This window comes from Simochromis diagramma, unplaced genomic scaffold, assembly GCF_900408965.1.
Source record: "Simochromis diagramma unplaced genomic scaffold, fSimDia1.1 OVJJ01000321.1, whole genome shotgun sequence".
Lineage (NCBI taxonomy): Eukaryota > Metazoa > Chordata > Actinopteri > Cichliformes > Cichlidae > Simochromis > Simochromis diagramma.
Window position 1 is genome coordinate 15,297,504 of NW_024386772.1, and position 128,382 is coordinate 15,425,885.

Here is a 128,382-nt window from a genome sequence, read left to right on the forward strand (position 1 = left end):
GTATGAATGTCGTTAGAAAGCACTAAGTGTAGATAAAGTGCTTGTGAGAATGGGTGTGATTGGGTGAATGAGGCATGTTGTATAGAGCGTTTGAGTCCTCCGTGAAAGTAGAAAAGCGCTATATAAGAATCAGTCCATTTACCATTTACCAAGACTTCCGCACAATACTGTATCTGGATTAATATCTGGATCATCCACAGACAAAACAGGAAAACTTGGTTTGGATGTTGTCTATCCTGGCATCTGCCCTAGAGGCTAAGCTCTTGTTCCAAGTTCTGGAACCACACCTTAAACCACCTAAATGTAGAGAAAGTCACTATTCCAGTGTGGGTACTTGTGACAAACTGATTCCTGCTTTCTCATCCAACCTCCCCCTTTAATTTCAGACGTTATTCCACAGGTTTTTGATTGTTGTGTATGAGACAAATTATCTTGCAGAAGGTGTTACATGGCACTAATGAAATCTAACTGAAAGGGGAATTAAGCTCAAAGCATCATCTTTGAATTTTACGGCTATCATCTGTTTCACTGACAGCAGCATGATTCAACAGGATAAACAGTGTATGTGTTTGTGTGTCAGTGTATGTGGGCCTGTGACAGAGAGCTTTGGTGCCATGCTAGGTCTGGAGAGTAAATTTGTTCCACTTATTAAGTTTTTCACCCACTGCTGTAGAGTTTGGAAGGGAGATTTCCAAGCAGCGCAGCCCTGGAGGGTTCATGAAGAAACGATTTCAACAGCTGCTGCAGATGTAATGGTAGCACTACATCACTAAAAACAAATTAACAATTCAGTGCTGTTGCCTTCTTCTCTATTTAACTATTAGATTTGACTGGATAGAGTGACAGTGAAAAATTCACCTGGTACATTTTTATTAGACCACTCTTCACATCAGTGTATTCTCCTCTCAGTGCCCCAGATCAGCAGGCTTTCCCCAACATAGCCAAAGGTTGTGTCGAAGTGTGTGAAAATATGTAATTAAAATCAAATTTGATTGTCACTGGAAGAATTCAGGAGATGTATGCGGAGATGGGGGTAGAATTAAAGTGCCAATGTGCTGCTAGCACCCTCTCATGCACGCAGTATCCCAGTGGAGCCCGGAAGAACGAGCGATGTAAAGGCTGTGAGATAAACAAGTTTCAGAATTGAGACCAGAGAAGTCCTTTGGCTCAGTAATTAAAGCCTTATAGAAGAAAAGCCTGTGCAGAAGGCGAGGCTTTCCAAGGCATTTGAAAACTGCTGTTTTCTTGGATGTCACAGACTATTAGTGGGAGCCACAAACTCCCTTCGGGTTGTATCACCGCCTTTATAAAATTATGCATCAAAAATGTTGCATTCTGTTCCCATCTCTGGTTCTGTTTGGCAACTATTTTAAAAGATTCACATGTATATTCTCTTTTTGGTTGTCCAAGATAACATGTAGCCTCCTCTAAATGAGTTACTATTAGATCACTTGAAGTTTTTGTTGTTTGTTTGTAGTTTGTCTTTTTGCAGATTTCAAGAAAAGATTAAACCACCCTGCTGTACCTTTTGGTGCTATTTATGCACAGCACCCAGAGATGAGCACAGTAAATGTTGTTTTGGGGGAATAAGAATAAAAAAGAGCAAAGACAGCGATGGCATGAGGGAGGGATGAACAAATTAATCAGCACAGGAGAGGAAACAGCTGCTGCATGACAGTTTGCAATGCCCCCTCTCTGAAGATCAAAGATCCTGCAGATTCTAGATGGAGATATCAAATCATCTTTATTCTGTTAAGCAGTACAGGGTATTTTCAAGCAGAGTAGAAAATCATAAATCTGACACGTCTTCATGCTCAGATTACAAGGCTCACAGTTTGCCGACTGTGAGCCAGAATATAAAGTGTTTAACCTCAGCACATCTATTCTTAATGCCTTGTCTAATCACACACTTTGTCCTCATTTCTGGGGTTGATATGCATTCCTACAGAGACTATTTACATTGCTAACACTATATAAGATTTCTGCATTGACTTTATTAAGAAAAAATATTAAACACAGGCTTTAATATGTGTTTTTTTTTCTGCCAGTTAAAAAAGAGATAGAGACAGAGAAAGAGCTGAAATCTCTCCCTCAGGCTGTGTGGACGGCAAATTGTAACTCAACACTTGTCTATCTGTCTTGCAAGAAGCAGCAAAGCTTTGCAGCAATAACTCTCTTATTGTGCATCACTAAAATTGCCTTTTTACTTGCTCTAAAACACCTGTGTGTTTCCCTGCAACAAATAAACACATTGACTTTAAAACAGCCCTCGTGTCCCTCTAACATTTACAATGAAATATGGTCACCTGCTGGTTTTCATTTCATTAACAGTCTTTCTTTGGAAAAGACTTAGCTCCACACTATTCTAGAGTTAGCGCTGCCACATAGGCTTCTCTTATTTTGGAGGAACAACATATGATTCATGGTTAAAATGGTTCAGCTTTCTGAGAGGTATATTTACATGCACTTTTGCTGAGATTAAGATCAGACGATCAATACTATATTCATTCCTGCACAATAAACATGAACCTCCTGTCAGTAGGCAGCTTAGTCAGTAGGTGAAATGGGGAGGTGGGGGGCATGAGATGCTTTGGTTCTGCCCAGCTGTAACCAGAACAGAAAAAAGATCTTGCGGCACCTAAATTGACATATTCACAATGGTATTATGACTGAAGAGTCCGTGGCTTTAAAGTGAGACTTTTTCTTCGTTTTTCCTTCCTGTGTGGAGGTAGGAGGTGGTAGTCAGCCACATATTTCACCTTTAGTCTGTCTCCTGGAAATTAAAGTTCTCTGAAACTAAACTACAGCATCAAATAGATTTTGAAGGAAGTGTCATTTCTGTATCCCAAAAAGTTGATTCTGTTCATCTGGATGTAGCGTTTTCAGTGGGAGTTACGTTTCATCTCTCATCCAAGTGACTTCTTCAGTAATTTCTGTAGCATTCTTTTTTCTTTTTTCTTTTTTTCTGCCAACAATTGATGGAAGAAGAAATGTTTGAGCTGTTGCAAATGTGTACATGCATCGGTAATGGTACATCAGTAAAATGTCAAATCACTGTTTCTTTCTTTACATAACAAACCCCACAGTGACTTGTTATATATGATGTTTTACATAATGATACATATGTAATGAGCACTTTGTACACATACTATCAACACCAGCTGTGTTCTAAAGAAACAAAATTGTTGCTGAATGTTACATTTCCTCTAAATGTAATCCCAACAATCTAGTTTCACGCCTAAATCTAATTCAGGTATGTGGAAATATAATCAAAAATGAGAGAGGGTTGTCCGTTGAAAAGCATATTGTGTTGCTTTAGGCTGTTTGTTTTTTTTATACAGAAACAAAAAAGACTTAGCTTTAAAGGTGCTGGTACGCTGATTTTGACACTTTCAGAAAAAGTCAACCTTTTTTCTCTAAGCAGCAAAATAAGGTGGAGGCTCTGTCATGGTTTGAAGCTATACGTCAGCCAGTGGTGTTGTGGTGGTGATGGTGGTGTCAAAAATCATCGAAATACAAAGACAGAAAAATACCATCAGGTTCATCATGCAATACGATTTTTTAGTATGGCAATGATCCCAAACACACTGCCAATGTAGTAAAATAACACCTGGATGGAAAAAGCACACAGTAGGATAGGAACACTATCAGTCATGGATTGGTCTCCGCAGAGCCTGGACCTCAACATTATTGAAGCAGTGTGGGATCATCTTGACAGAGAACAGAACAAAAGGCAGCCAACATCCAAAGAAGAGCTTTGAATTTCTTACAAGAAGCCTGGAGAACTATTCCTGAAGACTGAAAGCTACTTTTAACTGCTCCTTTACTCACAGAGGGGTCACCACAGCTGTAAACACTGCATGTTGGATTTGGCAGTTTTCACACTAGACGCTCTTCCTGACACAACCCCAAAGGGATTTTGTGTCTCAGAATCAAACCAGGGATCTTTTTTCTTGTTAGAAAACTAAGCCATAGTGTAAACCATTACACTATGTTACCACCGTAAGGAACTGGAAGAATATTTAAATACATCACAAGAACAAAGAACGAAGGTGGTCATACCAAATATTGACTTTCAAGCTTGTTAGGATTCTACAAACTCCATTTTTGCCTTATATACTGTTTCTTTTTTTATATTTGCAGATGATTCAATAAACTGCAGCATCTTCTACCCATTTATTAATAAAAAATAAAGAAATGAGGGATGCCTTGAGATGCCTTTTTTGACTTTTGCACAGTAGTGTAATCACATAAAAAGGTATTAATAGTCTTGTGTAAATTTTGGAAAGAAAGAAAAAGGCCTGTTTCCCTAGATAACAAATATTGCACCAGTCTCCTAACACATACACAAAATATCCAGTATTTTAAGAAAATACTTTTTTTTTAAGTATTCATTAATGGCCTAAACTCACATATGTCTATTTGTGACACTCCTGGCATCAAAGACAAAATTCTTGAAAGGTAACAAGAGTAATTATGAAAGAAAGCTCTAAGTCGGGAATGTGTTAAAATAACAGTCACCTCATTTCCAGTAAGTCGTTCAAGGTAGAAACACAAGTGCGGTAAACCAATCATCACTTCTTGACTGAAGATTAAATACAGTTAGTCATCACTTTATTATCTGATGTTGATTCATAAGATAGATTCACAAAGTCACCCAGTAATAATAAACTAAACATGTGACTCTTCATGATCCTTTTATCTTTGTGGAATCTAATCAGATGTCAGTGGCTCTCCTACCCCCAGAGGGGGCGTGGATAAGTGTATTATCTAGATCATTCCACCGCTGCTAACAAAATCACCACCAGCCAACATTTCCTACCCAACAGATGAACCCATCCTCCCTTCAGCAAAAGGACTGTGCACACACACACACACACATACACACTGACACACACACACACATGCGTACTCTTGCTTTTGTTATTAAGCCCTGCTCTCTCCTGACATGAGCAGATCATGTGGCTTTCATCAGTAAAAGGATCTAGGAAGGAAAAAAAAAACATTTTTATTTATTTACTGTGGACGTAAATCCATGCAGGTTCTATATATAGAGCTGCTTGCTTTTTTTTTTAAATATCTGAACTTCTTGTTCTCACTGGTTGAAAGTAAGCCCATTATGCTTCGGATCCAGCTGCAAACTCCGGTTTGTTGCTTTAGTCTGAACAAAAGACAGACAAGAGGCTTTGGGTGGATGAGACAGACGAGGAGAGAGGAACATGGTTGAGTGTGTTTCAGTGGATAGTTGAAAAAAAAACGCCAAAAAAAACAATAGCTTTAAGCTCAATGTCTGAGCTTCTGGCACTGAGGGAGAGAATGGGATCTGCAGAGTAACTGAGAGCATGAAAAATAAGCATCTGTGTGTCAGAGAATAGTGTGAGGGGAATGATTATGATACTATAAGAGTGAGGCAGCTGAGATCAACAGCCTCACTGCCAAGGTAAGTATCATCACTCTTTACCCATATGTTCGTCCTGCTGATCCCACATGGATGTGAGGATGCTGGGTAAGGTTAAAGCTGATGCAGCCTGAAGAAATGTGCCTGGCTTGCATTGTGTTTATGTGTGCTTAAACACAGCCTGCCTTGTTAATGAATGGATTGGACTGATTAGTCAGTGATTGCATGCCCACTCTGTAAGATGTTTGTCACTGTGGGATTTTCAGCAACGCCAGTACCCTTTATTCATTTTAAAATAAACTTGAGCCATGCACAGATGTACGGCTAATGAGAATTACCTGAGAACAAGCACGAATTACAGAATAAGACTAATACGGCAAGTCCAAGAGGCAATACACCGAATCCAGGGAGAGAAACTGCGTATTTGATTATAAGTTAGCTTTGTTTCTTGTTACAAAATTCGGTTCTTGAGGAAAAATGCATCATGAATAGCAGGTAATGTCAGTGCATAATTAAAAAGTTATACATTCTGTGAGAAAGACACTAAAATGCCATTCATATGCAAAGCTGGAGGAGATTTAGGGGCTGGCAGACACTTGGCAGAGGCTTGGTTTGTTCCAAGCAGCCCATCGTTCACCTGAGTAACAGTGGCTATGATTGATTGCAATGAAAGCTTAGACTGACTAATTTTGCCAACGCCCCACAAAAGTTTCAAGGTTGTTTGCATTAACTGCAGTAAATTATGCATAATTGATAGCAGGCTACGTCCATACAAGTCATTCGTCACGAGGCTATGGACAACCGAAGCAGTCTTTTTTCCCTTGCTAACTGCATTTTAAGGTCCTGATGTAATCAGTCTGGATGGATATGAATGTGAATATATACTTTATGAGCTTAAGACGTTGGTGCAAAACCTTTTTCTTTTAAAGAATGTCATTTTATGTCTCTGGCAAGCTTGAAGAAAAGTGGATGACAAAAAACACCCTCTGAATTTAGAGGAATTATGTGATATTTCAGCAAAAGATGGTATTGAATATTACTGTCAAAACGCCATCCTCAGCGTGGATCTGAACCTGCTTCGAGTTAGCTTACAAGAAAAACTGAAAATTATTGTGTAGCATCAGGCCTGGCTCTCTTTAAGACAGCAACAAAATCCACATAACAGCAGCTCTAATCTCATTAACTGGCAGGGCATATGGTTTGCAATCAATCCATACATAAATATAATGTTAAACTGACAATTTACCGTCAAATTTTAGACTATTTTTTAGCAGAACCTTTTCAGTTTTTGCTTTTTCTGAAGATAAACATCCCATAAAACAAGAAAGTATGAGTTTTACACTTTTATTGATTGAATGAACAAAATATACAGTGTTAATTAGAGAGGCTTGAAGGTGCATATTCTGACACTGTTGAACAGAGCTAGCTGTTTGTCCCACTTTCCCACCTTGTTTGACATAGGCAAAGCTAAAAATCTGGCAAATCTATCCCTGAATTTAAAATTGGATTGTACATCTCTCATCTTATTTCAATTTTCGAAGCTTATCCTCATAAAAAGGGGGGTGTTTCAAAGACACTGAAGCATATATTGTGAAATTTTGTTTGAAATAACAATTTAGCCTTCGCTGTAATCCATTCCCTCCTTGCGGCGGGAAAGCAAAGACATCCTCATCATTTAAAAAGAATAACTCAGCTGTAGACACCATCACATCTCTGTCGCATGCTTCAGAAGCACCCATGGGATTCATGGATTATAGCCACATGGCATGCCACTCAAAGGCATTTCCACTGCTCTGCACATTGCAAAGATTTCAAGGAGGGTTTTAAAGCCTGTGTAAATATGTTCAAGATAAAGGGTCAGTTAGATATCTATGTTTAATCAGCCACAGAAAAATGCACAGGCATGCACACCTTTAACCCCCCTTTTTTACCTTCTGTAAACAAAATGCTTGATCAGTCTTCAATCTGCCCGTAGGTTCATGCAGCTCAGCACTGAATAAGACATCATGGCCACTTCTTGGCTCTAATAAGTTGAATTCACTCTATGAGACACTTCCACAAATCTCCTCAGGGCCTGCAATACAAGTTGAATCTGCTACTTAAACAGAAAATAAAGCACATTCAAGAGTTGTTCACTCTGAAAAATTGTGCCAAGCTTGCATAAGGCATGAGCTGCCTGTGCCCTGTGCATTGTATTTACTGAAAGAAAAAAAATTTAAAAAGTGACACATTTAGCTGGTTATATTACATAAACAGTACAAAGCCTTTCTTGTCTGCCATAGAGGCCGATTTGAACCATGCGGTAGATTCGCAGGGATTAGGAAGGTGTAATTAACCCAGATGCAAACCTTGAATATTTAGGGAAGTCATCAAGATGACAGAGGCAGCAATTAGTGCGTGCGTGTCCCTGTGTTTGTGTGTAAAGAGCCTTCAAACACACTGAATGAAGGTCCCTGAGCACAGAGCTTTGTAGCTAAAAATGACAGCTCTTGTCTCATTCAGACAAGACTCGTAGGCGAGATGTCTCAGTGCTGCATTACGAGCTTTTGCAGCTTTGAGATGTTTGCTATGATCAAAAATGTCTGGATTCCACAAGGAGTTTGGCATAAACACAATGATTACGGGATCAATGCTCATGTTAATGCCTGCTGCCACCAGGCATGGAGTTGAGTTTAAAGATAGTAAGTGCTTACAATTTTAAAAGGGAAAATCACCGCATGAGGCTCCAGGCAGCAGTTTATGGAGAATTGAACGCGGGTGCGTTTCTACATGCGGGGAAAGTTGTTCATTTGTAATTTATGACAAGTTCAAAATTATGCTGAGCAACCCACAGACTTGCAGTTCAAACAACAGGTGCAGAGAAAGTGATACATTTGTCACAGACTCAAACTGGGTTTCCCAATTCTAAACGCCACATGGCCTGTTAGCTGCCCCCATGACGAACATTATTCATCTCCAATCAATCCTCTTCTGTGCGACATTGACTGATCGCGATCACATACACAAGCACACTGCACCGAGAGTTCTAGTTCAACTTCAGACATGGTCACAGCTTGATTCCAGTCAGTCAAATGTCAAAATGCTTAACGGTGTTGAGCAAAAGAGCGCAGAAACATCCCTGCGACAGGTAAAAAGAGCAGTTGTAGCTGGTGCAGGGATCTTGGCCGTTGTATTTGCAGTTTGTAAATATTTTGTGGTTGCCAGTGAAGCATAGAGAGCTCATACATGGCAGGGGACCTCAGTTTCCCCCCAACAAGGTTGATCCAGTGAGATGTGGCGCCTGACATCTACTCAGTTATTAAATTTTCACACACTGCTGACCGCAATATCATCAGGAGCAAACACTCACTGCTGTGTACCCTCAGGCGCATGGGCCTGTTTACTTGTGTATTTAGCGCTGGTGAGTGCATGATTCTGTGTTGTGAGATAATTTCAGAAGTCCAGTGATCTGACTCTGGTCCTGAGAAAGATGCAGTTGGACAGGAGTGAAAAATAACATGGCAAAGGCCGCAGTGTTCAATTAGCAGCCGTCACAAGAATCTCCCTGTCTCTTATGTGCTGTCTGCTGCACATCAAATATGCCCCTGACTCACTCTGTATAATATTGGAGAATACGCGAATGGATGACTCAGCGGATTTTGTGAGGCAGCGGTTTGCCCTCATATAAACTCAGTTTTTATCGCTTCAGAATAAGAATAAGTGTCGGAAATGTGCTTCCATCACCGAGGAATAAGAAAACGGACATTCGGTCTGACTACATCTCCTTGAAAAGAAAGTTTTGAGTCAGAGTTAAATAGTTTTGACCCTTATAAATATCCTCGTTTAATAATCTGTTTCCACATATGAAGTTTTTCTCCTACTCAAGCACTCCCAGCTTCCTCTGGGCGTCAGCACATCTTCTCTTTAAGTTTTATTTTCCACCAAAGTTTTTCGCAACTTTTTTCTGGGAATAACTCGGCAGACCGCAACCAAAAATAAATGTGTTAAAATTCCAGTGCTTGTATCTAAACGTGCTGAGGTTACCAGTGATTTGAACCAGTTTACCCAGCAGATTAAGACTCAATTTTAATCTTGCTTGGTGAAAATAATGAGCTCCTGAACTGCAGCTCCATCAATAAATTAGAATCTTCTTGCACAGTGGACCTTGGTGTTAGTAACTGATGAGTATACTGAGAAGCTCTATATCTTGATCCTTGGTTTTATTCCATCCATTCACTAGTTTAGAGAAACGGCATGATTGACGTCAATTAAAAAAAAAGCATAGAATAAAGAGTTTCTGAAAACGAGATACGCAGGTTGCTGCTGATTAGACTTGTGAGGTTGTAAAGTGCCGAAGCATGTGCCGTCTTCAAGGGCAAAAAGCAAATTCTTAAACCATTTCTATTGTCTGCCCACCGCTTCTGTGAAGCTGTGCTGGGAGAAATATGGCGAGCCTGAAAAGGAGGTGGCCTTGCTGGCGCAGCATAAGCAAGCTGTCTTTTGAATGCCTTGGTGCACTTAGGTATTCTGTGGAAAGGGATGAAGAGCTGTCCTTGAGAGCACATACACAAAAGAGACAATGAGCGAGAGGTCACCAATAGCCTGGACAACACGAAGCCAGGGAGTACAGTGCATGCAGAACATACCATGAATTTTCTTCTTTTTTCTCCATTATTATTTATTATTTTTAACAGTAAATGCATTGTAAAGCGAGACCGATTAAGATATTAATGCATCGTGCTTATCTTATGCTTCATCTTGTCTCGATTTAACTTTCCCGTTCTCTTTTTTCTCCCCATTAATTTCTTCATATTGGTTGAAAGTTTGCTCTGTGATTGATTTAGTCATCTGAGCAATCACTCATGGAAAAAGGAAAAGACAGGTGAGCGGGGTATTAATTAGACCTTGCAGAAACAGGAATACTTCTGAGAAAACAGTGTGCAAAATCCTGATTTTTTTCCCCCCTATGATCACACTGGATTATCTAGTTTATCTTCACCCTTATTCTAACTCTAGTATTCTTAATATTCTGAATTATGTGTGTGCAGCTGCTTAAAAAACACTACATCGTGAACTTGCATCACCTTGTGAAATGTGAGTGACTGGTTATAATTGACCCCCATATTCCTTTATTTAGCATTACATATTGATTGCTGCCTACAGGAACATAACTCAGTGGGAGGTTGTCAGAATCGCCACAATGCAGTAGATAGCAGCAAGTGAGAGAGAGAGAGAGAGAGAGAGAGAGAGAGAGAGAGGCACTCACATGGTGGCTTCAGAGACCAATTATGTTGTATGTGTCACTTAAGAGTGTTTTGAGGGCTGAGAGCAGTGGTATGTGTTTGGAGCCTGAGGGTACAATCTCATTTTACATTCAGCTCTTTTTGTAGCTCCCCATGATTTCATGGAGCTTTCCAAAGTTTTGAAATCAAATGACATGCACAAAAATAAAATAAAATAAAATAAAATAAAAGTGTCTTGGCATATTTTCTTCCACCGCTGACACATGATATTTGTCGTTGCTCTGTTTGATTTGTTGGAAGTTCAGATATCACGGAATGTAAAAGAACCTCAGCTGTCATCATAAAACAGAAAAAAGGAGGTTAAAAAAACAGTAGGCTATAAGGGAATAAAATCAAAATAGCAAGAAATCGCAGGAATCTATAAATACATGCACGTCGTGTTGACGCGTGTTGATTTAATGTCTCCAAGGTCATGAAACTTCTCTCAGACTGAGAGAAAAATCAGCTGACAGTGAGAGACATCTAGTGGTAAATTAGGGAACTTCCGCATTGATGCATTATTTCTTTTGGGTGTTTTTTTTTAGTTACCTTCTAGTGAGAGTTACAAGAGCTGTTTTCCTTGGTACTTTGGGGGAATATAAATGTAGAGCGGAGCAAAAAAAAAAATGCAGCTGGCTGTTACTTGCTTAAGGCATCAAGTGTCACTAGAGCTGCTTCTGCAACATGAATGTCAAAGTGTCAGAGATTGTTCTTTGTTTTGTTTTGTTCGTCTTCAGGTTATCACATCGCTTATGCCTATTATAAACTGTAACACTAAAAGCAAACTTGCGAACGAGCATATCTCCACGCAATAGATTCACGTTGAAGCAGGTGTAATTTTGAATCCAACTACTATGAGCTGATGAATTTGGTTTCCACTTACATTAGCGCTCCATTCGGTTCAATATTTCACTAATCCCAAACCCAAACATCTAATTTCCTTGTTCTGCTTTGTTTTTGGACTCTTCTTGTTCTTAAAAAAAAAAAAGGTGGGGGGGGGGAGTGTATGCTATGTTCCGCATTATGGAACAGTTGCCTCCAGGGAGCGCCCGTCTTCAGGTATTTATTCTATTGTCCACCTTTCTTCTACACTAAGTGTCAAGTTAAACATATACAGATCAATTATGGAAGAAATCCTTAAAAGATAAAAGCCCAATTAGAGGGTTAATATTGAAGTTGAAGCGGAAATTAATCGATAAGACCCCCAGACGGCTAAAATCATCAACGCCATTGCGTGGCTTTCAATTAAATTTGACTTTTCACATCTAGAGCACCAGTTTTCACGCTAGTCTAAACAATCCTGCAGTGGACATTTCACCCAGCCACTTTTACTTTGAAATCAAGTCCAAGCGGAAGTTGTATTCTCGTTTGCTTAACTCCCATCTACCTCCACAGGTTCCCCTCCCCTTTTTGAACTAACCACCTACAATAAGTTTGACAGCTCAGCTTTTTGTCACCCCCTGAGTGTGTGCTCACACGAAGAGTGGCAGCAGCAACAGATAGCTCGAGTCTCCACCACAGGAGTTACTTTTCCCTTTTTTGTTGCTGAGCGTGCGTCCCTACGTCTCCTGCTGGCTATGAGGAATTTTATGTCTGCGTAGGTTTGGTCACCGCTCCCACTTGGACCTGTTTTTTGGGGAGGGGGTGTTTGGCATCGGTGTAGTTTCTTTTTCCCTACAAATAAGTCAATTCATAATTAAAAATCTAATATTTTCTTTGTCGGGCGTCGCGAGGGAACTACATTAAACATGTCGAGGAACGCGGAGGAGGTGAACAAGCTCGCTGAAAGTACATACAAGGTAAGCGCTGCTTTCCTATGAAGGTGGGAAACCCAACAGGTGCGAGAGGGAAGAAGTGCCTCCTTAAACTCGGGTTCAAGTTTACAGGTTGACTTTTACCAACCTGTTGTCTAACAGGTGTTATTCATGGACCTCATGAGGTTTTTTGGTTTTTTCTAGCAGTAAAGTTTACTTGTGTGGACATTCGCCTTTAAGTAGTTTACCTTCTTTTTGAAAACACAGGAGAATATATGGGTGATATGTTTAGCTTATGGGCACTATCACAAGTAAGTGACAGTGTTACAGCAGAAAAAAGACTATTATCACACTTGATTATCCTACCCTGGGGTCTTGCTCTTTCAGGATCCCTGAGCTTTAAGTGTGTTCTTGGTTTACTCAGCATCTCAGCCTGCACTGTTAATGAGTTCAGTGCATTTTTGTCAGCACTTCTTATTTTAGTTTAGAAGCTTCCCGAGAGCTTGTAACTGCCTATTAGTGAGTTGAATCACTGGTTTTGAGAGAATAGCCCCACCCTGGGAGTGGCATTTCCTTTTCCCTCTTTTCCCATTAAATTGCTGCCGTGGTTGATCAGCATCATTTGGGCTGTTCTGTAGTTCCGTGCCAACCAATAGCCTAATTAACTTTAATTTATTTACTGAAGCGGGAGCTTTTCAAGTGAATTGGTATTTACCACTCCTCCTTATCTTGGATTGTGGGGAAACTGCTCCCTTTAAAGCAATTTTAATAAGTAATCAGCTGTTTTTTGTTGAGTCTATGATTTAATTGGGTTTCAAAGAGAAGCCTAACCACTGAAAATGAAACGTTTAACTGAACGCGAGTGGCACTCACCAAATCCCACCAGGCTTTCTGACTTAATGGTCCTCTGCAGTGTGCACGCCACAGGTGGCACAGGAAAGGTGACTGTGTTCAAAGCAGGAGGAGGAAAAGAAGGCAAGAAGCTTTCTCTCATGCATTTATCCTATTTAAACAGTTCTTATCCACCGGCCTCCTCCAGGGGCTGCCCCCACAGCTCATTGGCGTGGTGAAATGCAGGAAAAAGACTCCAGGTTTAATAATTTAACTGGCTGTGTGTTTTGTGTGGTAAGATTATACAGCAAGCTCCTTGGCAGCCATCACCTCAGGCTCATTGATAATAAGCAAGACAGGCTCCCAAAATAGTCTGTTTAAATACTTAGTGGCAAGTTGTGTTTGTTTTTTGTTGAAAATGAACACGATTTGGCTGTTTACATGTTTCATGGACTTTTAAAATGCAGTGTGATTTTCAGCAATGGAAGAACAAGTTCTTCTCTTACAGCATTATTAGATGCTGAAAATTAAAGGAAAGGTTACTGAGTCATTTCTTATGAATGCCTGTATCAGCAGGGAGCTGTTACTTACACATTATGTCAGTATGCTGCTGACAAATGTCTGACGTACAAGTGGCTGAACAATGCAAGACTCATGAAACATTGTTTGCCATGGGTGTCCTAAGGAGGTTTTGCTTGTGTGTGCGTGTTAGCTAAGACCTGCCTAATCAGAGGGTTGGACTTGACATCTGTAAAATGGAGCTCAGAAAATTAGTAAATTTTTTTCCAAGACATAATTAGTTCCACTCCACGATGTTGATTAAAGGATGGCGATCACTAGAGACCCCACTTTTATCAGATTAGCCTGTGTCTTTTCATGCCCACGTTATTTTAATTGATTGTGCATTCTTATTCTCGTATTTATTATTTCTTTGTTTTTGTGCTTCCTGTCTTAAGTTTCCACAGAAGCAATTTTTGGCCTCTGTGACATCATTTGTAGAAATTATCTGTATGCATGCGAATGTGTGCCTGAAGGACATGGTTATAGCTTCCTTTAAACAGTCGTCAGGCTCTAGTGTGACTGCATTCATTCATTCTTTGCCTCGTTATTTACGTCTAATGTCACTCTGTCAGTTTGACAGTCACATTGAATCCTTTTTCTCTCTCAACCCCTTTAGACCGTAATGGAACAGTTCAACCCAGGACTGAGGAACCTGGTCAACCTGGGCAAGAACTATGAGAAATCAGTAGCAGGTGAGCTTTTTTTTTTCCCCCCTTTTGTTTTTGCTATTACATTAAAAAAAGATTCAGAGTTTATATATTAAGTTAGAGTTGGCTAAGAAATGAAAAATGGCTAACTGGAAGGACAAGTTAGCCATTTTGGAGGAAGGATCGGACAGGTTGGATAATAATGTGGCTATTTGTTACTCTGTGGTGTTCAGAGGGTATTAGGGGCTACTGTGACAAAAATTAATGACAATTTTATCATTTTCCCAGCAATGACCCTGGCAGGAAAGTTGTATTTTGATGCACTGACTAAGATTGGGGAGAATGCTGCAGTTTCTCCTGTCTCCAGAGAATTAGGTAAGTTTCCAAGTTGATCTGTCCTGTGATTCTCCACTGGGATAAACTGGGGGAAATCTGCAGACTGTGGAGGCAGCTCCCTTTTTCTCAAAAAACTTTCTTCTTTCTAATTTATTCAGTTGTATTTTATTCCCAAGGCAGTCTTTTCATTTCTAATAATAGTTTAAGGATGATTTACTGATCCTCAGCCAGAGCAGATAGATTGTTGTTTAATTAAAGTTGATGGAAAACCTCAGTTGAATGACTTTTTTTTTTTTTTTCTGCAGCAGTCAATGTCATTTGGTATGTGTTGCACACAGATTTGCGGGAGCAATAGGAAAGTGGCCTCTCTGAGTATACAGGGTAGATGCAGGTTTGGGTGAAAGAGCAGGAAGTGTTGTAGGTCTGGGGAAAAGATGGGAAATTCTCCAGCTTAACAAGACAAAGCTGAATTGAGAGGGTGTGTTGGGTATATGACGGGAGGAGAGTGAGGCATGTTACACGTGAATAATGCAGTGCATCTCGAGTTGACTTCCTAAAGTAGCTCACAAGCTTCACTCCATTGCATTTGTTATGTCTGTAGATTTATTCACAAAATGATCAGATGTTTATCACCGGCTTCATTCTAAATATGTGTGTAAACATGGGATAATTGTGAGGAACACAGGAGCTGAATTCATTCAGTGCCAGTTGCCATTTTAGAAATATTAGGTTTGAAGTTTTAACAAAGTGAATTTAAAAGTCTTAAATTAAATTTTCCTGACCTTGCTGATCGGGAGCATATTTTCAATTTAGCAGGATTTGCCAGTTCTAAAGTGCATCTGACATCAGTGTGAGAAATGGATCATTAATTTATTCACAAGTCAATGAGATGACCCAGTAATCACAAGCTAAAGGAAGTTAATATGTATGCCCCTCAGTCGCTGGTCTAAATCCTTCTCAGCCCCATCTCATAAGACGATGAAGCACAGCCTTGCCTCTACACCTGCAAAGCCTCATAAGAAATCAGAGGTTTGCAAAAGATATCCACAAGACACTTTGTGCAATATAACTAAAATTAATTTAGAAAAAAATAAATGAACGGAACAACAGCTATTCCCTGGTTTATTGTTTCATGATGAAAGAGAGCAGGGTAATGTTTGAACCTCTCTTTATCACTAAAAAAACTAAACCCAGGCAGTGCTCTAGCTCGAACACATCAGAAGTTACCCACTGATTAATTCCAGCACCGTTCTTGTGATTTTTATGTATTTGACTTGGGAATACACTGTTTGTTCATCGTCCTATGTTCGTTCTTCTCCAACTCCCCAGGCTTCAGTTCCCCTGAGCTAATTTGTAGTCCAAAGAAGTCTGGCATCCTAAGTCATTGTCACTAGTGTCACACTTTGATTTAACCACTGTACGCCTCTCATCTCCCCTGCTGATTAGTACCAAAACTGCTAATTAAATTTAGCAGCACAATGGGAAGTGCCACCTGGTGTCAGTTTCCTGGCACAGTTAAAGTGATACTCCACCCCAAAAAAAAGAAACACCCTGTGCACACTTGGCAAGTGGCTAGAAAAGTAAGCCTTTGAATCCTCAATAGCCTCCTTGAATTCACAGTGGCACATTTTTACCATAAAATATTGTGACAACAGGTGCTTCTGAAGTTTGCATCCTTAAGGCTGGTTTAGAATTGCAAAAATATAATATTGATATAAAACATTTTGGTTGGTTCATCTATAACGATGAACCTGTCAACATACGATAGATTATACTGTGTACAGACTGAGCATGTGTATACTGCAATTTAAGACCATCTGTGATCTCGCCACATTGTACACATGCATTTTCTTGCAACCATAATCAGTTGGTAGGATCCCAGCTATGATTGGCCAATTAATCAGTCAAAAACTGTTGTAATAAACTCAGTTTTCACGATTAAATACTCAAATCAATAGTTTTAATGTTCTCAAATTACCCATTTTATTTCTGATTTTGATGTTTCGGGCCTATAGACGGGTGATTAAACGATTCATTAAAAAAAAAACAATCCTCCCTTTAATTCAAAGTAACATACCCACTAATCTCCTCCTGTGTGGCATTGTGTGATCTCATGATGGATCAGTTTATTCTGAGTCATTATGCTGGATTATGTAGAGCGGTGGGTGTTCATCTAGTTTAATGAACCAGGCTTGAAGACCCTAAATGCATTGTACTTGGAGTCTGTGCTGCACGCCTCTATAAATAGTCAGGATCTTCAATTTGTGTCGTGAGTTGCTGTCAGGTTCGTAAGACATTGTTTTAAGTTGTAATAATTATGGAGACATCTTCTACAAGAAATGTGGCGTTAAAGTCTACACATCTTCATCACGAGGCTGCTCATGCTTGTAGTGAAGCTGCTCTGTAAGAAACATGAGCTCCAGTGACAGATAACCAGAAACCAGATACTCTCGCGAGGCATTAGAGCACCGGTGCACCTCGTTCTCTCACCCCTTTCCTTTATCTCTCCCTCCACTTCTGCCAGAGTTCAAATGTCAACCTTCTTTTTTTTTTTTTTTTCCTTCTCATTCGAACGCTCAGGTTTCTGACGTTTGGTCAAACAAAGAGCAGGAATTAACATGTACAGACCAGGTTGTTCGGATGCAATAGGATTAGAACGTGCTTAGAATTTGCTCTTTACATCTTCTCGTTGTACTTCTAGTCTTGATGCTAGAAACAGAAATGCACAGGGAACAGTGAAAAGAACCGCAAAACTGCTGCCTAAAAAATTGGAACAGCAAACAGCCTGTAAGATATCTTGACTGTGCCGCATTTCATTGTCCCCAAAGAATTTAATCTCATTCGATCTTGTCCTTTTGCAGCAAAAAGGGTATTTATAGATGTTTCGTGGACACAGACACACAGTGACTAGTGTTCAAATGGCACCAGGCCCACTTTACATAATCCAAGCATGTTTGCATGCTGTGTCAGGTGGCTCTCATAGATGCCAGGATTATTTTGTCCACAGTCAAAAACGGTGGAAGAACTGTGGGTCTTTTTTTTTTTTTTTTTTTTTTTTTTTTTTGCCAGGCTTCTGGGAAAATGCAATAAAGTGCTCAGTCTTCACAGAGCCTTTCTACAAACACAGACATTGCCTATCTGTCTCAACATATGCAATTACGAAAGACACTGTTCACTGTCATGTGGGACATAAAACAATTGTATCTCATCAGAGACAAAAAGGGATTTATTTAAATCGATGGTGGTTGGGTTGGCTGGGTTTATCTCTGTGGTTCTGGTTGGGTAATAATGGCGCATTGCTTTTAGAGTTATCCTCATAATGATACACTATTGCCCTCACACCTTGCTCAAAAGAGTTCACCTGTTGCCGAGCAACATTTTGTGTGGTCTGTGCAACAATAAACAAATGAGTGAGAACTGCTGGAAAGAAACTGATGCAATCTTTATGCAGTTATTAATATGAAACATTTACGTGACATCATTTTCTGAATTTTGTTTTTGAGGTATGTTTATGACTCGACTTATACGCCTTACATATAAACCAGTCTGTCTGGTGTTTGACTCAATACCACACCTGTTGACATTTTTAAGATTATTCTTACTGTAAAATGAGGGGACTTTAAGGTTGGGCCAGTCTTGGGCCCTGTTTTATTTTAAATCTAGCATAGCCTTTCTAAACTCTTTTTCTTTCTTTTACTGTGTATTGCCATATACTACATTGTCATTTCTTCTCTTATACTTATTGTAGTACCTTTTTTCTGCCTCACTATTTATCTCCTCACCATATTTTCCTCCCACCCTTACCCTGCCTGCACTACCCCTCAGCCTCTTTTATTCTGCTCTGTCAAAGGGCAGATTTACTGGGATGAGCAGAGTCTTTATCTGCCGAGCTGTTTGAACTGCAGCAGCCAGTCTCACTGTGAGGCAAGGTGGAGCAGGCAAGGTGTGGAAAGATGGAGCAGGGAAGGGCAGTGTTTACATACTGATGAATGTACAGGTCAGTGTCTGCAGGCATATTGAAAGGCTGTCAAGGATTTGCGCAGTGCATTTGTGCACGTCAGAACACAGTTGAAAGACGACAGCAATTTTTTTTATTTTTCAAACCTTGGTGTGCAGGCTGTTTTTCCTATTTATCCATGTGCTCCAGTATGGGTCTACTGCTCTGTAAACCAAACAAATAACAAATCTAGATGAGGACTTGATGAGTAAAGTATTTATTCTATGATGATTTGGCTTGTCTGTTTGTAACACACAAACTGGAGGTGTTTGTATCCTGAAGCAGAAGCCACTGATGGCTGGTTACATCATTATCAATACTTATATGTGCAGTACAGCTGTATTTGTTGGCTGCAGCTGCATGGGAATCAGCACCCATGGGAAAATGCTCAGTGTGGGAGAAGATGCAGCGTGCATTTGTTGAACGTCTTGTAATCTTGTGTTGGCAAATCCACTGATGTATCCCACATCTATGCTACAAACAGAAAATATACCCGACATATGCTGAGCATTATCTTGAATTTAAATTGCTGTTGGATGTAAACTAAGGATGTGTTACGAATAACTTGTGTTCATGAGACTGCACACAGATGATTCATTTTCTAAACAAATTAGTTTATCTGTTTTGACGTTATTGCAGAAAGAAGATGACAAAGAATGCTGGCTAAACAACCAGAGTGACCATCTGTGTAAACACAAGTTATTAATTGGCCCAAGACAAATTTATACACACACATTGTTATTCTGTGTCTACCCATCATCTAAGAGGTGTTGAAAATGGTGATTATCAAAGGATTGCACCAGCCAAACACACACACCCATGCAGATTTCAGTCTGTGAGCAGTATTATCCAGAAGGCAGTATGTTACAAAAGCCTTTTTTTTGCATGTGAACTCTTGACAGTGTCATAAGAATGAAGTGCAGAAATTATCTTCAGTTGTCCTTTTTTCTCACATCTTGCACAGCAGAAAAAAGCCTGCGTGAGATACTCCATTTGAGTTAGACGAGCTGGGACCTGCCTGGGTAGACCAGTCTCGTGGGCACAAAATAGGCACAGATTCAGTTTCAGTGAGCTGGCAGGTTAAAGACCACGTGCACCTACAATCAATAATATCTAGAAAAGTCACACCTCAGTGCTTGTGTGTAAACGGCAAACCAGACTCAAGACAGTTTGTAGCCTTTCTTGTTAGTAGAGTTACTGTTATTAGTTTTGCATAATGCTTGGCTTTGGGTACTAAGCAGTACTATTTGAATGCAAAGAAGTTGAAGGGAAATCAGTCTTCAGTGGAGCTGCCAATACTTTGCTTATTTGTTACTTGAAACCACCTATTTACTTTTAAAAGTAATTTAAAAAAAAAGTAAGGAATAACACTTAAAAATTTCAAACTTGTCTAATAGAAGAAGAGGTAGTACAATTTTTATCTCTGGGATGTGGGGACTTAAAATGAAACTGCTGTACTTTGGCTTGGCGCTACAAGCATGTAGTTATTATGCTCTGTATTGTGCTCCGTAATCCTAATTTGATTGTTTTTTAGGAAAAACAGGTTATGATTTGTGGCAGCCTGCCATCTGAGCTCTTTTGATTTCCTGAGCAGCAAGGGGTCCCGTTTGGTCCAGGCTCCATATAGAGTTTGCTTTCATGCCAGTGAAGGAAATCCTACATCACATCTGTAGCTGGTTACTGTTTTGGTTAAAAAAATATTGCAGATACTGTCAGGCTTATAGGCTATAGTCTGTGCTGTGCATTATGGCTATCATTTTACACTTTAGTGAAATATCTTTAGATAATGATTTTCTGTACAGTCGAGACAAAACTTTCCATCTTATAACATTAACCTGTGTGACATCTTTTCCCCCTCCTTTTTTTGCACCTGGCAGGTGTAGTACTGACAGAAATCTCAGAGGTCCACAGGAACGTTCATCTTGAGCTGGAGGAAAACGTGAGTCTTGAATATGTTTTTGCAAATGTATAAATGTTTTGTTTTACTCTCACTCTCTGAACCTGTTTCTCAGAGGTGGAATTCGCGAACTGGCATTTAGTGGTGTGCTGTCAGCAAACGGTTCTTTTCATCCTTCTGCTGCTGTTGATAGACACCACCTTATCTTCCTACCCACCTACAACAACTGAAGTAGCATCATGAGCAGAAAAACATGAAACATTAGATACAGAAGGAAAACAAATGGCTTTGGGTTGTAGGAGCAGCTGGGGCTTTATCTCGTTGCTGAGAACAAGCAGGTCCTAACATGTCCTGTCCTGTACCAGCTGGGGCAGTTACAGTTTGATTAATTAAGTATGAGCATTGTGTGCGCTCTTAGCACACTAACACCACAAAACGGTTGCACAGACTACTTTATTAATCTTTTGTTCAGTTTTGAAGAACATGTTGTAAATGTTTATTATGTAAAGGTTGCAAAATTTCAGTTCACTTTGTGTTTAGGTAGCATGGAAAAAGACTCCATCGCTTTGTTGGAACTTGCAAATATTGGATATTTTAAGTGAAAATAATTAGCAGAATTTTATGTATCATATTTCACTACAACACAAGCATTCTTAAATTTTAGATGTTTAAAACCTTTTAAAAAGATCACAACATGTTGGGTGCATTATTTTTATTGAATGTTGCACAAGTTTTGTCCTTGGGCAAATAAATAATGCTAGTGCCTGAAAGTAAACCAGAAAACATGAACATGACGCAGAAAAGTTGGGAGGCACTCTTCTGAGACATTGTTGCAAACGGCATCAGTGGGTGGGCTCAGTTGTTAATGGACGCGAGTTTATGACTCACAGCATTAATTCAGGTCAGAGAGTCAGTCTGATGACTATGTGTTATGTATACTACAGTCCCTGTGGTCATCTATATGTTTTCAGTGATGGGGTCTTCCACATCATTGATCTGCTGCGTGTGGGTGCAGACACTGCATCACAACAAGGGGAGCGCTTTGACTCCCTCACACTAATGAGAGGGAGAGAGCTGGAGAGCATCTGAGAGAAGACTGTGGGCATTCCCACGCTTTGTATCTGACTCATTCATAAGCGCAACCTTGGACTTGGTTCTCGCCCCCGCACCGATACACTTTAAATGATCATTCTCCATTTTTCTCCATGAGACTTGCAGCATTTTTCCTTGTTTTCTGCTGACAGCAAAGCTTGACAAACTGTAGCCCTCCATCCACCCATCAAGTTTATAATAACCAGTGTGTCTTCCTATCCTCTCTTCTCTCTTGTCCTTCCTCCTCCTCTTCACCTGAAGTTTAAGCGGTTCCACAGAGACATAATAGCTGAGCTGGAGAGAAAGACTGACATGGATGTCAAATACATGACAGTGAGTAGTTTTTTCTGTGTGCGCGCACAACTAAGTTTGGGTTTGTTTTTGTTATCACTGGCTTTTGTGCTACATTTTACATTTTTATTCAGCAACTACATGAAGTGAGGGAGAAGCAAAAATAAAATGGAATAAAAGCCTTTGAATTGGTTTTTAATACAGGATCAGCAGGTAAAGAGGACGTAGATGATGGTTTTTAAACAGTGTTGAGTTGAAAAATATGAAAAGCAATCCTTTTGATGCACTTGATGAACTATAATCTCGTTCTGTGCAATAATGCAGGAATTTTTTTTGTGACTCTTTGAATTGGGCATATGTCCTACTGAAAGGGTTATTATCAGCACAACACAGGACAAAGAAGGGCCTATTTTCTGCAGTACAGCAAGTCTGTGCTCTTTCAGAGTGATGTTTGGTACTCTGAGTCTGTAAATGGATCTACATGACTGTGCAGAGGTAGCTGTAAGCACACTTTACATTTTATTTATAATAAAACAAAGTTATTTCTCTCTGATGTTCACTTTGCACTAGTGCCATATAGTAGATGGATCCAGCCTAACACATCATCACAGACGTTTTAGCAAACGGTTTACATTGCAAATCAGCTTGCGTAGTTTACTGCATAGTGTGAAACATGACTTTGTACTGGAAGATTTTTTTTTTTTTTTAATATATCCAGCATATACTGCAAACTGGACTGTGGATATATTTTGGCAGTTTTCACCACCATTTTTAAATTTCAAATGATTCATCCAGTTATTCTTAAAGTTCACAGTTTCTCCTTATTTCTGCTACCCAAGATGGTTCTGACAAATCGCATCAGGTTGGTGTTGCAGCATTTACATGAATCATTCTTCTGATCTAGGCCACATTTAAAAGATACCAGATGGAGCACAAGATGAAGCAAGATTCTCTGGAGAAGTCCCAGGCAGACCTGAAGAAGCTGAGGAGAAAGAGCCAAGGCAAGAATGCGAACAAGTACGAGAACAAGGAAAGCGAGGTGAGACGAACTTAAAAAACAAAAACAAAAAAAACAACAACTCCTACAGACACATGACACATCGTACACACATGCACTTTCTTTGACACACGTGGGCGTGTTCATATAACGAGCCTCATTCACAAACCTTGACACCTGAAACTTGCAGCCAGAGTAGCAAAAGTTACTGGCAATATGTGAAGCGTCTGGTCTGTGCAGTTGTGCAGAAGCTCCTTGTTTGTTTGGGGTTTTTGGCTTCTTTTATCTTCTTCAAGAATACACCCTCACAAGGTCCCCTTATACCATCTTGTTCTACCCGCATATCCACTTATAAAAGTTGCCAAACACATGCACAAACAAGAAAGCAAGCAAGCACTAACTCTTCAGGCTATAGAAGTGACATTTGATTAGGAAACGCTAAAGTTAACCAGGCCACTCTTTGAGAAATGGAGACTTTATTGCACTTTTTTGTCTTGTTATGTATTTAATGTTTTACAAGGGCCCAAATGTTTAAAAGTGTGCTTTTATTGTCTTTTTAAATTATGACCATTTCTCTGTTGGTACTTATCCGTGATCTGTGTGTCACAGTTACCTCAGGTGCTTTACGTCATTGATCTCGATTAATCACTGTGGAATATGAAGTCATTATAACAGGTTAACTCTGTTATTACATGGTGCAACCACACCCTGGCAGTGACGCTGCTAAGTGGAAAGTGCAAATGAGTTAAACCTCAGAGTTCCCTCGACCTATGAGCATACCAACTTAAAGTCTTGCATAACCTGCCTACCACTGATCCTGCCAGGCAGCTTATTCGCCTGAGCGTGTGTGTGTGTCTTTTGCATATTTAAAGATTTGTGTGTTTTGTCAACAAGGTCTACTTTACTGAAGGCTGATAAACTGCATAGTTAAAGGAAGAAAGAGAAAGAGACCTTAAAAGGAGTTTCACACTTTAATAGAGGAGTGCACTAACATAAATACTTGATTTTATTTTCGGCTTTAGCTTCTACCTCTGCCTACACTTGACTTGTCATTGCCCAGAATTATTTTTCTTTATTATAAAGGAGAGAGAGAGAAGCACAAGAGGTTGTGCATTTTATTTATTTATTTATTTTTACAAGATATATGAGCTTGAATCGTACTGTAGTCTCTTTTAGGAACTGCATTTGATGTTTTTCTGTCAAATATCATAGTAAGCCAAATGTCCTTGGGGTTAGGTTACGGACTTTTAGTCAAAACTCATTCGGTAGAGTCACGAAGCTCAGTGAAGTTGCCAAGGACATTGATTCACATTTGTATTACATTTTAAACAAGTTAGTTACAGCCCTGGATTTTTGCTTTCACCATGAAATGTCAGAGCAAGTTAAATTATCTAAGAAATTACAGCTTGTTTTAGAGCCAAGCTTCTGTGTGAACACAGTCGATGATGAACTCCACGTGCCCTGTGGCTTTATAGAAATTTCAGGCTTGCTTCCTCTTCTCCCTTATTATAAATTCTTCTGTCACCTCATTCATTCTTTTGTTTTCTCATTCCTTTGTCTCTCACTTTACCCTGCTCCATTTCCTCTTTCCTTTTCACCTTACTGCTCTCTCACCTTCCCACCAAGTCACAAGTCTTGTGCCTACTTATCTGATTTAAAGCCAGGTATGCGATTTAGAGATCCAACAGACACCAAGTTGGGCTGGCATGCAGACGGTGTGTCAGGACTTGGAGACAGGGGCTTACAGGAGCAGATGATTCACCAGACACCAAAGATTCTTCAAAGCCAGGGAAGGATCTGACAGAAGATGGAGAAGATAAAATTTAAAAAAAAAAAGAGATAAATAAATGAACTGGGAGTGCTGTCACAGCTGTCAGACACCTAATTAAAAGACTCTCCCAAAAAAAGTTGCTGCACATTTTACTTTCTGTACACAAGGATAGCAAAGATTGGGATTTGTATCAAAGCCTCTTAAACCTCAAAGAGCAGAAAGTCAGAATAATCTGTTGGGGAGGTGTGTAATTTTTTTTTTTTAATTGTCTTTTTTGTTTTGTTTTGTTATCTCCGTTGCGATCCTCTGCAATACTCTCACCTCCCTCACCTTGTCGTTCTCAGGATAAACATAGCTTGTCCATAGCAACAGGGTGACTATGGTGTTGACAGATGTAAAGTGATTAAGAGGGTGTGTGTGTGTCGAAACTGCATTTTACACTCCCCTTTTACTTTTTTCCCTATATTCACTCTCTGTTTTTCTCCTTCTCTGTGCTGCCCTTAAGTCCTTTTGTATTTTTAAACAGCAATTTAGCAAACGACACAGAATGACTTGTTTCATGGGCTGTAGTGGAGTTATTAATACTTTAATTCATCCCACTGAATTTAGTGTTTCTGCTTTTTTGGGTTTTTTTTTTTTTTTTTGTTTGTTTGTTTTTTTTTTTTTTTGCAGTGTTAATCAGTTTGTTGAAAACAGTGTTGTGGATCATGTGGGTTGTACTGCTCACTCTATTTTTCTCACCTAGAAAAGACTGTGCATTGCAGTTTTTCTGACATGCACAGGTAACACGTGTCAGAAAAACTACAATGTGGAAGCAACAGAAAATGGCACTCACAAAATACTGCAGATTTGTATAATAATCTGTCTGTACTGTAGAAATATATGCAGGTGCTTTTCAGAAATCCCCAAAATGTACTAAAGAAGTCAGTTAATGCATTTGTGTTTGTGTGGTCTCATTACAGTTTTCTAGCTGTGCTTCATTATATTTTATTATATCCTTCATTATGATACTAAAAGATTAAAAACTTACGCGGCTGCATTAAAATGTGCCCTCACAGGGTTTGATTGAAACAAAACGGAGGCACAGAGAAATCATAAGTGAACAACCGGTCAGTAACAAGAACAGTTTTAGTAAGAGTTTTATTTCTGCACTTATTTGTGTAGGTGTGAGTATTTGCTTCTGAAATTTGCATATGATTGTTTGTTGAAATACAGACACAAGGGTAAGCCTGTTATCAGGATTTCTGGTATCGATGGAGGAAATTAACAGATCTAAATAGATACGTTTGTGCCTGTCACGAAAGCATAAACAAACAGGAAGATTTTCATTTGGTCAGGAAGACCGGCGACTCTGTTTAGAAAGGGCAAAACTGTATTGCCCCATATTCGTTCATGGTCTAGATAACCAGAAGAAATTGTATTTATTTGCCTTTTTGTGTGATTTTTTTTTTTTTTTTTTTTTTTTTTTTTTTTTTTTTTTTTTTTTTAAATAAGCAGTATTGTTGTTTTTAATTATGAGGTCATGTTATTGTGCATTTTAACTTACTGATACGGTGTTACCAAATAGTGACCACTTTTCTACATGCAGAATATTTTTGGGAATTAGAATTAGAAATGCACTGTACCCGGCACAGGTTTGTGGTAAATAAAGCCTTCGGCCATTTGAGGATTTATCAACCAAGGACAGAGCTGTAAGAGCTGAATAGAGAGGGTGTGTGCAATGCATCAACAGCCGTTAGAGGTGTGACACTTCCAGTCAGTTGGATGAGAAATGGCTCCCACAAATTTTGCCCCCCCCCCCAAAAAAAAGAGATAAATTAAGGCGCATGAAGAAGTCAGGAAATGAAGGCAATATTAAAAGAAGCCGTTTCATTCAGATTGTTGTTCTAACACCGTTCGCTTCATTACATTTCAGTGATATCAGCATTTACCAGAGTAGTGAAAGTGAAACTGAATATTTTAAATATCTGAATATCTGGTTCATTTGCATGGATCCCACATACATGGACACATCAAATCCTTTCAGTAGCTTTCTGACCTTTTTATGATCCCAGACTGTCAGTGTAGATAATGCAGCCCTCCCTACTGTTCTGCCCTTTCACTAAACATCAAATACAGCACAGACTGTCAATAAAATAAGATCTAAACTAATAATACTTGTCCTCTGCACAACACAGATTAGAATAATGACAAAGGAACCCTGGTCTTTTTATACATTTTGCCCTTGTTGGGTTTTTTCTTTGTGGCTCAACAATGACTGTGTCTAAATGGCTGTAAACCATGTGCATAGCGAGATAAGACCTTGATTTATTCAAGGTGGTTGTTTGGAAGGCACAACACAGTTCAGACCTGCTGAATCTGATCTGTTCAAAGCTTATCATCTTTTCAGTTATGTTTGCCTAGATGTGCATTTGTACACAAACAATTTGAATGTTGTCTATGGTTTTTAATGTCCACTTGCATGCATGTTTGCAGTGTCTAGAAACGTTGGCAAGCCGACAGATGGACATGCAGTTGTTCGTCGCCGATGGCTGTAAGGAGGCTCTGCTGGAGGAGAAGAGGCGCTTCTGCTTCCTTGTGGACAAACACTGCATATTATCCTATCAGTTCGCTTCCTTCCATGACAAGGTAGACAAAGTTCTGCTCTTATTATGTTGGAATCAATCAAACTCTAGTCATATTATATTGCTGGTTCAGCCAGAAGAATTTATTCCGAAACCCGCAATCTCTAGAGTCTCAATGTATCACGTTGCCATAGTGATAGAAATGTTGCACTCCTTCTACTGATTACTCATGTTTTCTTTTAATATCTTTTCTTATTTTCACGACTGCTGGATAGGCCAGAGACATACTGTCGGAAAAGCTGAGCACCTGGCAGGACCAGTGCAAAGATGCCACCAATATGCCCGAGAGTGTTTTGTCAATGATTGAAGGGCTGCGTAAGCCAGTTCCCATCACACCACTGCCCTCCCCGTCCCCGTCACGACACAGTGTGGTATGATCAAAGTGACAATCCTAAGACTTGTTCTTGTGCTACATGTGTTGCCGTCTTTCATACTGTACTATGTTTTTGTTTTTGTTTTGTTTTTTTAGTACTTTTTAGATAAAAATATCATTACTACGTAATGGAAACTTACCTCAGAGAGACGATTTCAGAGTGTCTCTCTGTAGGTCTGCTTACCAATCTTGACCAGATTTAACCTGTTATGTACAAGGTGTTTTTGTTTGTTTTTTTTTGTTTTTTGTTTGTTTTTTTGTTTTGTTTTTGTGTTTGTTTGTTTTTAGCATTGCTATCAAATGGGGAAAAGTAACAGGGAAAAAACAAACATCAAAAAATTGATAACTCATATATGCAGGTAGCCTCTGCAATGAATATGCCATGCTTGGTGATGGGGCTCCCAGGGTGTAGGATGTTTTGATGTCAAGGTTATAGAAGTACTTTATATACTGAGGCTACCGTGCTGACACTGAATATTTAATCATATTTATCTTTCTATGTTCAGACTAAATCATAAGGATACTCACAGAGTATCTTCCAAGGACAGTTTTTGCAATTTTAAAAAATATTATCCAGATCAGCCGCAGAGTTTAATGGGTTCTTCATCTGCCTACACTTCACCTTTCCACCTTGGCAACTTATGTAATCTTGCTTAAAAAAAACATATAATAATGATAATGGCAGTGATCGCAGACCTCGACTTTTGCCTTGGTGGAGTAGTTGGATGATAAACCATTTTGTCTGTTAGACCCGACATTTTCTAACTGCTTAGGGTAATAATTCTTGGGCATTTGTTTAGCTGTTACTGAGGCTGCTGCTGCTACTACCTGCATGTTTTGACAAAAATTCATTTTTTTTTTTTATATTTTTTTTTAATCTTTTATTTTATTTATTTTTTAAAGGAAATAAGTAACATACTGGTTTCACAAATACAGTCACCATATCGCTAATGTTTTCATTCATTGCACTGTGGCAGAACATATCTACTCCCCCGGCACCACCTAAGAAAGCTGAGCCCAGCCGTTTGGTTAATATGTTCAACCAGGACAACAACCCCACCGCTGTAACCCCTCCTTCAAGCAACAGCACAGGTATTGCAGCAGGTATTTTGACAGTTGTTTTCATTTAGCACTTTGCTCTGTGCTTTTGTGTCCTCACGTTTGTGCTTTTCAAACAGATGGTTTTTGCAGGTGTAATGCAAGAACCATCTGTTTGTTCCTGAAATGCGTGTCTCCTTTATGCTGCATAGAATGATGACATTTGCTTCTCTGCGCTAGAAAATGTTATTCCATGATGAGCTGCATGAAATAAATGTGTTAACAGACCTCTCTGCATTGAATCATATCTGTTATTAATCTGTCTCTCTTCCACAGCATGTCTTTCATCCTGTCTTCCTTCTCTCACCCCAACCGGTCGCAGCAGATGGCCGCCCCTCCCTGAGCCTGGTTCTGCTGGAGGTTTCTTCCTGTTAAAAGGGAGTTTTTTCCTTCCCACTGTCGCCAAAGTGCTTGCTCATAGGGGGTCATATGATTGTTGGGTTTTTCTCTGTATCTATTATTGTACAACCTACTGTACAATATTAAGCGCCTTGAGTCGACTGCTGTTGTGATTTGGCGCTATATAAATAAAATTGAATTGATGTTTCGGTCAGTTGCCCCTACACTGAATTACCTCAACAGCCAGTGGATAATTTATCATGACTTTATGTGCCGGGTTCCCAGAGAAACAATCCTACTGACTTTGCCAGCCCTCTTCTCCTGAATTATGACCATGAGGTTGACATTTGTTGTTCAGAGTAAAATATGTCAACAGCTAATCTGCTAGAGACATTTGCTGTCACAGTTACTTTTTATCTATCAGGTCATGCTTTAAGTTTATCTTGTACATTAGATTATGTCTAAATCCAGCAGCTGTAATTGTAGTTTCTTTAGTTTCAGTTGCACTTTTTGTTGAGTACTATTAGGCAAGGTCAGTAACCATAGCAGCTACTGTGACCACGTTAGCAAGGCTTTATATTCTTAATCGTGCCTTGTGTTAACACTGCTTTCTGCTTCTTTTCTTTTTTTTTTTTTTTTTTACTTCCTTCCTCTCTCCCAGACCACGGGAACGGCGAGGACAGCAATCTCGCCAGGTCTGTGTCTGTCGCCACAGGGCTCAACAATATGGTGAAGAGACCACGTGTGCGCACCATCTTTCCCCATACTGCGGGCAACAATAACACACTGCTGAGCTTTGATGAGGGAGACGTCATTGTCCTGCTCATCCCTGATGAGAGAGACGGATGGATGTATGGTGAAATGGAGAAGAATGGAAAGTGAGTCTAACGACGTGTGATGAATTTATACAGACCAGATATGTGATATGAAAAATTATAATCACAGAAATGGGGGAAGGCTTGTGCACACACTGTGCTGTACATAGGGGCCCGATTAGATCTGTGACACATGCAGTCATTGTTGAGATGTAATTCAGCTGGCTTTAAATGTCTTTAAATCATAACAAGAACTCTGTATCATCATCACCTTCTTCCTACTGCCTCTGTCAAAAATTCATGCCATATTCCCGTGAATCAGGTGATTAATAGGAGGTGGAATTCTGTCTTAACTGGCCAGATGGTCCCTCGCCTGATTGCTAGGCTGACCATGTATGAGCACACACAGCTCCAGGCTTGTCAAGTGATGCCTGTGCTGGAGAAGTCACTGATAAGGAAATCAAAGTAAAATATGGCCTGAGGGTGGGATGTACGATAGCAGACTGGAGTGAGGTGGAGGGAGAAGTTCAGAGTACCACCTGCTCCCCCACACAGATAGGCACCAACCAAGTCCACTCTCCCCAGATCTCTTGTGCGTGACTTTTTAGACAAGGATTTGATCTGAAGCCCTTGAAAATGTGTTTTTGAATTTTAATCATTCATCCGGTTTGATCTTTATTGCTTTCAAGGGAAATTACATTACAAATATACCCAGAAAGATTGATCAAGGGCATAAAAGAATCATTTCTGAGTAGCTTTCAAAAATGAGGCTAACACAAAGTAAAACTTTGGTCTTGATGCCTCGCTGCTGCAGGTGGGGCGAGCTGAAGCGCCTAAAGGCTTAAAAAGTGTATATCGTCATGTTTATCAGAGCACAGCGTCAGACAAGATGGGCTTCATGTTCCACAGGAGGTTCGGCTTTGATGCTTTTGGTTCTCTCGCTGGGCTTCTGCCTTTGTCTCATATCTGCTTTGATACTGTATCCCAGCAACTCACCAGGACTGTTTCAGATATGGACTCTATTGATGGACTGAGAGATTGAATTCCAGCAGGACTGAGAAATTTAATTCCAGGGAGTGAAAAAATCTACTGATAATAGAGCAACATTTGTCAAATAATGACATTTGACTTCTGTGTGTGCATTTTATTGGCATGATTCCTAAATAAATTATCCAGTCACAATCATTAGAGTTGAGCTTTCTTTTCCAGGAACAGCTAGTAGTGTACACTCTTGACAATCGGTACTTGTAAACTGTCCTTGACTGAAATCAAGTAGTCTCAGTTGCTAGCATTAACAGTTATGGTTGAAACAAGCACGGGTTCTCTGTGGAAACTTTTCCTTAAATAAACAAAAGCAGTTATTCAGTGTGACTGGGTGAAATTCATTTTCCAGTAGGTCCTGACTCTTTACTTTTTTTTTTTTTTTTTTTTTTTTCTATTGCAAGTACACTGAGGAAATACCTATTCTTCAAGTTAGTGCAAATATTAACATCCATCCACACAGAGGGAGGGGCAGATTGATCAAATACTGATTAGGAGCAATCTTTCTGCATAATAGTACAATGACGAGGAGTCCTTGGTCTGAACTTGGGATAGGGACAAGCGTGTTTTTTTTGTTTGTTTGTTTGTTTGTTTTTTTCAAATGTGTTTCAGAACTGAAGTAATCAATTTTTTTATTATTAAGGTAAGAAATTTTTAGCATAGCGTTTAGAAATTAATTTTGCAATAATAAATTTTTTAGTCTTTCATTATGTTCTTTGGAGTCAGGTTTCATTTAGACATCTGTGTGTGTGTGTGTGTGTGTGTGAGGGGGCTCAAACTGTTGCCACTGAAACCTCACAGGTCTCTGAAATTCTGGCTCAGTCGTGACTCATTTATTAAATCAGGGAAAATCAAATTCTTTCCGCACAAACTCTGTTCCACCTCGACGGGTTCAATAGAAGACTTTGTCCACAAGATCTTTTCTTCATTTGCGTCATCGGTTTCCTTTGATGGAAAATAACCTGTTCCAGCCTGAAATCTTTATTGTCAAAGATGAAATCCTTCAAAATAAACCAAAACTGTGATTGAAGTTGCACCCTTTAATGCTCTCCCTCTTTGCAAATAACAAGTGACAGATTCAACCTGTTTGCTGGCATAGTCGCCTTAGGCATACATTCAGACTGTGTATACAACAGTAAAGGCAACTGCAACGGATCCTGCTCCTTTATCTGGTTTCTGTATCTTCTCGATAAGAGATGGAGAGAGCCGCTGAGGAGAGGGCAGTGCAGGCAGGCTCTTCACCGATCACTTGGAGAGTCCTTCAATTGAGCTGATAACGACCGCTGATGCAATCCTCTCTAAGTTGCCTGCTGTGTTTCTTTCTTTTAGGAGGGGCTGGTTCCCTTCATCTTACTGCCGTGCTCTCACTGAGACACTCGTGAATAACAACAGGTAAGGAGAAGCCACATTCCAGCTAACACACACAGACCTGCAGGTGTCATATTGCAGCCAGCTCTATTGTTGGAAGTATTTCCTCTAGTTGGCCCTCTTGACGTGATAATCTTTACAGTTCTGTGAGGATTTTCCCATTCCTAAACCTTTGAGTCCTGCTGTTAAGCATTCTGTCTTCATTTTTATTTCTGTTATTTATTCATTTATTTATTTAAATGATGCTTGTGTTGTTCCTGACGTAATAAATGTTTCAAAGCCTCTGATTAAAATTTAAGTAATTTGTGATCAAATGATTCATATGGAGCCTTTTTTTTTTTTTTTTTTTTTTTTTTTTTCCTTTCCCCCTTTCTTTTATTTAATGAATCAAAAATGATACTTTTCACGCGAGCCCAGCAAAATATCAGGAAACAGGATGCTGTTTGCTGATGAATAGATTTTGCTGCTGATGAAAGAGAGAGAGAGAGAAAAGGTTCAGAGTCGACTCCAGGCTTTTTCTTCAAAGAGACTAATCCCTGTTGGATTAATTTATTAGATCTTAATGTGCGGCACCTCCCACAGAGAGGCTGCCAGCCAACTACTACCACCACTCCCGGAAAGTGAAAATTTAAACTATAACCAGAACCTGGGGACAGAACACACAGACATCTACATCCCTCTTCTTTTGTCCATATTAGGAATTTCAATTAGCCACATTCAATCTGTATCGCTTAACGTTTAACGTCAACATTTAAGCTGGTAACCCTAACCCATGATGCAGCCGCTAAAAATTAAAATGCAATACTCTCATATGCCTGGAGACTCACTTGTGATGAGTTTTATTATGTAGCTACTTCATTTCTTTGACCATCTTTCTTTTACCATCTCTTATACTGCCCTCCTCTTCCTCTCCAGTGAGCCCGCCGCCCCGTACCGCAGCAGAAGTGTGGTTAACCTCCACCACCAGGACACGGAAACAGACGAGGCAACCATGGTTCTCCCCCCAGCAGATTACAGCAACATCCCGCAACGCAGCACGAACAACAACACCTCGTCTGCCGGCACCATCACCACAAATAGCAATCACCATCACTCCCCCACGCCCTCTGTAGCCTCCTCGTCTGATCACAGCACGGTCAGTTGGCGATTTGGTTTGTGCGCTCTTCTTTGTCTGACATGTTGGTGTTTTAAAAAGAGAAACACCGAGTCTGGTAGACTTAAGCCGTGACTTAAAAAAGCAACTGATTTGATCTTAGATCAGGTCTGTGAAGAGTTTGACCAGCTTTCTTCTGCCAGCATACTGTCATCATGTTGTGATATGACTGGCACTATGAGGCTACATCTCACCTTATACCTGCTGCATAAAGGCTGCTGTACCCTCAACTGTTTTTACTGCCAGTGACAGTGTGTGTGTGTGTGTGTGTATGTAGGTGGTGTCAGATGAGCTTTTCATGTGTGTCCTGGAAACCTGACCACACTTTAATATAGTGCGAGTGTCGACTGATGTTGACAATGAAGGGGAAAAAAAATGTAATTGTTAGGACTCGAGGACAGTTTTACACTTTTGAGCTTTTCAAAAAGTGTAAAGTATGGGATTATTTTCCTAATATTTAGTCTTATTTTTAAGACAACGTATGTGTGCCAGCAAAATAAAATTAAAAAATTAGAGACTTTCCTATTTCCGGGTTGAGAGACACATGTATAAAGTTTATTTGGTTACTGCAAATGTAGGTTCTGATGCACATCCTCTCACAGCATAAGTCTAAACAGGATAAGTAGTAATAGATGCTAAAAATATCCACAACCTGAAATGCATTTTGAATATGCACCGTGGTGTTCTGAGGAAATAAAGTAAATACTGAGTCTAAAAACTGACTTTGTGTCCAAAGTTGTAGTCCCACGACTCACCTTCACTGTTTTTTTTTTTTTTGTGGGTGAGCAGAACACAGCTGTAATGATTGTTATTGTTAGGATAATCTCCAGGGTGCTGATGATGGGTCTCTGGGTGAGGCTGCTCTAGTAAGAGGCATTCACATTGAATTGAAAATTAGGTTTTATCATCTAGGGTGATGGTGCACACATGCCATGCTTTGCCAGAAGCTTTTGTATGCAGACAATGTTTTTTAAAATATTAATATTATTTCATCCATCTCTGAGAGTTTTATTTCTTACCTTGCCAATGTTCTTACATTTGCATGCCATGCAAAATGGCAGGCAAATTGTGGTTTGGTTCTAGGAAGGCCTTTTTTGTTCCCGTCTGCTGGTTGGATGTAAATGCATTGTGGTATGTACAGGTTAAATGCGCATGACCTGTCTGCACAATGACTTACACAAGCTCTGTATATGCTCTACAACCATCTTTACTACACCTCTCTGACATTGCTTGTTCAGATAAATTGTGCACTTAACCTTTCATATTGGTCAGCCACAGTTGGATATGGACTTTGCACATATTTCTTTTCCTGCACATTCACGTTTGTTTACAATGCAAAACGTAGAATTCAAACCTGCACATACACAGAAAAATATCTGCTCAACATGTATTGAATATTCACACACAGTCATGTTTACTTTAACCTTAACTGTAGCTTGTTTTCAAAGGTCCTAAATGTCTTCACTTTACTTGTGTGACCCACTTCACAAGATTTCTTATTGCGTCGTCCCTTCAGAATAGATCTGCAGTGACTTAAGTTCAAACCTGTGAACACATTTCTTGGGTTTTTGTTTTGTTTTTTTGATTTTCTAAAAATGACCATCAAAAGTGTTTGTTTGTATAATTCTGATATTAGATATTTGTCCACTCTTCTTTGTAGCATTTATTTAGAATGATTTCCTGGCAAAGACCCATCATTTATGCATCATCCATAAGTTTTCTGACCTTAACCATTGGGAAGGTCTTTCTGGAAGCACAAAGTACAGATATCTTAGATTTGTTATTGTGGCCACAGCTCAATTTTGATCATAAAAACATTTTGCAGAAGTATTTGGCTTGTCCATGTGGGCAGTCAAGCCTGAAGCTTTTGATTTTGGAGCAGAGGCTTCTTTCTTGGTCGGCACCCTCTCAATCAGTTTTGATGTCCTTGGCTTTGACCAATACTTGGAACAATGGGAAATCTAATGAGTGCTGTCAAACAAATTCTTGTAATGCTCCAAAGACACAACAGTTGTAGTCAATCATAATCCCTAACTTAATACGCCTTAACCATGTCAAGTTATCATAGAACTTTCACCACCACTTATTAAAAGATGAAGTGGGTGTATGTATATATTTGAGCCTGTGTGTCTTCTTTTGACCTGGTGTTGATTAGAGATGATCCAAAATAAACCCCAGCTTTTTTTCACCTAACTCTTGTTTTTAAAGTTGTCAAATATGTTGTACAACTATTCCACCAGTTCCAGAAGCTGAAAGAAATCATTAAAAGCCTAAAATGTTCATGACATTAATGCGCATGATGAGTGTGTAACTTCTGACCACAACTGGACATGGAAGATGAGGCAAGCAAACAAAACACAAACAAAATAAACACAGTCGCCGTGGCTATTCTGTTAGGTTGATGTTTGACCCACTTAAAGGTCAGGTGGCAAATGGAGATACTCTTCTCCTCCTTGCCTGCATTTATTATTGACCAGTCACTTTGGTCAGGGCCTCAGGCTGACTTACACTAGTGGGACCAAATGTTAGTGTGTGTCCATTGTCAGTTGTATCAGTCTACATCCTGGCTCTGCATTATGGTGGAATTCCACTCTGGGTGAACCCGATATCCACTATCCCTCATTGTCAATTCCTTCATTCTTTCACTCAATCATCACTCACATATCTGCCTCTTTATCTTTTCATCCTCGTGCCTTTCCTTCCTGCTTTACATGTCTCCCACCAGTCCCAGGATAAACAGGGTTCACTTCCAGGGAAGTTTATTCCTTCCTAGTGACTCACGAACCCTTGCCATAACTTTTCAAAACACAGACATATGCAGGATCCCAGAATAGACTCGCGTGTGGGAAAAAGTTCTCTACAGCTACAGCAGATTATAATACTCGGCGAAAAAGTGGGCGGCTGAGGTTGTGTGTTGGTGTGCGCACATGTTTATGCATGCGTGTAAAGTTAGTTAGCAACTTGGGGCTGGAACATTCATGAATATTATTGCCATAATGATGCATACTGCATCAGTCTGTGTCTGTGTGGTTATCTCAGGTAATTACCTCTGAATAAATTTCTTGGCACTGTTGGTATAAACTAGATGTTTTTCTTGGGTTATTTTTTTCTCTGTTAGTTCATAATTCTTTTTTTTTTTTTTTTTTTTTTTAACATAGCACCATGGCTTAAAGCCTGATTGTATTTCCACATTCTTTCTCTTGCTTGATGTCAACAAACTGGTTGGAGTCTGTATCAGCAAAGCCTGTTTTTAAATGATGTTGGTTGGTCTAGACAAGGAAAGGTGAGAGAAAAAGACAAGAGATGTAGGGGGAGGTGGGATTTCTGGAATGTTCTGTCATTATCAGTTTAAAAAAAAAGCACCCTCACTGGTTTGTTTGGGTGTGGGAGAGATAAGATGACAACTAACAGTAATGAATAGTGTAGATGCAGAAAAAGCGAGAATATGATCTGAAAGATTGAGATCTACAGAGAAAGTTGAACTGTAAGAGTATCAGGGAAGCCGATACTCATAGCTGACTGAACTCTGTGTTGTCTGCTAGCATATTGTGACTCTGTGTTAGTGCTGGATATATTAAATCTTAATCCAGGACCTGGTTTAAGGGAAGTTCCACAGAATCTTATTTAGAGGATAAATTATTACTTTTCTTTTAAATAAAGGCTGATCCTTTTTGAAGTCCAGGTAACCAAGTTATGAAACTGCTGGGCCTCTCTGGAAATGAGATGGGTAGTGTCAAGACTGAAGCGCCCTGGTCAGCAATATCGCTCAATCGGTCCACTACTGACCTCTTGCGGAGTCTGTTGAGTACTGCAGATTGAAGGCCAGAAGGCACGTTAAATCCGGGACAGTGGATGTTACCAGGAAGACGAACAAAAGCAAGCTACAGTTTATAAAACCACTATTGTGTAAAACAATAACTCAATTACTACTGCTACCTTTACTTTATAGTGAGCAGTAAATTGTGTAGTGTAACATGATCTTATTTATTAAAACAACCTATCACTTTTCGGGGCTATGGAAAATATGTTAATTTTGTTGTGTATATTTTAGAGGGCACTTCCAGGGCCAACAAAATAGGTAGTTATTCCCATAATTGTTCACCCAACATGGAGTTTTGTTTAAAGGTTTTGTTTTTTCCAAACTGCAGTGTAAGAAAATGTTTCACCACATTTAACTTATTAAAAACATATAAACATTTGTGTTTACAATATTTGTGCAGCTGGGGTTCAGGTACATTTTTCTCTATACTGCCAATGTGATCATCATGACTTTTTTGTTGTTTGTTTTCATGCAAAGTCACAAATGTGCAACCAAGAGTTTTGTGATGTTAAGAAAAATATGTTAGTATCTAATAAGGATCCAAATTTTTATTAGATGCGAGTAATGATTCAGCTATAAATCTGTTAAAGGAGTTTATGGGTGAACCCTCCTGTTAAGACACTTGCATTCACCATGGCTTGTCATAAGAAAACTTAGCACGGTTCATTGTGCTACAGACTTGAATTTCCAGAAGATCCAGGTTCCCCACACCGTCTTGTGACATGAGGCATTAAATTATTTTCAGTACAGTGTGTTCAATCCTTCAGCTGTGGAAAATATGTGTTAAATTCTCCTAGAAATCAAACGAGTGTAAATACAAACGTGGCGATAAATCGCCGAGGCATTAAAAGTGCAAATGTGTCACGGTTTTGTGTTTGGTTGGGCTCGTGATTCGCATGTGACGGTATACATGTCTGTTTCTCCTCCACAGGCGAGTCAGCCTAATGGCACCGCAAGACCCCCGCCAGCTTTCCTCGCGTAAGTCTCATAAGAACATGAGCGAGATGATTTGCTTTTCTGTCACTCGGACGTAAACTCATCATCATCTGCTGCATTTTTCACAGGGGAGGGAACCCTTTCGCCACAGTCAGGCTCCGTCCAACTGTCACCAACGACCGCTCCGCGCCAGTCATCTGATCTGTCCACATTTCCACCCACACTCAACTCCCACAAACCCTTGTCAAACTTCCTATGTCATCTTACTGGCCAGCAGCTTCTGATCTGGATGAAAATAAACTCTGATATGGAAGTACTTTGGGACCATTTTGTTTACTGAACAGATCCACATATATTTATGAAACATATATATTTTCTATGTCTATTTTTGCCCTTCTGTGGTGTTAAATACTTACCACATTCTGACCTGCACATAAGATATGAATGAATAAAAACGGTCAAAGAGAGTAGTGGAATTATGTTGTTGCTTGTTCATTGACAGAAATGACTGTAAAGAGATCATTTGTTGCCATAGGACGGTGGAAGAAAGTACTGTACAGGACCTCTGCATTTCAACCTCAGGTCCAGATGATTGTTTGTGCTTAATATTGATACGATGTGGTACAGTGACTTGTCCTCTTGTGTATATACCTTCTTGTATATACATTTGCACAACAGATGCTTTGTCCTTAGCCATCTAGCTTAACTACGGGAGCGTGGAGACCGCACTTCTGCCTTAACGACACATTCATACTTACTGCGAAATGTTGCATTCTTCAAACTGTCCATACAAGATGTTACAATCACCTCATCGTACATTATCTGTGAAATCAGTGCTTCATTGACTACACAAAACCATCAGTGTGTGTGCACTTTTCCCCCTGACCCACTTACACCCTTTAACAGAAATTGCTGTATGGAAATAAAGATCTATTTCTTCAGTTTGTTGTTTGTTGATCTGAAAAAAAGTGACTTTAAATGCTTTTTCATCTGCATTCATTTATCTGGGAGGGGAAAAGAAGGCAAGAAGTCCAAAATATAGATAGTATTCATTTTTAATTACAATAACATATAAAAAGTAAGAACCTCAATCATTACAGCGTGCGTAGTGTGTTTTCTAAAGCAAGATATATTTGTTTAAATCCCTCCCATCCAGTTATAGATCCTTTTCTTCTGTCGGGGGACAGTTTTATAACATCTTGCTGCGATGGAAGACGTAGACAGGGTGATACTGCAGATACAGAGACGTGAACATTCTTGATTGTCTGGCTGGGAGGAATGGTGCACGTTGACTTGTCGCAGAGGGAAAATCCAGATATTATACACATTATTGATAGATTGCTTCAGTTTTTTAAATTCAGCATGCTTCCTTGAAGTAACTCTTAAAGGAGTCGTCTTCACTTTGACTTTGAGTGTCCTCTTAAAGTAAGAAGTCTTACGCAGTTGAGGTTGTAAAGTCGTGGGCATTTCAGATTATATCTACCTGAGGTCTGCATTGGCCCTGGAGAGCGCAACTCAGCAGAAAAGGAAAAAAAAAAAAAAAAAAAGAAGAACAATCAAACGTTCAGTGCAAATATGGCCCCAAGAAATGATATCAACAAACAAAAACAGACAAAACTCTAATTCAAGTCCACTGATTCGGGTTTCAGCTGGAACACTTTATATCCAGGGATTTATATTCATCTCTAACATGTTCTGTGTCATTCCACGTGATACAAATAAGGAACAAAAGAACTTCCTAGAAAAAAACAAAACAAAAAGCTAATTCATCAAAGATCTCGAGTGCAATGTGAACTAAGCACAAGGTTAACCCACAAAAAAAAAAAAAAAAGGGCCAGGCAAAAACAAAAACTACATACGCCTTGATTAAATGTGACTTGGCAAAACAAAGGAATCTGCTCAGATCCTCAGATAAAGAGCGAAATCGTCGAAAGAAATCATGACTGATGGAATCGAATGATCACTCAGCATGTAGTGAAGGCACTGACAACAGCTGGACACATGTCAGAGTAGATCCTCAGCTCGCGGATGAAAACACATTTCTACACATGCCTCTAATAGAAAATCATGGTAATATCTACGTCATTTGTCGTATACATATATTTATATAACATAATGGCATAACAGCAATGTGCAATATTAACAAAAGATAAGAAAACAAAATGAAAATCCCGGATTATCTGTGTGTGTGTGCGTGTGTGTGCGCGTGTGTGTGCGCGTGTGTATATGCATGGGAAGCGTGTGAGAGCTGTAGTTTGGTCCCCCTAGCCAAAGGTGGCGCCACAATTGGGACACCTTCTCTGACGCAGTGCAAAGCAGAAGAGGATACCCAAGGGGAAGAAGAAGATGGCACATAGGATCCCCAGGCAAGTGAAGTCATCCTCGAGGACACCAACTCTGTAACACAGACACACACACACACACACACACAGACACACACACACACACACAGACACACACACCAGAAAGCATTAGTGAGGACTGTTTGGATAGGAACTCTGTTTATTTATCTACAACATACATTAAGAGCCAAAGCAGTGATTCCAGCCTTTAAAATATTTTATTTATCTTATCAGCCAAGTCTACACCTACGCCTCGATCTGATTTTTTTTATCCTCTGTGAGGATTTTCTGATGAGTTCTGACCTTCATCACATGCTTCAAACAACATTTTTCAGAACACTCGTCTCTCTCCAATTACCTCTCGTACGAGCAACGCCTGATGTTTTGGGCTAAACGGTCATCAAGAGGAAACTGTTCAGTTGGCGTCTGACCTCATTCTTGAAACAGAAGCTCTTTACTCATCTGGTTCAATATTATAACTAATAAACTCAAAGGAAAATCTTAGAAACAAACAATCAGACAGAAAGTGTCAGATTGCCGTCCCTTATTAGACTCTTTGATTTATAACAAGAAAAAAAGAAGAAACAAAGATTGATAATCTATAAAAATAGAAGAAACGGGAAAGCAGAAGAGCTTTTATGCAGAGTGACAGTAAACAGAGCTGATCCTGTGACTGCACTGCACCGACCAGTGGGGCCAGTAAATCAGCTGGAGGCCCTGCAGCGCGTTCAGCTAGTCTCTGAAGAAATGAAAGCAGGTGCTTTCCGAAGTAGCTTCTCAGAGTCTCAGATTCAGTTAAATAAAACCGACCTTTCTCTCCCTCTCAATTCTGGATCCTGCTGCGACAGTGAACTGTGTTTAACCTTTATATTGCTCCTAAAATAAAGTAACTTGCATTTGCGTTTGACCTATCGCGCGATGTGCCATGTCATGGGTGTTTGCACAACTTATTTGGACACCGGTACCAGGAAACGGGCCGTCGCTGACCCCAGCAACATGGCCACAAATGCTGACTAAAACTGCGTCAGTGTTTTTCAAAGTCTTCCGAATGTCCGACATACTGCTGGCAGACTAAATATGTTTGGTTGTATGTCGACTTTTAAATGATAAAGTGCCGCACAGCTGTGCGTCATTCTGATTTTAGGAAGTGGAGAAACTTTCAATAGAGAAAAAAAAAAAAAAAAAAAGAGTGAAGAAGAAAATTAGTTATTGTTAAGTATTTATGGAATTTTTAGCTACTTAAGTCAATCAACACCACAATCTCCTTGAAATACAAATACATTACTTCATATTCCACTAAGTTGCAGAGCTGAGAAAGCTGAGAAAAAACACATCAGAACCACTTTTTTATTATTATTTGCAATATTTTGATCTGAATTTGATTTGCTAACCATTCAAATGAGTCAGAAACGTAAGAATATATCTATTAAAAGAAAATGACTTTCCCTGTTTTTGGAGCTTATATGAGCTGCTTTCCCTTCAAGATAGCCGCCTCTTTTGGTTGTGCTGCAGTCATTTCTAATTTCAGTCACATGCTGGTTATAGGTTAGTACCCAATTTTATTTTGTTCTCCTTTTTCTAGATTATGTTTAATAAATGTGTGGATCTCACTTCCCGTAACAGGCTGGTGACAACAGCTTTCAGAAACCACTGCATTCTCATTTTAGTAATAATTTATAAATAATCCTGTTGAACCTGAGAAATTTAAAACTATACAATTAAGTCCCTAGAAATGAAATACGGTACATTTTATTATTCAAATTCAGAGTCCATCTCATTTCCATTTGATATTCATGTGAACTGTGCGCTTCAGTCACCTTTGCCTCCATCACATGTCTGAGGCTGAAGTCACCTGACTCTCAGTCACAGTGAAAACAACATAAAAACCGTCAGCCGTAACTGAAAGTCATATCTTCTTCGTGTTAGATAAGACTTCAGGCCTGGTGGGAGATGTGTCAGACCAGTGAAAATAGAAATGCAAAATAACCGCACGGGATAAACACGTTTTAAGACGTGCGCATTCAGACCATAACTGAGCCTCAAAAGGAACCGTTCTCAGAAACCAGGTTAACCACGGTGAGCACATGACACTCCACATGCTAATCTGGGGAATAATCAGTGGACCAGCTAGTTTTTTTTACTGTCTTCTTCCTCAGTGTACAACTAGGAATCCCACCCAGCAACACAGCAGCTTTTATCAGATCTCCCTTATCCACGCTCTAACACGTCCGTGTCCTCACCTGCAAGCAGGGCAGCCTCCCACCACCACTACAGAGGGTTGGATGATGGCGTAAGTCCCAGGGTAGGGCTGCTGGGATACAGCAGGGGGCATCTGGGCTGCTGGGTAACCTGCAGATTAAAAGAAGCAGGTGAGACAAATCACATGCAGGTCAGAGGCCGTGTTTATTACCACGAACAACACAATCGGATATTACTGACGTAGACTGCAATAAAACTGCCCTGAGCACCAACAGGAGTGTTAACTGGAGGGCTGCTGATTTCGCTCTTCAGCCATATTTACTTTGCAGACCACAAAGTGAGACAATGACCTTTGACACGATACCCAGAATTCTCAGAAGTGTTTGCCATTCAGAGAAAACCGAAGCTTAACTAAACACAGACACACACACACACATCGCTGATTTATGATAACTGTGCCATAAAGCTTAAAAGACAGACTAGTTTCTCTGTTGAGAAGACCAAACACATGTGGTTCAGTAAACAGGAAGCTTCATGCAATTACAAGAACTTGATTTAAGCACAGGATTGCTTCCTCGAATGCCGCCCTTATACAATCACAGTCAGGTGATGAGTGCCTGTACTTCATGTACAGCAGTCACGCAGTACAAAGACATACAACAGCATAGCTCCTCCGCTCTAGAAGAATTATTTCTGGATGTCAAAACTTTCATATCTTTAGATGATTTTGATTCCAAATAAATTAAGAAAAAAAATGATCAATCGAAGGTGATTTGCTGACTAGTTGTGCAGCTCAGCATTTGTTTATTATTACTCCTTTAATCTGGATATTGTCTAATTTAAACAAGAGAGAAAAAAAATCAGGTTAACCCAGATCTTTTCGCATAGAGCGCATGCGCAATGTTGGAGCGCCTTGTGAAGGAAACTGGTTAGTCTTTGACGAAACTCGAAGTCTCTCACGTTTCACGAAAAGTTCCCTTTATAGCCAAAAACCTCTGTGGCGCACAAAGACTTATAGAATATAAAGGCCCACAATAGACTTCCTTTGAACATAAACGGAAGTGGGTTAACATTTTGTTAGTTACTTTACTTTCCGGTGTGCGCTTTAACCGTGGACACGAGGGAAATACATGGGACTACTTGCCTTGACCAGCGGGGTACGCGTAGGGCGGCGGGGCCGCAGCGGCGATGGCCCCATAGTTGTGCTGCTGCTGCTGCGGGCCGTAGTCGTAAGCACCCGGGACGGCGTTGTAGGCGGGCGGTCTGTCCTGGAGAAGAGGTTTGCTGTCCACCATCTCGCCCGACGTAACGTGTCCTCAACTTGTCTCGTTGTCTGACCTCAAATCAGCCACACAAACATGCACACAAAGGGGGTCGAAACTGAACTACTTGGCGTTCGTTGCTACGGGAGGTTCGCTAGCACTCAGTGGCGACAAAATAAAAGAAAATACGCTGCGCAAAAATGAAACTTCGTCCCTCTCCATGCGCCAACTTTGTCCCCCGGGCGGCGCAACAACCCCAAACGTCCAGTTCAGAGACGGGAATGATCTGAGTGTGACTGGTAATGGTTAACTCAACTCCATTTCCCTCCTTAAAGTTGGTCCTCTGATACCAAAACAACAGTCATCTGTCATCGCAGCTCAGCAAAACTCAGCGGGAAGTCGGAAAGGCTTTTCCTTTCTGTTCGGATTGTCACAAGAGAAGAATCATGTGATGAGCTGCTGTAGCGCCTCTGCGCAGTGAAAGGCTTCTTAAAGCGACAGCGCATAAAAAAATAAAAGGCCGTGTGTGTCTTGCTGCATGCAGCTCACTGCAGTGCCTGCAGTTTACTGACAGAAAGAGAGCGATTATCTGCTGGTACCAGTTGATATTTGGTGATATTCTGCTCATAATTCAGGGATGGTTTGCATCATATTGGCTGTTGTTTCCATGCCTCAGAGTCTGAGCCAGACCTGTTTACTCCGTGACTTACATAACTGCTGCCCTTATTAGTACCTAGCGTTGCATAATATTGAGTTCACATCTTTAATCAGAGGACAGGAGTGCTGAAGAAATCTAAACGATCTAGCAAATTCCTGGCAATGGCAACCAGTCATAATCAGCAGATTATTAAAAAAATGTATGTGCTGAAATGTTATTGCAAGAAAATTCAATATGGAAGTAGCAAAGGATAGTTTTGAGAATGGGTTTCGAAGCCTGAAGTGTAGCATTGTGGGTGCCACATGTGACCATATGCCTGGTAAGCAAAGGGCATCAATATATTATATGGGAACATCAACTCTTGGGTGGTATTTATACTTTTGTTATGTTGCCCAGTCTGGTGCACATTCCTGTGTTACTGAATCAGCACACATATAATAATTTATTGTTATGGTACGGGGTCTATGACCCAGTGTTTTCTAGTTTGTGGGCAGAATGCTGTTTATTTTTGAATTTTCAGTGCTTCTCATATTCGTGGTTATTTTTACGCCTTGTATTAAGTATGTTTTAGTTAGTCTTCAGCTCTTTGTGATTTCTGAGTTTCTCTCCATCAGTGTCTAGTCTCCTCTTGTGGTTAATCGGTCTTGTCTTAACATTGGTTTTTTCTCTCATCTCAGCGGAAGTTCTCCTTTGTTTCTTTTAGTGTTTCTTTGTACCTCTTATAGAGTTCAGTGTCACAGCAAATGCCTTCCTAAGTTAATTCCCTTGTCTCTGAGTCCTATGTTTGGGTCCTACCTCTGCCTGCTGCACAGTACATCCTTGACATTTATGTAAAGATACATAACAGCTGTTTATTTTTAATTGGTTTATAATTTGGAATTTAACTCTGCCTGAGTACATTTATGAACAAGAGGACTACTTGTGTTTTGTGACCAAGTATGGAGAAAAGCAAAAACAAAGGAAGAGTCAATCATAATCAGGATATGGATGGACCAAATATAAATTAAGCAGGTGTGGGGTCACTACAGGCCTTTACTTCTTTGAAGTGAATTAGAAATTGACTAGAAATTGACCCCATTAAACAAATAGCTGTGTGTGTGTGTGTGTATATGTGTGTGTGTGTGTGTGTTACATGTATACTTCTTGCACTTGAGTCCTCTATGTCAGGGCAAATCTTTAAAAGAAATGCATTAATAAAGAAAACTCCTTCCTTTCATCTCAGCTCCTCAGCACCTCACCTCCATGAAGCTCTTTGCCTGTTTATGTCTATACTCTACTGCCATCTTGTGGCCATTGTCGTTGAAATCTGGCTTGTTTTCTACTCATAGGGAACTGTAGCCCTCTCTGTTTTTCAGTGGTGTCCATCTTCTGGTAACAATGACTGGAGCTGGGAAAGCTGAGAGGCCAGAAGCTTTTGTCTGGTGGTTTCCGCATGCGCATTGGATAAACCTCTGTTCTTTCATGGTAAACCTGTGGGAGAACAATGTTCAAGGCAAGCTGCCGATGGCTCTGCTTTCAGTGCTCTAATATCAGTTGGAATCTGCACTCTGTGTGGAAACACAGCTAGCATTAGCAAGTAAACCAGTTTCAGTGATTTATCAGTTATAAACTCATGCAACAAATTAGCAAAGAAAGCTGTTGACAATGATGGTGAGGGGAAAGCAACTCTGACCATGTCCGGTCTAATAAAACAGTCAAGTTGACCAGATGAAGGCTTAGAAGCACTTCCAGATTAGCATCTATGAATATATCTGAATGTAACACATTTAACCTGCTAATTTATCAAAACTCAAACTTCATTTTTCATTCATATTTTAAGGCCATTGTGAGTAGGCCAGACACATCTGTCTGCACTGTCTTATCCAAAAAAGACAAAAGGACTTGTGAAAACTCTTCATCATCTTCCAAATCTTGTCTCTCCTCAAAAATTACTGCAGTTCTCTGAGCAGAGGATCTCTTTGCTAACTTGCTAACTAATCAGTAAGGAGTCACCCTAGCAAGCTATTTGTTTGTGGTTCCCTACCCCTGATTTTCAGCTGCAGTAGAGTGTGAGGAAATATAGTGTTTCACCAAAAACAGAGAGAAAATGTGTTGGAATGTGGACACAGACATGTTTTGGTGTTTATAATGTAACAATGTTTGAACCTCATGCAGGAAACAGCATGCAGGAAGAGGAAAAACTAAGGAGACAAAGCCAAACAGACCCAAACACCACAAAAGGTTTAATCGTCCATCAAAACTTGGCAGACACTGCTTGGAAGAGCTGTTAGTACAGTTAATCTTACAGTGTTTCTGAGTTGTCTGTGTGTTGCTGTTGTTTGTACCAGGCTAATTAAAGGTGGGCATATCAACCTAAATATCACTAATACCGATACCAGCACTGGTATCAGATTGATACTAACACGATAGGATCGATATTTTTGTTTCTATCCTCTAAACCTCAAACATGCACTATGAAAAATGTCTGAACCTTTCTGTGTTCACTGTCATGTCTATTTTATTTATAGTTTGTTGCACATTTTTAAAAACAAAATACCCAAAGTGCTTTAGAGATGGGCACATTTACTAGTTCCAAAATACATTCGCGGCCAAAAGTTGAGAATGACACAAATATTAGTTTTCACAATGTTTTCTGCTAAACTGCTTTTAGATCTTTGTTTCAGTTGTTTCTGTGATGTACTGAAATATAATTACAAGCACTTCATACATTTCAAAGGCTTTTATCGACAATTACATGACATTTATGCAAAGAGTCAGTATTTGCAGTGTTGGCCCTTCTTTTTCGGGACCTCTGCAATTCGACTGGGCATGCTCTCAATCAACTTCTGGGCCAAATCCTGACTGATAGCAACCCATTCTGTCATGATCACTTCTTGGAGTTTGTCAGAATTAGTGGGTTTTTGTTTGTGCACCCACCTCTTGAGGATTGACCACAAGTTCTCAATGGGATTAAGATCTGGGGAGTTTCCAGGCCATGGACCCAAAATTTCAACGTTTTGTTCCCCGAGCCACTTAGTTATTACTTTTGCCTTATGGCACGGTGCTCCATCGTGCTGGAAAATGCATTGTTCTTCATCAAACTGTTGTTGGATTGTTGGAAGAAGTTGCTGTTGGAGAGTGTTTTGGTACCAGTCTTTATTTATGGCTGTGTTTTGGGGCAAAATTGTGAATGAGCCCACTCCCTTGGATGAGAAGCAACCCCACACATCAATGGTCTCAGGATGCTTTACTGTTGGCATGACACAGGACTGATGGTAGTGTTCATCTTTTCTTATCCGGACAAGCCTTTTTCCAGATGCCCCAAACAATCGGAAAGAGGCTTCATTGGAGAATATGACTTTTCCCCACTCCTCAGCAGTCCATTCACCATACTTTCTGCAGAAGATCAATCTGTCCCTGATGGGGGGTTTTTTTGGAGAGAAGTGGCTTCTTTGCTGCCCTTCTTGACACCAGGCCATCTTCCAACAGTCTTCGCCTCACTGTGCGTGCAGGTGCGCTCACACCTGCCTGCTGCCATTCCTGAGCAAGCTCTGCACTGGTGGCATTCCGATCCCGCAGCTGAATCCTCTTTAGGAGACGATCCTGGCGCTTGCTGGATTTTGTTGGACGCCCTGAAGCCTTCTTAACAAGAATTGGACCTCTTTCCTTGAAGTTCTTGATGATCCTATAAATTGTTGATTTAGGTGCAATCTTAGTAGCCACAATATCCTTGCCTATGAAGCCATTTTTATGCAACGCAATGATGGCTGCACGCGGTTCTTTGCAGGTCACCATGGTTAACAATGGAAGAACAATGATTTCAAGCATCACCCTCCTTTTAACATGTCAGGTCTGCCATTCTAACCCAATCAGCCTGACATAATGATCTCCAGCCTTGTGCCCGTCAACATTCTCACCTGAGTTAACAAGACGATTACTGAAATGATCTCAGCGGGTCCTTTGATGACAGCAATGAAATGCAGTGGAAAGGTTTTATTGGGATTAAGTTAATTTTCATGGCAAAGAAGGAGTATGCAATTCATCTGATCACTCTTCATAACATTCTGTAGTATATGTAAATTGCTATTATAAAAACTTCAGCAGCAACTTTTCCAATTTCCAATATTTATGTAATTCTCAAAACTTTTGGCCACAACTGTACATGCAAAGAATGTTGCTACTTTTAATTAATTGTTAATTTATTTATCAGATTGAGTGTATGAGTTATTTTCAGGTATGTTTGAATAATAAATCAGTACTTTCACATAAACAACAACAACAACACATGCACACACACAAAATGAATGTATTGTTCATCTTAACATCCCTTAGTTTTGTCCTGTGTCTCCTCACAGTGGGCCCAATCCACAGGTTGGGAACCACTTAAGTAATTCAAAGAAGAAGAAAAAAACGTTTTTCAGTTGCTTGATAATTGTGATTTATTACAACCTCAATTCGGTAATGTTTTGAATGTAGAACTTAGGGGACTATTTTTACTCTGGTGTTGGCGGATGTAAAGACTGTCTGTAACACTGACGGTAGATCAGTCCAAAGTTGGTGGCACAGGCAGGAATACTGACACTCTGCAGGTTTCCTTTCCATCCAAAGACGCCCCTGTGTTGTTCAGCATTCTTACAACCAGAAAGGAGGACGTCTTTGAAGTCGTGCAGAGTTGAGCCTGTCCCAGGGTTGGCCATCCACTTTGTCTAAAGCTTCTACTGTTTCCTGAAGCTCAGGTGGATCAAAGTGCGCCTGTCCAAGGTGCTGAGCCGGTTTTAACATATCCCATCGGGTTCAAAAGTTAAGTTATTTTTTGTTACTCGAGTTTGTGGCGAAATATTCCAAACTGTAATCAAGCTCGCGCTTCAATAATTCATCTGGCGCTGAATAAATTATTAAAAAATGCCTGCTGATCAGCTGCAGCGGTCGGAAAAAAATATATCATGGGCTCCGGTGTTCGACCAATGGGAGAAAGAGATCCCACGCGCCTGCCGAGCTTCAACCAATCATAGCAGCACTTCCTCCATTTCCTGTTGTGGAGTGGGAGCTGCACGGAGGATTCCTGTGGTCCAGAATGTGAATTTAATACTACTGTGTGCATGGATGACTTTATTTGTTCTCCCCAGAGGTGCTGCTGCGTCACGGAGCCTCATGCGTAAGTAACAGTTGGAACGTTTTATTTTGGGGGGGGGGGACGCCAGCTGACTGCTGCCTGTTCCCTGAGGATGTAAACAGCTTATACCCGACTTTGCGGCACATCTTAGTAGATATCAACTGTGTTATCATGCAGCATAGCAGGCGTTACATCCCGTCTGTTGTTAATAACTTGGGGGTTTGAATGTGTCCCAGCATGGGCCTCAGAGATGACAGGCATCGGCTGCTGCACCTGATGTCATGACGCGTCTGTGGATATTCCCTTGACGACCGCGGATCGGATACCAATATTCAGGTAGGCTGCTGCGGTAGCCCGTGCAGTGTTTCTGATCCTGGATTTACTGGAGCTCCTGTGTGTGATTGCGTAAAGCTTTACTGCTGTCTGTCATCTATAACAAGTTCAGCCTGGACAGCTGCAGGTTAATAAAAACGCTGATGTGATGAGCTCCTTCTGTTTACTTCTGTTTATGCGAGAGGCAAACAAAAGGGCCCGGCTCAATGGATAGCCTTGACATAGTATACTGTAGCGGATTAGTATCAGTTGATAACACAAGGGTCAAGCCAGCCAGCCAACATAAAAGGAAGACTTCCGGTCAAACTTTTCAATATAAAAGTCGACTTCCTCGTTTGTTTGTTTTTACAGAAGATAAGGTTGAGTCTGTTTAGTTGGCTCCATTACGTTTTTGTTTACGATCAGGTAACTCTAGCAATTAACGACTGTGCAGCTTTAAATCAGCTGAAACTCTGCACTGTAAAATTAATGCATTAACTGTTTAGGACATACAGCTTTTTTATACCCTACATAGTACACAATTTTCAGAGGCTCAGACGTAACTGGACAAACTAATAAGGATTCCTTCAGTCGCTGCTGGTTTGTTTGTCTTTCTGCATTTAGTTTTGTCTTCAGTGACCGACAAGCTGCTCTGTTGGGTTGACCTCAAGTGACCATTTAAGAATATAAGTAAATATATTTATTTTCCACTAGTATTAATTTGCACTTTGAAGCACTGCCCTCTTTTCTGGCAAAGTCTAATCTGGCTTCCTTGTTCAGGAGTGGAACCAGTGTTGTGCACCCTGTTTTAAACTGGTTAGACTTGGTTAGATGTTGTGAAGTCGTTTTTCTTTACCATGGAAATAATTCTGTCATCATCCACTTCATTCATCTTCTGTGGCCTTTCAGGACTGGCCAGTTTTTATGAACGGACCAGATTGTTGATTTTGGCAACTCTAAAATGTTTGCTATCACTCTGATTGGTTTATCTTTTTTCTTCTTTTAATCCATTGTTTAATCTAACAATGGCCTAAACTTGCATCTCTTTGGACCTCATATTGAGATTTCAAACAGCAGGTTCAAATCAACTCCAGATCTTTTATCTGCTCATGTTTTTCATCTGGCATTGAGCATTGTCTCTTTACTACTGAGCCCTTGAAAATGAGGGACTATCTATAAAAATTACTCTAATTCCTAATTTTGTTAAATGCCTTGAATTCAAATAAAAAGTCTGCACTTCAATCACATCTTGATTACTTGATTTAAATCCACAGTGTTGGTATACAGGGGCAAAACTACAACAAATATGTAATTGCCCAAAAACTTATAGACCTAACTGCATGTTATTATTTTTGAGTAACAGATATAAACCTAAAACTCCAGAAAATATGTTAGACACTTATTTATTTATTGATGTTTTTTTTTTTTTTTAAATAAAACACTTTTAATAATGCAGTCATTTGTGATTTGTGAGGGATGCTTTTCGATGCTATGAGCAGAGAGTTTTACAATATGTAAGGCACAGCTTGGAATGATGAGTGTTGTCCTCTTGTTCCTGTTCAGGAACCATCATGCCAATAACACTTCTGTGGGCTGTGGACGTGTACGGCAGAGTGTACAGCCTTTCTACAGCCGGCCAGCGCTGGGAACGTGCTGATGACTCGCTACTAGAGCTCAAACGTGTCTCTGCAGGGAAGGGGCGCTGCTGGGGCATCGGCTGTGACCACCATGTTTACCTCAATATGATGCCCAGTGAGACCCCGATTCGCTACCGGGAGGAGACCTATGAAAACCAGGTGGGACAAGGTTGTATATTTTAACGCTGTAAATGGAGATGCTGTTTATGATTAATGCTAAATCTGTGTTTTTTTTTAATGTTTGTTTTTTCAGAGGTGGAACCCAGTGGATGGCTTTACTGACACACTGCTGCCCACCGACCGTTGGCCGTGGAGCGATGTGACCGGAATGAATCCCCAGCCACTCCACAGCTTCCAGCTGCCGTCCCGCAGCTGGGAGTGGGAGGGAGACTGGTATGTGGATCACACCTGTGGAGGAGAACCCAGCCAGACTGGGGTGAGAAATAACTCCTCATGAACACATACAAACCCTTTGTTTACATCCTCCTGTCTTTCCTCTGTTCTTCTGTTTCTCATAATATTTAATTCATATTTAAAACAAATACTTCCAGTTTTAATCACATGCTCACTACCTTGGACTCTGTAGGGCTGGGAGTATGCTGTTGACTTCCCAGCCAACTTCTCCCCTGACAAAAAGTGGAATTCTTGTGTCCGTCGTAGACGGTGGATCCGCTACAGAAGATACATAGCACAAGGCACTTGGGCAAAGGTTTCAAAAGTCTCCATTTATTCTGTATTTCTGTATGATCATGTTACTTTCACTATGAGACAAAGCAAAAGAATTACCGCAGTAGCCTTGTCTTCCTCTGCAGATCCCCTTGGACAATCCCAGGAAACCTCCACTGCCGCTCTGTGACATCAGCTGTGGTGGCTGGGAGATGAGCGACCAGTCCGGAAGGTATCCCTACTTCTGGAGTGTGTCTCAACAGGGACAGGTGAGCAATGTGTGTGTAAGACCCATTTACTGTAATCATAATAAATGTGTATTAAAATGAATAACCGTACCATAAGATTATAAAAAGAGGTTATGGCAGTGCAGAAAATTCCTGAAAAGTTTAAAGAGCTCTAAAAACATTCTGCTGTTGTTCAGGGAAGTGTAAAGCTTCTCCACCAACAACCTCAATACAATGCTGTGGAAGCTTTAATCAAGCACATTCGCAAACACATTTAAATCTCATGAGATCAAACAATTCAAGATTAATGATGTATTCTGTTGCAACAGGATCCTCTCATGCTGAGCGTAGGCCACTTCTAAGGTTTAGCCACAAGAGGGCAGCATGACTTCATATAGTTTCATATGGTCCTTGACCGTGAGGCTTCTCGTGAACCAGTTAAATTGTGACTAACTTGATGATTAATCAAGTTAAAATTGATGCTCTATTATCTATCCCAGAATGAGCTCAGCCACCTAACATGGTATGGATCTGTCTTTTTAAATGAAGGGGTGTGTCAGATGATGATCTGCTGATGTTACCTTTACCCTGCAGGTGTGGTTCAGAGAGGGTATCCACCCTCGTGTGCCAGAAGGGACCAGCTGGGAAGAAGTTGAAGTGCCCAAGGAGGTGGCTCAGATATCAGCTGGTCCTGGAGACCTGCTGTGGGCTTTGCTCTGGGATGGGAACCTGCTGGTGCGAACTGGCCTGAGCCTGGACAGTCCCACTGGTGAGCTCTCATTGTAGCTCACATTTACTCAACAATTTTCCATTATGTCTCACTCTGGTCCCCTTTTCTTTACTTCAACAATCTCTCATACAGGATCACTCAGTGATTTTGGGACTCTTTCAGTTAGGAATCATTATGTAGCTGCTCTGAAAGTCATTAATAATGCAGTTTAAATGCTATGATCATTTTTGTAATAGTATTATAACACAGTCCCACTGATATATGACATATTTAGAAAGTAGTAAGTGAAATTCATTGCATTTCCAACTGTCAGTCTTAGTAAACATACAACAGGTAGTACTGTCATATTCCAGGTCGGTATCAAAAGTAAAGGTTTAAAGGCATGAAAGTGGCAAAAAATTTAAACATTTTTTTTTTTTAAAAACTTAAAAATATGAGTGTGTATCGAATTAGGAAGACTCACTCCCTTTTAAAGATAAAAATCAACATCACATCTGGTTTGTTCATGTTTAGATGATTTGAGAACTCAACAGGAAGCTTCTCAGTAATGACGGCGTCCTCATTATGAGGAAGGCTTGCCTTTGTGCTGCGTTTGTAAAGCATTTTCTTCTTCTTCTGTGAGGCACGTCGTGGCTCGAGGTGGAATCACCGGGAAAGGAAATTGAAGCGCTTCACGTGGCTGTAGGAGTCAGTGTGGTCTGGGTGGTCACTAAGGACTACAAGGTGGGTTATTAGTCAGTTGCAGTTATGTTAGGGCATTGTAGCCCACTGACAGCGTCACTGCAATTTTCTTGAGACTGAAATGAAACAAATGCTTTGATTTAAAAAGAAGTAAACTGTATTACTGAATTACTGCTACTGCACTAAAATACATTTTTGAGTAATGACCCCAACGTCGGTGCGTGAATCCAGGTGTGGTTCAGGCGTGGCGTGAACTCCCACAACCCCTGTGGCTCTGGCTGGATCAGCATCGGAGGGGAGATGATGATGGTGGACGTAGGACTGAATGACCAGGTTAGGAGAGCTTAGAGCTGAAACATTTCATCAGCGGATCATCAGTTTGAATAAACAGCTGAACGAGTCGACTTTATAATATAATACTGCTTATATGAAAAGATATTCCTCAAATGCTTAGAATGTGGATTTAATAGGTTAGCTGTTGCCACTGAAGTGGGCCTGTGGGTGAAATTTAACTATTAAGGATAAGATTTTCTTCGATCTTTCTTGCTGCTTGGGTCTTTTAAACTCCACTGCAGATGGTGCCTGCTCTGCACAGCTTCTGTACTTCTGACTGCTACCACCTCTGTCTGCTTCGCGTTACTGTCACTCTGGATCTGGTTTCAGGACAAACCAGATCAGGTCTTAGGGTGAGGCAGAAAGCTTTCGATCCTGTGCCTTACTGCTGAAGACTTCGCTAGCTCTGCAAACCCATATCTCGCACCTCCTCCCTTTCGGTCTCACCCATGTCCCCCTCCTTCTCTTGCCTGTAGTCCTGTAACAAGAGCACAGCCAGACGTTCCAGCCAATGTCCCAGCAGGCCCAGCCTTATATATCCCCAGACTATATTCCTACTCGCCTCACATAGGGGAAGACTCCCTAATTAGAAGCTGGCCAAGCCATCGTCATCGTATCCCATATTTCATATTTCAGGGTTGCAATTATGGGAATGGCTTGTGTGAGGTGGCAGGAGCCAGTGTTACAGTATATGGCCTTATAAAGTAGTACTTGCCTGTGTCCTGCTAGAGCTTCTGATGTGTTATTGAGGAGTGAATACTTTCCTGCGATTACTGAGAGTGAAAACTATTTAATAACTCAATAAGTAAATATTGCATGTACGTCAATGGCCGTCTTTCATTTTTTATGCTACAGCATTTGTTTTGTTTTTTTTCCTCTGTTCTCCTGTTAGGTGTGGGCGGTCGGTGAGGACCGCGGCCTGTATTTTAGAATAGGTGTCACCCCATCTGAGCCAAGTGGAAATGGCTGGATCCCTGTTTCTGCCCAATGGGGCAATAGTAAAGAGGTTATTCCGCCCAGGTGTGCATAAATAAATTAACTGCATATTTTAATTGGCAAGTACAGTGCACATTCAAGCTTAGTATTGTGTGTGTGTTTGCATGTGTGTTGTTTAACAGGGATGGCTGTGAGTTCAACGGGCAGTTGACTGAGGCATCACAGGGCTCCGTTCTGAGCTGCACTGATTCAGACTCAGAGTTGGGTCCTGCCGACCCTCAAAACAGCACTTCTAACACCCCCATCTTAGAAGCAGAAGCACCCTCTGTAGTCCCCTTAGGGGGCTCTGACTCACCTACGCCTCCACAGGAAAAAGAAGATGCTCTTTTAGCCCCCCAAACGAATGCCCCCAAGCCTTTTATTCCTGCCAGTGACAGCTTCATCAACAGCCTGGTGTCCGATCGTGACAGAACCTCCACGCTGCAACCGTCCATCACAGAGATGCCGCAGGAAGAGCGTGAGGAGCCACCTCCGGCCCCAGTACTCCAAACCCCTGATGCCGGAGGGCACGATGTCCCCTGGATGAACGTGGACCTGGAGGGGGCAGAGGCGGCTCGAGGTGCACAAATGGCAGGGCCCTCAGCGGGCGATGGCAGTGCAGCTGCCACTTATGCCCTGGGGACTCTGGAGAGCTCTCGGGGAGTGGGGGAAGAGGAAGGACCAGTGTGGACTTGGATTTCCGGTGGAGGTTGCGACGTGGATGCGAGTTCACAGATTAGCTGGCTTAGTCCTGCAGGTATATGGACAACCAGTCACAATACTTATATTGTGATATTGTGTTTTTGCTCCATTTTATGTCTCTGAATGATTGTGTGAGCTGTATCTCTGTCCATCAGGTCCTCTCACCACCTCTCTGTCACTGACTCCAGTCCAGTCAGCCGCCTGGAGCAAACAGCCACAGCAGCAGGAACACAGAGAGGAGATCAGCAAGAAACCGCTGGAAAGAAGCAACGTAAGACAGCTTATATTTGGCATGTCTCTTAACATGCTCCTCTAAGTGTTGGATTCATTATATTCATGGCACACCCGCGGCTGTGTCCGTGTCTACATCTGTGCCTCCTTTTCTCTCATCAGTCGGTGTGGGTGCGTAAGGGCACACTGCGCTGGTGGAGAGACTGGAAACCTCAGCGCTGGATCGATGTGGGCGTTGCTCTCGAGCAGTCCACCAAGTCAGATGGCAAAAAGGACAGCATTTTCTTTGTTTACTACACACAGTATGATGAGAAAAAGGTCGGTTGTGTTAAGCCGCGACCGGTTAAAGTCTCATAAGAAGTGTCAGAAAGCACAGATAGATGTCTCTTGGTCACTCTCTGTTCATTCTCTGTGTCTTAGTACCTTCATGTGTTTATAAATGAAGTGACGGCGCTGGTTCCGGTGCTCAGGGACTGCCACTATGCCTTTGCTGTGTACACTGCCGAAAGGACCAAACAGAGGTGGCCTCTGGTCCTGGCAGCACAAAGCGAAAAGGATATGAGTGATTGGGTAACAGCTTTATGCATCATTAAGCAGTTTGACAGTTGTTCCCATCTGTTATTTTTCAGTGAGGCTGATCAGATTCTCCATTGTTTCTGGATCTGCTTTGTGTCTTCAGTTGTGCTTGTTGTCTGACTGTTGCTGTGAGTGTCGAGGGATCACAGGTCTCCCGTCCAAACAGGCCCTGTGGTCCACCACATCAAAGGGAGACATCATGGTCCACGAGCCGTCCCTCTCGCTGGAGGCCCCTGCGCATGCCGTGGCCTGTGACCTCATGTGAGAATGATACCGAGCAGTGGATTCTGTCTGCTTTTTCATGTCTTTTCATTCTTTCTCACTGTCTTGACCTGGTTTCTCGTTACTCTGTTTTTATTTTAAATCACTGCCTCACTAACATGCTAACATACATCTCTGTCTGCTTAAAGTGGGTAGCATTTGAGCATCTAATCACTTTCAGTCTGTGCTAACTATACTGGAGCTAACGCTGGGTGCTTCCGCTGTATGGTGCTGCAGGTTTTGGCGCCAGATCCACGGCCACCTGCGCTGTGTAGAGTCTAACAGTCTGGGGCTGGTGTGGGGCATCGGGTGGGACGGCACCGCCTGGGTCTACAGTGGGCGCTGTGAGCAACAGCCCAACCCGGGTAAACATGTCCTGTAGACGATTACCCATGTCCCCACACCTATACAAGGAGTACTTCAAAATAAAGACATGTTCTTATTTAGCAAAGCCAAACTTTTTCCAGCTAACTGATTGTTACCAAATAAATAAAATACTAACATGTAAATATCTAAAAAAAAAAAAAACAGTCTGCTCTTTTCTTGCTTGCATGTTCTAGTTTGATGTGCAACTGCTTGAGCATATTTTAAAGTCTCTTCCATCTGTTGCCACTGTAGAAGCACACACAGATACACATGCATAAATATTAATTCCCTTGTTTGCATGAAAGTTTAATGTTTCTTCGTTTCTGCAGGAGGGGCCGTTCAGATGCACCAGCAGACCGACGTCAGGAGCGTGCATGTGTATGAGAATCAAAGATGGAACCCTATGACTGGATACACAGACAAGTAGGGTTGCCCCCCGCACACACCCCACCCCATCTTTTACAGTTTTTAAGTCTTTGCACTTTATTTTAAGCTTTGCAGCTGTTCTCGCCACCTTACACCATTCCTTTGTGATTTACTCCTCCAGAGGGCTTCCTACAGACCGCCCTATGTGGAGCGATGAAAGCGGCCTGAAGGAGTGCATCAAAGGCAGCACATACCCGCCCTCCCCTCAGTGGTCCTGGGTAGGTAGAATCCGAGGGATTGGTTCCTCCGAAATATTCATTTTTTTTTTTGTCTCACTGGCATTCTCTGCCATGAACGTTTGTTTCAGGTGTCAGAGTGGGCCGTGGACTACAGCGTCCCCGGAGGAACGGACAAAGAAGGCTGGCAGTATGCTGCAGACTTTCCCACGTACGTAAGCTTTTTTTTATTTGTTTTTATTAGGGTGTCTCGAAAGAAGTCCTTCCCTTTTATTGACTCATCTGTTTTCTACAGGACATTTCATGGCCACAAAACCATGAAAGACTTTGTTAGACGCAGACGATGGACTAGGTAAGCGCACAATTCGCATCGCTGGGATTTTGTAGCGCTCAGTTTTTGCAGCATCTTAACAATAACATATCCACACCCAGGAAGTGTAAGATCACATTGCAAGCTCCATGGAATCAGGTCCCACCCATCCGCCTGAGTGACATCTCACTGATGCCATGCCTGGCCCAGAGCAAAATGGAGCAGGTCCCTGTCTGGGCCCTCAGCGACAAGGGAGATGTCTTGTGTCGGTTGGGAGTCAGCCTCCAAAACCCTGCGGTGAGAAACGTGCTGAGGATCTGTTTTATAGGTAGTTACTTCACACTTCTAACCATCTCTAACCTCACTGGGTCTGACCACATAGGGCAGCTCGTGGCTCCATGTGGGCACTGACCAGCCCTTTAAGTCCATCTCTATCGGTGGAGCCAATCAGGTATGGGCCATTGCCAAGGATGGAGCTGTCTTCTACAGAGGATCAGTATCCCCACAAAACCCTGCAGGTCAGTTAAATTTATAAATCTCATAATGAATCATATATATAAGTCATAAAGTTGTAATGTGTTCTGGAGGAAAAGAGAATAAAGTTAAATGATTTATGATGTGAGTGCATGCATCGACTAATATAACAGCGAGAAACCAAAGAGAGCCAGACTTTGTCTATTTTTCAAGAGCTTTTGTCTCTCTGCAGGAGAGTGCTGGTACCACATCCCCTCCCCCCTGAGACAGACCCTCAGACAGCTTTCTGTTGGGCGGACCTCTGTCTTTGCTGTGGATGAAAACAGTGAGCAATATTATATTTTATTGGACCAATGTCTATTAAAATGCGAGAACATGAGTTAAATGGCAATACCTTCTGTTAATGTCATTTAGGTAACCTGTGGTACAGACAGGGCCTCACCCCCAGCTACCCACAGGGGTCCGCCTGGGAGCTCATCTCCAACAATGTCACCAAGGTTTCTGTGGGGCCGCTGGACCAGGTCAGTGTTACCACAGTTTCCAGAAGCAAACAAGCTGTAATGGAATTAAAAGTAAAACAGAATCTAAAAGACATTAAAAGGAATAAAAAAATAAATAAACTGCATTTATAGTAAAACTGGAGTTCAAAGCATTAAGAGAATTCAAATTAACTTTACATAATAGCAGACCTGTTGCATTCATATCGCCCAGTTGCCCATCTAAACAGATATGTTTTTAGCATTCAGTTACCAAAGTCTGAAAAGCCCCGTCACCCCAGAGACTTAGCTGAGTGTAATAAACACTAAATAAACTCAAGCGAAGGCTTAAAACAAGAAGTCTATCCATCAATAACTACATTTGCATGTTGTAAGGCTGGAGTTTGTGTCAGCGATGCTGTTTTCTCCAGGTGTGGATCATAGCAGACGGAGTTCCAGGTTTTCCTGCTGAGACTCCCGGAGCCGTCTGCCACAGGACGAGCGTGGGACCCATGCAGCCCAAGGGCCTGTCCTGGGACTATGGGATAGGGGTGAGCTCCTAGTTGATACCTGTTGCAAAAACTGTTCCCATTTCTTCAGTTGAAACTGAAAGATGCCAAAGATATTATTATATTGTATCCCAGCACCAAAAAAACGATTCCCAAAAAGCTATTATCACAGCATAGTGTGCAGTGTGTCCCTAAAAACTTTGAGGAAACTAGGGACTCCTGTGGTAAGAAACAGTAAAAAAAAAAAAAAAAATCCAGCAAAACTCTGACACAGGACATGTGAGATGCATCCAGCCCCTTCAGCTGATTAGTGTAGCTCTGTGAAATCATACAGGGAAAGTGGCTCTCATAAGAGAGCATAAACCACTCAAGCTTGATTAATAGTACTGTGATAAATCTACGCTGTAGGTATGATTGCCAATAAAAATCAAATGCAGAGTAAACACAGTGTAATGATTAGCAGAGGGGTAATAGCTCTGTCAAACAAATGCTTAACAGAGCTCACGCAACAGCCAGTATTTTGCCAGTGTAAACTAAATCTTACTCCCTATTTATTAGCGCAGAGTGCAAGATGATCAGCTCAGGTTCACTCGTGCTGGCAGACACACTGATGGAGAAGTATATTCTGTATGCAAACAGTGACACCGAGAGAGAAGCTCTGCAGGGATCCAACACAGGACTACGAATCAAGCCTGAAATCAACATAAGCAGAAGCTTTAGGCAGAGCCATCATGTTCTCCTTACTTGAATTGAAGAATTCAGGCTATTGGCAAAAGGCACCTTTCAAACTTAGCGTTAAGATTTGAAGTAAAGCCCTTTTTTAATTGTCTAATAATTAGGTTAAAATTAACTGCACTTTAAAAACCAGCAAAATATATACAGTCAGGGTAATATGAAGTAACACCCGCTTTCAGTTCTAAAGATGTACATATTCACAATATAATAAATCTATCTGGTAGATACAAGGTCTTAAAATAAGGTAAATACAACAACAAATTACACAGTGTTTTCATTTATTTAACAAAATCTAAACCAAAATGCAGAAGAACTCTGGAAAAGTCCAACTTTACCTCTTCTATAGGAATCAAGTGCGTAAGTAGCAGCCAGGTGCTGCTAATCACATGCAAGTATTCAAAAACAGTTAAAGCTGTTTAAGCTTTTTCTAGTATTTCTTATCATTTGCGTGTGTTTGACTTCCAGGGAGGATGGGAGCACATCAGTGTGAGGGGGAACTCAGCAGAGGCTCCTCGAGGCCCTCACCCTCCTCTCGCCGGCCCATCGCGCAGCCCGGTCCACCCGCAGCGTCCGACTCAAGCGAACGGCAGCGCCACAAGCGTGTAGCTCTCTCTCTGTCTCCCGTTTCCTTCTCGTCCTTTTTCCTCAGCCCTGTTTGTGCCTGGATCTATACACAGCATCTCTCCTCAGACCATTTCAACGAACTCCTATCCCTTCGTGTAAAGGGACATGCACAATCACACCCATGGGTTTGGACTGGCTGGATTTGAAACTTGATCGATGGATGAATGTTACTCGCTGGCTTGTTTCCCAGGCAGAAATCATGTCAGTATTCACTGATGACAAAACAGAGAAAAAAGTGAGCGCATGTTGTTGCTCTTACTAAGCTTTGGCTACTGGATGTCACAGGATCTAGCAATAGCTTTTAATTCTTCTCCACAGCAGCCTGATAAAACCTAAGAAGGTGGGATATGATGAAGGGCTAAGGCTTGGTTACCAAATGAACTTCAAACAATCCCAGAGTAGCCTAAGCTGTTATCGGTTTGTAGACTCTTGTTCTGTTTGTTTTTGTGTTTTGAGTTGCCTGTCATGTACATTTGAATGTGTTATCATTTATTTATGATGCGTTTGTTGAGTTGTGTTTCTCCGTTTACTTTGGACCATTACATGTTTGCAATGGAGTGTGTTTATGACTGGCAAAAAAATTTGATACATTCACTTTGTGTGGGGAAAAATATATTGCTTTTTACCGCCAGGCAATACCTTTCTATCCTTCTGCAATAAAATGAGAAGCTTTTCCTGTTGATAGAGATCTATATATATCTATCTATATCTCTATAGATAGATATAGATATATACACACATCTAGATAACTGCTATGACCGTAACACTGCAGCAGGTCTGAATGTCACCACGGCTGTACATTGATCTTACCGGGGCATTGAAATGTGAAATAAACGTCTGGAAATACCGTTTTGTGGTTTGACATCATTTCACAGAAGCTGGCTTTGGAAGTTTGACCCTTTCCACGTCTTTGCTATTTTATTCTCTTTTTTTATGTACTGAGTGTTTCTCATCCGCCAAAGAATTTCATATATTGTTACAGAGGTGTGCACAGGATGTTTCCTGAATTCCTCCCTCTGTATGTGCATATAGGTTAACCCGCCATATATTTGTAAAGTTACACAAGTGCTGAAACGAGCTGTGAAAAAAAACAATTTCTTTAGACAATCACAAATGTTAAAATGAGTGATTAAAGGCAAAAGCTGTCTGCTGTGAAGTCCTGCAGACGTATCACACTGCAGTGAATCTCAAAAATCCGAGACACAATCTGCAGTTTTGATTGGTGGATGTTTCAGCTGCAGCACAAATCCCCTGACCTTCCAGCACTGATCACAGGATGTTCCTGCATTTTAAAAAAAGACCTTTGTCACATATAGGCCATTTTAATCTGCTCTGAACTGAGTATATTTGAAAGAATCTGGGATCTTATTTTTTAGTCTATAATCCCAAAATAGATGCACACACGCACAAAAGTATTTTTGCTCTAAACTTCAAAAGGCTACTCAATGTGGGATGTTGAAAATGTAATACAGCAGTGTGTATTACTTCTTCATCCCCCAGCTTAAACTGGGGCTGGCTCTAAAGAAAAGTAGGACCCTGTGCAGCAAGAACACTGATCCGTCTGTAGTTTGAGAAAAATAAATCCTCAACTGACAGCTTGATTAAACGGTCATGGAAAGCAGAACTGTTCTGGTTCTTGAAGGGAGTGGCACTCACTGCAGTGGGAAATCCTGCTTTTTTCTGCATTTTTTTGTACTGAATAACACGGAAGGCCATAATCGGATAGTTGATAGTCCACCACTATATTTTCAGCTTTACAGTTTACACCTGTGCTTACACAATGAACATTAACATTATATTATACTACACAGCCACTCTCAGAACACAGCAGGGATGATTTGGAAAGCCACATCTACATGAGTTCACCAACACATTTCTAAGTTCCCTGAAACTTGTTTTCACAGTTCTGTATTCAGTCCTGTAAAAAAAAAAAAACACCTTTAAGTACACTGAAGGATTTAGTAGCTTCTAGAACCAGCTTTAGCAACAATAAGTGACTATCAGTCTCTCTCACATTGCTGTGGAGGAATTTTCACCCCACTCTCCTTTACAGCGTTGCTTCAGTTTAAGTGGTTTGCGATCATTCGTTGCTCATGTTGAAAAGCGGACTGGGTCATACAGGGGAGTTCATGGTGGAGTTGGTGACAGGTCCTGTACACCAACAGCAGGGATGAGGTCTTTTTGCTGATTTGCTTTGTTTAGTTTTTGCCAAATGTGGCACTGTACATTTTGACATCTTAACCTACTCGAGGCCTTAAGATTACCCGTGCAGCCTGCCCTGAGCCTCATACACCAACTCGTTCAGTCCAATTAAACGTGTTAATCTCCTGCATGATTATCAACTGAAAACAGAACGAGCCACAAACCTTTATTAGAAGTCATTTGCATTTATTTTCATATTAAACAGTGTAATTATAAACATTTCAATCACACTAAGCATGATCAATATGAAGTAAAAATATTTTTTTTTTAATTCTACAAGTTTAAAGGACAGAATGACTTCACGTCTGCTTGTTTGTCTTAATTTAACTGCTTGTAGCTGATGACTGTGATATGTTCCTCTGATTCAACTCAGTTTAAGTTACAAAATGAAACCTCATACCTAGAACTCAATTACATAATTTCCCATCATTTACAGACAAAAAGAAAAATTAACATTTATATACACATCAGTACAGTTCAACATTAAGTTACATTTCTCAAATGTGCAAGATTAAGCAAATGTATACTGTAGTGAAATAAAAGAAGATTTCCTTAAATAGATGTTCAAGTTTAACTGAAGCACAGGCTGCTGGTTTTTAAACAGAGGATAACATTGTCTGGGATACAGTGCCGTCTGTATGGGGCAGGTGAGACGGACATGTAGCTATTACGGGTGAAGTACAGCTTCTCATCTCATCATCAGCGACAAAATATTCAAGGAAAGGAAAGGAAAGCCTTAACTGTATACCCTACAGTTTCAAATAAGAGATTTTAAAGCTGTACATAAAAATGTCAGGAAAGGTCTGTCTTCATCTATAACCATTTGCATTGCGCTTCTATACAGAAAGTGATCGCGACGAATGCACATCCCTGTACGTACGGCCCCGCAAATGATAAGACTCAGAGGCAGAAGCTGAACAGAAAGGGTTATTTAAGATGGAAATGCAATCTGAAATAGTGAAGTTTGACACAAAGCTGAAAAAAGAAAAAGGCAAACAACTCCGCCCACAACGCTCGGGTTTATAAAAGCAGCAGCATTGAGTTTCTTGTTGTTGTCGTTGTTCTAGTAGTGAGTTGCTGTGAAAGCTTAAAGTCCCTGCACACGCTCGTCAGCTTGTCCTACAAACTCTGATTCAAACCAATTTATGAAATTCATTGCACATTTGATTACAAACAGCTCATGACATTTTCTTCATCCTTACATTTAAAAATAGCTTCTTTTTTTTTTTTTTCTTTTAAACATCATCCCACTAAACTTTTTGTAGCAATCATCAATCGAGGGGTGCAGCCTCTTTGTCTTTCGGAGTCATCAGGCACTGGAATGAGACCCAGTGACAAAGTAATCGAGACAACCATCAAAGCGACTTCCTGCACATTCGCAAGGATAAAATAAAGCTTTACAAAAGAAAAGCAACAACAACTTGTTTTAAGTTATTCATCACAACTGTCTTACAGCTGGGTCGCCTCTTTAACGACTGATATGACAATCCCACAATTCTTACCGACATTTCTCCAAACTTCGACTACGCTTACTATACATGTTCCTTTAAAACATAAAGGACAATACAGTGTGTCGCCTCTGTAGTGTAGTGTTCCAGTCATCCTATGCATGGATTGCACCTACAGCAGTTACAACCCGTTAATTCAAATGCTGCTACAGAAAGACAACACACATGGCTTCCTCTCCAAAAAGGAGACTGTGATTAAACTTAACAGGAAGTTTTTAAAATAAAAGGCAATCACGGAAATAATCACATGACATGAAGGAGCAAAGTGAACAAATTAAGCTGTCAGTTTTAGGTGTGTGTGAAATCAAAGAGCTTATTCTTGTTTGGCTGTAGTGATACGTTTACCAGCCCAGTGGGTTGATTTTCTTTAATTAAATTAATTTTTTTTTTTTTTTTTTGGTGAAGCAAAAGTCCTAGAAAAGGAGTGCACTTACACACAACAAAAAGAAGCAGCCAAACACCTGGAATGCGCATGATGAGGCATTAAAGCAAACATTTAGAAGCTACGTCAGTTAGTTTGTTTTCCCTCCCCAAAACATTTTAATTGCACTGAACTAAAAATCATACAAACACGCACGCACGCACACACACAGATGGAGCTGGAGAGGTGATGTGGCTCAGACTGGGACTGGACCTCGTCCGTCTTATTTGCCTAATGTCCGTTTACAGCCTTTTGTTCTCATGGCCACGCCGCTGAGAATAGTTCTGCCTGAGAGAAGCATCTGCAGTTTGTCCCCACAAACTGCGTCGTCTGTTGTCCTTATTCGGCTGTTCTCCCAAAAAAAAAAAAAAAAGAGCCAGAGTAGCTTCATTCCGCAGTAGTGTGAAGATAAACGGTCCCTTCATTTAGCACCCTAGTCTTTCTCCCCGTCCTCGCTGCTTCCTGGTGTGAACAAAGACAAGTTTAGTCATCTGGTAAAACCCCTGAAAACACAACCATTTTATTGTTCATGTAAACTCTGATGACAGTGGTGGACATCAAATTAAACATACTAATATATTCAGACACTTGCATACATATAATAAAATTAGGAACGCAATGGAATCAGATTGGTTAGCTTAACTTAGAACCAAGACTGCAATTCAAGAATAGCTGGGCTCAGTAAGAATGCACACCTCCTAAGTTTGTGAATTTGATGCATACATGTGGCACACTGTAGCTGTACAGTGTAGTGGTTTACAAACTGGTCTAATATGTGAAAGATCAGGAGAAGACTCAGGTTTGAGTGAGGAAGGTTTCATTAAAGTTTTGTATTTACTGCACAGACATGGACATTTTCTTCCTAAAATACTGAGCTATCCATTCAAAACTGTATACCAGTTTGGCCTGCTCTACTTGCCTCCTTGTTCAATATCAGAGTCGGTAAGATGGGTAAGGGAAAAGCTGGCAATGCTGGCCGGTGAGATGGAAAAACGGGAGTAGCTTGAAGAGCCGGTCCAGCTGGTATCCAGCATGGACCCCACTGCAGGGGCCGGAGAGGAAAACGACGCTGCAGATGAGGACCTTGCCTTGGATACCGTGTCTTTACCCGTCTTGGACAGGAAGGCGGGTGCGGGTGAGGAGAAGTCATCATCCCACTCAAAACCACCACCTGTAAAGATTTAGTCAGTGAATCAAGACATATGCTTTGTGCAAATAGAGGCTTTTATTGCTGACTTGTGGCATTACCTTCTTCATCTGTAGAGCTCTCAGAGTTGGCAAAGCGGTTCAGGTAGCTGGCAGCAGGCGTGGAACTGCTGAACTGTGGTACCCGACTGTTTGAATCCAAGGAGTGGTCACCCAGTTCCTTGGTGGGCGTCTCCTAAATAAGATTTAATTCAGTTAACACATATTACCAGCTGCCCCCGCAAACTAAGAAAATGAAGATCACAGACTAAAATTTTACCTGGTCAAACAGGTAGACAGTGACATCATCAAAGAAAGACACGGCTCTTTTGGAGTTATCCGCACCAAACCTTGCAGGAAACGGGAAAGATGATGCTCCGATGTTCAGAGATGTGGGTTTTAACAAGCTCTTCAGGTTCTTCGCCCTACTGTCGTCCGAGATAACAACTGGCACCGGGTGCACGGTTTCATCCTCGCTTTCTGAGCTAGAGCTGTGCAGCTGGTACGCGCGCATGTCGTCATCCGAGTCGTCGCTGTTCTCGTCCTCCTCGTCTGCATCTACGCCATCTTCTTGCCCATCTAAGCCCGACCCATCCCGCCTCCCCAGGTAACGCCCCTCCACATCCGGCTCCTTTATTTTATGACCATCACTGGTGTCGGTTCTGGTGAGTTTAGCGTGAACTACACTCTCTGTTGCTGGCTTAGCTGGGGCAATAGAAGGAAGTATTGAGGTTTCTGGACCTTCAGAGGGGTCCAGGTGATCAGTAAATGCAGTGTCCTTGAAAACCTCTGGTTTAATTCCATCTTCATTGGAGCTGCTGGTAGACTCGACCACCTGGTTTTCACCATTTTCTGTGATATCTGAATCTGCTACTGAACCCATCTCCTTAACATCCTTGGCTTGTGATTCAGCAGGTAGAGAAAATAAAGAGTCAATATCTTTTTCCTTGTAAGCCTCCAGTGCAGGAGCTCCAGAAGCCTCGGGAACCTCATCAGTGGAGTTCCTCAGCCACGTGTCTTCAACAGAACCACCTGCAGTTATTTCTTCAGACTTCTTTTCAGGTTCTGATTCATTGTCAGAAAAGTATGCAGAGTCTCTGTAATTACTTCCCATAACTGGTTCCTCAGCAGGACCTTCATTATCTGGCTGATCTTCCTCACTGGGATCTTCACTGCGAGTATCTAGCACACCCTCTACTTCGGAGATTATGATTTTCGGCGGAACCAGATTTGCCGCAGTTGTGAGCTCTGTCTCCTCTTCTTCTTTGGTAACACTCAAGCCATTTTTTACAGGAGAGGAATCTTGGACATTTGGCTGAGAGTTCCACTCAGGAGACTCCAGGTTCTCAGTCTCATAACCACTATCTGATATCCTGTATGGAGGTTGGAGTTTGTGTTGAGCAATGTGAGCATTCAGTTCATCTCCTTGCTCTCCAAGCCTGTGTATGTCAAGTGAGTCTAATGAGTCTGGTGTTTCAGCAAAGTTCTCTACAGTTGGAACAGTGGTGGACATACTGTCTTCCAATAAACTGTCCTGGCTGATCTGGTCCAAAGATGGACCTGACACCAGAAGAGAAGCTCTATCATGAGGATGCCCATTGGTATCCATAAATGATTCTTCATGATCAGACAGAGTGGTTTCCATTTGTATATCTGCATCCTCAATTAGCTCACTCAACAAATCATTACTTGTTAGGTCTTCACTGTGTCCATTATCTGAAGGGAATACTTGAGCTGGCAGGGGTTCAGGCATTTTACTTTCTATGGGCTGAGTGTCATCCTTTGAGGTTCCAAGGTCATCTTCAAGGCTGGGAATTTTGGCATCTGTGCACAAAGAATCTGTATTGGCACTGTCAGATATTGCAGTGGTGTGGTCATCAGTGTGACTGATGAGAACCTCAAACCTCTCTGAGGTAGAATCAAAACCAGAGTCTACACCTCTGTTTGAGGATTGCAACAGACCAAGGTCTTCTGTGGAAGAACTATTTCTAGCTGGCAGCTGGTTGCTTGTGTCATCTTCTGTGACCACTGTAATGGAAGGCACCAGTGTCTCATTTTCTAGAGACTGACAAAACTCCCCCAAACTGTTACTTGGAGAGTCTAGAAGTTCGTGTCTTGAGGATGTGCTACTTGCTGCCGATTTAAAATAAGTGTCTGCTGTGTTTAAGCTGCCTAACGAGTCAAGCTTATCCCAAGAATTCATTTTGAATGCTTCCTCTGGTTCGTGGGCTAAACCAGGTAAAAGAAAATTTGGTTGTGGGCTTAAGAAACTAGCACCCTCCTTCATTAGGGTTTGATCTTTAAGAAACATAAAATTATCTGCTAGTTTTTCAGTACTCAAAAGACTTTTTCCATTCATGTTTTCATCCTTTGCTTCCACAGAATTCACCACCTTAGTGGGTTCCCCTAAAAAAGCATCCCCATAGCTTCCATCTCTATTCACTGCTTCACCCTCTAAAGTTCCCCCTTCAAGGAAAGGGTTTCCGCTGCGCTCTGGAAGCTCCATAAAATTCTGCCTCCAGGAAGGCGAGTCTTCTTGTTTTGACCCGTCTTCTGTAAAAATGTTGGTGTGGTACGGACTGTCATTTTCAAGAGACGACCAGATGTGGCTGTCTGGTAAATATGAATCCTTTGAGTCAATACTTTGGTGGAAAAAGTCGGCATCTGTGCTTGATTCATCTAGCCGCACATCTTGGAGCACAACAAAATCTTGCCCGCTTGAACCAAAGCCCATATCTGGTTCTCTATTCCCGTCCTCCCCAACAGTGCTCTCCCCTTGCTCTTCTAGTTGGATATAATATTCATTCCCATTAGATGGCTTTTGAGCATCAAACACCGGTAAGATCCCAGGAAATCCTGGAGTGTTCCCACTTTCTCCTCCTGCTGCGCTAGTTGAAGGATCAGGGAAATGAGCCTGAATATCTTCACTGGAAACAGGAAAGAACATGCTGTGGTAGTTTAGTGTTGTGTCTACGCCTGAACGTCCATGGTTACCATCATAGTGGTCATGCTTAGCCGCTTCCCAAACATACTCAAAGCTGAGACCTTTGCTTGTTTCAGTCACAGTCAGAATTTCATCTATTTCTTGTCTCAGGGCATCATCAGCAAACTGTTCCAAGATTGGGAAGGAGGAATGGCTAACAGTGGTCTGCCGCATAGTGGGGTTAGGCTTCAGTGCATCCCAGCGTTGCTCGAAATCTTCTTCTATGTCCTTCTGGCCTTGCATACGCAGATAGATGAGGAGACGGTGTACTTCTTCTGCTGTGGCCCGCTTGTCTGGAGACAGCCAACAGAACTGCAAAATTTCATACCTACAGTTACAGAAAAAAATAAAAAAAAAATTAGACACTTTATATTGCTAACAGCCTAATAATTTTAGCAATGTCTTTAGTTTTAAATTTAACAATTTTAATGCAAGCTGCTTAAATAGCCATCTTCCAGGGACTCACCATCTATCAGAGTAGGGAAGTTCCAGTTGTGGCTTGAACAGCTTGACTTGCTGCTCCTTGATCACATGGTTGAGAACTTCTCGGTCAGACAGATGTGGGTACGGCTGAGCAGCATTCTCAAAGAGCTCCCATAATGTGACCCCCAATGCCCTACGGACAATTGAGGATTTAAAAAAAAAAAAAAAAGTTGTACTAGAAGGATAAGCAATGCATATGTGCCACAGGTATCTGCTTTACATTTCTGAAACTAGATGAATTTTCTATATGACTCCACAACACAGCCAAGTTTACACAGAAATGGATCATAAAGTGCTTGTATTTTATTACATATACCAGCATCAGCATTATTTTTGTCAGTAAGGTACCAGACAATGTAACTTCAGTAACTTTACACAGTCAACTGTTGTCTATAGGTAGTTATTTACCAGTTTCACACAAAATTGGTAAATAGATTTTGTAGCGCTGTGTTGAGTTGCTAAGGTAGCTAAAGACAACTTAATCTCACAGTGAAAGCTTATCATGTTTGGACTGTGCTTCACAAATCCCTACACAAAACGTGCACTGCTTATGTGTCCAGAGTAAAAGATACGTTCTGCTACACACGATCCATACATTCACCAGACACTTGCTAGTACCTGGTTTGACCCCCTTTTGCCCTCAGAACTGTGTGATGCTGCCATGCAGATTTGTCGGCTGCACATCCATGATGCAAAACGGATGGAGATGGTCAACAACAATACTGAGGTAGGCTGCAGCCTTTAAACAATACTTGGTTGGCACACAAAGTATTCCAAAAATATCGTTGACACCATTACACCACCTTGATCTTTGATACAAGCCAGGATGGATGCAGAGACATTTACACCAGATTCATGCAGTGTGGTCTTGTGCCGCTGTAGTCCTGCTTCAAAGTTCAATGTGTTGTGTATTCCGAAAGGCTCACCTGAATACCTCTGTTGTCATGAGTGGTTATTTAAATTATTGTTGCCTTCCAATATTTTCTCTTTTTTTTTTTCTTTCTTAGAACATTCACTGTAAACACTTGAGAAGACTGTGTGGGAAAATCAGCAGTTTCCAAAATACTCAGAGCAGGACATCTGGGACCAACGAACATACCATGTTCAAGGTCACTTTCTTCCCGATTCTGATGCTCGGTTTGAACTTGATGAAACAACAAGTTGTCTTGACCATGTCTACATGACTAAATGCATTGTGCTGTTGCCATGTGATTGGCTGATTAGATAATTGCTAATTGCTAATTAGATAATAGTACCTAATAAAGTGGTTGGAAATTGTATTTGCTGTAGATTCAGTGTAGCTGTGGGATTACATAATAAATACTAACTTTCTCTTTACCTCAGGAAACGTTTAGAATGTCAACATAGTTGTATTCAGTGGCAAATTAGGTACTTGGATAATAGACTTAGTTTTTAATGTAACCTTTATTCAATAAAGAAAATATAACTTATATAACTACTAAATATAACTAAAATATAATTACAAGTCATTTGTAAGATTGTCCTGATTAAAACGGCCAGTGATAACTGAAGTCATGGAGGGGCTCAAAAAGAATACTGTGAGGAGAGATGTACAGTTGGTGAACTGTCAGGATTGTTGTTTTAATCTGCTGAACATTAGCAAAACTGTAAGTAATCATTTACTATGATACTTTACTTTGTTGTATTCCAAAAATAAATCATGTTCCAATTACATGTATGTATATTTGAGCTATTGTGGATTTGGCTCTACTTAGAATACCTGTTATAACACATTAATACAGTTTCTCTTCTCTAATGACAGCAAGTGAGCCTGGATGTGTGAGTCAGTTTTTGAAATGCCCTCTAGTGTCAGTGCAGGGCTGAAATCTGGTACATACCACACATTGCTTGGCTTGGTCTGTTCCATAGTAATTACGCCACCATGGCGCTCGCCTACCAGCTCAGGGGCCAACCAACGAAGGGGTGCATACACATCATCCTCTGTGATGATGTAATCTTCCTATGGTAGCACAATTTAAAAACAATCTGTTACACATTTTTAACAATTTTTTCCAAGAAATACTGCAGAAATATGACCTAAATAAAACGTTTATTAGCTCTCATTGAGGTGGTTCACTCTTGCACTGCCTCCCTCTTTCTTTACAGAAATAGATCTAGTGGGTGACCTTATATCATGAGTATTAAATTCAGACAGCCAAACTGACAGATCAGCAGTATTAAAGGAATGCAGCAGACAGAGCTTCCTCACATATGCAGCATGTCATGTTATATGAGAGGACAGTATTAATTCTTCAGTGAAATATATCGTTGATCAAAGGAAACATGTACAGCCTCTGATAAAGTCGGTTTATTTTCAGTCTGTTCATTTGCAACTGGTTGCACAAGCACTGACTTCAGCCAAAAAACATGGCCAGACTTAAACATAAATAAAACTGACTTGCATTTAAACAGTGCTTGCCTACTTACTAACTACTCAAATCACTTCATGCGTATTCTTCCATTCATATAATGCTTTATTCTTTGCACTTTTAACACTTTTATGCATCTCACTTAAGGTTTCTCCTTACTTTATATCTGCAGGGTCCAATGCCATAGTCTCCCACTTTGACTGTGAGGTCTGCAGTCAGGTAGCAGTTCCTCAGTGCTAGATCACTACAGGAGCATAAACACAGACATGAGCATTACATTTTGAGTGGTGAAGACATTCAAGACAAATTCACAATTGCTACAGCATTCACAGATTTGGAAGAAAGACCGAGGCCATCACTAATGAAATTATTTAGCTTATTCGGTTTTGTTTAGCCTATGCCGGCATTACCATTTAGAAGTATAAAAAAGGAGTGTGCAAAACGATCAACAAGAATCAAGTGAGGAAAGTTTGGCAAGGATCACAAAACACTTAAACATTTAGAGGAAATTAGAACGGGGGCTTTCTTATTTTATCTGTCTTTCACACTGCAACAAGCTGTGGGGACTATTCCTGACTGTGCATCCAGCAGCAGGATATGGTTTCTGGAGGGAACCACAGGCTGTGCAGACTTTTTGTTAGTCTGCCAGGGGAGGGCGTCACAAGCTCTTGAGACTCTGTCTGCTCATTAAACAGCCATATGGTAGTTCATTCACACTGACTGAAGAGGCAGGCTTTGGTTTCCCTCTAGCCCTGCAGCATTCCCTGTCCACAAGCTCCAAGTCCTTTTTACCCACCCAATGACAAACCCTGCTGACACAAGTATTCTTGCATGCACATGGCCCAGCTACTGTCAGACCCACTGAAACCCCTGTAAGATAAATGGAGCTGTATTTTAAACTCTCCTGTCCTCTGCTGCTGGCTGACAGCCCAACATACAGTAACACAGCAGTGAGGAAGCAAGTCCAATATCTTAACCCTACAAGGTTACTGCATGCCACAGCAGTGATCACTTCCATACCTTACCATCCATATAGACACTTGCGCAATTTGGTATCATGGTTGCCAGCAGAAAAAGCAACATAACTAATATGTCTTTGTATTGAACTGTCATTGTTAACACAGAAAGAATAATATAATCTAGTAACCTAATCCAGTCAATAAATGCAGAGTCCAAGAACAACTGACAAAGATCTTTTATAGAAAATGCATAAAAATAACTTTGCTCCCCCCCAAAATATCAGATACAATGTAAATGCAGCAGCAAATAAAACCTGCAGTCAAAGATAGCACTGTAACTGTTCAGGCAAAGGGTATTTGATCCTTTAGGATGCTTCGACTAACACAGGAGGAAAACATAGCATAATACGCTGCGGATTACAGGAAAATAAACAGTGCAAGCTGTTAGATAGAAACCCTACCTACCTTACTATACAATATAAAGCATTTTAAGATGATCACTCCTGTGATTTGGCACTGGATTAGATTACATTTTTCCTCTTTTATATTATGAAAAGGTGATCTTATTAAACATTAACACAATTATTAACACAATCATTAACACATTAACACTTTTGTAGTAGAATAATACAATCAAAATCCTGGTAAACCCTAATGAAAAAGCACAAAAATGTCTTATAATGGCTTAAACACCCCTGTCCACGTCTTCCTATTGGGAATCTATTCATGGCACGCAGTACAGTATGTAATTTATTCTGTAACGGGTCCAATTTCACCCTTGCATTACGAAGCTGAGGTTTCAGCTTTGGATACGGCGTGTACAGCACATGGTATTGCTACATAACCATCCTCTCTGTCATTTCTGCCAGCATGTGTCTGTGTGCAGTGTTGTTCAGTTGGTGGTACTTTTTTTTTTTTTTTTTTTTAAATTTATATTCTGTGGTTAAAAGTGCCACAGAAACATTTTTACGATTGCAGAATAAATTAGTTCACATGAGAACAGGCTTGTAGAACTCTAGTTGAGTAGTAACAAGGATTAAAACACAACGCCCAATATGAGGCTATCCACTTACACGCAAAAAGCAGAATCATCATATCCCTTTGGCAGCGGACAGCTGACACTGTGGCAATGCATGGGAGCTGTGTAATTGGAACCCCCTGAGCTTATTCTGAGCAGGCAAAATAGAGCTGATGAGCTGAGCATCGTATGTTCCCCAAGTTCCCAACACCCCTTGTACCCCCCTGCTGGCTGGCAGCCAGACGTCCAGTACAGACTGGGGTGAAAATGAAACGCAGCCTTCTCTGCTGTGCACACCATTTTTGGACACCACTGGTACTCCTTAGAGTGGCTGGGCAGTCAGCACAAAAGTAAAACTATTAGTTTACCCTTGTCTTTATAATAATATTATGGAATGCTAATGACTAAGTACTCGCCAAGATATACTTGGTGGTACGCACCTAGTAAAATGTATCTATAGGACAAACATTAAAACGAATAAGAGCACATACTTGGTGTGATTTTAGTATATTGGGATTTCAGAATAAACATGTTAGTCAAGTACATTCATTAAATAAAAATCACCAACATTTCTACTTATCTTTTTTAACATTAAAATACAACTGGAGCACACAATTTGATTATACAGTCAATACAATCTTTTCTGTCTAGTTGTCAGTGACCACTAGACAGAAAAGCATTTCCCGAAACACCAGCTGTATTGAGTGGAAGGAAAAGCACAACGTTTAGCTTAGTGGATCAAAACTGAGAGGTAGCTAAAAGTGTTGCAGCTCTGAAGTGCTACCTGTGCAGGAAGTTGTGTTTGTGAAGGTGAGTGACACCAGCAGCAATTTCACAGGCCATCCTCTGCAGCTGCAGCAACTCAGCATTTCTGAACATCCAGTCCTGCTGAGAAAGATAGCCCCGCAAATCCCCCTGCAGAGGCACACACAGATAAACACATTCGCTCATTAGTATCAGGAATAAACATTCAACAAATGCAGCAGAACCTCGTATGTATTCTAGCAATGGGAAGAATTTATCAAGTGGCAATAATTAAATGCAATGTGGAGACATCGCCACACAGGGGCAGCAAAGTCCCCTTCTTCTTCCTGACTTCTCAGCATTTCTCACTGCTGACATGTGAGAAAAACAAATAAGGGTAAGGCGGTTTAATGAGTATTGCTGTGTCACAGGTATATGGGTACAAAAGAATCCAGTTCAGACCAGCGAAATAAATTTGCCTGATGGGGTTCAGACTGAAGTCCCCTCTAAACAATAAACACAGACATGAACCTGATAGAGGACACAAAATGCTGTAAGTTATCAGAGTGACAGTCCTGCAGGGGTCTTTGTGATGGAGCTGGATCTCAGATGAGTGCAGTTTCAAAACACAGTCAACGGGGAGTTGCTGTGAACACTTTAACCAAAACTTTTCAGACTGTTTAACAACTAAATACTGCACTGTATACTAGAGCTTTGCTAACCATTAAGTAGATGATGAACTATGTGAGCAAAGGTTTTTCTGAATGAATCCTGTTACAAACATCTTTTAGCAGAGGTGGCCATCAAAGAGTAACAGCATGATTAGAGCCTGACTAATTTATTGGCAGGACAATCTTAGTGGCTAATTTTAGCCACTTCCCAATCTATTGGTATTTATAACTGCCGATAACTGAAAGTTTTAAAAGCGAAGACAAGTCAGGCAAAAAAAAAACCAAACAATTAACCTTCAACCGTTCACAAGGGGCAATCTGCAATTTTCTTATTTTTGAACTGTATTGTTATAGAATTTTAGTAAAGACCAAGGATTGTTAGTTTACTCAGTTCTCATTAAGTTTCACAGCAAAAAGTCATGAAGTAGTGATTCTGACAAATCAAACTGTCAGGGGAATTGATGTAGATTAAACAAATGTTTCTTTTAAAAAACAATGCTAGTGTATTTAGAATCCACTGATAATGCTAATAATGCTTTAATAAAAATGTCAAATCCCATGCATTTACTGAGCATGCAAGTCTGGGTGTGTGTTTACAAAGGGTTTACTTTTCCTTGAGCCATTTCAGTGCAAGCAGCTTAGATCAGTCGTCTTATGTAAGCACTATTTGTTTGCTTATTCCACACAAATACACACACACACACACACACACAGACAGAGACAGACACATAGCTCTGAGAAGGGGTGTTCACTGAAGAGCTATATTCAATATATGGTAAGTGATACTGCGTGCCTATCTTTATGTGAAGCAGGTGATTAGGTTTGGGTTCATGGGGATCCAGCGCTGTTAATGAAATGACATTCACCGTGAAAGGCCAAAACAATTAAGTCTGGTGTCTGGCCTGTTTATAACAAGGATATGTAAAGGTTCCAACACAGATTCGTGCCTAACTCAGTAATCACACGATCAAGTTAACAGTGGTGGGGAAAAGAAAGAAAAAAGCTATTTTAAGTGCTTTCTACTGCTGAATTCTGCGACTGGATATTAGAACCACAGCAGGCCAAGGATAGGCACCTTTGTTAAATCAGCAGTTGTGAGAATGGGCAACAACAACATAACCTTGCTCACAGGGTGATGGTGTAACTTCTTTACAGTATTACAAAGAGAAAAAGCAATCACAGTGATTGCTGTTGTAACAATTAAAAAGGACAAAGGTGAATTTTGAAATCTAAAAAGAAGAACTGCCACTTGTCTGAGACCTTGAACTAGAAAAGGCTCAACAAACATCTTGGCCAATCACTAGGCAGAAAATCTACGCAGTTGAAGCTTTCACTAACACTACAGAATGTGACATTCTGCAGCCCATGTACCAGTTGCTGGATGTATTTTGATGTCTAAAATGCTTTCAGTCAGGATTACTAGCATGGGTGATACAAAACATAAAAACTGCCATCAATCAAAAGCCTGCCAGAGGGAACGTCACAGTACATTGGCTTTTTGGGATTCACCTTGTCCACTGGGCAGCTGCAGTGTTACATTTCATGTTTCGACATGTAGCAGATGATTGACACGACCTCAAGTAGGAAGACGCCATCAGCAAGTCATCCCTTACTTTACATGCAACACAAGCACTTCGACACTTGTTTCTTTATGAAGCAAGTGTCAGCAGCTTATTTTGCTCATCTTGCTTATATAGCTTATCACACTGATAGAACGGAAATGTATCCTGTATAAAGACGAGACCCGAACCGTACTTGGATAAAGGCCTCAAAACTTTTATCTAGCAAGGGATAGTGAGCATACACATCACTCAGTCGTGCTACCCTCACACATTATCGCCTTCAACAAACAGGACTTGCTCTTCATCATGCCATCCTCCCTAATAGCTTGCACACATTCATAATAAGTCATTCACCTTGACTCACTTCCATGTCCTGTCAGAGCCATTACGAGAGTTGGCTGGGAAAAACCACAATGCCAGGTCATCTGCCAGGTCTGGGCAGCTGACAATACCCCAGTCTAGTGAGGTTACGCAATCCCTGGCAAGATAAGTTTAACTGGACACTGAGGGACATGTCAGAGAACTGGGAAGCAAGGAGAAAGTTGCTCCAAGCAGTGTTACCTTACACCTTACCTGGGTACAAACTCTACATTTACAGACAGGCCTAACATTACTAACATTAAAATAAAAAAAAATTATATAAACATTAAAATATATCTATATATAAAATATATCAACTTTGAAGTTTTCTCCAACACAACTTCAAAGTCAAAGTCAAGATTTGTCCTGCTACATAAATCAAACAGAAATGACAGGGTGGTTTATATTTTTAGACAGCACTCTTGGCTTTTTGCATTCATCAGCGTGCACCCATAGGTTTCTTTAGAAAGAGCTTAGTTTACTGCACTCAACAGCCGCTAACACACACACACACAAGGTGCCAGCAATAAAAATGCACAAACACAGCAACTGGGGGATCTGACACCAGAGGAGCGTAAATGGAGCCTGTTGCTTTGCTGGGCGAGGTGGGAATGTGAGAGGTCCCTAGCTTAGAGTAACTATGTAACTCGGGCCGGAGAAGGAGGAGGCAGGAGAAGAGAGCTTTCCCTCAGTCAGAACTCAACCCATCCAGAATAAATAAAGGAGAAGAGTGAATAAATCAGCTGCCCTAATGTAGTCTGAGTGACTTCATTATGATTAGATCATTCATTTTCTTGGCTTTGAGTGGATGGTTTGGGCTTTTTAAGTAATTATTTTTATTTTTTGGGTTTAAACCATCCAACCAGGGCAGCACGGTGGCACGGTGGTTAGCACTGTTGCCTCACAGCAAGAAGGTCCTGAGTTCAATTCCACCATCAGGCCGGGGTCTTTCTGTGTGGAGTTTGCATGTTCTCCCCGTGTTTGCGTGGGTTCTCTCCGGGTACTCCGGCTTCCTCCCACCGTCCAAAGACATGCAACTTGTGGGGATAGGTTAATTGGATAATCCAAATTGTCACTAGGTGTGAATGTGCGAGTGAGTGTGAATGGTTGTCTGTCCTTGTGTGTTAGCCCTGCGACAGACTGGCGACCTGTCCAGGGTGTACCCTGCCTCTCGCCCTATGACAGCTGGGATAGGCTCCAGCGCCCCCCGCGACCCTGAAAAGGATAAGCGGAAGCGGATGGATGGTTTAAACCATTATCTTTACCATATTTATAAAAGAAAACTGGCAACAACGTAAGATAATATGTATATGTTGTTGAATAAGTTAAGTTTAAAACATAGAAAAAAATTATCTTCAATAATCATTTGGTAAAGTAATGAGTGCATGAACTCTCCAGCTTGGTATAGTGCTGATGCTGAGCAGGTAGACAAATGTCTGCCTCATGTCTGCTGCCACTTTAGGGGGCAGCATGAAAGAAAAAAAAAAAAAAAAAATAGTGCACCATAATCAAAACTACTGGCTGCAGAAGAAACCGAGATCAAAGTGTACAACAAATGTCTTTATATTCTAGTAACATAAATTAATTACAACTATCCACAGCAGCCACTGTCTGTGCTTCTTTGCTGTTTAACATGTTTCCAACCAGTCAGCATTCAATCAGCCAGAGGTAATGCTCCACTGACTTGCTGGAGGAGTGCACAAAATAGTGTCTCCATACCCTCTGTGTCAGGTGAATTCCCATAATTCTTTGGTATAGGCAGAGAGCTCTGCAAACAAACCCTTACAAAGCACCATACACTGGCCTTCAGCAGTTACAACCGCCATAAAAAGTGCATGCTGACGAGGTAATTAAGGTACTATAATGAGCCATAAAATGTGTAGTTTAGGGATGTGCGCGACTAGTCGCTTACATGTCTAATAGTCACTGTTGTCACTAGTTGGTACCAGACGTAGAAGTCATTTAAGCCATTTGTTCAAATTGTAATTGATCTCCAATGCCAATAAATTATTTTGTCCTAAATGTTATACAGTCATCTGCCATCGTTGTTGAGAAATACTATAAATGTGTTAATCTAGGCCTGATCTTTATGTTAAAACTACTAGAATGAGATCATAGATACAAGCGGCGGAACTCAGCTTTCTCCAAAACGTGGATGGGCTCTCCCTTAGCGATATTGTAAGGAGTTCAGTCATTCAGGAGGGGCTCAGAGTAGAGCCACTACTCCTACACATCGAAAGGAGCCAGTTTGAGCCGGTTAGTTTAAGTGTTTTTCGTCTTTCTTATCTGTTTGGAGTATAACACAGGTTCATAATGCATAACGCAACGTGCCATGCATTTAAGCTAATGATTCATTATTGAAGAATATGGATTTTTTTGACAATGCCCATTAAATTAAATTTACATTTATATCTGAGTTTCTTAGTTTTAGAACAATCTGTTAGGCAACTAAGAAATTAGTTGCCAGGAATATCCCTGATATAGTTATCCAAATCACAAGTGCAATGTGTCATATCGCAGAAAAAAAAGCTCAGTTTGCCAAGGTCATAATAGTGTCTCTATCTGGTCTTATCACTCCAGAGTAGGTCTGGTGACTAAAGACACACCTAGACCGGGTAGTCTCACTACTATATTTAGGGGCTGACGTTGCTAAGAACCAGTTTCTTGCGAAATTTGAGCATCTCTCACATATCACAAGTTGATACTGTAAACAGTTTTTAAGGAGTACTATCTTTTAAATACCTGTGTATGAGCTAATTCTCAAATTCCTCAATTTCCTCAATGAATACAAATTTCTAGGTGAGTGGTGGCTAAAACACCATAAGCACAGCCACCTCATAATCACTGAAAATTCTTGGACAAGGACTGTAGATGGTAGATTGACAACAGCCTAATTTAATTCCCATGTACATATGGTATTATTGACATAATACCTGTACTGGTGTATTTTAAAAAGCATGTAGTTACTTACCATTTCACAGTACTCAAAAACCAGTAGGAAGGGAATCGCCTCAACACACTGTCCAAGGCAGTGGAGTATGTTTGGGTGCTGCAAAACTCTGAAAACCAAATTGACATAACAGGTCATTGATTTGATGACCATCAGGTTACCAAAAAAGTTTAAAATAAGCAAACTATACATTGCAATTACTGATGCAATAAGTAAGAGGAAAGATGCTCCGGGTGCAGTAAACAAAACAGTCTTTGATAAGTTGATGACCCTAACCATAACCTTCTGAAAAACAATAACAGATCTCTGCAAATGGGGTGCTCTCAAAGAGAGAAACATCAGCTTTTACCTGTATGGATCCCCTTGCTGCAGGAAGTCATTCTGCTCCTTGGCACTTGCATTAGCTTTCAACTCCTTGACCACCACTCTTGTCCCTGGGTCTGTGTAGATATCACTCAACAGGACCTGTTAATACAACAGAAAGAACACGTCACGCTAAACAAAAAGAAAACAAAGATTCATCACCACCACCCAAGTCTAGATGTTTTTTTCTAAGATTTCAAGGAGCACCACTAACTGCAGAGAAAAAGAAAAGGATTTGATTAACAGAGGAAAAGGTGTCATTTTTTCCTTGACAGGTAAGGATTACTTGACACAATATACTACAGTGGCTTGCAAAAGTATTCGCAATCTAATCTGACTGAGCTGGAGCTGTTTTGCAAAGAAGAATGGGCAAGAATTTCAGTCTCTAGATGTGCAAAGCTGGTAGAGACATACCCTAAAAGACTGGCAGCTGTAATTGCAGCAAAAGGTGGTTCTACAAAGTATTGACTCAGGGGGCTGAATAATTACGCACACCCGACTTTGCAGTTATTTATTTGTAAAAAATGTTTGGAATCATGTATGATTTTCGTTCCACTTCTCACGTGTACACCACTTTGTGTTGGTCTTTCACGTGGAATTCCAATAATATTGATTCATGTTTGTGGCTGTAATGTGACAAAATGTGGAAAAGTTCAAGGGGGGCCGAATACTTTTGCAAGCCACTGTAGTCACTGGTTGTAGCGATATTGATTAATGATTGTCACTTGTGATTCAATGATTAAATCACAAGTGACAGCTTGCCATCTTGTTAAAATGAATTTTTCAGATGAGTATTTAGCTCTTTGTCTTTTGTGTGGACGCAATTTTGTGAAGAAGATAATTAAAGAAAAACTATCTTACCTGGCCAAACCAGCCGTTGCCGATCTCTTGGATGTAGCTCAGACTGTGGCGCACGACCTGGAAGCCTGTTGATCCCTCTGTGACACCAAATACCCATCACTGTTATTAAGACTGCCCCAACCGACGCATCACAAGTTACATCTGAACCACTTAATAAAACAACAACTTCAAAATAGAAAACACTACAGTGAAATTAAATTGAGAAATTGTGTTGTCACATAGTTGAGTCAGAGATGCTCTTCTTAACAAACTATCTGAAATATTTAATTTTTTAACTTAACCTTTATTTATACAGGTAGTCCCATTAAGGCTCAATCTCTCATTTACAAGAGAAACCTGTTTCAGACAAACACATTGAAATTACAGCAACAATAAAACTGCATTAAAATAACAAAAAAAAAACAAAAAAAACTGTCTAATGACTAGCACTTAGCACTGTATGCAGCATGTGTAGCTAACTACACCTAAACAGAAAGTACATCAACTTCTTTACATTAAGTTACTAACTAGTTTAACATACCGTGTGTGGATATGAACAAGTATTTCATAGTCACTGTTTATGGGTACTAGGTATGACGTTTTCAATAAAAATAAATAAATAAAAAATGTGACAAATTTTTTAAGATACACCCTTCCATCCCTGTACTGTTCTCAAATTTATGTGAACTGTTGTGACACAGTGATCACATTTGCCAAAGAAATCCCATTTTTGTTTAGTTTTTTCCACAGAGAACGTTTTGGGGTACTAATATTTCTACCCTCAATATTTATTTATTGGTGGGGACCAAACAGTCTACAGGTGGATTTCCACCACCTCTGGTGTTAATAGAACATTTTTTACTACAAAGTGCAAACAAACATATTTTAATGGACAACCGTATTTCATGACATAAGCTAAGCACACAAAAGTAAGGAAATTTGTGTTTGATCATTTCTTTGTTTTAACTACCGTTGGAAGGCCTGTTTATTTCTGCTTAAATGGTGTAAAATTTGTAAATAAAATGCATTTGTGGGTTGAGCAGCAGAGTTGAGTACTGCTGTTGTGGCTGTGTATCATTCACCCACAAGCTACTGAGGCCCCCGTTTATTAGACAAATAAATTATTAAATTGCAAACTGTCTTGTTTCTTTAGACTTCAATCATCCAGTCCAGGGCCCTATTTCAGGAAGCCGGTTTAGTGCAAACTCTGAGTAAGTATACGCTGAGTTAACGAAAACTCTGGGTTTTCGGTTTCACAAAGCGAGTTTAGATTAATTCTGAGTGAGTTACTATGACGACACACTCCGTGAAGCTAACCTGCCCCCTAGCAGGTTTACTTCAACTAACCCTGACTTTCTCCGCCTCTTTGTCAGAAACCTGACTGTAGGAAGTGTCAGACATGGCGTGTCCCTTCCTTGAAGAGCCAGTAGATGTTGAAGCCCAAATTCTCCGTAGAGCTCTCCGCCGGGAGAGAGTGATAAGAGCGCGTTCGGACATTTTATCATTTCCTGATGATTTCCTGTGTGAACGTTACCGTTTTTCAGCACAATCTATAATTTATTTGAATAACATCCTCAGGCCTAATATTGCTCATGTGACACATCGCGGACATTCTCTCAGTTCTGTACATATTATCGGTTTTTTGCAAACGGGAGCTTTCTGTATAATATTGGTGACGCTGAGCACGTTTCCAAGGCTACCGTCTGTCGGGCAGTCAAAAATGTTACAGTTGCACTGAAACGTCTCCGGTACTCGTTTGTGGTGTTCCCCGGTCATAGACCCACAAGATTTATCAAAGAGGGATTCCACAAAATTGCAGGTATCAGGATGAACAAAACTTAATTCATGATGTGGTGATACTTGAACTACTACTTAAATTTTACATTTATTCTCACGGTTCCCAGGCGTGATTGGCTGTATAGATGGCACTCACATTCCAATCATTGCTCCTTCAGTAAATGAAGGAGACTATGTGAACAGGAAGTCTTTCCACAGCATTAATGTACAGGTACATAGTTCCCTGTAGCATTTCAAACTAACAAATTATTTCATTATAGTAATGGATGCTAATTTGTGTTCTCTGCACTGTGAAGATCATATGTGATGCTGCCAACATTGTCACAAATGTGGAAGCCAACTGCTCAGCCTCTGTGAGTGGTGGTGGTGGAGGACCCCCACCTGTTTTTCGGGCCTCCGCTTTTTTTCTGTTGGCTATAACGGGTCACATTTGAGCATACAGAGTAAGCAAATATGTACTTGTAATGTGCTCAGATAATTTCAATAAGTGCTTACAGAGGGGAAATTAATGTAGCCTCCAACTGCAATTGATTTACATAGGACAAACAGACCAAGCACTATGGCTCATAATACAATTACACCTTACCTGTTTGGACTATATTTTTATATTTCATTTTTACTTGCTGCCAGGAACGTTTGGGGCCTGTTGGGTTGCACCTGCGCTCACATCACATCACAAAATGAAATGTATAGAATAAAAAATAAAATAAAATATAATAAAATAACGTGTTAAATGGGTGGAAATCCCTAGATCAATGTTTAAATTAACACTCACGCATTGACTCTGTCGGCTATGTTTTGCCATGCATGCTCCCTTTCTTTTGCAGCTGAGGCTGTGTTACTTTTTTTCCGCAAAATTTGCATGTTATCGGCATATGCTGCCATCAGAATTTCGGCCTCAAGCGCTGTAAAATACATTGACCGCGCCTTCTTTCCCTCTGTCTCCATGGTGACTCGCTTAATCTGTGCTCCACTAATCAGGGCTTTATGTATCCTCGTGTGCGCGCTTAACTTGGGGTTAAAGCAACTCCGCGTTGATTGAACTAATTGTTATCAGCCTTTCTGAAACCGAATATTCCGAGTTGGACAGTTCGGGGTTACTCAATCAGTGTGTATCGTTTTTCACTCTGAGTTTTCTAAACCGGCTTCCTGAAATAGGGCCCAGTAAACTAAACTAAACTAAACTAAACCAAACCAAACAATCAATAGCAGAATAAACAGTCTGGCACTGGGAGAAAAGATTTTGTAAGCTTCTCATGGGTGCAACCCATAAACTCAACTCTGCTGCTCAACCCACAAATGCATTTTCCTTGTGGCACTATTTAAGGGAAATAACCAGGCTTTCCAACACTATAAGACTTATTGCCTAAAAGCACTGTTACAACAAAGAAATCATTGAAGATACACACATTTCCTTAGTGTTTGTGCCAAGTTTATTTATACAACATGATTCTGTGAATGTGTATGTATCAGACCTGTGATGCGGGCAGGAGGTTGGAGGTGTGGCGGGCCAGGCAGGGGCACAGGAGACACAGCAAGGGTATAGACCTCAGCTGGGGACTGCATAGAAGGGGTGTCCTCTGCTGGTGGAGTGAAGTCGATCTCATCATCAAAGTGATCTTCAAACTCCTATGTCCACACAAACATATGCCATGTATAAATTTGTTGACGGCATGACAACAACAAAAAAAAAAACCCAAACAAAAAACGCTGACTCTCTTTTAGACTAAATTTACACACAGCCCATTACATTATACATTCACCCACTGTGTTTTCATCAAGTCAAGTCTGCATGAAGGAAATGAAACTCACTTGTGTCTGGCTACCTGCCTGCCAAAACTCTCACCTTGAAGTTGATCTCCCTTTCCTTGCAGCAGGTCACACAGTTCACTAGCACCACCACCAAGGACACAATCACCATCAAAGACACCACCAGGGACAGGTAGATAGAGACAGACAAAGTGTCCCCCGTGCCTTCACCTGAAATGACAAAAACAGAAAGAAAATGTGCTGAATCATTCACATCTATCTCTGGAATTCAAAAATAAATTAGAAGGGAATAAAGAAGAAACATGACAGTTGTGTTAGGTTAGCATAAGTGTGTTTGACAGCAGTACAACACATGAGAAGTGTACCAGTACTTCTAAAGCCACCCACAAAGGTACATTAGAGCTTGACAACAAAAATAAACTGCACAGTGCACTACACTACAACCTCTTCATATCATTACTGTCTTTCTCTTGCAACTCCACTGCAGTGAGAAGAAAAACCAATCTGTACCATTGTGCATGGCATACATTAATGAGTGATTCACCACTTCTCCCAAAATGTTGTGGCAATAAGTGTGACTTCTCAGATGACCTCTATCCCTTATCAGGTATTCAGAGAAGCAGTTGTGGGGGTGTCTGCTGGCCAATCACCAGCTGATAGTGCAGCAGTTGTGACAGCGGGTGTAGATCTGCTCAAGTGAGGATGCTGCTGGCCCAGCAGTTCAAGTGTCAGGGCTGACAGCATCCTCACAACCCACCCACTGTGCTGCTCAGCTGCAGCTCACTCACTATACTAATGCCAAACCACATGAGCCTCAGATTTAGTTAACTAAACGGTACAAGCTGATACTACAGGAGACAAAAGGATGACGGAGGGCACTATATACGGCATGTATGTGCAGGGCTGTGCATTATCAAATTTTAACTGCAATTACAATTTTAGCTTCCACAGATTAATAAAAAAGAAACATCAAGATAAATAGATTATTGAGACTGATTCTGTTTTGTTGTAATGAGATTATTCCACCTTTCAGCAAGTCTAAATTTATTTAAGTATATTCAAGTGAATTATGAATAAAGAATATGGAAAACTACTTGAATGAAAAGCTATGTTCCTTTAATTTAAAATCTAATAAGCTGTAGTTAACCCGGGCCCTGACTGATCTGGAAATCTGATGACCTGCATGTCTGATTTTGCAAAGTTGATGTCCTTTTCAAGCCAGATGCCCTTCCTTGTACAAATCCAGGGTTGGGCCTGGCAATAAAAGTACACTGGTTTCACCGGTCTGTAAGTTGGATTTCCAATGTCTGTGCATATACATGTTTTAAAAAAAAAAAAAAAAAAAAGAAAAAAAAAAAGACAAAGCTGACCAAAATAACTTTGATATTTGCCCTGGTTTAGCCTTAACAACAGGCTAGAGAAACTGATGGGAACTCAATCGGTGCCTGTGTACAACCGTACCTCAGCACTACAAAAAAGACACACCATGTATTGCTATTTACCATTCATAATTATGTATTAGGTGTTTCTCGCCAACCACCTATCACCTATATTTGTCCAACCAACCAATTCTCATTGCTGTTTGTAAGGTTGGACAAGCTGCTAGACAACATAACGCCACCTATACTCTTTGTATTTCAAGAACACCTGTATGTTCACTGCATTTCTGCCAAAAGCTCATTCTTTTGTTAGGGTGTGCGTGACTCATACCCGCCTTATTTCCGACATGTCACTGCTCATTTCTAACTGTTCCTTAGAATGGTATGACTACTGGTCATTGCATTTCTTGTCTTACTGCCAATGCCAGTGAACAGTCAGAAGACGTTAAAGTCAATCTCTCTCACTTGCAGCTTGAATCATCTTTTATGGATGACAACTTTCAGTTCACACAGAAAGGACTTGCTGAATCAATTTGTTTCATTATGAGGTAACAAATTCACCAAAGTCTAATGCATTTATTTTTATAACTTGAACGTAATCACAGCCACCTACATTATACCTCAATGTGGCCCGTGAGAGTTGAGAGCAGTGGGAATTTGTGCGAGACACTTCTTCCTAGCCTCCCGTCAATGTTTATTCAGCGTCCCACTGGTTGCGGCTTGTCAGGTACATTGTGTCTGCTAGAAGGACAGTATACACCTACTGAGTCTCCTTCTGGCTACAAAATTTCTGACAGATGAAATTGGGTGACTAATACATCCAGATGACAAACTCACATCTAGGTGTCTCAGGCTTTCACACCAACATGTGAGTATGATTGCAACACACACCTGAACAGATTTGGAATAAATGAAAAATCAGACTTTAGCTAGCTTATCTACATAGTAAAAAATAATTAGTAGGTACACCGCTTTCAGAACTCTCTCAATTTTCTATAACAGAGATTCAAAAAGGTGCTGGAAACATGCATAATGGATATTTGCAGATTCTGCATATATGGAATGTTGTGACATTAACAATCTGTACCCTAAGTATACGCTACATCACAGGTTACAAAAGGTTCATCTGGCTATATCACCCACCCCTACAGACATTTAAACAGCATAGCACCATAGTGAAAGACTTCGGGTGTTATCTGACTTCACTACAGGTCAGTTACCACAGTAAAAACAAATGTAAGTCAAATGAGAAATCCAACATCCAATCCAGCACATTTTCAGGTTCAACATTTAACACTGCATTCCGTTTTAAAATCTGAACTGTAAACATGGGCCCAATTTTGGGAGGAAATTAAGTTGAACAGGTGTCACAGTTCATGTGCATGTTTAGAATGTCAGAGGATTTCACAAACATGAAATTGTGATCTACCCTTGCTCCGTCAGCATGGAAACTGTTGTAATTGTTAGCCGTTTTTGACACATCAATTTTATGCTTAGGCAGTATGACACAAGAAATTGAAAATAAATATAACTGTGAATTAAATTCTGGTGTTCTTCCTCAATGAAACACCAAGGGTAATCAACAGAATGATGATTTGAACCACTAACACCTATCACACTCATCATTTGAGATTATATTTATTTACCAAGAGAAAGGTTTGTTCCTGTTTCTCTGACTGTATGAGTATTTAGTTTGCACATAACTCTCTTGAAAAAAAAAAAAATCAGAAAAACAAATGTGGGTGCCATATCATTTCTAGGTTGACAGGTTTGCAATTTCAGGTAAAACAGTGGCAGGTAACAAATTATTTTGTTGAAATAAACTTAAGGCAAGAGCTTGGCACATGAGGCTGTACAGTGGTCTAACTATTTAGTAAGTTCTAATCCGAGACGGGGGAGGGGGGGTATATCCACACAGCATAGGTTGTCAGAGAGTAGAGAAGATGGAGCAGCAATCCCTCCAACTCCCTGAGGAATATTAGATATGATACAGAGTGTCAGCCATGATTGAGATTCATTTAATGTCGGCCACAGAACACCAAGCAGTCACTGACAGAAATAGAAAAGATGGCTTAATCTGTTCTCTTTACTTGTGATCATAATGAAAGTCCTTCATGCACTCTGCTTCTTTTCACTAATGTCTGAATGCCTAATGTTTTCCCTGCTGGGCAGAAAATACTGAACTACAACCCCAAAACTGGTGCAGGTAAACTGAATTCTGTGGCCTCTTTCACTGAGAACTGTGCACAGTTACAATTTGAATCGCCAGTGACAGATATCACGAAGATCTTTGTAAGTCAATGATAGTTGATGATATATTATGATGCAAATAAATTAGCAACAACAGCAAGGCCACCATTATGAAGTGCTGTTTCTAAAGGATTACTTCCACAAACCTCTGTGCTTAAGACTGCAACAGAGAAACTGTATCCAGTAAAATATTGATGAGAGGAGAAATTAAAGATTAAATAGCTCTGTAGTGTATTGGACCAGTGAATGTAGCTATAAATGGCATGTGTACTCACAGCTGTTAAATGTAAGGGTTCTTTACCTTGCAATTAGCATCACCATCAACAGAACAATGAAGAGGGATTGTTAAGTCTTGAACGTCCAACCAGACTGAAACTTTTTAACAATCAAAAATGTTAAGTGAATAAAACAAGAATTAAATATAATATTTCCTTATAAACACATGCAACTCAAACCTGTAAGCAAACTCTATAGGTAATGCCAGAGATAAATGATTCATATTATATAAAACTATAAGCCTTTAAGTCCGTTTATGCAATAGCAATGTCAAGATTGATATTCTTATGTGAAAAGCAAATGACCCATTAACAAGGCAAGTAAAGGCAAAAACCTGACCCAGACAATTCTGGCTGAGGACTCCGTGCTAAAAAGGCATGGTTTTAAAAAGGTGAACAGATGCACATCACTGGATGGTTTAGGCCAACATCCCTAAAAATTATATGAATCCACCAAATGCATTTTTGTGCTGTTACTGTGTCAGCCTTCAAACCAGTCATCCGTACTGCCCCCCAGATGAGAATCTTGTACTGAGACAGAGTGTTTTCTTATTGGGGTTTTCCACAATGCCAAAGCAAATATGTTTCAGAGGGAAATCAAAGTAGCTTTGCCCTATATTTACTTTTCTCAAACCACACAGCAAGCCATTACTATACTAATCTGGATCTAAAAATAAGGCAATCCAGTTCTTAAGGGTTTTAGAATATTCTCTAGACCAGCAATGACCTCTAACTTTAAAGCAAAACCAAGCTAATGATAAGCTTGGACTTAACAGCCCTGTTTCAGTCGGCACTAAATTATGTCACATCTGGCTATTTTTCAGCCAATGCCCCTTTCTATTTAAATTACAGCAATTAAAATGAGTAGTGGGATAAATCATTGGAACAAATGGCTTTAATAACTCCAAAGCTCACAACAATCCTGTGAAAAACATTCAGCTGTAATTGCGGGCAGCTTTTTGACACATACCCACTACCTGGTTCAGCAAAACAACAGGGTTCCAGGCAGTGCAGGGCTCCCAGTGAGGCTACAGCAGCAGCCAGATACAAAAAAACAGGAGCTGGGTCACGGCAGCGCTACATGGGATCAGTTCTCCTCCATTAGGCTTTATTTGAGTCATAGGTTCATATTATGACTTGGCAGGCCCCACCAAATGACTCAACTGGTTTTTGGGACCAATACAGCAGGGAGCTGCCACCTCCTATTTCAGTTAAACTGCATATTTCAGCAGGCATGCAGGGAGAGGAGGAGTTGACCCATTTTTTTACAGATTTCACCCACCGACCGGTGTGCACAACAGTGGATGTCTACTTTTAGTTACACACAAAATGGCAAATGGCACTGTGGCTAAAAGCTTTGGGTTAGTTTAAGGTTCTTCAGTCTGAGAATATCATGAATCAAACGAAAAAACAGAGGCACCTAAAATAGGCTAATACTTATCTCTGTCTGGTTAGGGACAAAACTAAATTTGATTTCCACCATTTAGAAAATAAACAACTGCTAAAGGATAAACTTGCTTATTACAAGCATCTCCAACAGTCTGTAGTGGTAGTCACTGAGCAGAGTAGTGAAAGGTTAATGACTTGTAGACTAATCAAACAAATATCACCTGGCTATGCCCTACAATTTAAACATTGACATTTTGGTTAAAGCTTAACAACCTATTTTTATCCCTGTTTGTCATGTGTAAACGGAATATCCCTTGCAGATTGGCAAGCCCAAGTCATATTCATAAGAATAATCTCATTAACAATCAGAAACTTAAAGTCAAAACTTTGAACAATCAAATAATCAAGAATTATTATATCATGTGTACACACAGATATAAGTAGACTAGGAAAATGGACCAAAGGACAGGTTGCTGTGTAATAAAATAATAAAAATATGGACTATATTTCATCTTACACTGTACTTTCCTGTGCTATTCGTTATGATTAACCAAACAACGCTGTTGCTAATCATTAACTTGTAGTGATAAGACTGGAATCTGTTATAGTTACACATTACCAGTGAGTGTTGGTAATGTGCTAGGAAACATGTTACCTACCAATACGAGCCAAGGAAACTCTGGACTCTGCAAAACATAGAAACTACTGTCTTGTCACCAAGTAGCTTCGTGACAAAAGTATTACAGTTACTGCTGATTTCCATTTTTTATTTTTTTTTGGGGGGGGGGGGGGGGGTGCATTTCTCACATTGACATGTGTCAGATCAAATTTTAATTTTAGACAAAGATGACCTTAGCTAATTCAAAATACAGTTTTTAAATTATGATTTTTTTTTTGTTATTAAGGCAATAAAACTATCCAGGTTTACTTGGCCCTATGTGAAAAACAAACAAACAACATATCTGTGACTAACCACATTTTTTTCTTCAGATAGCCAAGTTCAATTTCATTAGCCACACCCAGGCCTGATTACTGCCAGACCTGTTGAATGAAATCACTTAAACAAAACCTGTCTGACAACATGAAGTAGGTTAAAAGATCTCAAAATGTAACGCATCAAGCAAAGATCTAAAGAACCTCAACAACAGATGAGACACAAAGTCACTGACATTTATCAGGAAGGGTTAGAAAGCCATTTCTAATGTTTTGGACTCCAGTGAACTATGGTGAGAGCCATTATCCACAAATGGAAAACTTGGAATGGTGGTGAACCTTTTGATGAGTGTCCAGCCTACCAAAATTAGTGCAAGAGCGCATCAACGACTCATCCAGTAGGTTACAAAAAAACCTAGAACAACATCTAAAAAAGTGCAGGCTTCACTTGGCTCAGCTAAGGTTGGAGTTCATGATTCAACAATAAGAAAGAGAATGGGCACAAATGGCATGCATGAAAGAGTTCTGAGGCGAAAACCATTGCTGACCAAAAATAAAACAAAAGATTATTTCATATTTGCCAAAAAGAAGGTGATGTTTTTGAAAATTTTGCATCCTGTAACATCTGGTGTAAATCAAACACAGCATTTCATAAAAAGAACATTATACTAAGACTTAAACATGGTGGTTGTAGTGTGATGGTCTAGGGCTGGTTTGCTGTTTCAGGGCGGCTTGCTGTGATTGATGCAAGCATGAATTTGGCCTACAATATGTGCCCTGAAGCTCAAGCACACTTTAGACGGGACAAAGACCTCAAACACATCAGCAAGTCCACCTCTGAATAGTTCAAGAAAAAAAAGGAAGTGGTGATGGTTTTGGAGTAACCTATTTAAAGTCCAGATTTAAAACTGATTGAGAGCCATTTGCATGACCTTAAACAGGCTGTTCATGCTCAAAGACCCTCCAATGTAGCTGAATTAAAACAATTTACCAAAGAGTGGGCCAAATTTCCACAACAATGCTAAAAACTCATTGCCAGTTATTTAATTTTCTGCTGCCAAAAGTGACACAGCCAGTTATAAGGTTTGGAGGACAATTAGTTTTTCACATAGCTCCTTGTAGGTTAGGTAAACTTTTCCCTTAATAAATGAAAAACCAAATTTAACAATTGCAAAATATTTTCTATTCATTTCAGTTATTTTATTTGGTGACCTGAAACATTTAAGTGTGAAAAATATGCAAAAAGAAAAAACAAATCAGGAAGGGGGCAAATATTTTTTTCATAGCATTGTAGCGTTTAATGACTGCTCAAAGTATTATGGAATCTTGAATATTCCATCTCAACTGATTATTTAAGAAGATGATTGTTTCACATTTCTATTTCTTTGGTGATTTGTGAAATATGTGTGTGTGCAAATATGAAATAGTCACATTAGTAACCTAATAACACAGTTTTCTTCCGTTTTTACAGCTGTGTCCTAAACAGGAGACTCTCTTAATTACTACATTAAGTGTTTTTAATTTTTTAATAAGATAGCAACTTTTCTTCAAAGAACACATAGAATTGATGAGGCCACAACAATAACAGGAGTCTTTATTTGGGTGAAATATTACACTGTAGTCATCGAAGCAAGTTAATCAAGGTTCACTTTAGAACCAGAAACATTATTTCCGTGCGGGTAGGCCACCATCCACCTTGTTGTGCCTTAAACTTGTTTACATCAACACCTAGACCAATCCCAGTAAAAGGTTAACATCTATGTACCTGGAAGCAACAACACACACATCACGGGTTTCTGCTGTTAAATATTAATCAGAAATAAACCTGCAGCAATAAATTAGTGTTTTTCCGAGAATAGTTAAAGGAAACGTCTGTGTTGATCACTGTGCTATTTGGCCGAGTCGTGACAATGACCTGCAGTTATTCATCATTATTAAACAAACTACGGAAAGACCAGAACCGATATTCTGATAACTCTGTGATCAACCAAACAAACAAGTATGACAACCCGTCCATTGAAAACACTCCTGTCTGGATAACCGGAAATACAGTTCAAGCTAGTGTGTTGTTAGCTTTTAGCTTCGTATTAGCACCAGCTACCAATTTCAGCAAAACATCCTCTCATGTGGACAAACACAACACACTTTACCTGTGAATCAGTTGCCTTACCTGATTTCTGACCATACTGAAGAGGGGCGCCTTCAGACAGTCCCAAAGCCGATAGAAAAATCCCAAAGCTCAGCAACAAAACATATACACGGCGGTTCTCCATCCTTATAGCTTAGCTAACAAAATGTTAGCTACGTGAAATCAAATAAATGGCTGATTTAAAAAAAGGCTTAAGTGTTTTAAACATTGAATAGCAGCTTCGCGTTAGTCTAGGCTACATAAACGAGCACATTTTGTCTGTTTTTGCGTCTGGCTATTCGCCAGCTAACTAGCTTTAGCTATCGATGCTAAGAGTTTCAGCTGACGACAGCAAACGCCGCTACCACACGCAGTGGTCGGGTATCCATGGAGACAGAGGGGGCGGTCACCTTTCGCGGCCTCTCATATTTAGTGTCTGTACTTTAGTGTTATCTAAATGAACACAACAATGGGAATTTCAATCGTTATAGCCCCTGACTATCATGAAGAAGCTCTCCTCCAAAGCGCCATGTTCCCGTACACCGTGACGTCACTGAAAGTGGGCCGTGAAACTTCAAGGAATTGACAGCAGCCTAAACCAATTACAAGGGACAATTCCGTCGCGTTGAACTCCCACAGCCAATCGGGTTCGAGCTTTATTCTCAGTCAGTTAAATCCAGTGATTTGTATCAAAGCTGAAGAAAGCTTTCTGCATTCAGTCAGTCGCCAACCATGTGAGGCACGTAAAAGTGGTTATAAAAGAAGACCTCTCTATATAAAATGTTTATATCTGTGTTTACGGCAAGCTATAAACTACAAAAATTTATGAATGTATTTGACGAGTGATGCTACCTTTAGGACCTTTATTATGGGTATGTGTGGTTTTATTCGTTGTTTTTGTTTTATTGTGAGTATGAATTTCATATAAATATGGCTCGTTGTTAGATTTACATGGAAAACCAAACATAGAAGTAGCCTAAAACAATCTGTCCCTAAAACGCCATCAAGACTAAATGCATGTAGATATTGCTGTAAACCTGTAATTCCTATGTAATCCATAGGATGGGTTATATATGTTATTTTACGTATTACTTGGAATACTGGTATGAAATTATTTGTAATACAATCTCGCCTGTATTTTAATTCATTTTTTTTATTCAGCATGTTGTGCTCAAGAACGCATAAAAATCACATGCTCTGTTAAGACTGACTTCATTGCATGTTTTAAAACTTGCCACATAGGTGTAATAAAATCAAGGACAACTACCATTTTCACTTGAGTGTACCTGATTGTATAATCCTTATTAATTTCCCTACAAATGTACTACAATACTACAGCACCAACATAGCAACTGTGGTAGTAAAATAGATAAATTGCAGAAAAATGCATGTTTATGAGGATCAGATGTGTTGGGATGTGAATATGTTCTTACTGCGTTTTGGTCATGGATGCAAGTTCACAAAACAGTATGAATGGGAAAATTATCTGCTCTGATTAACTGATGAAGGGGGAGGAGGCAGTCGGTGGCGTGAAGGAAATCTCCCTTGGTTTGAGGACAGATACGTCAGGTTGCTTCTTGCACTCAGGATCACGAAGCTGTAAGAGAGTGTTGGTGGCTTACAAGCACAAAGCAAGAGCAACGGAGATCTCCAAACCTCACCCGAAGCACGGTGAGTACCACTTTTTCTGCAAATTCAAGTGCAGTTTTTCTGCAAATTCTTTGTGCGCTGATAGCTGTGTGTCACTGTTTTGTGAATCTTTAGTCCTCTAGCTTTAAGAGAGGGGGGATATAAATGTTTAAATGTAGGAAGACAAAAAAAATAAAATATTAGGACCTATTTGTGATTACCTTTTCAGTTACCTGCAACTTCCTTTGTGGAAAAATGAATGTGTTTAACATTAGAAAACCATAATCCAATAAATCCAATAAATCCAATAAAATGATACCACACAATGAACATTTTTCCTACTGTGGAGCCTATGTTGTTTATAGCTATAATAATTTTACTTTATTGTTAAAATGGTACAGCCCTGCCCTGCTGATAAAAGGTCCCACTCAGCTCTCTTTTTGACTGTGCTGATCAGAAAAATGCCCACGTAGGTGATGATAATGCTTAACCTATCCACAAGTCCTGCTTTTCTTTGACAGTTGCAGCTATCTGGCAGCAGAAAACGCCCTCAGCAGTTCAATTTAGTGTCACTTTGCATTTCTTCCATGCATGTGTATGTGTATCCCTCAGGCAGCCACAGAGGACCATGGCATTTGCAGGGATGTTGAGCGACGAGGACATACAGGCTGCAGTCCAGGCTTGTCAAGGTGAGTCAGACAGCGCACACTAAAACTTGCATCCAAGAAAAATACACACTTTGCAAGCATCTAATTGTGAACATAAGAACATGTACTTTACAGCAAGGGAATATAGGTCCATTCACATATACACAGCACACACAGAGGTGCTTATTAAACCCACTCCCACAGGGGATACCTGTATCATGTGATTTTCACAGTGGGGACAGGGTACCTGCAGGTAACCAGGCAGCCATGTGGCAGGAGAGTAGTTTCCAAAGTGGTTGTGTTGAGCATTAACACAAAGAACACCAAATCACACGAGCTGTAAAGTCCTCACATCCAAAATCACTTAAATATTTATCTCTAGAAATTATGTCCGCATGACGAGGCAGACAAAGCTCGACTGATCTGATGAAAATCAAATGTCAGTGCTTTCATACCCTTAATTTAACCAAACCCGCCTGTTAGTAATGTTTTAGGCAAAATAGCATTAAGAAGATTTTTGTTTTATTAATCAGAAGTTTTAAACTCGACTGCAGTGTGTGCAAGTCTTTTTCAGAAAAGTCCTTTGAAATTATTTGAAGGTAGCTTGTACCAGAAGAATTCCACTATGACTGTAAATAAAAGGCTTTTAACATTTGCATTAGACCTATGGGCCATATTCATTGTGCTTTGCCTGCTTTAATGGCATAATGACATAGCCTGTAATGGTATAAGACGGTGATGTGCCACAGGGTGTATATTGGTAAATGTCATTGGTTGAAGAATGAAAGTCATCTGAGCGAATGAGTTAATGCGACATGTCTATTCAGTCTCCCGTCGTTCTTTCTTTCTTTCTTGTCATTGTGTGATTGACCTCTTATTCCCATGTGTCTGTTTCTCTTCCTCTCTCAACTATGTGTGTGTGGTGTGTGTGTCTGTGTGTGTGTACGTGGTCCAACGTAGCTCCAGGCACATTCAACTTCAAGTCATTCTTTGAACAAGTTGGACTGACTGGCTTATCTGAAGCAGACAGGAGAAAGGTGTTTACAGTCCTGGACCAAGACAAGAGTGGATACATCGAAGAGGAGGAGCTCAAGTAAGGATGGAGTGCATGTGTGTGTAGGTGTGTGTGTGGCTGAAAGACTTGAGCAGGAGCACATGGTGGTACAGATGGAGTGTGTGTGTTTGTTTGTGCATGTGTGTTACATCTGCAGTTTGTCGTAACTGTCCCTCATGATGGGCCTCAGGCAGAGGTCACTGTATGAATGGAGCAGCCTTTCCGCTTTGCATGAATTGACTGATACATGAATTGAGTGAGTGAGGAGGATGGGGACAACTGAAAAAGGCTTAGAGGTGAAGAAAAGGCATCAGCAGAGATACAGTCTGAACTTACTGCTTCTATGTTTTTTTTATTTTTATGTCTACCCTTCAGACTATTTCTTCAGAATTTCTCTCCAGGGGCCAGAGAGCTGACTGTGGCTGAAACCAAAGCTCTGATGGCGTCTGGGGATAAAGACGGTGATGGCAAGATTGGAATGGAAGGTGAGTGTTTGTAAAACATCTAGAAGAGCTGTTAGCAGATGTGAAATCAGAGCAATTTGTGCTGAGGAGCTGTCCACCACTTAGTGCTGAAATTCTAGTCTTTAAAAAAAACTGATGCAAATAAACTTCTGCTCTCCAACAAGTTAAAAAAAAAAAAGAAAACAAAAGATTTCTTGTTTGTTGAGTCATCTTGCTTAACTGTAATGCTGCATGACAACCACAATTCAACTTTTTGGCTGTCGCTGTTTTTCCCCCACACAGAGTTCTGTGATCTCCTGAAGTAAAGAGAAACTACATACACATACGACCGAGGCTGTCTACCCTTGTTCTGAATAATGGATTTGCAATGGAGATCTTGACTTTCTGGATTGTTTCATGCAAAGACCAAAAACCTCACAAAATCTGTACCTGCCTGCTGCTCTCCCTGTTCATGTGATGCAACGTGTATAAGATGTTTAGTAGACAGATGACCAAAGTTGGATGTTAAACATGTTTGTGTTTAATCAATCAGGTACCTTGAATCAATAAATGTAGACAATTAAAGAAGTAAACTTACTCTTTGCTTGTCTTTTTTTTTTATATATATACATGTACACTTAAATAGATGCAAATAGATGCATTAAGCATTACATACTATTCATTCATATTCAATGACTTCACATAGCTCAGGTCAGGTTTAGAACTGAGTCAAAGATTGCTTCACAATAAGTATCTACAACAATCTATTTAGAATGTATAAATTGCATTCTGCTCTTGTGTTAATACTTTAATAAATAATACTAAATTGGTAATATTTCAGAGGTCAGGGAGAAGAAGAAGAAAAAAAGACATCTATTTTCTCAAAATATCATGTTGTGCTTTACCTCAGTCAAGAAGATGTAGCACTGCTTTATTATGTTTTATGTTTTATTAAAAGTGAAAATGGCAAAAATATTGGAAGTCTTGGGATTTATAATATGATATATATATATATATATATATATATATATAAACTATGTATAGCCATTACAACCCTTAAACCTCCTAATTTCTTACAATTACTAATCAACATTAGTTCAATATTAATTATCACTTAGAGCACAAAACTTGCGTAAGGAAATGTTGTGTGTGGAGGATTTGCTCTTTATGACTTTATAATCTTATGACTCTCCAACCCTCTTCTGATCTCTGTTTTAATCTCAGTTTGCTGCATTCTAATGTGATTATGAGAATAATGAAAATAATGAATAATTATTTTCATTATTTTCTTACATTCTGGATACTTGAAGCACAACCAACAAGGGGCAGTTACACAATGTATTTGGATTTATATAGCACTTTTCTGGCCTTACTGACTGCTCAAAGTAATTTGGACTGTAGGAGACAGCCCCTCCCAATTGCAATGGAGTTGGTCAAACATGCAAACTTTGCAGACAGGATTTCAACCAGGAACCTTCGTGCTGTAAGCTGATAGTACTAACGCTCAGAAACCCCACTCCTCTAGTTCACATCCTGTATCTGTGACCGAGCACCATCTCTCATCCTTTTGTGCACCTTACACACATTTATACTGTTTAGAGCTTCCCCATGTTCCACGAACAACATACAATTTTTAACATTTTTATTTTTATATATTTTGGATCACTTTGAGAGAAGTAACCAAATTTCAGGTTAAAATGAAAAGAAATATATGAAATTTAGGGTTCTTATTCTGCTGTCTCCCTCATCACAAAGGGTCGCTCTGCATGTTTGAGTTTGCAGTTTGATGCCGGACACCCTGACACAATCCCAAAGAGGTTTATGTGTCTCTGGTCGGAATCAAACCAGCTACCTGCTGCTTGAGAGGGTGAATTTGTCACCGTTATATTATTTGATCCAAACAGTATAGGGCTAAGTGTTTTGTAAGAGGGGAACTAGTTGAGAAAAATAAAAGGCAAAACTTTTGAAACCGCCATAGGTTGAAAATTAATCATTCTAAGTTATTTTGTGAACTTGGAAAACTAACTAAGATCAACTAAAAATATGAAACTATAGAACTAACACTGAAACTAATAAAAAAACTAAACAAAAACAAAAAATCTTCAAATAAAAAACAACTCAAAGGGGAAACAAATCTGGGCAGTAAGTTAGACTAAACAGAATTAAAAATAAAAAGTCAAACCAAAATGAAAATGAAAAAATATTTAAAAATAACAATTCTACTGCTGATCTACTTCACCATGCAACAATCTCTAGACTTTACAGAGCATGGACCTAAAAAATATCCAGTGAGCAGCGCTTCTCTGGGTAAAAATGCTTTATTGATGTCAGACTTCAGAGGAAAATGACCAAACTGCTTTAAGTTGATAGCAAGGCAACAGAAAAACCTACAGCAGAGTATGCAGAAGAGCATCTCTGAACATAAACCTTGAAGCAGATGAAGCAGAAGACCACAGAGGTGCCGCTCCTGTCACCTAAAACAGGAAACTGAGGCTACGACTCACACAGGCTTACCAAAACTGGACAACAGAAGTTTGGAAAAAGGTTGCCTAGTCTGATGAGTTGTGTCGTAACATTTAGATAGTATACTGTCAGAATTTAGCATAAGCCACGAAAACATGAATCCATCCTTCCTTGTAGCAGTGGTTGTGGTGGTGTAAATCTGTGGGGGATATTTTCTGAGGATCAGTTGAAACACCACAGCCTGCTTGCCAGTACTGTTGCTGTCATCTGAAACTGGCTCCTTTAACATGACAATGATTTCACTCTACTCAAATGGTCACCGCATCCCGATTGAGATTTAGAGAAAATCCAAAAAGGTGAATGAAGATAATTGCATCATGGATGTGAAACAGACAAATGTGCAGCAGCTGTGCAATGCTATCATATCAATATGGACCAATATCTCTGCAGTCCAACCCAGTATTAGCAAGGTGTGCCTAATAGGGTGTATAATGCAGGTTCTGAGAGAGCCACTGTTTTACTTTATTAAACTGATATCCAGTATTTCCATTTAACATGAAATATTTATGATAAAGTTGCTTCTTCCAATGCTTTTACTTATAACTGCTTCCCTAAAACTGGGATCTAACCAAAGACCACTACCATGGTTCTGACAGTTAAGAATATCCTCATTTTGAGTCACTGCTTTAGACTCACTAGCACGAGTTCAGTTTGACCAGACAGAAAGAAAAGAAAAGAAAAGAAAGACTGACTACACAGAACTACCAGACTGAGATCAGCAGTCTTTGGTTTAAGCTTTATAAGGATGTTATTCACAGACACATGCTGGTGTAACTACTGAGGATAGCATGGAAAACTGTCATGCTTGCAATCATACAGCATGTAAAAAAATAGGCCTCAAAGTCTCAACCCTGATAAGGTGGTGGTTTAGTTTGAAACTCAACACTTCGTGAAGAGTTCAGATGAACCTTGTGTATACTGTGCTGTAGCTTATACACTAGGTATAGCTAGTTAATGTTACAGGACAGCAGAAGCTGCACATGTCTATCATCTGAGACCATCTTGCCTGGTGTTGCAACTCCAGAGGCAAGAATAGAAAGCCTGACACCAATAAATAAGAAACTCTTAATAATATAAGGAAAAAAGATTGCATTTATGTAAAATAACCTGGAATTTGTGTAAATCTAGTTATAAGTCGCCCAAGAGCCACAGCCACTCTACAACCATGAGTATTAAATATTGCTGGAAAGATTTATCATAAAACAGCTCTGTTAATGGACTTTATGGACTCACTGTGGGTTTATATAATAGCATGTGATTGGAGTATATGATGCCAGAGAAAACACGGTAGAAATAAACACTATCAGCCAATCAGAAGTCTAAAAGGCATAGGAGAAAATGGCTCTGTGATCATATTGACATGGAAATCAAAAATAAAGGTGTTTTAAAAGGCAGTCCTTTCCAGTGGCCTTCTCTTCATAGTGAAGGCTTATAGTGACGTTAATAAAGGTTTTCCTGTTTAAAGTAGGAAGTTGAATTGGCTGGTGTTCCTTTACATGGTTCTCACAAATCAAAATAAGGGTTATAATTATGACCTGCACCCTCACATGTATCAGTTCCTTTAATTTATGCTCGTAGAGGAAACGTTCTGAATCAAAATCAGCATGCTGGCAATAAATCATATAGGTGCAACATGGCTAGTGAAGTCGGGTAGCACCGGGCATGCTCGAGTTACACATGTCTAGCTATAGGCCTCACTCACACATGGTAGCATCCTCATTTGTTCACCTAAAAATAGGTCTGGACTACTAGACACATTTTTTCGAAACCCATGGATCTTGGTACCTGATACTGAGACTCAAAGGTCTGTAAATGGTGTTGCTCAAGGATATATAAGAGGGAGGGAAAGGAGATTCGTGGCATTCACTCGAGTCCGCCTAGGTTTTCACTCGCCTCAACTCAGCGCAAAGGTGAGTGCGGGGATGCGGACGAACGCCACATCGACTTCTACACTGGAAGGGGGAAAAGGGGATTCAGACAAGGAGATCCACGTGGACTATAAACTATAGAGAGAATTGGAACAAACATAGCCAACAACTTCATGGACCACAGGATAATTCAATTAGCGCGCAAAGGAGGCCAAAAGATTTCAGAAGAGCGCCGTTTGTGGATGAATATTGTTATTTACATTATCTCTTTTAACGGGATAAAAGAAATGCTATGATAACACACCTAGGGTTATTGGCGCGCTTGACGTCACTGGTGCTTTGTTTATTTGTGTCAGTGATTCATGTTGCCGTGATTTGGTCTCTCGGTGGAAGCATCATCTATTTAGTGCCATAGCAGCAAAACGCTTTGGGATACACAGTCAGTGCCGTGTTGTGATTAAACATCCGGAGGCGAAGAGCAGCTCTTAAGAGTAGTTGTTTATATTAATCGGGACGGGTAGAGCTGCATGGTAAACTTTGGATTAAGGAAAAGAGTTGATTCGTGACCAACATAAAGTAAAAGGGGGCTTTGCTTTATTGTGGATTAATCCTTGTTTAAGCTTTTGACCACTAATGTCTGATTTTACCCTTCCTGTGTTTTAGTTATGATTACTCACATCATATAGTTAGGTTAACTGTAATGTAGTCAAAACAAAATAGGTCAAATTGTCCAGTTAAGTTGGAGAATTGAAAAATGATCTATAATACAATAGTATGACCACTGCATAGGACTTATAATGACCATACTAATCCAGTTATCTTGTCTTTTTTCCCTCTCTAAGATTAAAAAATGGCCTTTGCTGGTGTCCTCAATGATGCTGAAGTGAAAGCAGCTCTGGATGGCTGCGCAGGTGAGCATTCATTATCATTATTTCATCACACAGTGAACAAGCTGTTCTAGTTTTTCATTATTCATTTAACTTTGTTGAACATTTTACTGCTATTTGATTCAAAACACCAACAAGTGATGCAACTTGGCTTCAGTCAGAAAGCAGTAAAGTCTCAGTTTCACATTGTGTCATATAAACAGTCACAGTTATCGTATTGCATCAACACTGAAGTCCTGACTTGTGCTTGCGCAGACTTGCTGGGCGCTAATTGAGTTAAAATGTGTGTTCTAGCTGCTGATTCCTTCGACTACAAGAAGTTCTTCAAGGCCAGCGGCCTGGCTGCAAAAACTGCCGATGATGTGAAGAACGCCTTCAAAATCATTGACCAGGACAACAGCGGCTTCATTGAGGAGGAGGAGCTGAAGTAAGTAATTCCAGCAGTTCACACTTAATGCTGGCATCTCATACTTGCAAGCCTAAGTGGTCCAGAGTATTCACGATCTTATCAGTGTGATTTGTGTCATTTATTTATATACTTGGGCTTTAGTCTACAAGTCAAATAATATAGTAACTATTGCTAAGGAAGCCCCCAAAAAGAAGCTGTTGATGACTTTCTTATGGATCATTTGGTTGACACATCAATTTAAGTCTTAAAATCTCACACATGAAAACATAGAAAACCAAAGGGTTCACAAGAAAATAATAAATAATAACTGCTGCTTTTTATTGTCCACACGCCAGGCTGTTCCTGCAGAACTTCTCTGCTGGTGCCAGAGCACTCACTGACAAGGAGACCAAGGCTTTCCTCTCCGCTGGTGACAGTGATGGTGATGGCAAGATTGGAATTGATGGTGAGGGTTCTTTGTGGAGCATGGTGCACTTTCCTACAGATCTTTCAGTTTAGCAGAACACATCATATATATGAAGTGTTACCTGCAGAGCCTACATGAATCAGATGTTAGAAACAAGCTTAATTTTTTTAACATCCATTCACATACCCTTAGTCAGAGAATGGCTCCTGTCAGCTTAAACTATACCACTAACCTGAGTCCACTTTGTTCCCAATACTAATGGCAGTTCTATTCTACTTTCACAGAGTTTGCTGCCCTTGTAAAGGCATAAATTTCCATTGACCAAGATCCACTTCTTTTCATGGAACTGTGAACTCCTTGCAAGATTCACTAATCATCAGCTGAAAGAATATTTTTTATACCTTATTTATGAGTTGCCTGTGGACTGTTTCTCAACATGGAGCACATATTTTACTGATACTGTTATTCAGATGTGTTAAATGTTCTGAAAAAATGACTTGTGCAAACTGTACAACATCATCTGCACTTTTTGAGGAAGAGTGAAAAACCAGGAATAAATACTCTTTTGGTGTAAAGTCATCTCGTTCAGGTCAGTCGTTTTTGCATGGTCAACCAAAACCCTCTCTATTCACACAGACGTAGCTATGCCAACACAATGGTTTGAGGAAGTGGCCGTTTCAAATTAGTTGTTGATTTGCCAGGGTGTTTGAATACTCCAGAGGTGTTGAGTGACGGTCTAAACAACATGCCCAGCACTTGTTTGGATAATTGGTTAATGAGATAGTGGAGTGTGGCTGGACTCTGGCCATGGACTGGGAAATGCTGTGGGAATGGGCCCATGGGGATTTGTTCACATGCTTCTGGGATCTTAGGGAGGTTTGCAATGGATAGCTGCCACGCTGTCTCTTCCAAGGTCTCCTCCTCCACCAACTGCTGCATAGTCAATTAAATGATGTGCTGTGGCAACAGGAGTTCTATTAACAGTCACTGTTGCATCAGCAGGAACTTTTAACACACTGAACCCACTGTACAGTTGCACATCTACATCAGCTGAAGGTCTTTAATACATTATTTAACTTCTATCAGCACCTGGTGTGTACCTCATTTTGAGGAAGAAAATATTCTATATGCATAAGCCTGGAATGGAATTTTGAACAGCTCAGTTTCCATATTAAGGTCAAATTACGATCCCAATGTAAGCTAAGAATTCAGCATTATGTAAACCTCAAGCCTATCAGATGACGCCATAAGGTTATTACTGTATAACAGGAGGGGAATCAGAAATAGTCTGAGTGATAGCAGTCTGCCAGGCTTACACCACAGAACAGTGCTGCCTCCTACAGGTCAAACACATTCTTTCAGCAAGAGTAGCTGACTGTGATTATCTTTTTTTGTTGTTGCCTATTTTGATTTTTAATGCTTTGTCTAAAAGCATGAGCATGCCCTTGTGCCTTTAGGGGTTTAGAATATCTATCGTAATGACACATGGCAGATGGAATTTTTAAGGAAAACTTAAGAATATTTCTAAAGTCAGAGAGTCCCCTTGAATTAATTTGGTTATTTAATAAATCTTTTTACAAATATTTGGAACAAAAAGGACTTGACAGTAAAACCGGGCGTGGCTGATATTTGGAATTCGTATGCGGCACAAGTAAGACGGGTTTTTAAAAAGTATTTAGCAATGTGCTAGGCAGGCAGACTATCTGTGCGAATCTGAAAGGAGTGAAATACATATATATCTTACGAAGTACCCTTCATTGTTCCAGCTAAGAAATCAAAACCACAATTTCCCTCAAAGTCGCCAAATATATTTCACATACTGTTACAGTGAATAGTCCACGCCTTCTAAATCGTCAAAAAGAGGAGAAACAACCAGTTAGTACAACTTACGCCAGCTCTAATGCATGCATGCTCAGTCCCCCGCCCCCGCCCGCAGCACTTCCAATTCGTCCTCCTCAGCAGTGCTGGGGCCTATTCTTAGCTTTGAGTGGACATGAAAGACTTCTTCAAACGCACCTTTTAAGCGTCTTCATTTGTGAAACTTAAAATAGACGGCTCTCTGGCTAAGGGGACGCATTTTCGCATCCCCCTTCTCGGTGTCAGTTATCTTATGCTTCAGATTTCGATGGCGTGATCATATAAAAGCTCACCGGGAGCGCCGTGATGGTCACTGCAGTCGACTCGGGTCTTGTCTGTGTCATTCGTAGCCTAAAAAGCAAAGACACCAGAGGTGAGTTTGAATGGAAAGGAGGAGGGAAACCCGGGAGCCACATCATCACCTGGCATCTTTGAGAAAACACTACATTTATTTATTTTTTTACTTTTTTATTTTTATTTTTTAATTTATTGTTAATTGCGCTTTAAATCGGGACTCCTTACTGCGAGGCAGCATCAGAAGAAGGAGATGAGTTCTGCGCTTTCTTGCCGGAGCGTCATCATCATTGGCCACATGGATTACTGATCAGACGTACTCGCATCTTTAGAGTTGCAGCTTCAGAAAGAAGCGCAATGAATAATTTGCCCTTTCATATTTGGAGTGGCTCAGATGTGATTCTGTTCCGATTCGTTCCGATCTATCAGTTCATTTGATTATTTTTGGCAAGAAGCAAACTTACAGATGTGTGATTCTTCAGATGCTGCCAATGTTCTAAAAGATAATAATAATAATAATAATAATAATAATAATAATAATAATAATAATAATAATAATAATAACCTGGGATGGTCACCTATGGACATTAAGCCCAACTTTAAAAGTTTAATAATGGATTTTATTTTTATTTTCCCAGTTCACAATGGCATTCGGAGGTGTACTAGTTGAGGCTAACATCACTGCAGCCCTGGATGCGTGCAAAGGTGATTCCCTCATCTGCGATCACAACTCACCTTTTTTGTTCAGCTGCGCTTGCTTTGTGCGAATTTCAGTAACAACCTGCGCTACTTTCAGACGCCGGCACATTCGACCACCAGAAGTTCTTCAAGTCCTGCGGCCTTCATGACAAGTCCGCAGATGACATCAAGAAGGCCTTCGCCATCATTGACCAGGACAAGAGCGGTTTCATTGAGGAGGACGAGCTTAAGTAAGAAAGTTCATACAAAAGGCGTTGTTAGGGTTTTGCTGTTGTTGTTGATTTGACCTTGGATGCATCATAATGAGTGGCAGGAGGCTGTAAGCACAAAACCATTCAGCCACTAACAGTAGACTACAGTAAGCTATGTGTAGCCATATTTAACCCATGCACTGGTTTTATATAACCAGAATGATATATTAGGTATGGGTCGTTTTTTTGAATGAATATTTTGCTTTTATTTTATTTATTTAGCTAAAGAAAACAGCTTGTTTATGCCTTAGTTGACTTGTATCCAAACTGTACTCTCTGCAGTCAGATTGCATGTCTCAGCCAATGAGAACTTGGGTCTGTGAACTCACTGCTCACCTCTGTCTGCAGGCTGTTCCTCCAGAACTTCAAGTCAGGTGCACGCGTCCTGAACGACGCCGAGACCAAGGCTTTCCTCGGTGCCGGTGACACCGACGGTGACGGCAAGATTGGCGCTGATGGTATAAAAAATAAATTAAAAAATTCACGTGCACCACCACAGTGCTTTGGATGTTTTATTTTTCCTGCTAACGGATATGTCAACGGCGTTTTTCCTTCTGTCTTTTTGCAGAGTTCGTTGTCTTGGTTAAAAAATAATGGTGGCAAGTGATGGATGGAACAACAATGACCACAGCGAACTCCACCTCGTCACCCGAATTTTTATACATTTGCTTAAAAGACGTTTTCTTCTATGCAACACCTGTCCAAAATGATGAAAATGCCGCTCGGTTGTGTTCATGTCTTAAATACGAATTTTGCTTATTGTAAAATCTTTGATGATGCACTTTCCAGGAACGATCGATCAAAAAGAATAAATATTCTTTTGCTACGGTGTTATTGTTTCTTCTTCTCATATTATGTTCGTGTATAATACTTATCTTTCGTCAATATATATATATATATATGTCCAGTGGCGGTCCTGGCGCCCTGGGCGAACACTCCCTCTGCTCCCCCCCACCCTCCACCCCCACCCCCAACACACACACACACACACACACACACACACACACACACACACACACACACACACACACTTACTATTTTTACCATTTCTTCTTGGAGCAACTGTAACCCACATCATTTCCTTAGGGATTAATAAAGTATTCTGATTCTGATTGTTTCAGGATGACTTGCCATTATCCAATGACAAATCTGCTTACCTGCATCTTTTGCTCGTTTCTCCTCCTCTTGTTTTCTCTTTTTTCTAAACTGAGCACCTGATGGCTTTGAACGTTTCTTGTCCATCTTCCATCGGTTTTAATTTTGCACTCCAGTATGACCACAAATCCACCAACTCGAGGATCACCACAACATAACCTAACAGACCTACACCTTAGTTCACAGATTCGCTTTGTCTAAGGTGTATTTCTGGGATTTCGCACAACCCAGGATTCAAATTATGAATACATGATGGGCTTGGATTTACATCATTATGAATGAAATGTGCTCTATTTGGAAGCAGCCGGCCGCCTCCCCTTTCGGCAGGTTGTGTGTGAGACTTTAAATCATCAAACTGTAAATTATAAATTATAAATTGTTATTGATCCCTTTACCCCGAGTCCTAAAGTGTATATTTATTTTCTTACTCTTCTTATATTTATTGTTTGTTTACTTGCACTGCTGTAACTGGAGCCTCGTCTCTGTATATACTGGACTGTATGTAGCGGAGATGACATACAGTCATATATATATGAAGTCAACAATACTTTGACTTCAGCAGCGAGCAGGTGCACCGAGGGCTCTCGCGCTCACTTTTAGTGTATAGAATTTCGAAAAAACATTGGTGCAAATTATAAGTCTGTATCATAACGTCTGGTGTTTTCGTGTTTGTTGGTTTGTTTTTATTTTGTTTTATTCTGCGAGTTGGTTATTAGATGCTGCTCCAGCCAGCCAGAGAATCCCCCGCCGCCCTCTCCTCCCTGCGCCGCAAGCAGCAGGCGCACTTCGCAAACGGAGGGCGCCCTTACTCTCAGCAAATGGGCGATAGAAAACCGATCGGTGCCTATGCCATTCCCAATATGCGCTGGCTGATGTGGGGGCAGCATGAGTACGAGCATTTTTTTTTTTTTTTTGCCGATGCCCGTGATGCCGCCCCGGGCAACCGCCCGTGTCGCCCGTATCTAAAACCGCTACTGTATATGTCCATGAGTAAAACACGTACTGCACACACAGCAAGCACACATGTGCAGCCCATGTAGTGTTCACAGTTCATGTAGTTCCACCCTACTGCCGCTAGATGGGATACGTTCTTTTTCAGCAACCTAAACCAAAGCATTTAAAAAAGTGGGGTTGGGGCGGCAACAACTACAGTTACAGTGCTGTAGTATTTACTGGCTACTTTTATTTACACATTTTAGAAAGTGAAATTGTACTACATAAATATATTTCAGTTATATGAGATAAGATAAGAGATAAGATAGAACTTTATTAATCCCTCGGGTGGGTTCCTCTGGGAAATTCGATTTCCAAAAAAGCACAGCACCGACAGAAGTTATATATCAATTAAAGGAAATATTGGCTTAATGTAATGAAACGTACATTGAACTTTTGATTTGTTCTTAATTGGAGAATAGCATCGTTTAAAACGAATACCGACTGACGTTGTTTTCATTGTTTAGCCCACCTTTTGCATTGCATTTTTTTCCTCTTTTTCTTGTAGTTTCGTAAACTTTCATTGCGTACGAACCGCCCAAGGGGCAGTAGGATGTTAAAGTACTGTTAGCTCACAGGACGAATGTCCTTGGTTCGAATCCACCCTTCGGCTGCAAATTAACGATTTTTTTGGCTATATTTAATGTGAATGTGAGTATAAATGTTTGTTTGTGACTCTGTGTTAGCTCCGCGAAAGAACATTAGAAAATGTAAATAAATAAATAATTGCCCAGTAACTGTAGAGTCTGCCAGGTATCAGTACGACGTATGACATCATGTACCGGGTGCTGATAAAATCGCACCACTGCTTTTAATCCGGTGTCCCGAGTCTCGTTTTCACACACAGTGGATGATTAAGTTTCTCTTTACCTTTTCTGTGCTTCACTAGAACCTAACTGCAGACAGTCGGACATCACTTGTTGAGAGGAGAAGGCCCCATTAACAAGTTGGCAACTGGATTAGGTGGCTGACGGTGACAAACCGTCGGAGGTAAGCTTTTAGGATGCTGCTAAAGAAGTGAATAAGAGCCACTGAGCGCATGCTGTGCATAAACTTTGTTCACCACCCGTTTAAAATAATATAATAAAAACACTAAGAATTCCCGTGCATTACAGTTTTTCTCTATTGGTTTGGCTCATTTCTTGAAACAGAAATTACATTCTCAAAACTCTAAGATCATTTGGCAAAACACTCTTACAGTTTAGCACAACACTATAGCTCACCTGCAAAAGCTCATATCTCTTCCAAAACTGTTCAATCTAAATCCCTTTCTCATTTAAACAGTCAGTGTCTCCAAAATGGCAAAGATCCTTCTCAATAGCTTTGGCTCATTTCTCGACACAGATCGGACATTCTCATCATTCTTGGTGCTTTTGTCAAAATAAACCTGGATGGTTTATCACAACAACATGGTCCACCTGCAAAAGCTCATATCTCCCCTAAAACAGTTCACTCATGTGTCAAAACTACATTTCTTTCTAATCTGAATAGTCAGTGCCCCCAAAATGCATCGTCCCTTTGGCATTATGTGAGTACTGCCATACAAAATGTTTAGATGTTTTGTCACTATGGCAGAGGACCAACAATATACAACAGAAAAGAGTAGCCTCCAAGGTTTGACATCACAGATTGCACTCACACTACCAAGGAAATTATAACCATTTGTTATTCACACGCAAAGAAAGTTTTATACATATGTAAAAAGAAAATGTACATTACAGTAGTAAATTGTATGAACACAAAATCAAAAAACAAGGACTTATTCAGTGGTCGCTGTACTCATTCTCCCGCTCTTGTCCACTGTCTTCACCCTCCTGATTATTTACACGCTGTTGTCCGTCTGGCCACAGATTCTCGTCCACATCACAGCGGATACTTTCTCTTGCGATGCAACGAGGGAAGAAACGGCGTGCATGCCGCCACCATCCCCTGCATTGATCTCCTGTAATGTCGTCACATGCTGCGTCCATAGCATGGAGCAGGGACGGCTGATCCTGAGCATGATTCTCATACACTCTCCACCTCCAAGCAGAGAAAAACTCCTCTATCGGATTGAGGAAAGGAGAGTAAGGTGGTAGGAACCCCATGACCATCCTTGGATGCGTTGCAAACCAGCCCCTAATGAGTGGGCTATGGTGGAAATTGACATTGTCCCACACAATTACATAAATGGGTAGGTGAGGCCCTATGAGACCTCTCTCATTTTCAGGGATAAAATCGGTATAAAGGCGATTCAAGAAGATGAGGAGCTTGTGTGTGTTGTATGGGCCAAGACTGGGGATGTGAGTGGCCACACCATTCTCAGAAATGGCAGCACACATAGTTGTATTGCCCCCTCGCTGACCTGGGACATCCACTGTGGCCCGGTGGCCAATAATATTACGGCCACGTCTTCGGCCCTTGGCCAGGTTGAAGCCAGCTTTATCCACGAACACCAGGATGTGAGGGGTCTCATGTCCTTCCAATGCCATTATTCTCTAAAGTAGAGTAAAGAACATAAAATCAGCCATACAGAAGAGTCATATACTACAGTTAGACAATTACATGTTCTCCCCCACAGGTTCAATATACTACAGGCCACTACTCCAGTGGTTCTAAACTAGTGATAGGCTTATGAGGAAGTACTGCAGGGGTATTTGATAGAAAGGGGAGTGGGAAATACTGATGACTTACTGAGATGTTACAGTAAAACCTACAATATTAGATAGATTTGATTGGGAGACAATAAAATAAGGATTATAATGAGAATTGTATCATACAGTAAACTGCAGTTTTCTGTTGAAATTGTTGAAGTCAGATGAAGCAAATACTGATTCTGAAATCAGGTAAAGGAGGTATTGAAACCAAATAAGTGAACTACTGCTTACTGTGATTACAGGTAAGGTTATAATGAGAGACAACCAGTAACTGACTTGCATTTACATGCTGGTAGCGCAGCTCCTTCACTCTGTCAGAGTTCCTCTCAAATGGTACCCTGTAGATTTGTTTCATTGTCATCTGATGCATCTTCAAAACCCGGTCTATTGTGGAGATGCTTATTGTGTTTATATTCTGGAATATATGATTGTCCTGAAGGATGGCATCACGGATCTGTCTCAATGTGATGACATTATTTGCGGCCTCTTCCCCCTATTCCTCCACCACGCATTCTCAGTCCACCTCTTCTTCTTCTTCTTCTTCCTCCTCTTCCTTGAGGAAGAACTTCCCCTTGACCGTTTGCTTAGCCTTGTCTATCCATGTTCAGAGATCGGACTGGCTCTGGTCAAGCTCTATATATCTGTGTTTGGCAGCACACAATCATGGAACACACCTGTGTGTGACGCTCCCCCTTCGTTAGTCTAGTTTCACCTGACTGTCAATGACTGTCATCAATTTATCAAATATTCAAAGAAATTCATATATGGTATTCATGGTATTATGTTCTTGACCAATTTTGACAATTGAACAGACAGTTGTGCATGCGAGTACTTATACAATGAAATCATGCTGACATGTTTTGGAGAGAATGATCATTAGACTGAGAATCAACTAATCAGTTTAGATCTACAAGATCTATTCATTTGGAAAATGTGCTAAATGTGGACTAACTGTATAACTGTAGGCTACTTGTACTTAATCATTTGCAAAGATGCACTGAGACAATTGAGACATGTACTTAGGCATTTGCCACTTGATAAAATGAATGAGAAATGCCATTCTGTTGTGAACAGTTGCCAAGAGGTTTGGAGGTTTGTCCATGTTATTTTGAGAATGTAATTTCTGTTTCAAGAAATGAGCCAAACCAATGGAGAAAAACTGTAATACGACACACGGGAACACAATGTGTTACACAGAGAATCACCTACCTGCCCAACCTGATGTAATCAACATCTTTCATTTGCCACACATGAAAAATCTACCAAATCAACCTTTCCATCTCAGTTTTTATTCATTTATTTGATAAAAAAAAAAAGAAGGTCTGAACAAATAAAAGTCTGATCATTTTTGTGCACATGTTGGGAAAAGCGACGCTCTCCACTGAAAATGTTTTTCTTTGGGTTTGGAGGAAGGTGGTGGGGGAGGGAGTACTTTGTCATACCGAACACAGTACACGGGCCACAAATTTGACAGCAGTTTCACACCCTCGTGCTTTTAAATAATGTTTAAATGCGATCTTTACGCACATGTCGCGATACCTCTCCAGTGCAACTTTACCTGCTGTTCGCGTTCGCCAGCTGATGCGCGAGGGAGCGCATCCCTGCCAAGATTCGCCCCGTGTTTCAAGCACACGTACGTTAAGAATCCGACTTCAACGTGAAAAGTGACCTCGAGGGATTGTGACCGTTTGGCTAGAATTAAGAATGAGGCTCGGTGTCGGGTTGCAAAGGTCTTGGGAATAATCGGGAAAAGCCGGATACTGTTTTGTATGATGTAATAGTTAGCACTCAGGGTTGTGGATCCAGGGATTTGACTTCAACTCTCCGTGGGATCTTCGATTAATTTGTCGTTTGGAGTTTTAACTGATGCTTTTCTGTCCACGTTGATAGCTTTGAAATTGTAAGTGTTCATCTCCAAACCACCCAGGTGCTGGTTGCTACATCTGTACAACTTCACCTCCCCCTTATCTCATGGAGAGATATAACCTTCTTTTCCGTGTCCTGCTGCAGTGACCAATCTCCCAGGGATGTGCTTAATGACCCTTGCATTAGTCTGTGTGTCAGACCAGGACACAAACGTCCTCGGAAAGGCAAGCCGACCTGGTCGTTTTGCAACTGGACAAATCGTACAGGAAACAAAATCCAATGTGCTGCTCTGACTTTGAGCAAATCACAAAAAATAAACTCTGAAACTGTAATTGATATGAAACTAGTGCTTACCGCTGTTGTGTTTTTTGTTTGTTTTTTCTTATAAATGAAGCACTGCACATTATGCATCACCAGGGGCGCAGCAAATAACTCTGGGCAAGGTGTATTAACTGTCTCTGTGGACCCCCTTCCTTTCCTCATTACACATCTTTTTTTTTAAGCAAATTATTGTGTATACTGTATATAGCAATCTGTACTGACCATTAATGTTGCCAGTAATAAGCTGCTTCTATAACCCTAACCCTTCTTCCTGTGAAGCAGAAGACAGTCTGACAATAAAAACACTGAACCTACAACGCTGTGTGTGGGTCTTTTATCGTGTCACACAGATTTTTTAAAATTCCTTGTCTCAAGCCGCTCACTTCCAGCGATCAGCATTTTTTAGTAATTCCAGAATCCCGATTGCCTCTTAGCGCCTACCTGGGCTTTCTCAGGGGCAATTCCAAAACTCTGGAATTGTCTCCCTCATCAGATTAGGTCATCTACCTCACTTACATTATTTAAATCCCAGCAGAAAACATGGCTCTCCTCATCAGCTTTTTCAAGTTCAGACTAATTTTAACTAATTTTCCCCTACGTGTCTTTTTTATTATTAATATTTGTTATCATTATTATTTTATGTTACAATTTCATTTGCACAATTTTATTACTAGATTATTTTTAGGCCTCTGTCAGTGCGCCCCAGGGTGGCTGTGGCTACAATGTAGCTTGCCATCACCAGTGAGTGAATGTGTGTGTGAATGGGTGGATGACTGGATGTGTAAAGCGCTTTGGGGTCCTTAGGGACTAGTAAAGCGCTATACAAATACAGGCCATTTACCATTTACCATTTTTAAGTTTATGTTTTTCATTTTTATTTAAGTACTTATTTATTGATACTACTGAAGCATTTATGTGCAGTACTTGTGCACTCTCAATTTAAATAGCCTTTTGGCTGACTCGGCATGCTGAAGATAACTTGGTAATGTTTTCTCCTCCATATCTTGGTTGCTTTTTGGTTATACCTGCTTTTTCTACACCCTTGTTGGCCAGTCTCCAAAAAATTGTTCCTCTCTACTGATTAGTGAGGTGCTCGGGCAAAACATTTTCTGCTTGCCCTCAGTTTTTCAACCATGTTCCTCTGTGCCCATCCTCCCCATTACCCTCAGAGCAACCTTCATTTTCCTCCCTCTCTTCACTTCCCTGAGCCATTATCTCATCTTATCGCTCACTATCTGCTACAAAGGCAGACCTCCAGAAGAATAAAGTATATAGGACTGATATTTACCCATTAACCTGCTTACAGCCTCGTACTGTCATACTGTTTTCAGCCTGTTTGGTACTAAAGTACATGAGAGGTTGAGCCAGATCATCAGGGCATACCATACTATCTTGGTAATCATGAATGGTTAAACAAGTGTCTAAACTTGTTTATGTTTACAAAACAGCAATACTAAAATTGCAGTGCCTTGGTATGGATGTCAATACAAATGAATGCTTGGAATAACTTTTAGTTGCCACCATGTGAGCTCATGTTGTGTTATGTCATTTGGAAAGGGATGTGCTGCTGCTGCTGCTTCTATGCTCGCTGGCTGTTTCTGAAAGACTCATGCATTTGGTGTTAAGTTGTGCTGGGTCATTCTGATATAGGGTCACACCTGACATTGGCTCACTGTCTTTAGTAGCTGCTGACAGCTAAATCATTCTTAATCTGATAGTTGTGCCCTGCTCACATTTCTTTTAAAGATATGTGTTAACAGCCGACTTCCCACAGTTTGTTTTACTTCATTTCTTTCTTTCTTTCTTTTTTTAGAAATAATATTTTTTTAAAACAAATAAAACTCTTTTTATGGCTTGCATGGGTCACTCCTGTCATTGGGCCCCCGATTATTACGCCCCTGTGCCTTCATTGTCGCGGGATAGTGGCAGAAGGGGGATGACTGCCCGTCCCTTAATCAGCACAGTTGACAAAGCAGTTCAGAGACACTGTACCGGCGTCCCTGACATTCACTTCTGAGCATGTGTTTCAGGTCGCTTTAGATATTACTGGAGATGATGTGAGCCCCATTTAGCATGACCCCATGAGGCATACATGTGGACAGACTGCAGAGCATCATCTGCAGAGCATGTTCAGGTGTTGATCTCTGAAATCATCTTTTCCTTGAAATCTTATTTTGCTTTAAACAAGCTAAGATGACATACGAAAAGACATGCGCGAGACTACAGCAAAACAGACTTTTAACGTTGGCATTCCCATACTTACTCAGATGTCATAAAAAGAGCATATTTTCAGAGGACTACGGTGGTTGGGGAGTGCTGCAAGTAAAAGGATACGTGCATGAGAGGGTGGGATGGGGACCCTGTCAGAAACAGCAGGATAAGGAGAAAAGCAGCATTTACTGTATAATCCCGGAGGTGAGAGGAGGGACGCTGGGATAAAAGGAGGGAGTGGAGGATGGGAGGAAGAAAGCGCTCTTAAATTAATATGCTATTTACGAGGGCGTTACAGACGTTCACGTTCCGGTCTCTCTGCGCCTGGGCGTTATAAGTAGTAAAGGTTAATTAGTTAGCCGAGAAACTGGATCAGGGGCGGGCAGTTAGAATTTGATCCATAGACGGGTAACCCAAGCAATCCCCATTGTCACGGCAATCAGACCTATATAAATCCGTCTTAACGGACACCAGCCACCACATAACCTCATCTCTCTGCTGGATCGTCTACCTGGGAGAGAACCCCCTTAACACGGTGAGTTGCTGCGCCAAGTCGGGCAGGAAGTTAACTGCTTTTAGAAAAACTGAAAAGTTTTGTGTGAGATAATTTTTGTGTGGTCGCCTAGTTGAGTGACAGGGCAAATAATTGCGTGCGTAAAAGTTGTGACTGACTCTCGCCGTGGGTGGCGGGGAAACAAGGGCAAAGCGAGAAGCGAAAAGTTCATTTGATCATTTTTAATTTGTGGTAGGCTGCTTGAGTGGCTTAAAAAGGTCGCAAAGAGAAAACCTATCGCAGTTTTACGGGCTTTTTTTTTTTTTTTTTTTACAACTCTTTAAGATCGAAGTCTTTCATTGTGTAAGGATGCTGCTCCGTTAACTCCATGTCGTACTTTTCAGTAACTTCTCCGTAACAGTGTTTCCACTTGGGCATCTTTTGCCAGTCTGTCTGTCAGTCAGTGTCAGCTTAGAAGGTTTGTACTGCACCTGGCTTAATCTTAATAATTCACCATGGCTGTTCCTCCTGCAGGAATAAAATGTCGCTCTCATCTATCCTTTCTGCTGATGCCATCGACAGTGCTATCAAGGACTGCCAAGGTATCGTTTTCCACCAATATGTTTACAGTATGGAGATTTTCTCCCCCTGATATATTTACATTTAAAAGCACACACACATAAAAACATAAACAGAATACAAGGACACACATATATATTTATATATGCAAGTAACTATGTGTAAAGCCCATAAATGGAAGACATAAAAAGTCTTGACATAAATGCACAGAAAATATATAAAATATAAAAGGTAAAGATTCCAGTAACTGGCCTCCCAGCTTCCAAAAAATAAAATAAAGATACAACATTTGAAACGGTGATTTTCTTCATGATGTGTACCCTAAATAAGAAGATTACGTGTTTTATATCATACTTAATAATACCTTGTTGGTTGTATGTTATCATGTGTCTGTAATTTAAAGTCACACAAATAGTCTGAGGCTTTGCAGGTATTATAACAACTTTGCTTTAATACCAGTTTATTGAAAAATACCTGACATTACTCATTCATATATTAGTATTTACATGTTTAAGTCAGTTTAATGAATGGAAGGCAGACTTTGGAGTCATCCACCAAACTCACTGTGATTTATTTCTCCAGCTCCAGACTCCTTCTGTGCTAAGAAGTTTTTCCAGATATGTGGCCTCACCAAGAAGAGCCCTCAGGATATAAAGAAGGTTTTTGGGATTCTGGACAACGATGCCAGTGGCTTCATCGAGGAAGAAGAGCTCAAGTGAGTGAGAAGAGAGTTCATAAACTTTTTCCCCCACTTTACTGCAGACAGGATTTAACAGAAGAAGCAGTTCAACTGGCTTCCTCAAAGCAAAATCAAATTCATGTGCACTTATTCTTTTAGAGATATGAGAGATTTAGAAAAGAGGATGCGCCTCAGCATTAATCTATCAGACTTTGGAAGGCTGACGTGAAAGCTGGAAGAGCAATTTATAATATTCTGGGAAATATATTCAAGTTGAACAATGCAGCACAGCAGTCACATATTTTTACCAACCCTCAGTAAAAGACAGACGCAAAAAGCAAACCTAAAGCACAACGAGACAATGTTAATATAAGGTAGGTCTTAAAGTGTGGGTGCTGTGGCTGCAGGATACCACACAGAGCAGCATCTAAGGCTGACGACTGAAGCCAGTGTGATAGGCCTACACTTGCATTAAAATTAGCAACATTTTCACTTACTTTGCCTTTTATCCACTTGTCATTGAGGAGTGACTCTACCTTTGGATCGTGTTTGTCCCTGTTTGTGCCTACCAGGTTTTTCCTCCAGAGGTTTTGTCCCGGGGCTCGTGTTCTGACAGATAAGGAGACCAAGGCTTTCCTGAGTGCTGCTGATGATGATAGCGACGGTATGATTGGAGCAGATGGTGAGGCAATTCATATCTATTTGACATATAATTCCTGAATTTGCATGCTTGCACACAGTTTTTCTAGAACATTTGTGATTTTAGGTTTATAACTGGCTATACACTCGAGTCAGTTGCAAGCTGTTAACTTTGATATTACAACTGTGCCATCAAACTGTTTCTCTCTTCTGGTATAAGATCGCCATAGTTGCTGCAAAGAAAATAAACATATTTTAGTTACACTGATCTACATCTTACTGATCCATGTTTTTCCTCAACAGAGTTCCAAGCCATGGTCTTGTCCTAAACAGCTGGATTCCATGACTCCATCTAGATTTTTCCCCCTGCCATCCTTATCCAACTGCTTCAGGGGCTTTTACTGTAGTCAACCTTTGTCCCGCTAGTTAGATGAAGCCTGAATGGTCCAAAGATATCTATGTTCTTCTCTTATTTTTAAGTAGCTTTCTTCTAGATAGAGTCTAAAGCTGTATTGTTCAAATAAATGTGCAAATTAACAAATTACAGAGAAAAATAAAAGAATAAATCCAGGTCATGCATTTCTTTTCATTATTTATAAACAAGTCCAGATCTCGGTGTGTTTCAGTATGTCCTCTGCTTTGGGATGTCACAGTGCAGGTTTGCAAGAACAGCAGTTCAAGCACTGAAATATTTTACATGCACAAGAAGAGCTCTAATTAACTCTTATTGTATGGGGATTTATACTGCATATACACATACCTGTATGGACACAACACACGTAAACACCCACTTACAATATTTCATTTACAGTTTGGAGGTGCCCTTTAAATCTTTACTTACCCTGATCACAGCAGTAAATGAGACAGACAGTGTCAGTGTCAGGTATATGAGAACTGACACAAACACTGTATGTACAGTACCACTGTAGTTTTGTGTGTGTGTGTGTGTGTGTGTCACAGAGAGAGCGAGTTTTAGAACCATAGAGCTAACACAGGGAGAAACCAGAAGAGGTGTCCTTGATGACCACCTGAGTGTCACCGTGGTTGGATTGGGTGACACCTGACCTCAGCTTTGCAAATAAACCCAGCTACACCTTGGTGCTGCTCAGGCTAGGCAAACAAAACACTGCACATGCTGCACATAATATGCGATACATCAGCTAAAATCAAGAGATTAGACACAGATAGCAAGCAAACAACCAGTTTTAAATAAGCACAGAAATTTGCTAAACAAATTAATTGGTGCACGTTCATTTGAAGCCAATGGGTAATGAGAATAGTCACTTTAGATGTGGGACAACCTGCCAAGCTCTCAGACAGAACTCTGGCCACCTTACAACCATCATCACAACCCCTACACCCTGAAGACTTTAAATAGCACACTGATTTTTCATTCTCTGCACTTACAGGATTTGGGGGATTAAAACTAACAGCCACCTCACTATTCTCCGGCCCGCTAGCGGCGCCAAAATACAGAGTAGCAATTTTTTTTTCCAGGGCTTCCGCATTAGTATCATTTTAATTATGTGTATATTACAGGGGGAACCTGACTATTAGAGCAGACATCTGCCACTCCGAACCACAGTATGGGGCCTACTCTGGCATTAGCTTGATGTCACAGTCACAAATGTAGTCATGCAGTCACACATTTAGATGCTTGATTCACAGGTTTTGTTGCGACGAAAGCTTTTTATTCCTTCTTTCTCTACTGGACTCATACAGACCTGTTCTTCTAAAGTCAGGGACACTTACAGTTTAATAGGAATAAACACAGTATCAGAATAAACCAATAAAGGCCATGCAATTTAAAACTACACTTGCAAGACCAATCAGTACAGAGCAGAGAAGAAAAAAACATAACGAGATAAACAAAATAGTTAAGTCCAGAATTAAATGTGATAATCTGCAGTACTTTTTGGCATATGTGTAGTACAAAAAGGTAAAGGTGTGCTAAAGGGAAACATTTGAAGGTTAGACTGATACACATGAAGGAAATAAGAAATCAACCACTGGATTCAATTCAGTTTTATACAGCTTTGTTTGTATACTGTCAACTCGCGACTGTAGCCTCATGAATGATGTACGGTAAAAACACTACAATATTAGAAAGAAACACCAACAACCACATTAACAAGCCCTTGGCAACAGTGGTAAGGGAAAACCCCCTTTTAACAGGAAGAATGCTATGACTGGTTGGGGGTGAGGGAAAAGAGAAGAGAGCAGAGAGAGACAGGATAAAAGTGAGAACGAGCCAGATGTTAATAATGAAAGCAGTAATGGTGCATAAACACACAGGGAGTGAAAACAGATGAGTAAAGAAGAAATGTCCAACCCATTCTAAGAAGCCCCCCAGCAGCATAAGTCTATTGTGGCATAACTAAGGGAGGGTTCAAGGTCATCTGATCTACCCGTAACTATAAGCTTTATCAAAAATGAGTTTCAAAAGTAGAGAGGGTGTTTGTCTCCTGAATCCAAACTGGGGGATGTCTCTACAGTACATGGGCTTTTGAAAACTATAGGAACCACAATTGATCCTGCAGCCTGACAGTGAAGTGCTCTGATAGGATAATAATGTCCTATGAGGTCTTTAAGACATGACGGGGCCTGATTATTCACAATTTTGTATCGGAGAAGGACAATTTTAAATTTAATTCTGAACATAACATTTAAAAGTATTATAAACTGTGCAAAGTTTAAAAAACTATAACCTTGACGTCACTCCATTATGGAATTTAACTGGATAAATGCACAATTGTGTGTGTTAAGCAAACACATCAGCAGACATACTGTATTGTGACACGAGCACTGTACAAGCACAACAGCACTTGATTAGATTATCATGTAGGCTACCCTTAGCTGCTGTTATCAGATTTGAATTCTCATCTCTGCAGACGGGGGGTGGCATGGAGGGCAGACTATGATGGCTGATTGCAGGACAAGGTTGGGGAAGCCAGTAGGTAACACAAGCCAAGGGACACACAATAAAGCTGTGACCCCTGCAGGTCAAGAGCTGCGAGTGGTAAACAGGAAGGAAATGTGAGCCAACAGGTAGATGCTGACTGCTGGATGTGCTAGTGTGGGACAGCACTATAAGATAATGTGACACGCAGATTACGAGGACTCAAGGGCAGAGGGATGAAAAGCAAAATATGGAGATGTGTTTTGCTGAGAGAGAGGGGAGAATAGGAAAAAATGTCAAACGGCAGCAGATTGATGTTCTTTTGGCAGCACTATCATCTTTCAAGAGTTGAAACTAATGTTCAGATGTATCGCACACACATTTAAATCTCCTTTTGCTGCATGATCTGTTGATGGGCAAACAGCACAAAACACCAAACTAATAAACATAATTTAAAGCAACATGAAACCGATGTTGTCTATGCCAAATGACTATTTCATCTGAATGTCGCAGCAGAAATTGGGTGTATAAGATCAGACAACATATTTCTGATCTACTATTGTCCAATTTTGGGGAATCTGTCCAAATTCTTGCCTCAGTTTCCTGTTCTTAGCTGATGGGAGGGGCACCTGGTATGGTCTTATGCTGATGTAGCCCATCTGCTTCAAGTCTTGAGCATTCAGAAATGCTTTGTTGCGTACTTTGGCTTAAAGATGTAGTTACTTGTTACTGCTCCCTTCCACCTTGAACCAGTCTGGTCTCCTCTGACATCAACAGGACATTTTCACCCAGAGAACTGCTTCTCCCTGGATACTTTCTTTTTTTGGACCATTCTCTTTAAACTCTGAAACAGCTATTTGGGAAAATCCCAGATTAGTGGTCTCTGAAATACTCACACCAGCCCATCTGGCACTAACACCCACAGCACATTCATATATACAAATAATTAAAATCTCCCTTCTTCCTCATTCTGATGCTCACTTTGAACTTCAGCAGGTCGTCTTGTCCATGACTACATGCTTAAATGGACTTAGTTGAACCCATGTGATTGGGTGATTAGATATTTGCTTTAACAAGCAGCTGACCACCAGCACCTAAGTAGCATATAAGCATATAAGTAAGTAAAACCTTCTCCAGCTGCAACATTAAAGTGATATACATTTTGTATAATGAGTACTTTATGTTCTTTATGCTAAACTTGTGGCTTTTACTTATGTAAAAGTAAAAATAGTAAAAAATGTTGTTCGATATAAAACAGTTTTAATGTGATATAATTAAAAAAAATCCTGGAAATGATCCTGCCACTGACACGTTAAGATTAAGATACCAAACAAAATCAGATGACATAACTGCCAGATGAAATAAAGTAAGCAAGCAAAGTTACTTTAGCTGTTTAAACCGTTGCGTGTCTGCTACTACTGTACCTGGCATTATGCCTGGATTAGCCCTTTGGGATGGACACATAGGCTTAGCCTGCTTGTCTGTATGGCACCTCAATAATTGATGCCCTCGCTTCATTGTCACCAAAAACTCATATCAAGAAAGGAGTGTCAGGCTCACCTTACTTATTAAGTCTGTGTGAAACTTTAATGTGCACCCCATCTTCAACTGAAAACAACCTGATGTACTTGGGCAAACCAGAGACACTAAACCCTGCAAATATCTTCAGGATGTCCAGCTTCTGCTGTGAAAAATATTGTCCGCATTTTTGACTCATCCCCAGTCTTTTAGAACTTGAAGGTATCAGAGATGTTGCTACCTGATAGTTTGTACAAAGAGGTGCATCGTAAAAGATTTAACCGCCGTGTTAGGATGACTGAACGGGCTTTGTGAGCTCTGTGGAGGAACTCTATCCATAATGCAGGGGATGACAGCATTGCCTCTGTTCCCCAACAAGCATTATTTCTAAGCCTCTACTCATGATGTCTCTGTGAGGCTTCTTTAGAGGAAGGTGGTTTCTTCGAATTTATTTCCATACACAGTTCACATAACTGGTTGGCAGTTATGTTAATCATATTTAAAATATAGTTTAAGGTGTGTGTCTGTTAGCTAGAATAAGGCAAGTGTGCAATTTGAACTAAAAGCCACACCCTGTTTAAACCACCGAGCAGCTGTTGCATGTGCTGACGCATCCTCAGACTGATTAATGGCTGTCATGAAGAAGTAGACAGGTACTTTGCAGACCTTTTCAAATAAGAAGGCACAATGAGATAAGGTGACGACTGTGATCCAGGACAAACCTAGAGGCCCAATAAAGAACGTTCGTGCGTAGGAGTTTGGTTAGTAAACACATTGCAACATCCGTAAGTGTCAGTAGATACCAATCAGCTTAAAAAAAAAAACAAAAAAAAAACATCCAGAAACTCAGACAGTGCTTATGTCTGCATCTGAAACTGAAATTTGGATACTTTTTTACAGCTTATACACCCATAAATTATTGCTTATATGCTGATCCTTTTGTATTTTTTTGTCCTTTTAAAAGTCTGTGATTCTTGGTTAAATCCTCCTCTCCGCACAGCCATACTCACCACAGCTTGGACCTGGACAACCATGGGGAAAAGCACTGAGTGAAACTAAATTAAATTCATGTGATTTTTGAGGGGAAGACCACCAAGCATGAGTTTTTTAACTTTAGTTTACTGAAATGTATCCTGTATCCTAATGTGAGAACTGATGCTATGACATGATCAATTTGTTCTTTGACCTAAATGCACCCCTATTCTGAAGCATGCACTACATTTATAAATTGTTATTATAAGCATCTCAAAGCAATCATTGCCAACTCTTCATTCCCTCGTTGTTTAACACTGTCAGCTGCTCAGCAGGACTGGGCCTAAGTATATGATAGCACCTACCTTAATCTCATACTATCTACAGCCTGACAGACTCCCTTGTTCAACATGACTTAAAAAACCACTGTGAACTGTCAGGTTTCAGTTCCTCCTCTGAACAGGAGAGACTATAGTCTCAATTTCGAGCTCAGGTCTTATAGGCCATCAGATCTGACTATTACATCAGGATTAGTGCCAGGTTTGCATCAACACCACCCCACTCCTTCACCTCAACACGCAACCCCTTCTTCCCTCTCTGTTGTCAGACTTCAGTGAATAGTGAATTATTCAGGATTAACAAGTAGTTGCAACATTAAACTCAATCGTGCTGTTTTTCATTAACCGTCTCTGGGGGCAGTGGCTGGAGAGGAAAGGATGCTGCTCACGTGTGAAACGGTACTAAGAAGATTCCTCTGACAGAGAGGTGACAGTGAAGAAGGTGACTGCAAGGGGACAAGTCAAAGGAGAAGCTTGGTGTGCGTCAATGTCGTGGGCTCCTCGACTGCTTCCTGGTAATGGATTGTATTGCTAGGTTTGACTGACGCAAAAGATCACCTGAGATCGAATGACACTGGCTAGACTTGGCAAATTGATTTTGATTGGTGTCACACGTTTGATGCTGTAGAAATAAAGCTGGGGTGTTTTTTGTTTTTTTAGCTGTTTAGTCACCCGAGATTACAAAGGTCCTGGTGTCGAATGAGACACATACAAAAAAGGAAACAACACATAGCACTCACATATTCACAAATGAAAAATGTTGAACAAATAGTTTAAGATTTCTAGAGACATAGTCTGTAAGAAAAATGGTAAAAATCCTATCATTAGTGTTGCCAGGACTATATTGCAAAATGTAGTCACCATACTATAATTTATTTGACAGTTTTATACTATTTTATTTTACAGGAGGATTTTTTATTTTTGTCAGTACAATGTTCTATTTACAGCATTTAAAGAAATAATAGTTTAAATTCTGCATTATCCATTTAGTGAGTTTGTTTTAGGCAATTTAGGCAACAGTAATTCTGTGCTTTTACAGTACATATCTAGTTTTACTGTAACGTTTACAACAGATTTTTACAGTAATAGTGTAATTTCCCCAGTAAATTATTTTGTGAAAATGTAGTAGCTGACATAACAAATACTTAATACTCATCATGTGTATAAGTGTCCCATATGTGTTGTAGCATTTTTTTTTTAATGTTGACATTTATTTAAAAGATAATGTTTACATTTACAGACATATTAACAGTCTTAATATTGTTTTCCTAAAAGCAATGATTGCATTTCCCACGGAAATGCAGTGTATTAGTGGAAAACCCTAACAAAGCCAGCTGCCAACAAAGCCCCCCTACTGGTGAGGAAACATTAGATCCCTAAAATAATTCAAGAAGCAAAATAGAGAGAGTGACCAACATTTTAAAAACAAACAAACATGGCAAACATCAAAAACTTGTCTCAAAGTGCATCTCTTCAATACATTTCTTAACACGAAAAGCACACCAGGTCCAGGTCCTGATCTGTAGCAGTATCAACAACAATGAGTTTAAAAGAACAAAGAGGTAGCGAAAGGACAGGCAGATGAATGAATTAAGTCCTACATAATGGGCAGAGATGCCCAGAAATTTTTCTACCCAGCCTCATCCTCTAGTTCTTCTGCAAATCGCAGAATGCTTTGCTGTTAACAGAATGTTACCATATTTTTGAAATACATTCAACTTTCTGTAAAATCACTGTAATGATGAATTAAATTTACACCAGTGATAGATAGATAGATAGATAGATAGATAGATAGATAGATAGATAGATAGATAGATAGATAGATAGAGGCTTTAGCTTTAAATATGCATTTTTAAGCTAAAAAGTTAAGAAATGTTTGGCATAAATTATTGCTCCCTTTTTTTTACTTAGTATAACCATCCTCTGATTTAGATACTTTTTCACATTGCTTTTGCAAAAAAAAAAAAAGTGTGTAAACTATCTTGAATAAGGACTTATGAATACTGAAAAAAGCACAATAAACCTAGAAAATGAGAGGATCAGACAACAGAAACACAAGAGAAATATCCTATATAACAATATTTCTGCAGCATATATTTCTGTAGCCTAACCAGTCAAAACGTTATGAGCAGCTAGTCTGTTGGCTACTGACCACCTGCAGTAAACTTCTATGAGAAATTATACCATGGCGCCCTCTACTGCATATCAAAACGAGTGGATTTAATATACTTAATCTGATGTGGCACAGTCTAGATTATTTACTGATTATTGAGAAGATTAAATAACAATTTTGGTTAGAATAATAGTCATGTTTATTACCAAATACCTTAAATAAGCAATATCTGACCAATGTAACATCAGTAGAGATGCTTGAAAATACTTGGAACTTTGTAACATCAATTTAAGCAATAAAATGAGACCTAATTAAAGGAATGATGGAGACGGGAATGATACACAGAGTCAAACAATATATAAACAGAGCTAATAGGTTCAACAGTGGATTGATTGCCAGTCATCTGGATTGATTCAAAGAACGTCAGATGTTTTCAATCTGTAGTGAATTTGGTCACATTCAAATTCATAGTGGAAGTAAGAGAAAGGAAAATACTCATACAGGCCTATAGTAACTCACTAGGTCTATCAAAACCTAAAACGGGAGCATCTTTAGCTTGTTGAAATACTGTCTGATAATTCATCGTTGCTTCAACATTAACATTTGAGGAAAACATGGTCTTCACAGCACACTGAGGAAGTTTTCAGTGGCTACAGATAGAAGTAGTTACTGGGATACAAAATAAAGTAGAAGAGGTAAGAAGCAGGGGATCCAAAAAAGAAAGAACAGATGTTTATTAGCAGATTAAGAACTCGATGCACTTAAAGAGTTCAGTTTTCACCAGACACTGTTATCATTTTTGGGAAACACAAACATTAAATCTAATCAGTATCTTGTGCAGAAAGTACAAAGATGTAAGAAGAGATATGATTTGAGGGGCGAAGGGAGATGGGAAAAAGAGGGGATGTTTCAAAATATGCATCAATGTGGGGAATCAGTAGAGAGAATGAAGCTGTTCTTTAGAAAGCATGAAAATTTAAAAGCATTTGGACTTTTGTTAAAACTGTACAGAAAGCATTACGCAAAGAATAAGAATGGTGGGTGGCTATGCAGAAAGGGCCTATGATGCAACTCAAAAACATTAAGAAATCCCAACTGATGTAAAACTCTTAGACGTAGAAGAAGAAGAGCTACTCTTCAGGTACTGTTGCCTCTAATCACCACCTTTGTTTGTATTCAGAACTATGCAAAAGTCTTGAGCCACTAATTATTTCTTCATATTTCGTCTCCAAAGAGCCAGAATTTCTTGTAATTTTTTTTAAAGTATACTTTCTGAAGCTCCTTCAAAGTATTTTCTTTGGACATTTCACTCATTTTAGGTCCAATCCTTGTACCTGACCTGTTTTTTTGTTTGTTTGTTTGTTTGTTAAGCCAACTTAACACTGACCTCTGAATTATTCACGCAGAAAAATGTGCACCACAGAATTTTAAATCAGTGGTGACAAAACTGATTATCATTCAGCCATCTTTTAGCTGACATTTGAACATATCCGATGTATTGTGCTCTCTGATATGGATGGGTACAGTGTTTAAAAAAATGCAGACTGGCCAAAAGAACTCTTTCTCAAAGGATTAATACAATCATGTCTAGTCAAACATCTTGTCATTTGTGACTTCTACTTATCCCAGTGATAAACAGACTAAATGTCTGTTTATGAACCATTTTCTGTACACATGACAAACATTGATGTATTTAACAAGATTTTCAAAGCTGAGTAAACTGTACTTCTGTAAAATTAAACAGTGGCGATAAAAACATGGCCAGGTAATACGTCTGGAAAGCATCTGATTGGGAACTGTTTCATTTTTCAGCAATTAAAATTAAACCACACAATGGAACATTATCAGTCCCTGACTGTCCTTTCCGGAGCATTATTGAAGCAGTGTGAGATCATCTTAACAGAACACAAAATTAAAGGCATCCACTACTTGGCAAAACAATCAAATAAACCTGTGCACAAAGATGAATAAAGAGCTAAAAGGATTTTTGCATGTAGCTCAGTCTGTTGCAACATGAGGTGTCCTGTGAGAAATTTCTGCTCTAATTAAAGCCATACCACCCT

At 40.2% G+C, this 128,382-nt stretch overlaps 8 protein-coding genes and 1 long non-coding RNA gene across 13 annotated transcripts; 6 read left to right on the top strand and 3 right to left on the bottom strand.

Moving 5' to 3' along the window:
• Positions 1 to 5,108: 5,108 nt before the first annotated feature.
• On the bottom strand, positions 5,109 to 13,370 carry LOC120746342. Its single transcript, XR_005698826.1, has 3 exons — positions 13,287 to 13,370; positions 7,330 to 7,472; positions 5,109 to 7,228 (listed from the first exon to the last, which is right to left on the bottom strand). It is a non-coding gene; the product is annotated as an uncharacterized LOC120746342 (long non-coding RNA).
• Positions 12,075 to 39,981, top strand: baiap2l1b (BAR/IMD domain containing adaptor protein 2 like 1b). 2 transcript variants are annotated; one of them, XM_040051790.1, is made up of 14 exons: positions 12,075 to 12,458; positions 14,422 to 14,497; positions 14,741 to 14,827; positions 20,663 to 20,724; positions 22,036 to 22,107; positions 22,970 to 23,104; positions 27,309 to 27,461; positions 27,673 to 27,828; positions 28,808 to 28,934; positions 29,929 to 30,145; positions 32,453 to 32,515; positions 33,407 to 33,626; positions 38,396 to 38,442; positions 38,529 to 39,981. In XM_040051790.1, exons 1-14 carry the CDS (start codon positions 12,408 to 12,410, stop codon positions 38,599 to 38,601), a joined length of 1,539 nt encoding a protein of 512 aa, XP_039907724.1. In that variant the 5' UTR covers positions 12,075 to 12,407; the 3' UTR covers positions 38,602 to 39,981. The 2 variants fall into 2 exon arrangements, with proteins under 2 accessions (XP_039907724.1, XP_039907734.1); XM_040051800.1 differs by having other exon boundaries at positions 12,076 to 12,458; positions 28,808 to 28,922.
• bri3 (brain protein I3) lies at positions 39,440 to 44,682 on the bottom strand. Its single transcript, XM_040051810.1, has 3 exons — positions 44,086 to 44,682; positions 42,983 to 43,091; positions 39,440 to 40,797 (listed from the first exon to the last, which is right to left on the bottom strand). The coding sequence occupies exons 1-3, from the start codon at positions 44,234 to 44,236 to the stop codon at positions 40,665 to 40,667; spliced, it is 393 nt and encodes a 130-aa protein (XP_039907744.1). The 5' UTR covers positions 44,237 to 44,682; the 3' UTR covers positions 39,440 to 40,664.
• A 4,473-nt stretch (positions 44,683 to 49,155) lies between these two features.
• tecpr1b (tectonin beta-propeller repeat containing 1b) lies at positions 49,156 to 62,227 on the top strand. Of its 4 annotated transcripts, XM_040051755.1 has the most exons (26): positions 49,156 to 49,995; positions 50,190 to 50,289; positions 51,829 to 52,061; positions 52,156 to 52,338; positions 52,489 to 52,611; positions 52,715 to 52,837; positions 53,390 to 53,564; positions 54,148 to 54,248; positions 54,438 to 54,539; positions 55,432 to 55,559; positions 55,658 to 56,271; positions 56,372 to 56,487; positions 56,610 to 56,765; positions 56,868 to 57,017; positions 57,127 to 57,284; positions 57,522 to 57,649; positions 57,980 to 58,073; positions 58,198 to 58,294; positions 58,384 to 58,463; positions 58,548 to 58,604; positions 58,685 to 58,859; positions 58,945 to 59,080; positions 59,269 to 59,361; positions 59,451 to 59,557; positions 59,944 to 60,063; positions 61,222 to 62,227. In XM_040051755.1, the coding sequence occupies exons 3-26, from the start codon at positions 51,837 to 51,839 to the stop codon at positions 61,360 to 61,362; spliced, it is 3,582 nt and encodes a 1,193-aa protein (XP_039907689.1). In that variant the 5' UTR covers positions 49,156 to 49,995; positions 50,190 to 50,289; positions 51,829 to 51,836; the 3' UTR covers positions 61,363 to 62,227. The 4 variants fall into 4 exon arrangements, with proteins under 4 accessions (XP_039907689.1, XP_039907701.1, XP_039907696.1 ...); XM_040051767.1 differs by lacking the exons at positions 49,156 to 49,995; positions 50,190 to 50,289 and adding an exon at positions 50,391 to 50,413; XM_040051762.1 differs by lacking the exons at positions 49,156 to 49,995; positions 50,190 to 50,289 and adding an exon at positions 50,437 to 50,691.
• Positions 62,228 to 64,777: 2,550 nt separating this feature from the next.
• lmtk2 (lemur tyrosine kinase 2) lies at positions 64,778 to 94,503 on the bottom strand. The gene is made up of 14 exons (XM_040051744.1): positions 93,983 to 94,503; positions 85,663 to 85,796; positions 85,292 to 85,445; positions 82,041 to 82,117; positions 81,166 to 81,281; positions 80,838 to 80,925; positions 75,314 to 75,444; positions 72,712 to 72,796; positions 72,022 to 72,143; positions 70,146 to 70,295; positions 66,977 to 70,007; positions 66,760 to 66,892; positions 66,431 to 66,682; positions 64,778 to 65,973 (listed from the first exon to the last, which is right to left on the bottom strand). The coding sequence occupies exons 1-14, from the start codon at positions 94,083 to 94,085 to the stop codon at positions 65,945 to 65,947; spliced, it is 4,605 nt and encodes a 1,534-aa protein (XP_039907678.1). The 5' UTR covers positions 94,086 to 94,503; the 3' UTR covers positions 64,778 to 65,944.
• Positions 94,504 to 95,439: 936 nt separating this feature from the next.
• pvalb5 (parvalbumin 5) lies at positions 95,440 to 98,318 on the top strand. The gene is made up of 5 exons (XM_040051852.1): positions 95,440 to 95,611; positions 96,182 to 96,258; positions 97,177 to 97,309; positions 97,646 to 97,755; positions 98,017 to 98,318. Exons 2-5 carry the CDS (start codon positions 96,198 to 96,200, stop codon positions 98,037 to 98,039), a joined length of 327 nt encoding a protein of 108 aa, XP_039907786.1. The 5' UTR covers positions 95,440 to 95,611; positions 96,182 to 96,197; the 3' UTR covers positions 98,040 to 98,318.
• Positions 98,319 to 102,022: 3,704 nt separating this feature from the next.
• LOC120746347 (parvalbumin beta-like) lies at positions 102,023 to 104,385 on the top strand. The gene is made up of 5 exons (XM_040051830.1): positions 102,023 to 102,146; positions 102,947 to 103,015; positions 103,286 to 103,418; positions 103,736 to 103,845; positions 104,091 to 104,385. Exons 2-5 carry the CDS (start codon positions 102,955 to 102,957, stop codon positions 104,114 to 104,116), a joined length of 330 nt encoding a protein of 109 aa, XP_039907764.1. The 5' UTR covers positions 102,023 to 102,146; positions 102,947 to 102,954; the 3' UTR covers positions 104,117 to 104,385.
• A 1,518-nt stretch (positions 104,386 to 105,903) lies between these two features.
• LOC120746356 (parvalbumin beta-like) lies at positions 105,904 to 107,738 on the top strand. Its single transcript, XM_040051838.1, has 5 exons — positions 105,904 to 106,036; positions 106,596 to 106,662; positions 106,754 to 106,886; positions 107,256 to 107,365; positions 107,476 to 107,738. Exons 2-5 carry the CDS (start codon positions 106,602 to 106,604, stop codon positions 107,499 to 107,501), a joined length of 330 nt encoding a protein of 109 aa, XP_039907772.1. The 5' UTR covers positions 105,904 to 106,036; positions 106,596 to 106,601; the 3' UTR covers positions 107,502 to 107,738.
• Positions 107,739 to 116,428: 8,690 nt separating this feature from the next.
• Positions 116,429 to 119,050, top strand: pvalb8 (parvalbumin 8). The gene is made up of 5 exons (XM_040051850.1): positions 116,429 to 116,624; positions 117,117 to 117,184; positions 117,744 to 117,876; positions 118,413 to 118,522; positions 118,783 to 119,050. The coding sequence occupies exons 2-5, from the start codon at positions 117,124 to 117,126 to the stop codon at positions 118,806 to 118,808; spliced, it is 330 nt and encodes a 109-aa protein (XP_039907784.1). The 5' UTR covers positions 116,429 to 116,624; positions 117,117 to 117,123; the 3' UTR covers positions 118,809 to 119,050.
• Positions 119,051 to 128,382: the final 9,332 nt, after the last annotated feature.

Bases quoted from the DNA above. Each gene is read 5' to 3' on its own strand.
- pvalb8 (XM_040051850.1), top strand. From the start codon at position 117,124: ATGTCGCTCTCATCTATCCTTTCTGCTGATGCCATCGACAGTGCTATC. The intron at 117,877-118,412 runs GTGAGTGAGAAG...TGTGCCTACCAG, and splicing joins ATCGAGGAAGAAGAGCTCAA to GTTTTTCCTCCAGAGGTTTT. The intron at 118,523-118,782 runs GTGAGGCAATTC...TTTCCTCAACAG, and splicing joins CGGTATGATTGGAGCAGATG to AGTTCCAAGCCATGGTCTTG.
- lmtk2 (XM_040051744.1), bottom strand. From the start codon at position 94,085: ATGGAGAACCGCCGTGTATATGTTTTGTTGCTGAGCTTTGGGATTTTT. The intron at 85,446-85,662 runs GTGAGAGTTTTG...GTGTGGACATAG, and splicing joins AAAGGGAGATCAACTTCAAG to GAGTTTGAAGATCACTTTGA. The intron at 82,118-85,291 runs GTCTGATACATA...TTGGTGTCACAG, and splicing joins ACCTCCTGCCCGCATCACAG to AGGGATCAACAGGCTTCCAG.
- LOC120746347 (XM_040051830.1), top strand. From the start codon at position 102,955: ATGGCCTTTGCTGGTGTCCTCAATGATGCTGAAGTGAAAGCAGCTCTG. The intron at 103,016-103,285 runs GTGAGCATTCAT...TGTGTGTTCTAG, and splicing joins AGCTCTGGATGGCTGCGCAG to CTGCTGATTCCTTCGACTAC. The intron at 103,419-103,735 runs GTAAGTAATTCC...TCCACACGCCAG, and splicing joins ATTGAGGAGGAGGAGCTGAA to GCTGTTCCTGCAGAACTTCT.
- baiap2l1b (XM_040051790.1), top strand. From the start codon at position 12,408: ATGTCGAGGAACGCGGAGGAGGTGAACAAGCTCGCTGAAAGTACATAC. The intron at 27,829-28,807 runs GTATGATCAAAG...GCACTGTGGCAG, and splicing joins CCCCGTCACGACACAGTGTG to AACATATCTACTCCCCCGGC. The intron at 38,443-38,528 runs GTAAGTCTCATA...CATTTTTCACAG, and splicing joins CCCCCGCCAGCTTTCCTCGC to GGGAGGGAACCCTTTCGCCA.
- LOC120746356 (XM_040051838.1), top strand. From the start codon at position 106,602: ATGGCATTCGGAGGTGTACTAGTTGAGGCTAACATCACTGCAGCCCTG. The intron at 106,887-107,255 runs GTAAGAAAGTTC...CTCTGTCTGCAG, and splicing joins ATTGAGGAGGACGAGCTTAA to GCTGTTCCTCCAGAACTTCA. The intron at 107,366-107,475 runs GTATAAAAAATA...GTCTTTTTGCAG, and splicing joins CGGCAAGATTGGCGCTGATG to AGTTCGTTGTCTTGGTTAAA.
- tecpr1b (XM_040051755.1), top strand. From the start codon at position 51,837: ATGCCAATAACACTTCTGTGGGCTGTGGACGTGTACGGCAGAGTGTAC. The intron at 59,081-59,268 runs GTCAGTTAAATT...GTCTCTCTGCAG, and splicing joins ATCCCCACAAAACCCTGCAG to GAGAGTGCTGGTACCACATC. The intron at 59,558-59,943 runs GTCAGTGTTACC...TGTTTTCTCCAG, and splicing joins CTGTGGGGCCGCTGGACCAG to GTGTGGATCATAGCAGACGG.
- pvalb5 (XM_040051852.1), top strand. From the start codon at position 96,198: ATGGCATTTGCAGGGATGTTGAGCGACGAGGACATACAGGCTGCAGTC. The intron at 96,259-97,176 runs GTGAGTCAGACA...GGTCCAACGTAG, and splicing joins TGCAGTCCAGGCTTGTCAAG to CTCCAGGCACATTCAACTTC. The intron at 97,310-97,645 runs GTAAGGATGGAG...TCTACCCTTCAG, and splicing joins ATCGAAGAGGAGGAGCTCAA to ACTATTTCTTCAGAATTTCT.
- bri3 (XM_040051810.1), bottom strand. From the start codon at position 44,236: ATGGTGGACAGCAAACCTCTTCTCCAGGACAGACCGCCCGCCTACAAC. The intron at 43,092-44,085 runs GCAAGTAGTCCC...TTTAATCTGCAG, and splicing joins CGCGTACCCCGCTGGTCAAG to GTTACCCAGCAGCCCAGATG. The intron at 40,798-42,982 runs GTGAGGACACGG...TCTGTGTTACAG, and splicing joins GGAGGCTGCCCTGCTTGCAG to AGTTGGTGTCCTCGAGGATG.